Source organism: Microtus pennsylvanicus, chromosome 20 (assembly GCF_037038515.1).
Source record: "Microtus pennsylvanicus isolate mMicPen1 chromosome 20, mMicPen1.hap1, whole genome shotgun sequence".
Lineage (NCBI taxonomy): Eukaryota > Metazoa > Chordata > Mammalia > Rodentia > Cricetidae > Microtus > Microtus pennsylvanicus.
Genome location: NC_134598.1, coordinates 25,223,616 through 25,367,794, shown reverse-complemented (window position 1 = coordinate 25,367,794; position 144,179 = coordinate 25,223,616). Strand labels below are relative to the sequence as shown.

Below are 144,179 nucleotides of genomic sequence, written 5' to 3'. Positions count from 1 at the left end.
TTTTGTTTCCCAGAAACACAGTCTCAAGTAATCACACAGAAACTCATATTAAAGACAATCTGTTTGGCTGATGGCTCTGGCGTATTCCTAGCTAGCTCTTACATCTTAAATTAACACATTTCTATTAGTTTATATTTTACCATGAGGCTTATGAGCTTATGGGCTTATTTTCTCACACCTTGCTTCCCAGGTTGCTGGTGGCGTCTCCCTCACTCTGCCTTCTTTTTCCTCTAGCTGTTTGGATTTCCCATCTAACTTTATTCTGCCCCGCTATAGGCTAAAATGGCTTCTTTATTAACCAATGGTATTAAAACATATTCACAGCATACAGAGGGGCATCTCACACCATCATAGATCATGTTTATAGGTAAAGAGACTAAGTATTTTCAAGGTGGCAATTTCTTTCCAGTTTTAATCAAAATAATTCTAACCCAAATTCCAGACATCTTTTGTACTTATGAGCAAACTGACTGTAAAATTCATATAGAATCACAAATGATCCTGAATATCTAGTATGTAACTGAAAAAAAAATGAATAAAGCTGGGTGACTACTACATGTGACTTTAAGACACTAAAAAGTACAGTAATCACAAGAATATGATGTTTATAAATAACTAAATAAAATAGACTAAGGACTATAGAAAGATAGTCAAGTAATCTTTGACAGGAGCAAAGGGATACAGTAAATAAAATTGCCTTTTTAACAAGTGGTGCTGCACAACTGAATACCCAAATATTAAAAAAAAAAACTCTTGATACACCCTTCACAGGACCTATAGCCATGCTCCTCACAAACACTCAAAGCAGATCACAAACATGAATGGAAAATGCCACACTATAACCCTCCTAGAAGATAACACGGAAATGCCTAGACGACCTGGAGTTTGAGATGGCTTTTTCACTTTTTTTCTGAAGACATGACCCATGACAGGAGGATAAACAGGGCTTCATTAAGGTTAAAATCTCTTGCTTTATGAGGAATACTGTCAAGAGAATAAAAAGCGAAGCTTTTGTTTTTGTAGTAGTGGAAGAAAATAGTTTCAAATGGTATAGCAAATGAAAAATGGTACCGAGTTCATAAAAAGTATAAAGAACAATCACGCCAGTAATGTTAAAAAAAACACTTGATTTAAAAAGGGAGTCCAAGATCTTCAGATAGCTCATCACAGAAGGTATACAGATAACAAGCTTTCCCCCCTTGTTCTCCTGAAGCAATGGGATTACACAATCTATGTATTAGAATTGCCAAAATCCTGACTGATGATGACTCCAAAGGCTAATGAAGTTATGAAAGAAAGGAACTCACAGTCACAGCAGACGGGAAAGCAAAATGGAGCAACCTCTTGGTGAGCTAAACCTACTGAGAGCAGATAATCTTCCTTTGTCTTTTACCCAGGGAAGTTATGGCCACACAGAAAGCTACACACAGCTGTCCACCATAGTTTCACTCATAATTGCTAAAACATAGAAACAAACATGATGCCTTCCAGGGAATTATTATTCAGGGAACGATTTTTTATAGTTAATCTCAGAATATTATCGAGAACTAAAAACAATGGACTACCAAAGCATGCATGCAAAGACATGAAGAAAACGTGAATATACATCTAAATAAAAGAAGCCATTCTGAAAAACTGCTGCCCAGTGTATTTCCAGTTGTATGGAAAAGAAAAAAAAACTATTTAGTTGGTAAAAGACCAGGGGATACCAGGGGTTAGTGAAAGAGGTGGTGGGTGAATAGACCGAGATGTTTGAGGGCAGTGAAACTACTCGGTGTGTTGCAAAAGTTGTAGCTAAAGGTTACCACACATTTGTCTAAACTCACAAATTTTGCCTTACCCAAAGTTAAAAGGAATACAAACTATATAGTTACTGGAATACAACAGCAATGTAGTAGTATAACACGCGAGTCATTCTTGGTGGTAGGGTGGGGGAGATGGGTTTGGGATGGATGAGTCTGCGGGGTAGGGCATATATAGGTACTCTCTGTGAACCTAAACTTGCTCTACATCAGTCTATGAAGTTACCACATGTAAACATAGTGATAATTATCAAATAAGACAAAATGATCTGAAGAGAGAGACTGTGATCCTAGAAAACGTTTGTAAATTGCCGGACAACTTTAAAAAAAAAAAAAAAACAAGACTCAATTAGAGGCTTTTGAAGGAGGCACAGATTAAACCTAAAAGCAGAAACATGTTTAAAAACAAAGGCTAGGAACATGCGCATCCTTGAAGAGGTACGGCAGGATAAACAGTGAGGTGCTCCATCAGCCTGAGCATATGAGTCACAGTGTGCTGCCTCCGGTATGAGCTGGCTTGGACGGCGACAGGGTACCAGAAACTAGGAAGTTTAAACAATAGAAATCATTTTGTCTCACTGTTCTGGAGGCCAAAATTCCAAAGTCAGACAGTCAGCTCAATTGATTTCTTCGGGAAGCTGTGGGAAAGAATCCATTCCATACTTCCTTCCCTAGTGATGTGTGTGTGTGTGTGTGTGTGTGTGTGTGTGTGTGTGTGTGTGTGGTATTTACAACAGTGTTTATCTTCCAGTTTAATTGCCATCACAGTCCAGGCACATTCTTGGTAGATCTACATTCCCATGGTCGGTCTGTCTTGTTCACAACTGTACTGTCAATCCCAATCATAATCCCAGCACCACAGGCATATTTCATAAAATCATTTGGAAATGAACATACAGTTATTTGTTCACCAATACTTCAAATTATATTTGAACATATAAATACGCATGGACACACAATATGTTCAACCCATAAGACCTCTCTACCCAAAATCCAAGTCCTTGGTAGGCATCCACTTAGAATACCCCTACCCCATGAAAGCAGGTACAGCCACCAAACTAAGGAAGACAGGGGTCTAAGATACTGGATATTGATGAAATACATTAGTCTTTTAAATAGAAAAGGCAGATTCTCCCTTTGAAAGGCAAATTGGTTTTGTGTTCTAGAGGCTTTTGTTCTACCGTTTAATTAAAAGGAGCTGAGTTATTTTAGAGGGAAAAAATGTCTTGGTGAGACAAAAGAGATAGGAATGACTTCAGAAGAAAAAGAAATTTACAAGACAGAAGGGCATGCCCTGGAAGAAAGTGGGAACTCTATGGTAGGTGTCCTGGATGGTTTGTAAACTAACTGAGAAGCAGAGCCCTGGGAGCTTTAGGGACAATCTATAGACAGAGTTGTCAGTCACAAAGTCAGAACCTTCCAATGGACAGCGGCCATCTTCTGATGTACTATATCCCCTCTTACCTCTAAGGGATAGTGTTTAATTTTATTTCAAATACTAAAATAAAATTGTTTTAGAACAAACTTAGATATCAAAAAAGCAAGCAAACAAATGAACATACCGTGTGGCCAAGAGACTAGACTGCTTAACTTGCCTCTTCTGTAGCCAAGAGTTACAAGCGACACACTGATCCCCTGGGATTTCAGATTGTCTCTTTCCTGTAAAAGGAGCGGAAGCAAAACGGATGTTGCATGGGACCAGGAAACTGGCACAGAGATAGCATCTGCTGGTCAAGCTGCAGAAGATTAGGATGACAGTACTCCTTGGCTCTTAAGGCAAGTGACTTCATACATACACAATCTGAAAGTATTTAATAGGACAGATGGTCATACCATGCTTTTGCCCGGAACAGAGGACTCATACAGGGCTGTAAAAAAAAAACAGTCTCTAGACAACACATGATAAAGTTATGATACCAAACAGGAATGTCTGAAATTAAATAGATCTCTTACTAGCCAAAGCATCCGGGAGGCAATAGGGAACCTCTCTTTTTGGTAATCTCAAATCTCAGAACAAGGTGGACAACTAGACAGGATGGAAGTGCTCTGTAGTCTCTGCGTTTTAAAGTTAATTTTGGCAGAAGGTGCCCTCCATGCCCTCTTGGGGTCGGGAGTGATGGAACAGAGGGTTCGGAACCTGTTGAGTACTAAATCTACTTGGCAGATTCAACCCGACAATTGAAACAAATGCAGATAATTTAGATGCTCCTTAGGGGGAAACTATTTTCTGTATTTGTATCAGAAAAAAAATCCCAGTGGAGAATGACTTAAAACAAAGGAATCATAAAATATTGTCATTTCAAAATGCTCAATGAAATATGAGTCTATTTATTCACCCAACAAAGTCATCACCAACTGCCTATTGCATGACAGCTGTGTTGACTTTTTCTCCTTTTCCATCTTACCATGTTCCAAACATACCACAGCCATCGCTTGTCTGAGTGTGCTTCTTTGGGATCACATTGACTTTCTAGAGCCTATTCCCTGCTTTATGTAAGTGATTATCTGTTTCCATAACTCCTTAGCTCATTTTTTCTTTTCAACTGGGAGGATAGATCAATAAAATAGATAGTACACTCTACATAAGATGTATTTCTAAAGAGGGTCTGGAAAGCATATTGGAATACTCTTATCTAAACTATATACAATGCAGTAAGAGTAATAATTATTTGCCTCTGGACTTTGTAATGTTAGAAATAAGACAGATACTTCTTGTCCCAATGCAATCTCAAATAAGAATTGTATCTATGTGAAATCAAGAATCTCTTGTTTTCCCGTCTTTGATAATTCTCAGGAAACCTTTTTATCAGTTTCCCTGCTTCAACTTCCTTTCATTTCTCTGCAGCTGGATAACTAGTTTGGACCTTTATTGTTTCTCAAGTTCAAAGGGAGACACTGAAAGTAACATTTATAGGCACGGTGCCCTGATATTCCAAGGAAGTTGCCCCATGCCTGCCGTACCTTCGTTTTCCTATTTGACCTACCCAACAACTCTGCAAACACGTTTTCAACAGATAAAAAAGAAACTGACAGTGTAAAGGGCTTTTCCAAGTTTCACAGACCTGGAAGGAAGAACTAACTCCAAGTTTGCATCCCTGTTTTTTTGTTGCTATCAAAAGCCTAAGCATTTTGGCTTCTTCCACAAGCCTTCATTTCTTTGCATGTTAGTGTACATGTATGCTGTCTCTACAACTGAACGTGAAGTCACCTGCCACTCGTTTTTCTAAGACGTTTCCACCTTCCTCTCTACTTTTGGTGTCCTGATTTTGTCATGTCCACTCTCTCCAAACATTTCTCTTTCCCATGGCCATCTCCTCTGAGCCCCTTAGCCATCTCCACTGTGAGGACCACAGCCAAAGTTCTCATATTGCCTGACATCTACTGTGTCCCTGTCATTGGTCTTTGCTGAATGTTCTAGTCTTCTTTTCTTGTTACTAATGTTCTCTTTCCAAGACCTATCTTCAGCTGTTTTCCATTTAGTTTACCTGGTAATTCCTTCCCCAGCCCTATTCCCAACCTCATTGCCTGCCTGGAGAAGCCGCTCCCTATTCCCACCCATGATACCTGAGCTATTGTCTGCTTTTCTCTAGGTTCTTTACTTCATTTTGTTCTTGTTCTTGTTTTGTGTTGGGGTTTTTGGATTTTTGTTTTGTTTTTCGAGACATGTTTTTTCTGTAGTTTTGGAGCCTGTCCTGGAACTAGCTCTTGTAGACCAGGCTGGCCTCGAACTCACAGAGATCTGCCTGCCTCTGCCTCCTGAGTGCTAGGATTAAAGGTGTGCGCCACCACTGCCTGGCTTGTCTTTGTTTTAACTCATCCACCCAAGCACTTTGCCTTTCTCAGACTTGTCAACTCTCAACCAGAATTTTTTTTTTTTTGAGGGGCAGAGGCCTCAGGCAGGGTTTCTCTATGTAGTCCTGGCACTCCTAAAACTTGCTATGTAAACCAGGAGAACTGGCTTGAAGCTCAAAGAGTTCCACACGCCTCTGCCTCCCAAGAGACAGGATTAAAGATGTGTGCCACCGTGCTTGGCTGCGGTTTTGTTTTATTTAGATGGGGAATCATGTAGGTCAGACTGACGTTGAACTTGCTGTATGGCCAATGGTGACCTTGAACTTCTCCTGCCTCACACCTCAAATGTTAGGATTACCGGCATGGACCAACAACCAACTGAGCCACATCCCCAGCCCCTCAGGCAGAATTTATCGTTTTGTGATGTGTCTCTGATACTTCTGTGTGTTTTTCCTTTACAGACTAATGCTAGAATCTCTTGTCTACAGTTTTATTCTTCATTAAGACTATTTTTATGAAACACGTTGCACAGCTTCTTCTATTTCAGAGGGAAGTTCTTTTGCCAATAAAACAGCTGAAAATATCTATATAGCAAACAGCTAAAGAATCAATTAATGAGAATAATAAGTTAATAATGGAAAACGGAAACAAAATTCTTACAGTCACTGAAGTGTTTAAATAAGATTGGCTAGACGATTGTGCATAAAAATTTCCAAATATATTTCCTCAAGTAGCTGCCCCCAAATAGCCTAACTCTGTGGGCATCAAGAATATCATGTTCTGATTTTTGATTGAGATAGGGCAGTAGGTACATCAGGAAGTGCCACACAGAAACTATTTTAAAACTTGAAACACATACACAAATATTTCTTTCTGAATGGTCCCTTGAATAGAACATATTAATGAATCCAACTTAGGACCTTCTGAAATAAGTCAAACCTCACAGTGTTTAGCAATAGCAACTCTGTCTCCTAGAAAATATAAAATCCTTTACCAAATGAGAAAATAAAATACATAAAGCACTTTATAAGTGTTAAGTAAAAGAATTAAGGAGCTTCTCCCTAAGAAGAAGCAGAGAAAATTTGAATTCCTAAAAGTGTCTTGAAATTGTTGCTAAAAACGAAAAGTAATAAAGGCAGAGACAGACCCTGCCAACTACAAAGGTGGGCACACAATTTCCTGGCCTTAATGATTGGATCAGGCATTGCTTCATAGGGACACTTAATGTTCTTTTCAGAAAGTGATCATATACAATGCCTCTCTAAATACTTTTGAAGTCTCCAGAGTATTTTACTGTTAGCAGATCTCCTCTTTTTCCTTGCTATTGGGCTCCTTGGCTAAACTATATCGGGACCCAGGAGAAACAGCTCTCGTCTTCGGAGCTCGCCAAGCCCTCTCCAGTCTTCTCCCAAGAGCAGAATTAATTGCCCCCTAGGCTGCAGTCCCACTGTGTTTACAGACCTCATTTTATAGCCGCCCTCGCTCTTTACTGTCACTATATTTACATACCTTCTCTCTCTCTAGAGCAACAGCTCCCTGCAGACAAGGACCAGTCCTAAGCTCAGGTGCTAGGAACATTAGGGAGATAAACCTGGAACGTTCTCATGATGGGCTAGCAGAGGCTTGGCAGAACCCAGGGACATCCCGGGGATAGTCCTTTTCTCCGAGGGAAATTACAGCAGTAAATTTGCTTTGTCACTGGAGCTTAAACTGGAAAATCCCAGGCACTAAAATCAAAAGAGAGCCAGGCATACTGGTAGTGCCAGCATTTAGGAGGCTGAGGCAGGACTAGAAGTGGGAGGGAAGTTTGGGTTACAGAGTGAGACGTCTTCTCAAAAGCCAGCAAATGCATAGATAAATTGGGCATCCAACAAGTGTGTCAGTGTTGGGAGACAATACTGATGCTGAGTTTTCATGCACCTTGCTATAGACAAATAGAAAAAGAGGAGGATACTTTAGGGCCAGTGGGGGAAACACAACTTCTACTGATGTGGGGGCTTAAGAGACGGAACACTGCGTAAGTCAAATCAGTGGTGAACGTGTGGGTGGCACACTCTGAAGGCTTGGGGATCCGAGCATTTCTTTGATAACATGGATGGCAGTGCTTGCCCCTGAGGTGTTCCTCCCAACCTCCCAACCTGAGGCTGCTGAGATGGCTTCCCATGTCCTTGTGTGGAAGAAGACATCCCAATCTTCCTGACAAGGGGGAGAAACTAGATAATAATGAATTAAGTTTTTAAATAGCCCGAAGAGAAGATTTTAGAATGTTCTTATAAAAAAAGAAATAGTAAATATTTGAGGTGATAAATATATTTTGTAAAAAAAAAAAAAGAACAAAGTCGATGTTGTGGCTGATATAACAAATGATATGGCTCTTTGGATTACTGTCCCTTCCCAAGGTATAAGAATCAGAAATCCTTAAAGAATTAACAACAACAACAGCAAATGCCTAGCAGTCCCTAGGACAAAAATCTTTTTCTCATTGGGTGGTGTGAGTTGAAAATCCAAAAGGAAAAAAATTACATGATCTGTTTATCCTGAAAATTAATATATGAGGTTTCTTCTTAATGTCGTGGGGTTAAGGGTTTCCCACATCCCATCCATCCGTACATGTGGGTGGAAGGAACACTGGGGAAGTCAGCAGCGGTTCCAGTAGAAGCTGTCAGAGCAGTAGGCTTTGAAAATAACAAGTGCAGAGACAACCAGAAGCTGAGCAAGTCACCAGCAGCATCGTATCAGCAGTTGGGAACTGAGCAAGCACTGCCAGATGCTAAAAGCCTTTTGGGACTCCAAGCCAGGGAGAAATAGACAGAGCTATTTAATGAAGTCAGCCAGGGGAGGGGATTCAAGGAAGCCACATTTCCTTATTCCAATGAGCTATTTAAACAGGGCTGCCTTGCAATGGAGTTCAAGACACATGAATGGGAATGGTCTTCTTGTCCCTTAGAGGCTCCTTAAGGAGACTCCATAGGAGTACAGTCTTTGAACGTAGTGTTTTTATGATCTAGAAAAGTCTTGTGAATTCCTCAAGAGAAAGCTATATAGAGGTCAGAATGAAAAAATGTAAATATTTTAGAGAGATACATACATACAAGTAAGTATTACACAAAGGTATACGTATATAGATACGGAAAGACAGACAGACAGATATAAAGGGAAGGAGAGAGAGACTGATATTATAAGGAGGTTGTTTATGAAATTCTGGAGGCTAAGAAATGTTCTAATGTACAGTTACCAAACCGAAGATCAAGGAAGGCAATCGTATAGGTCTCATCTGCGTGCAAATTCAGGTTTGAGGTCAAAGGATGGCAGAATACTTCAACTCAAAGAGTCTCAGACAGGGAACTGTTCTCCTCCTTTTTTGAGTCTTTGTGTTTTATTTAGGCCTTCAGTTGATTGCATACTGTTTGAAAGGAGAGGTGGCTTCACCTAATCTGCATATCCAGATATTAAGGTTATACATATATACCTTTACAGACATAATCACAGACTTGAGTTCCAAGCACCAGAATTTGATAAAGTGTCAGGTAGCCATAGTAGCTAAAGGAAAGTCGTGACAGCGGCAGAAATCATTTCAAGTCGTGGACATCCTTGACAATGCCATATTTGTCTGTAGATTTTCTTGAGTGTTTTTGAGTTTGTGGTTTTTTGGTTTTGTTTTTTTTTTCACATCAATATTTCCTGTGTTCTGCTGACTCTTGTCTATTTTTTCATGATTACATGCCAAGTTCATAATGGCAGGAAATTGAGACCTTCCTGACCTATAACACATTTGGATATTAAATATAAATAAGTTGTAAGTAATGAAATATGAGTGTACATCTCCAGCTAATTGAAAAGTGAGTATGCACAGCAAATACAGCTTCAGAAAAATGGCGGTGGCCTCAGTGAGCTATGGTCCATAGGAACTTTGGGGACCACAAAGAGCCATTTCTACTTTGTGATAGGCTTTATTGCCAATACCTCTGTTTCTGATGTCCTTTGGTCCACTGCTGCATAAGACTTCAATGGCAAAACAGAAGAGGACAGAATTTGTTTCAAAATAAAAGACAGTCTTCCAAGTCCCCTATTCATTAAGTCTTAAAGCAGTGCTTCTCAACCTGTGGGTTGTGACCTTTTGGGGAGACCGAAGGACCTTTTCACAGGGGTCACCTAAGACCATCGGAAAATGTAGATATACATTATGATTCATAACAGTGGTGAAATTACAGTTATGAAGTAGCAACGAAAATAATTTTATGGTTGTGGGTCACCACAACATGAGGAACTGTATTAAAGAGTTTCAGCATTATAGGAATATTGAGAACCCCTGTCTTAAAGCATCAGCTCGGGGATGGAAATTGCTTACTAATCAAATTACGTCTGTAGATACTCAAAATACATTTCTTCAGAGAAATCTAATTGTTGGAAACGTGACTACTCAAAGGCTGATGGGTTAGAGAAGGGCTCAGGAGTATCATGAGTGTATACTCTGGTTTTGCTAGTTACTTTTGTCACCTCTGGGGCAAATTGCCGGAGAGAAACCTCAGCGAAACAAACAAACAAAAAGATATATTTTTTAGGTCAGTGTTATGGCTAGGGAGACATTACAGCTGAGGCTCCTTCTGTGGTAGGAGCTTGACGAGGAGCCTGTTCCCTCTCCAGAGGATCCAGAAACAGGGAGAATTGGGGCCTGGATCATCCTTTCCCACCCCCAGCCCTGCAACCCACTTCCTCTTGCTAGGCCCCCATCCTAAAAGTTTACGCTACTTACAATGACAACCACCAGCTGGGGAGCATTTGAACACTCGGGGGACATTTGGAAAAAAGGATAGGGAAGCCCCTGAAGCCATCCGTGTCACATACTTCCTAAGATTTTGTCTTTTACTTTTTTTTTTTGCCCCTCCTGAATTCTGTCTACCCAACTACCTCTGTCCCCTATTTTTCTTTTCTTTAGCCTGGCTCTCTTTGATTTTTCAGCTTCTGTTTTTTTTTTTTTTTTCCAGGTAACCCTCACACTACTGCTCTTTGCCCGCGACATCCTTTGAAGAAGTCCTTTTTCTTTTCCAATTCATCGTTTCCCCGGGTGTCCCTTTCTAGCTTCCAGATGTCTGAGGAGCCTGCTCCTTCAAGCTCCCTGCCACCTCAGTCGCATCCCCTCACACGGACTTTTATCCAGATGACGGACTCTTTACTGATGCTGTGCAATGGAGCCAGGGAGGCCAGAAAAGCAAAGGAACATAAAAGCAAACAGACAAATTAATGACAAGTTTGTTCAATTCCGGCTGTGCGTTTCAGGGGCAGAGGGGCTGGTAATAGGTCACAGCATCCAGAAATCACTTTGACAGTAGGACATCTGTCATGACTGAGGCCAGGCCCTGTCTGTGCCTGGCGCCAGGCCTGTGGCACCAATTTATATCTCCCTCTAAGGCCCCTGGCTCCTGATATCAGGACCGGCGCGCTGTGCTAAGTGACAACCACAATTAATACCCCCGTTCACCTCTGATCCCAGAAACCAGACTATTGACTAAGAAAAGAGTTTTTTCACCGAAGTGAAAAGATCAAACATAATTATACTTACGGATTATTCTGTATAAAACCCTCATTGTTTGACACAGAAAGGGGCTTATATGAAGTGAATGAGTGTTAACTAGATGACAACAACTTGAGACAAAAATTAATTCCAATCTTCCCAGAAGTGCCTCTATTTATCGCTAAACTGAAAAACCTCAAGGATGAGAAAAATAAATCTGAGCTCTAAGCCTATGGATTGTGAATATTTTATTAGTGGATCACTGTTACTCAGTGTGGTTCTATGTTTCTTAATCTGAAGCAAATTTTGGAGGATAAAGAAGGATTGAGGGGGAAAAATGAGTCTGTAAAGCCAGCATTGTATCAGTGGCTGAATTCCAGGAGGACAGCGGGGAAACAGCGCTGCGCCTGCTTACAAAGTCAGATTGTTTTCCCATCGTCATTCTCTTTTACGAGAGCTGCCAATCAAATCAACACCGTTCATTTCTAACCAGTTGGATGACCTCTAAAAGTTCCGCCTTCCTGGTACTTCCTGTCTTCTTCCCTTGCAGATACCAACTTTTTACATCTAAGGTTGCATGGTGTGTACTGTCAACCAGCCTAAATAACAAGATATCCCTGGAGTTGAGAGATCGCTGAAAATACCAGCTCACAGAACGTGCTAGCACTGGGTTCATTCATGTCTGCACACCAACCAGTCAGCACATACCCACGGTGTGGTGAATCCTTTTCCAGGATCTTCCGGTTTACTTAATATTTAAAATAAAAATCCCCGAAGTCACCATACCTGACTATTGGTCTTTTATCTCTGAAAACAGCATGAGCTTTGGTATCTGCTCCAACTCCTTCCCCATCAACTACTCCGTGGGCTCTCTCTGGTTTCCCAGTCAGTTATCCCACCAGCCAGCAGCGCAATCAGTGGCTATGCAGGTACCTTGGGCTCCAGGCCTGACATTTTTATATCCTGCTCCATAAGTATCTAGGCAGGTTCAGGGCCCAGAGGCCTGGTAGAAATGGGTGGCATGCAGAAAGGAGGAGACCACCTTGCTTCATACATGGACAGAGTGGAAACCCTGGACTGGGGGTACAGCCTCAAGACCACTGAGGACCTGAAGGTTCAGACCTTTGAGAATTACATGGCCAATGTTTGCATTGTCCTACAGACTGGCGATTCTCATCTTGCTGCTGCTGATGTTAGAGTTGGTTATGAGACATCTGGTCACGTGTCAGTCTGTGGAGAATGGCATCTGTAGACTCACAAAGACAACTGATGAATGCCAGTGTTACACACTGAAGCTGGAGACTTCAATCAAAACTCTCAGGGAGAAGCTACTTTTAAATGAAGGAGAATCGGGACCAGGAAAGACAAAAGCCCAGAAGCCCCAATTGTCAGTCATGGGTCCAGACTGGAAGAGGATGTTCTTCAAATGAAGGAGCAAAATCTCTCAGCAAGATCATGATAGACCTAAGGCCCCATATGAGCAATTGGTTCGGAAGAACCAAAAGGTACAGGCAGGCACCAGCCCCAGAAAATTGAGGAGGACCACAATTGTTGACTGAGGTCACCGTCCTGCCCAGTCCTGCAGTCATTCCGTCCCAAAGAATCACGCAGAAGTCTACATCAATGATAAATTGATTGTCCCAGTATCTAAGGCTCTTCCTAATAACTAATTCTTATCATTTATAATAGCCCATAATTTTTGTCTATATTGGTCACGTGGCTTGGTACCTTTTTCAGCAAGGCAGTCTCGTTTTGCTTCCTCTGCAGCTGGGTCATGACTGGAGACTGAGCGTCCCTCTTCCCAGAATTCTCATTGCCAGACCTCTACTTCCTACCTGGTTGCCTTCGCCCCGCCTATACTTGCTGCCTGGCTACTGGCCAATCAGCATTTTATTAAAAATAATACAAGTAACAGGATCAAAGACCATTGTCCCACAGCACACAATGGTTACCAATGAGTCTCCAGAGATCAGAGATTCCGAGACAATAATTACAGAGCTGAGACATACTTTTTAGGCCTTAGATTCCCTGAGAAATCTGAAGGTTAGCTTAAGCTGAGAGACACAGAAGCCAGCTACAACATACAGATGTAAGAGTTCAGAGCTGCCACAGACCTGAGCCAGCAGCGACACCAAGAACAGCAGTAAGAAGAGCTGTGGAAGATGAAGGTCAAGGTGGAGGAGGTGGAGGCAGAGGTTAACACCTATGTCTGCTGGAAAATGGAGAGGAATTCAGTCTCAAAGACTCCCTGGACAGCATCCAGCCCCATGCAAACCATCACAGAGCATGAACGGCAAAGGGCCCTACAAGACCCATGACACCGAATTGACATACTGTTGAGAAGCAGGGAATTCCTGGGGACTAAGAAATCAGCGGAATTTCAGAGATAAGTGGTCAACTCTCAGTTTGCTTGAGTTCCAGCATCCACATCTCTGTTCAGATTCTCCTTTCTCAGTAGATTGGCCATCCTGGAGAACAGTGGCTCCTCATTCTTCTGGTCCATGGCTGGCAGCCCCCTCCTTGCTTTTCCATGCGTCTCTCTTTTTCCTGTGGCCAACTGATGGAATTTAACAGATGATGATTTCAATGTGTCCCTTGCAAGTTTGCTGTCACCTCTCTCTTGGCCTTGGGGAAAGAAAATCAGCTAAGATCTTGAGCTGTTTACTGCTCTGATCAAGGAGTTCAATTGCAGAATCCCTCAGAAAAATCTACTCTAAGCCCCAATGATTAATAGGGCTTAACTAAAGCTTTAATTATAAAGTCATAATGTGAGTTTGGGTCAGGGACCCCCTGCAGATACTCAAATCCACATATGCTCTGTCTCTCTATTTAATATGACAGATTATTTGCATATAATATTTGCACACCTTGGCATGCATTCTAAGCGGCACTTTACTTGTACTCCTGATGCAGATGTTGTATAGAAGCTATAACGTATTGTCCAGGGAAAGCTGTCTTGATAGCATCTGTTCATGTTCAGCAGAAACAAATCCTTCTATCCAAATATATCTGATCTGGGGTTACTAGAATACTGAAGATGCCAAACGCACAGATAGAATGGTCAACTATAAATAAAGGGGTCACAATAAAGGAAAAAATTCAAGATGAGATGCTATTAGTACCCTGCAGGTCCTTGCTGTCCCTTCCTTCCACTCCTTCTCCCTTTCCCTTGCTTTTTGGTTGTATCCTTTTTTTTCTCTTAAATAATGTCTATCACGTACCATCCAAAGGGAACAACAAAGCAGCCTAAGAGTGTCTCAGAATGACCTGTTCCTCTCACTATTTGATCAGGCACCTTTTCCCTTTTTTTAAATGCAAACCTTTCTATCAGACTTTTTCTGTACTTTACTCTTCAGCTTATCCTCAATATAGAATTCATAAGCAGTTGTGATTTTTTAAATGTGTTTCTCTGTTAAGCATGTATTAATAAATCACTACACACTATAGACTAGTGCTATCGGGACTCAACATGTCAGACATGCTAATATTTTATAATCACAACAAGGAAGAAAAAGAGACACTAAGGATGTACTTCAGTTAGTTACTGAGGGCAGCAGAGTCCTGAGTCCTATCCCCATAACAAGAGAGAGGGGGCTCTGAGTAGTTAAAACATTTGCTGCTCTTCCAGGAAGCCAAGACTCAATTCTCAGTGCCCACATATAAGCTTATAGCCACCAGTAACTCTAGTTTCTGGAGATGCTATGCCTTCCTTTGCCATTTTTAGGCACCAGGCACACACACAGCACACATGTATATGCAAGCAAAATGCTAATACATATAAACTAATGATATATTTAAAAAGAAAAAAAATGAAAGTGCTAGGTGGTGCCGGCACACACCTTTAATCCCAGCACTTGGGAGACAGAGGCAGGTAAATCTCTGTGAGTTTGAGGCCAGCCTGGGCTACAGAGTGAGTTCCAGTTCAGTCAGAGCTACACAGAGAAATCCTGTCTCGAAAAACCAAAGAATAAAGGAAAAAAAAGAAAGAAGATGAGAAGAGGGTCAAAGGTAGAAAGAGCAATAGTTCTTGGACTGGAAAAAAACAAAGAAGGGGCAAATGTCTTGCAAAATACAACTGGGACACTGATTCCCTGTGTGCTATTTGGAAATTTCAGGGCATTGTGAAGGAGATAGAGGGTATTTGCATTGTGGTTATGGTATAGCAGACTGTGCAGAATTCAGCGGAGTGTTATAGAATAACAAGGAAACCACATTTTTGTGTTCTTAATGATTTTAAACAAACATAAGAATTTCTCACGGAGTTTTACTTATATATCTGTGGAACTGCCACTTTTTATGATGGTAAGTTTACATGCTTTCCTCTCATTAAACTAGGCTTTCTGGGAATGTAATCGTATCTGCTATAATGTTAAAAAAAAAATAGAAGAAGAGAAGAAAGAGAGGGAGAGAAGGGAAGGGGAGAAAAAAAGGCAAGTTCTTAAAAATATCTATATACTGTTAAATACCAAAGTACAGAAAATTCTCTCCAGCAAATTCCATTCCTTCCCCTCCTCTCTCCTCTGTTCTCGGTCAGTAGAACAAAGGCCAGCAGATAGCCTCTCTATTCCGGCAGGCATTCTGCAGCTGTTTGTTTGGCTTCCTTGGATCAGGATATAAATCCAAAGCTACCTCACAGGGCTAATCCTGGACCACTGTGTGTCGGGAGGCAAAGCATCCAGTTCAACGTGCTGGGACTGGAGTAAAACAAGCTGCTGGGCTCCTGATGATGGAGGTGCCGAGCGCAGAGAGCAAGGGACAGTCGGTGTCATCTCCCCAATGGGCAGCATCATACTCCATGAGCTTGAAGGAAGGAAAACGAACTTTGTTTTCAAGACTTTTCTAATCCCAAGCCTCTTCAGCCAGCCCCATCTCCTGTTCCAGCCATTACAGACACTTCACATCTAAATATTTACAACACAGGAAGAGATAGGAGACGTTTTTTTATGACTGCTGCACTCCTGTCACCCATGGCAAGGATCACTCCCAGGCCTACACTGGTGACCTGGAGAAGCAGGCATTCTTATCAGAGATAAGCGAGCAAGGGTCTGAGATAGTAAACAAAGTCAGTTGGCCGTTTTGGCTTGCATTCAATAAGCACAACTTCATTAATGGCTTCCTTTCCCTTTGTAGGACCAAGCACAAATGTCAACAAGATCATGGAAAGTGTTTCTTGGAGGAAAGGGTCTTGTTCACAGTGCTATGTCACATATACAATGATTAAAAATCGTGGACTTCCAAAACAATGGCATACAAAGGGAAATACTTAAGCAGAAAGCGGTCTATCCAAACCATGCGGAGAGTATGAGCCTACCATTCAGGTCCTAGAGTCCCAAGTGAGCAATGTTTTATATTTGTAAGGATGTTTCCATTGCTGCTATACACACATAAATCACTAGAAGTGCTCTTTAGGAACGCTTTAAGATGTCTAGGCCTCACCTACCCAGAATCCTATGTGTTGAGCAAAGTGAAATGTTTCGGATGCAGTTGGACACCATGCCATGACTCATTAAGTGTACCACACCATCTGGATGCTGAAGGGAGCACCGGAACCTCTTCTCAGGGTTGATATTCCCTTCTGTTCTGTCCCCCCTTACCCTCTTATAGCTCTCCACTCACTCACAGGCTCATGGATAAGACTGACTTGTGGAAATCATGTCTGAAGTCAGTGCATTAGCAATTCTCTGCTGCATGTTGTGAGAGGATACGCGTGATGGAAGGCATGGCCTCTCACTTAAGGGGATACTGTCTTCGAAAGAATTTCTCAAATGAGGCTGGAGAGACGGCGCCACAGGCAAAGTGCCTGTTGTGCAAGCCCTTGGGTGCAAGTTCGGATCCCCAGCACCCACTTTATAAAAGCTTATTTGTGGTGGCAAGCATGGGTAACTCCAGCACCGGGGAGCAGGGGCAGGTGAGCCCCGGAGGCATTCTAGATAAAACGGAGAGCTCCAAGTTCAGTGAGAGACCCTGTCACCCACAAAAATACGGTGGACAGCAATAGAGAAAGAAACCTGATATTTACTTCTGGCCATAACACACATCGTCCTGGAAGTATCCATAGACATCACATGCACACATACAATGTTTAAAGTAGTCAAATAAAACTCAAGTATATGCTAACTGAAAACTTAACGCGTACAGAAGAAGAAGCATTAAAAGGCAAACGTTTCCTCTAACTCTCAGCTGACCTGTCCTCTCCTCTGAGGAACTCATTGCAAACTGTTAGATGTGTGTCCGTCTGCCTTTTCTGTACAGTTACATATGTAGCTGTGTCTGTGCATGCATGTACGTGTGCTTTTCAACTTTCTGATTGTGGAAAGCTCTATTCATGAAAGGATTGAGGCATTTTGATCCTCCAGACAGATGCAAGAGAACGCTGTCAGCACGCAAACAATCAAATTGAAGTTGCAGACTAACGCTGACCGCAGCTGATCTTTTTCGACCTGAAGACTTTCCAGGCTTTGCTTGCCTTCTCAAGTACACCTTAGTTAGTAAGTGAAGCTCCTGAGGTGTATAAAAAGCATCCGTGAGGATGCTAAGGGAACAGGAAAGAATGGCAGTCACATCCTGCAAACTCGTGAACACGGTTAGAGTCTTCATAGAAGCACAAGGTGCTAAATGAACTCACCTCCTCCAGAGTTCTGGGTGACAGAGAATCTGTTTCCGTGAGAAGGCCAGAGTAGAGGGCGCAATGGCGGATGGTGTGTATGTTCACGTGAAACGTATATTACTCACCCTGCTTTCTCTCCTCGCCAGCCCTGAAATCCAGCTATGGCCTTTGGGAAGGTCCCCAAGCCCACTAACTGCTGAATGTCTTCATCGTCGGGAGTGGTATTTCTCAGCTGTCCGTTTCCTCCTTCTGCAGTGATACCACTCTCTCCTCTTTACCCCAATGAGACTGAGTCTTCATTCGGGCTTTCACCAATTCCTGTGTAATAGCCGCACCCTAGAACCTAGCGTGCTTTTATGCTTGGTCTTTGTTCTCTATCTGATAGAGCTGACAAAATCCCAGGTCTCAGTAATGTCACCCAAATCTCCTTTTCTGCCCTGTTTCTTATGGAGTCTCTCTCGCAGTTCACACACACATGGTGCCTTTCAAGCCGGCCTGCGTCCCTCTTCCCCCATGTCTTAGTCGCGTGACTTAGGAAGAAAGCACCATGCCAATTGTCTGAATTGGAGGCTACATCACTATTCCTCACTCCTTCTCTTGCCTCGTCCTGAGCATCCGGCAATCATGAAGTCCTAAGGAATACACTTAGAAAATATTTACCTGCTCTGCTACCTCCTCGGCTTCCGTCACTGTTACTGTGATCTTCATCCTTTCCACCTGGACCAGATGGAAGGATTCCCAAGCTAGCATCCTGATGAAATGTCTCTTCTCTCTTAATCCCTAACACTTGCTCTAAGAATGCTCATGTTTCTGAAAATACACTCCCCCACTCCCCCTACACATTTACCTCCTGCTTAATAATCTTAAGTGATTTTTCTATAACCTATTTAGGATAAACACTCAATGTCATTAAGATACTTTCTACCTCAGCCCCAACCTCCATCTCTAGCTATTTCTTATCATAAACAAGAACACTTCCCCTGAGACACCAGGGTCCTTCTCATCTATGTTTTAAAAGTTGTTCTTAGAGTTATTTTATTTTCCATATGGTGTTTTGCCTGTACGTACGTACGTATGTATGTATGTATGTATGTATGTATGTGTACGACATTCAGGCCTGGTGCCACACAGTTAAGAAAAGGGCATCGGATCCCTGGAATCAGATGTTTGTGAACTGCCATGTGGGTGCTGGGAATGAAATTCAACTCCATTGTCAGAGGAACAAGCACTTTTCACCACTGAGCCATCTCTCCAGCCCCTCATCTTTGTACAGTTCTGCTTCTGCTTCCTCAGTCAGAAATGCCTCCCATCTAGTGTTAACTCCTTCAGCATGTAGGCCAAAAGTTTGCTGTAGGAATTCCTACCACCAGTAGCCTTTAAGTTACCCGCTCACTTGGGCATGGCCTCTTATCCTATATATGCCTATGAAAAGCACATATCTGTTATCTTTTCTGGCTGTGGTATTCGGTTGCTGTTCCCCGTTCCAGCAGAGGATTGTGATCTGTGAGTCCACCCCTAAATAAATAGCGCTCTATTATACTCAATTCTGAGCTAGTGTGGGATTTCTTTTAAGCGTCCTTCTTCAAAAGCTTTCCCCTCTGTCTGTCCATGCCTACTCATGCCTCTTTACAAGCTCCTCAAAGACAGCCCCAGCCTTCGTGGTCCTACAATGCAGTGCCCTTGTTCTTGGATGCATTCACACCTCCCTTAGCCAACAAGTAAGAGGGATGGATGCATAATTATACGAAACAGCAGCGCGCCATGTAATCATTTCTAAACCTCAATCAGTGTAGTAGACTGCTAACGTGGAACCCTACATCATCTGTCAAATGCCATGCACGCCTTTGTCTACTCAAGGTTTCTGTCACCTACGAAAGCGATGACGTGTCATCGGGACAAATGATAGCCTTGTCTGTAGAGGTGATCTTTGTCTTCCTTCTTACTCAACTAGCTGCTACAAAGTCACAGTTTGGAACAGCACGGCCTCCTAATCCCGCCTTTTGGAATCATTAATTCTTTTATTTTTCCATATATTCCATGATTACTAAGTGGACAGGATGTTGGACAAGACAAAAAAATAGTAATAACCCCTACTCATTAATTTTGAGTGAAAAAAACAGGTAATAGGCAAATACAGAAGAATAACATATTTCAAGAAGAGGTGAGTGTAAGAGGTGACAATAGGGACAACAAACAGGGACAGAGGAATAAAAACCCTTAACATGTGCAGTGTAGGGTAAGCTCAAAGGGACTATTTTAGGGTAGTGTGATTCTGGCTGCTATTGTGCAGCCAAGACAAGAAGAGCACAGAATCTACGGGGTTGCTTTTTAAAATGGGGGGGGGTGCATGGGTATGTTGTGTGAAGTCTTACTCTTTCGGCTTTTTGAAGGGCTCACCACCCAGCTCCCAAATAAATCACACATGGAGGCTTATTCTTAGTTATGAATGCCTGGCTTTAGCTTGGCTTGTTTCTAGCCAGCTTTCCTTAACTTAAATTATCCCCACTACCTTCTGCCTCTGGGCTTTTATCTTTCTCTATTTCTGGATACCTTTCTTCTTTCTCTGTGGCTTGCTGTGTAGCTGGGTGGCTGGCCCCTGAGGTCCTCCTCTCCTTGTTCTCTTGCTGCTTGGTCTCAGTTCTCCTATTTACACTCTCTGCCTGCCAACACTGCCTAGCCTATCCTTAACTCCTGTCTCACTATTGGCTGTTCATCTCTTTATTAGGCCCATCAGGTATTTTAGACAGGCACAGCTTCACAGAGTTAAACAAATGCAGCAAAACCAAGAGTCACACACCTGAACATAATGGTTAGGAATCAAGAGGCTTCAGAAGGAGTCTGAATGAAAAGAAATATCACCCACCGGGGAATGCAGTTTGGGGTTTACGCTCCTCTTGGGAAAACTGGGCATCGTTATAAGAAATACAAAGCTTAGAACTTTAAAGGAATGGAAAGCTTGAAGCCTTGGGACTCGTGGGTTAGAGAAGAGGCCAGGCATATTATTTGGGACAGGTGTAGGCTGGTACCCAGCCAAACTGAGGTGGTGTGGAATGGTAGAATGAGAAATTAAATGGGCTATAAGTTTGGGCAGAGCGACTCTAAATAAATATTTTAAGGTTTTATTAATCTTATTTTATTCTACCCACAGAAATTAATTATGAACCTGTGCCAATTCTTTGGCTTCCAATGTTTTTAAATAATTAATTTTCTATATACATCATCTACAAAATTATGTCAGCAATTTCTATAATATAAGGCTGTCATACATCTTCAGACTTTCACCCTACAGGTTATAGAAAATCAATTAAGGTTATTAGTCAGGAAGTAGCATAACACAATTTTTCAGAAACAAGAAATTTTAGTGAAAAATGTTTGGGATTGGGGGAGGAAAAAGAAAAAGACATCATGTAGCAATACTGGTATAAGGGACATATTAATCTCTTCCAAATGAAAATGATTTTTCCCAGATACATTTTTTAGAATCCTAGAATTATACCACTGAGAAAATACTTTTACCATTATTTAGGATATACATTTTATTTGGAAATAAAATTATCAGAAATAAGAATGACATGAAAAATTCATATTTCAACACCCTAGCTGTGAATTGAAGAATATCCTTAAGACAGCATATTTGTGAATGAGGCCATGAAGTGATGGGTCGTTTTAAATAAAGCAGAGCATTTTGGGGTGGGAAAGAGGAAGAGAGAGCAAAGGAAGATAGGCCAAGGTGAATTGTCTCATTCTGGAGCTGTTTGGAGCAGACGACTCATTTGCTTCCACTGTTAGAAGCACTCCCATCAGTGATGACCACTCCCTACTCCATACTTGTCAGGTTATAGGTTTGAGAATAAGAGCTCATCAAAGGGAAGAGCTGGGTACCAGAGGACACGGACCCGAGAAGGTCTCTTCAGGAGAATGAAAATATAAGAAGATGCTTGGGTCCTTGGCTCCCGCTCTAGTAGGCGCTCCTATTTGCCTTCCCTCTCTCTGATTTCTCTCACAGAGATTGGTTCTAGAACCTCACAGAAAAAAACTGGGAAAAGATTACAAGTGGGACAATGATGGGCATTGCCACTTTGTTTTTGCTTTTTGAGTGTTTGTTCATTTACTCAGCTGCTTTTGTTTTGTGTGCCATTCTCCCAGGAATTGCTCCCAGGGCCTCCTGCTTGCTAGGAAAGGACTCTCCCATCCCTAGATTAGTTGCCATATTATTTCCTCCTACTTTGCCTGGTGTAAAACCACCTCTCACCTGTCTCTTGTCTAAGTCTCCCATCCCGGGCATTGAGCTCTTTAACATACAATGCTGTAGATTCTGGCAGTAGCTGGCTCACACTGGCTTACTGAAATATAGTATGATTTCCAGTTTAGTATTATTATGGAATTCCTGGGCATACATACCAATGAGTCTCTATTTCTTGAGCCTTCTCCTGAGCTCTTTAGTTCTTTTTGTTTGTTTTGTCCAACTCTAATGTGTTAGTTTTTGTTTTACCTTGCCTGGTTCAGGCACCTGATTGGTCTACCAAAAAGCTGAACAGCCAATAGCTAGGTACAAGAAAGGATAGGCAGGCAGGGCTGGTGGGCAGGGTGGGGTGTGAGGAGAAGGAGAGAGAAAGAGAATGAGGGACAAGCCTGGGGCAAGAAGCCAGGCAGATGCCAGCCAGCCAGACATAGAGAAGCAATGAAAATAAGATATACAGAAGTAAGAAAGGTAATAAGCCCTAAGGCAAACGGTAGATAAAGAGAAAGAGGTTGATTTAAGTTAAAAGAGCTAGCCAGAATTGTGCCTAGACTAGGCTGAACATTCAAAAACCAATAAATCTCTTTGTCCTGATTTGGGAGCTGGTCAATGCCCCAAAAGAAAAAGCCTGGTACATATTCTATTCTATTCTATTATCACCGTTTAAAAGTCTATTTGCTAATGAGAGACAGAGAAGGGATGGATCCAGATGGGAGGGGAGGTGGGGAGAAACTGGAAACAGTACAGGAAGGGGAGACAGTAATCAGGATATATTATGTGAGAAGACAATTTAAATCCTTACAGATTTGAAGGAAGTTCCCATTTGGAGATAAAGATGTAGAGAATGCAATGAAGGAGAAGATGAATTCATAGTTTTACTTGCCTTTATATTAAAAAATAGTATAACCAAATAAGTAAGGATTTAAATTCTTTAGAAATTGTGCTGGAAAATAAGTTGTTAACTAAAGGACTTTGAAAGAAACACACTAATAACCAGAATAGTATTTAACATAATGCAAATGTAACTAAGATGGAGTTAGTTGATTGACACAAAATATACTAGGAGAACTTTCAAAGAAAAAAGACAAAGATAAAACCTGGAGAGAAAAAGTGGCAGTAAAATATTAGAAACTAAATACATACAAACTCAGAACATTGAAATGTTATACACTTGCGTTAAATGAAATAAGTCAGACAAAGAAAGACAACTGATCTGTGTTCTCTTTCCTATGTGGAAGTTAAAAAAGTTGATCTGCATAGAAACTAGTCCTTAGCACACGTGAGAAACTGGAGAGGAGGGAGGAGACTAGAAATCGGCAAAGTATAAAGTAAAAGCGTTTCCCATCACAAAACGTTGAATATGAGGGAGAGAAGTTGTTGCATGAATTCTAATTGGTCTTAATAATATAAACCTGGAGCCGGATATCAGGTAGAAAATGCTGAAAGTTCAGAGAGAGAAAGGAGCAAGCCACAGCCAACTCTTACCTTGCTAACTCCTCAGCCAAAAAGAACCCACCTCATGTCTCCTCCTGCCTTTTATTCCTCTCTCCACCCAACCATTTCACTTCCTGTCTGTCTGTACAGACCTCCAGACCTCTATGGTTAACTAGTGGCTAGCTCCACCCTCTGATCTTCAGGCAAGCTTTATTTGTTAGAGTACAAACAAGATATCACCACAAGAAGTTATTATTTTTTAATGTTTTGTGCTTTCCAGGTTTTTTTTTTTTAATTTCCATTTGTGCCTCTCTTGTAGTCCTATTTAAAAGATGCTGGCTTCATGTGCTTGGTGTACTTCTTTGAATGCAATTCCAAGTGTGATTCAAGATTAGAAGTTTTATTGAGAAGCCAGCCCTAAGTTTAAATATCATTTTGCTTATACTTGACCTCAATTTTCTTTTGTCAAAATAAAAACAAGGCTGCTGTGGGAGGTGAGAGCATGCAAGGCTGAATTTTCGGGTCTTGGGAGAGTTTTGCTCTCGTCAATGTTAAGGCATGGCCTTTCTGCACTCCAGTGTTCTGAACCACACATCACCTGTGTGTGAACAAGAGCAAGCAGGAGAAACAGTAAAGACTTCTTTGATGAAAAGAAACAATGTTTTTATATTTGAATTTTTAAGAAAATATTTATTTATTATGTGTATAGCATTCTGCCTGCAGGTCAGAAAAGGGCACCAGATCTCATTACAGATGGTTATAATCCACCATGTGGTTGTTGGGAACTGAACTCAGGACCTCTGGAAGAGCAGCCAGTGCACTTAACCACTGAACCATCTCTCCAGCCCTATATTCGAATTTTTATATTTGCATAGATATGTTCATTTGTATCTGTACGTCAATTAAGAAAAAGATTGAACTGTATTGATAAGCTGTGTGTCCCTGGATAAATTTTCTAATCTCAGCTATGCTTCCCTCATCTATAAACTGAGCTAATGAAATATTATCTTCAAAGGACTTTGCAGGTGATTGAAAAGGAAAACACGTGCAAAACGCTCAGCAGAGTAGATAGCAAATGTCAGAACTCAGTATAAGTTAGCACTATATACATATATCACCATCAAACTCAGACCCTGGCTCTCTCACGTGCAGAGACTGTGGTTTCCTCAGAGTCTTACATGCTTGGTGATATAGGCTTATAATAGGCATCATGGACTGAATTAAAAAAGATCAATAGTACATGGAAGTTTCTCTATATTTCTGTCAATTTCTTAAAGTATTTTAGTACTGTTAGCAAAACTTCAAAGCCGATATTAAAATATTTTACTTGTGAAAACAAATATATTGCAGAAGCAAGGCTTTTAAGCAATGTACGAACAGAAACAAGCTACTGTTAAAAATAGGTATTTCAAAAAATTTTAGTAATATTCATAATCCACTTGCTCTCCTGCTCAAAATATTTCAGTTTTCCCCTTAGCTGTTTAGGGTCGAAAACTTTGATTTGTGGTCTTAAAAGCTCATTCATAATTTTTTATTTTCCAGAGATAGCAAAACATTTGGTGAATTTTTCAACTCTCAAGGGTTGGAAATGAGTTCAAAGCTCAAAACTAGGAGTAGTACAATTTACTCATTGTTGTTTTCTCTGATCTAAACTCTATCCCCAGCTACCTCTGTCTCTCTCTAAGACAATGAAAGCTAGGGGCTATGACGTATCATGGCTCATAACAGGAAAGCACATCTTGGTTGCTTCTCTCCTGTTCTTAGAGGCTTAGTCTAGCAAGGATGACAGACCAACAGGACAGCAAGAATTTAGTGTAATTTGGACAGAATTTAGGAATCCATGGGTGTGTTGTTTTGTTTTTCTTGTGTGTGCACATGCTTTACTACGTTGGTGTGGTGTACGTGCCTACGTGTGTATGGGTGTAGCATAATGGCCATTACGTACAGAGGTCAGAAGAAGATGGGCTATGTCCTGCTCAATGAGTCTTCTTCCCTGGAGAGAGGGTCTCTCACTGGACCTGGTAGTTAGCAAGGCCCGGTGATGATCTTCTTGGCTCTGGCCCCAGTGCTGGGTTTATGGTTGCATGCAGCCACACCTAGTTAGAGATTTGAACACAGATCCTCATATTTGTAGGGCAAGCATTCTTATCCCCTGGGGAGAACTTAGCAATTCAGATTCTATCGTGACTCTTCTACTTAAAACAAGATCATGTCTAATACATATCACCGATTTTTTTCTGAATCTCAGCCCCCTCTTTTGGAAAACAAAGACGTGTGTGTGTGTGTGTTCTTCATCAAACCATGGCTATGTTTTGAAATCTGAAAAAAAAAACCTAAAATTATGGGATATCCTTGCTTTATGTTGTCTGCTGTGGTTTATATATGTTTTTCTCTATAAAAGTAAATATTGAGTAAGCAAATACTTGCAACAGACTTTGCATAGAATTGTTAATGCAACCAACCCTAATGTCGATTGTGTTTATAACCTGGATTCTAAGAATTGGAGACCTTCAATATTGCTTAATCTTTAAAATGGCAGTACTAGGCAGTCATTATTATCATCATTTGAGAAGGTATAAATCACTAAAGAACATCAGTCTTGTATGTTTTGTCCTGGTATGCAAGACAAAGTTCTAGACTGAAGAGCATAAAGCATTATTATTCCCTTCTTACAGATGAAGCTTCTAAAGCTTGCAGGTTAGAGTCACATAGACAACCAGGAAGAGACCCCACGGGGCTTTGAGGACACTCTGAAAGTTCTACTTCCCCTTTGTAGCAAGTGAGGTACAGGCAGGTTAAAGGAGCTACTGCAGGGTTCCCAAAGAGGAAGTGGAGGAGTGGAGATTTAATCCCGGGTCCATCCCCTGCACTGCTGTGTGACTCCCGCTACAACGGAAGAGAGGGGTCCATAGAAGATACACAAACTGTGCCTTCCTTTAGTTTAACAAACTGTTGTAAAAAAGAATCGTGTTGTGTCTTACAACGTCCTTGTCTGCTTTCTCGTCTCTCCTTGACTCTGAAGCCTTTTCTCTTATTTTCAGGGCCCCTTGGTCTCCAGAATCCAAACTTGCTCTACTGTTTCCAGGGACGAAGGTGTGTGGAACTTTGCCCGCCCCTTTTTCTCTTTTATGCCAGCTCTCCCCGTCTCTTCCTAGGAGTTCAAGGATTAGCTTTCTTAACAATGTCGATCTTTGATGCATGAGATTTAGGTGGGCAGGTTCAGGAGAAGGATGAACTGACAAAAACTTTTTAGTAAAGTTCAAATAGAAAAACTTTGTACTTCTGAAAATGATCGGGTTTTTCAGTCACCGCACTTTATTCCCAGTGTCCTGGGTTGTAGGCTATTCTTTAGTGAACCTTCTCCCTAGGAATCCTTCCGTCTTCAAACACCTTCTTTAAGTTCACTGTTCGTGCTTTCATATCTTATTTCTGCTCAACGCAAACTTTTTTTTTTCCGCCTCTCTTTCTCTAGTTAGCGCCATTGGAAGCGAGATGAAGGTGGCCTCTCACTTTGCACTGAGAGTTCATCCAGATAAGCCGACAAACACAAAGGTTACAGAGATGATATTGTATAGGCCACACTAAGGTCGGGTAACCAGAAACCCAATAACAGGGATTAAGGCCAAAAAAAAAAAAAAAATCAGCACCGATAATCTTCAGATTCCCATGTTCGCCACGAAAGGGCTCAGCGCTGCCCTGCCTATTTCCTTTGCTCTACATAAAAGAACCTTGTTCCACTTAGAGGCCCTCATTGTCATGAAATCAGTCATTTGAATCAAAGTCCTTAGGGACATTTTCCATGCTGAGAGCGCTGCTTTGAAAGGTGTTTAATTATCCCGCAGACCTGGGAGCTACCCAGCATGCCTTAGGACTTGACAAGTTACCTTTTTACCTTTCTACCAGATAAGAAAACCGTGCAGGGTAAATACTGGAGTATTATATATAGTTCACTCGTTTCTTACTCCATATATGTCTTTATTTGACATAAAGAATTATTATAGTGCATCGTTATGCAGTAAAACCTAACGATTAGAATGATGGGCTTTAGGCGTCAAGTTGAATCCCAACTCTGTGACCTTGAAGTGACTTAACTATCTTGTGGCTTACTTTCCTCATCTGTGAACCAGGATGCTACTCACACCCCTGGTGAATGTGATCATCCCATGTTTCTTTCTGGAAACGGTGACAAATGGCTTACCGGAAACAGTAACGGGGATATTGTGCCCTGTAAGAGCTCCCTCGGATACTAGCATTCCATCCTGCAGGGGCGCTCCTAGAGCAGGGAGGTAAACAACCTAAAGAGTACTTAAAGAACTCCCAGAAACTGACCAGATTCACCAGGCCCCTCCCTGCGAGATTAAACAGTAAACCTCTAGGGGTGCAGAAGACACTCAGAGGAAGAAAGGCTGAGCTGTGAAGACTCCCAGGGAAGAAAAGCTGCGAGAATGACTCTGGGACCGGACTAACTGCCCAGAAGAGATAGAAACCAGTCGAGCTGCCCGGAAGAGGTTTAGATCAACTGAGGCACCTGGAAGGAACCCCCTCCAACCTGTTGAGCCGCCTGCAGGCTGTGCAGTGTGCTCCAGGTGCCCAGCTCTGTGAGCTGTCACCCAATCCCGGGGTGGATCTTGGTGGTGGGTTTTGGTGATGCAGCTGTCTCGGAGTCATTTCTGCTCCTGTAAAATAACCCCTCCCTCATATTCTTGTAAATAAGCCCAGTAAAACACATTGGTTTACGGAAGTTGGAATTTGCGGGTGTCTATACTTCTGTGTGTTCTGGGTCCCCTATCTGGGGTGTACACAGTTTTTGTTTCCCCAGGAAAAGCTTTGTCAGACAACAGTTTAAGAGCGCTAGTGTTCAAAAAATAATGACTATTCATTACTATATATTTATAGTGTTTATTGTTTGGGAGGTTGCTCATAAACATTTGTGAACTGGCTTCACGCCCACTAAATATGCACGACTCTTGGGTTCTTTATGGTATAAATTGAAAGTAAGTCATAGATTTACGTTTTGCCACATATAGGGACATTATAAGTATTCCTATTATAAAATTTAAGCTAAGTATGTAAAGTACATAGTAAAATTTAAAAATAGTTTCACGTTTATTATTTTAATACATGAAATTCATAATTTTTTCTAATCCTCAATTTCAGTGAATAAAGACATCTTTCTATCATATGATAGGTAAAAATTAGCTAGGGCATTGTAGCTTTTGGGAGAAGGATGAGGGTCTCGGTGTGGATGTGTATGAGTGTGGGTACCAATGTCATACAAGGGGATGCCAGAGGCTCACATCATCTTCCTCTATTACTTTGCTGACTTATTTTTTTTTTCGATAGGATCTCCCTCAAAAGCTGGGATCCTCTGAATGGCTAGCCAGCTGGCCAGCAAGTTCCTGGAATCTGCCTGTCTCCATCCCCTAACACTGGGATTATAGTCACTGTAGGACTCAGATTCTGATGCTTACAGGAGAAGTATATTCCCGACAGAGCCAATGCTCCATTCCCCATCAATATGGATCTCCAACAATATACTGGTTGTGTAGACAAAGGTCAGGCCATACCAAAGATTCTTGGGAGATTGATCTCCAGCCCTGAATGGAATTGAATTAGTTGGACTCTTCCATTAAATTCTTGTATGAGTGAGTTGTCTAAGATAAATACATCATTAGCCACCCTCCCACATCAGTAGCGGGAGTATTTCAGAATATGTAGGAATCAAATCCCTAGTGTTGTTTTTATTGCTAAGATGTTTTGACCTCCTTGAATTCTCAGATCTTTCTGGTTTTGTTTGTTTGTTTATTTTGTTTGCTTGATTTTACACTCTCAACTTCAGTTTCCCTTCCCTCCTCTCCTCCCAGTCTCTCCCCATCATCTCTCCTACCCATTCCTATACTCTCCCTCCTCTCAGACCTTTCTTAAGAATGACTATCTCTGAACTCATTTAAGCCAGTCTACCAATCCTAAACAGTTTTAGTTTACCAATGAGAGCTCTTTTTTTAGATTAGTGATAACGATTAATTAGTCAATATTTTCCCCACCACAAACTTCCTACTTTTCTTTACAATATGCTCTTTGTGAATATGCCCACCTGTTCTTATTTGTAGTATATGCCCAGTGTTCATATCACATCAGCTAGATCCTAAGGTGGATTCATGTGACTGAGGTACTTGCGTGAGTGTGCCGTAGTACCTGGAGATTTCCAGTTAGAGAGCTCGTTATCTACCTGTGAACTGAATTTCTTATGTAGAATGTTTGTAACCCTTGGCACGCAGTACACTTCACGGTGCCACCTGAAACATGATAAGGGGAATGGGAGCTATCAGAGCAACAATGAATCCAATTTAAGCGTGTGTCCTCTATCATCAAAAAGAAACTGTTTACCTGAAAATCGATGTTTATGGCAATGATCACCTCGTCCAATGTTTCACCGGGGCTATATGTGATTTGTCAAAAAAAATCGCCAGAATATAGAGCAACAGAAAAGAGGGTGGGTGAACACGGGGGATTTATGCCACTGATGATGGCAGTTTCTGGAGCTTATAGTTCATTCAAAGCTTGGGATACTTAAAGCCCAAACACTATCTTTTCCCGCAAGGCTTCTGGAGAGTTGGTTTAAGACTGGTCAAGCTGCACATAACCACTAGACACGGAGGTCATTTGCGACCTTCCCGTTTCTAGCTGAGAGAAAATTCATACAATAGAGCACATTGTTAGTAAGTATCTTTTATCCAAATTGATAAGGGGTTTGATGACGTTGGAAGAACACATGAAAAAGCTGCTACTTGTCTGAGCAAGTTGCACATATGCTGAAAAGAAAAGAAGAAGGGGGAGGGGAAGTGGGTCTACAGGGCCCATTTTAGATTGTAGAATCTGCTCTGTGATGTCCATTTGTTGTCTAGCTGCTTTAATATCATATCTTTGCCCCACATCACTCTGAAAAAAAAAGATAATACCACCATCTATGATACTCACAGTTTCTTTCTTTCCTGTTTACAGTTGTAGCAGTATATTTATTTGAGGGGGGCACCTGTGCACGCCATGGTGAATAAAGGGAGCTTAGGAGACAACTTTCAGGGCTCAGTTGTCTCTTTCTACCCTGTGGGTCCTGGGACTACAGCTCAGCTCCCCAGGTTTAGCAGAAAAAGGCCTTAACCTGGTGAGCTTTCCCATGATCTCTGCTGGTTCCTACAGGAAGATTCTGTCTTCAGCTAGAACCTACAATTGTACAATGAACTAGGACCCTACAGTCTTCATTAACTTAACCACTTCCAAAGTCATTCAGCCCATGGAAAGACTGGTGGCCTTCAGCTGTTGTGATGAAAGGACAGTGCAGCTCCTGTTAGAGAGAGGGAGAGGGGGGGGAGGGAGAGAGAGAGAGAGAGAGAGAGAGAAGGAGGGAGGGAGGGAGGGAGGAGGGAGGGGGAGAGAGAGGGAGAGGGGGGGGGGAGGGAGAGAGAGTCATACAAAACACTCTTGTCACTTAGGCAATAAACCATGCTCTGACAATTTCTCATTGAATTGATTCTTTTCAAAAGTTAAATATGTAAAAAAGAGCAGTAGGCCCATACATTTCCTCATAACCAAATCATTGAAAACAGATAATGTCACTGCCCAAATAAATTTATCTAAGGCGCATAAAATTGATCAGACACAGAGAAGAAGACATAACTAAAATTATGTAAGAATGTGCAATCATACGATATGTCATACATGATAATGGAGAAGAGTTATGTAATAGGATATATGCAAGCTGTAGAACTCTAAGACATTTGAGCATCCAATGTGTATGCATACAGTCTTAGGTTGTGAGGAAACAAAATATATGAAAAAACATTCCCAGAATAACACATCATGCAGAAAATCAATTCCGCCCTTTCCTCCTCTCTCAAATTTGTTATATGAACAATCTTAAAATCACTGGGCCAGTGAGATCTCTTAGTGTCTAAAGGCTTTTGTCACCAAGCCTGATTACCCGAGTTTGATTTCAGAACATATGTAAGAAGGTGGGCATCCCCCCAAGGCCTGGAACTCCAACCCCTTTCTGCATGAGCACACCCGCAGACACGTGTGGATATACTCCCCCATACACACAAATAACCAAATATTTTAAAATATAAACCACCCATTCCAGTGAGGTGGTACATGCCTACTATCGTCCCACCAACTTAGAAAGCTATTCACTGGAACCTAGGAACTTGAAGAAGAATTAACCAACACGAGGAGACCGTGTCTTAAAAGATTGTTTTATTTTTTTTCACCTCTTTCTGGAACAGAATGTTTTCTCTTTCATCTTTATTGGCAGCTCTACTTCTGGATTGGCTGGGTTAGTTCTCATAAGTCAGGTCTAGACATGCGAATGGTGCCTTCCTTCTACTATAAATGGGCTCATCTTGGTCCTCGGGGTTTTGTTTTTCTAGCTGCGGGTTAGTTGTGTAACTACAATTCACCAAAATTCTGTTTCAGTTTTAAACCTATGTTCAGGAAGTAAAACAGTTTCTAAAATCTTTAAAGAGTGGAAAGCGGGCTCGCACAGATAGGTAAATTAAATAAAACGATCCCATTTCTTTTATCTGAAAACAAAGTTTCTTAAATTAAAAATGACATTACCCTCCTGGTAGAGAAAAGAAATGACAAGAAGCTAGCCTCTGTCAAGCCCTGTAAGCATGCTCTCTCTAGAAGGCTCCATTCAGCTTTCCGCAACTCATTGTATTCTTTCACCCGGTGTATCTTGAGCAATGCTCTTTACTCTTCGTGGAGTGGAGGAAGCTTGTGTGTTACAAATTAATGTTCCCATTGACAACAGTAAACCTAACTAGAAGTGGAAAGGAATGAGCAACTGCTCTGCTTCGGAGAGGAAGTGATATTCGAGCCAGGCTTCAGGAATGAAAAGAAGATTTTAGGCAGAAAATAGCGGAAAAGCTGCTTCGTGCTAAAGGAACAGCGAGCAAAGGAACAAAAAGAATGATCAGGAAAGGGGTGGCTATCCAATGGGGCCATTGAAAGGAAGTAGATCCTGCAGTAGACGAGCCCAGGAAACTACACACACTGTCACCAACTTGTGAGTCTTTAATTTTATTCTCTAGGTACCAAGAATAAAAATCTGTGTGCTGGCGGTGACGTGGTATGGCTTGATTTGTACACACGTAACAACAGTAAATTTGGCAGCAAAGTTACAGTGCTATCCGCAGATAGTTAGGTGAGATTCACAAGACTTCTCTGAAGGACGGACAATGAGTTGGAACAAATAATCCACAATGTGAAAGAGATAAGAATGGGCAATGAGTTGGAAGAAATTACTAATAATATTAAAGTATTTTGGCAGAAATCAGTTATTGACTATTAATTGTTAGTATTTGGAGGAAAACAGTGCTTTAGGAAAATATTGTCTACTAAGTGAAGTGGTGACTAGATAACAAGAGTTATTTTTGTAAAGTTGAATTAGTTCTTCTGACATGCACCCAGACGTTCTAGCTCTCAGACTCATTTCTCTAATAACGGGCTCATAGATGGTCTCTGGAACTTAGTCAGATTGGTATTTGGTAGTTGTCTCGGCATTGCGCTCCCAGTCCTAGCCCCTACAGATGAAATTATGCACATGGGAAGGTGTGCACACTCTTTGGTTTGCGCAAAATGATCACGAAAGCAAACAGATGTGAAGTCGCAGCTGTTTTCTGTAAGGCAAGGGATTTATGATTCAGTTTATAATAAGACGAGTCAAGCAAATGGAAGCCGTCAGGAGTAGCTTCACTGAAGAAGGGACTACAGGGCGCATTGATTCCTCCCTGAATACTGGGCAGATATGTCCTAGGTGAAGATGAGAGAGTGGGAAAGGGAGCTGCAGCTGCACTGAGAGGAGAGCCTATTGTGGGGAGCAGGAAAATGGCTTACCTCTAGAGCAGCTCAGGATATGCCTGGGAAGCCTTAAAGTCAGCCCTCTCTCCCTCCCTTCCTTCCTCTCTCCCGCCTTTCCTCTCTCCCTCTCTCCACCCCTCTCCTAGACAGGGTTTTCTCTGTGAAACAGTCCTGGCTGTCCTGGAACTCGCTCTGTAGACCAGGCTGGCCTCAAACTCACAGAGATCCTCTGACTTCTGCCTCCTGAGGGCTGGGATTAAAGACGTGCATCATCACCATCCCGCAGGTTCTGGATTCTCTACGACAAGAGCAGTGGCAAGCCACCAAAGGCTTTTCAGCAAAGGGGATTCTGTAATCAGAGAATGATTCTTGCCCTTTGGCTTGTTCCTCTTTAGTTATCTAAACTGGAACTGGATGGCACCCTTTTGGTACAGTTTGCTTAGACTGTGCAGAATTCAATTCGGTGTGCTACTTTTTAAAAAGAACAGATACATGAGGCTGGGGCGTGGCTCCCTGGGTAAAATGCTTGTTACACAAGCATGTTACACAAGCATATTACACAAGCATAAATACAAATCCTCAGTGTGCAGGTCAGAATTAATGCATGAACACATAGGCCTGTATGCTCAGCACTGGGAGAGGAGGAGACAAGTAGATTATGGGTGTTCAGCCAGTCTAGATGAAATTGCTGTGGTCCAGGTGTAGGGAGAGACCCTGTCTCAAAAACTATAACCTGGCAGATTCCAAGTTTAGAACTCTGACTTCCCACATATGAGCACATCTCACACATACGTGCATAAACACAAATATATCACACACAGAGACACACACACACACAAATCTGCTCTTAAAATCAACATACTATCTAGAAGGAGAAGACAACCACAGAATGGTAAGTGAACACAAGACAGGTCCTGTGTTCAAGACAAAGATTTATAGCATCTATTTTTCTAAATTAAACATGCCTGACAATAACACAAAGAGTAAATCGCCCCAAAGTTTTCCATCAATTCTACTAATTTTTAAAAATGCACAAAGAACTACCTACCAATAGCATCAGAAGTATAGAAGACTAGATAGCCGTACAAAGGCTTTCTGCCCAGCCTACTGCATCTTTAACTGTGAACTGTGTGGTAAGGAGCCTACTGTTTCCATGAGGAAACACCCCATGGGCCTTGTCTACCAGGGCATCATCTTGTCTGTATTAATAGATTTTTGGTTCTCATGATAAGGATTCATGATAACCTGCGTCTGCTGAAAATTATCAACTGTGAAGGCGATTATTTCTGACCCACCGCTCATCCTAAGATGAGTTATCTGCGATGTTCAATTTACTATCATCTCTTCCCAATCCCTCTCATCTACTCTTTATATTTCCTTGACCTTTAAGTCACTTGATTGGATCACTCAAACGACAGTGTGGTAACCACAGTGGACAATGTGCTGTGTACCTAGACATTGCTAAGAAAGTAGACTTAAGTTTGATTTTAAATCTCACTATAAACTTAAAGCGATGTCTGAGTGGTTAAGACTAGAGATTCCTCTCCCAGAGGACCAGGGTTCAATTCTCGGCACCACAAGGCAGCTCACAACCATTTGTAACTCTAGTTCCTGGGGATCCAACACCTTATTCCTGCCTCCTTGGGTACCACATGATGCACAACACATACATGCAGGCAAAATGCCCATGTATAATAAAAAATAGAATTTAAAGTGTATATATATAATAAAATGTACATGATACAAATATGCAATATTTGTCAAATATTAGGGGAAAAATTCTTGACTTCAAAAATAATTCTTAAATGTTTTCATGTCTCATTATTGTGCATGCATATATATGATGTATGTGGGGATACATACATGTCAGAGTGTGCACATGAAGGCAGAGGACAACTTTGTGGAGATGATGCTCTCCTTCCACTTTTACATGGGTTCCGGAGATTTAATTCAGGTCATCAGATTTGCCCTGCAAGTATTTTACCTGTTAAGTCATCACATTGGTTCACATAAAAGTAATCCTTTTCTAAAATATTTATTCTTATTTATGTGCATGTGTGTGTATATGTGTCTGCTACAAGTGTGTAGGTACCCAGTGGGGTTCAGAAGAGAGGACTGGGTTCCCTGAAGCTGGAGTTACATCCAGCTAATAGTTCTGGGACCCAAAGTTGGGTCCTCTAGCAACGCAATATGTGCTCTTAATAACTGAGTTCTCTCTTCAGTTCCACAAAGTAACTTAATAGAGGAAAACACTTGCTATGCCTCAACTATTCCTATTAAGCATTTCTTTTAAATATTTTACGTATTTATATTCACCTATCCCCTTCCTTCTTTGACCAAATCTATTATGTAGCCTTGTCTTGACTGGTACTCACAGAGAACCACCCGTCTCTGCCTCCTAAATGCTGGGATTAAAGGCACGCACCACCAAGCCCGCGATTGTTAATACTAGTTCTTGATAAAGACAATTTATACAGAAAAGGTTTGAGCCTCAATCATTTGTTATATTTTGTTGACCGATTACATTATTAAATATACTTCTTAGCATATACTAATGCTATGAACAAGTTCACCATTTGTATAAGCCACGAACCCACATAAAGTCATCTCAGGTTTCCTTGTGGCTGCGATGCCTGGCTGGCTTTGAACCTTGGAGACAAGTTGTACAGTCTGTTGAGAAATCTGAAGGAAAATCAGCCTTCCTCAAAACCATCTCTCATTAGATCTCAACACAAATTATAGGGATAAAGCTCTTTTGTACATACAGCAGGTATTTGGGAGATTCTGTCTGACAAACCAAAGAGCCAGTGAAGGGCTGTGTCAAGACAAGGATTGCCAGGAGGGACCCCTTAGTTTAAAAATTTTTTTCCACTGTGCTTATATTTGGTGCCATTTTGCCTTCTTGTTCTGGTCAAAAGGGTTTGCTGTACCTTTTGGCTATTATTTTTTTTTAATCAGACAGTTATATAATATCTTCAGCTTTTCTTCTGGTCTCCCTCATTAAAATTTAATAATCTTATAACTTCAGAAGGACTTACTCTTCCAGCTGGAAGCTCCCACCGAGGATGCACAGAGATTTGCCTCCGCTCTGTTCTCCACAAGCTTGCAGATGAGTGACGTAGACAGGATATTAGCCCCTAAAGCAGCCATGCTCCGGTGCTTGGAATCTGTGATTTATGTTCCCTAGCACTTCTGTCAAGAATCCAAGCTGTCAGTGGAATTTAGATTGCTAAACAATTGCTTTGAAAGTGGAAAGATTATTCCGGATAACCCCCGGTAAACCAATGCAATCTCCTAAATCCTTAGAAGTGCCACAGGGAGGCCGACCAGAAGGTAAGAGTTGGCTGATAGGAGGCTCAGTTTAGCAATCCTGGCTTTGAAGATAAAGGTGGCTATGAGTCTGCGAACCTGGGCAACCTTAGAAGCTGGGAAAGGCAAGGAAATGAAGTCTCTCTCTCACTCAAGCCTGCCTAAAGGAATGTGTCTTGGCAACAGCCGATTTGCCTTCAACAATAGGCATTTTGGACTTTTGACCCCCAAACACTAAGACTAACGTGTGATGCTTCCCGCCATTTAGTCTGTGTTAAATTCTCACAGCTGCTGTAGACAAGTAACACAGTGACTTTGGCACATTCGTTTTTTTAACAATGGCAACCGAGCCAATCAAGGCAAGTCTGGAATACTCCTCTCTTATGAGAATGACTGGACTCCTAAATTTATACGGCTCGCTTGCTCCAAATGATTACTGATGGGGGTGCTGGGTCAATATTTTCTTTATAAGAATTACCAGATGCTTCTTTATTATCCCCCAGTTGCGCGTAAAAATATTGAAGTGCTTTTGGAAAATCAAGAATATTATTGTTTGGCATTTTTTTAAAGGCAGTATATCCAAGGTTTTGGATTTAAATCATAACTCTCTTACTTGGCTATTTGGGAAAATTAACCTCCTGAGGCCATTTCTTTATCTGTAAAATGGGACACATATGCAGGCACCAGGTCCATAGAAAAGATTTAAAGAGATAATTTATGCATAGTTCTTATGCAACACCTAGTACGTAATAACTGAGCCATCGCATAATGGTGTTAGTTATTACTTTGACCATTGCATTATCGTTCCGATTTTTACGAACTTTCCTAACCAAAAAGTGGATCTTTAAAACCCTTGTGGTGAGGACGGCTCGTACATTTAGTAATCTCTTTCAATTTTGTTTTCAAAAGGCACTGTATGTAGTGAACTGTTCGGAAACATCTCCCTTAGTAACATTTGACCCTGACTCAATAAGTTTCTCACTAAAATAATTGAGGAGGAAAGAGAAACGGGCTAAGACAATGGCTAAACCATAGATTGTAATTAAACTTTTTGTTGTTGTTGTTTCTATTTCCCTAAGGCGGGGCGGGGAAAAGTCTTTGCTCAGAACCAGGTGAAGTCTGTCGCGAGGCGCTGCTTCACGGTAATAGACGGAGCTGAGACCCTCTCCGGAGCGCCGGGTGGAACCGCAGTCCCCAAGCGGTGCGAGGTGCTGCTGCAGATCTGGGTCGCGCTGCCCAGGCGACTGCTGCAGGTTGCTCGATTGAGTCCACTGAGACGCCCCGCGCCCCAGTGGACTCTGGCCAGGACCCAGGCGGGGGACGGACGGACGAGGCCAGATCGGTCGAACCTCTGGGACGATCCCCGCCCTCCAGAGCGAGCTACTTGGCTCCCCCGAGGCTCCGGAAGAGAAGGAGGCGTGTCCGAAGCGAGCGGGCGGGCGGGAGGGAGCTGTATATAAAAAGCGCTGGCGGCTCAGCAGTCCGGGCTTCATTTGCTGTCTGTCGCCGGGACCGGGAGTGTCGCGGGAAAGCAACGGCCGAGGATAGGGCGCTGCGCTCGGGCTACCCAATGCTGGGACTATCTGCAGCCGCTGCTCGTGCAATATGCTGGAGCACCAGAACAGCTAAACGGAGTCGCCACACCGCTGCCTGGGCTGGATCGCAGCGCTGCCTTTCCTTATGAAGAAGACACAAGTGAGTAGGGCACGCCCGGGAGGTGCTCGAAGCCTTTCCAAGAAAATCGCGCCCGGAGCCCTGGGGAGCCCAGCGTGCCCTGGGACCGGCAGCCGGGCCATGTGGGGCTGCGCCCGTCGGGTGAGCCAGGAAGGTGCGGGGGAGGCAGGCGTGGTGTGCGAGCCCGAGCCTCCCCGCTGCGGGGGTTGGGGGTGAGCCCGGGAGCTGGGGAGCGCCAAGGGTGAGAGGGAGACGGTGGCAAGTTTGCAGCCTCAGCAGCGAAGTTTGGAGCTGTCAGTCGCAAGCCGCAGATGCTGGCTTCGCTCTTTGGCCTGGGAGTTCGACTTCTCACAGGGAAGGCTGTTTTAGCACGGGAGGTCTTTCCCCGCGGATTCGGGGAGATTATGAAACAGCTTCCCACGCGCCACCCTCGCTCGCTCTCGCAGTCAGATTTCTCTATGCAGTCCCCAGGTGGGCGCGGGACGCGGTGCGGACGCGGGTGCAGCCACTGGAGTGAAGCCAACCCTGAGCTCCTAGGCGGCAGCGCCAGGCGGGGTGTAGAACCTGCCCGGCAGGCGGGGAAAACTTGGCAGCCTGAGAAGTCGGCCGGGTTCACAGCTTTGGGTGGGCCCTTCAGAAAGCTCTAGATGGAGTTGTAGTACTTCCACACTGCATGAAGCCCTCTTCCATTACAAAACAGTAAAAGTTCTTTTTTTTTCTTTTCCTTTCTTTTTCTAAATGTGCACCTCCTAAGGATAGTCATTGAGATAATGCCCAGGGTCGCTAAATTGCGCTTTATGCATAAAACATTGCCCGGGGGTACAATTATGTCTTTTCTTCGTTGACGCACAGATCTGGCTCGGGGTTAGAAAGAGCTACTGTAGTATTCCTGTCTGTAGTTCTTTTTACCCTCGGCGGTTGCTACCTCTTCACGGTTCTTCCTTTCTGATTTGTTCTGTTAGCTGCAGCAGGTTGGGTAAAGCAGCTCTTTCACTTCTGTGTGTGATTGCAGTTTCTGAAATGTATGGAAGGGAATGAGATTTGAGGGTTTGTACTCATCTGCTGCATTGATCAGGGCGTCGGTGTGTTGCAAGTAATTAATTAAATTACTCATATGACATCTTATTTTAAATAGATAGCCAGGCTTGGAAACGGACCCATTAGGAAACAGCAAGAATAAAGCACCTATCCTGGGCTTGGAAAGGGACAGGGAAGGGAGCGTGGCTTGGCATACTGGAGGTGTTTTCCCTAGAACACTCCCTGAGTCAGTGAGGTGGGGGGGCGGGGGGGAAAGAAAAATGAATGGCAGGTATCCGCCCCTGCATGCAGGTTAGTTTTTACCCAAGGCAGCACACCTGAGATCAGTGTGCTTCTGAGATGGGGATGTGAACAATTCCTGCAACAAAGAAAAGTTTTGCTGTGTTTGCTTGGTGTGTACTTGCCTTCTGCTTTGTGGAATAATAAACAAGGGTGGGGTACCAATTTCTTTTCTTATAAGAGCATCTGCTTCCATGAATAATGGTGGCAGCTCAGAGTGGAGCAGCTTCTGGTTCCGGAAGGGAGCCCCAACCTTCTTATTTAAACAAGAAAACAGGAGACAGACAAGGTTAATGTCCAACACGCCAAAGCCCAGCAATGGGCTATGGAGTCACTCTGAGAGTCAGTAGGATTGATGATCCTTGCACCCTCTTTGCAAAACAAGCTCCTCTGTAATCGCCTTTCTCGCTTTGATGAAATGGCTGTGTAAATAGGATTACATGGAATAATTCCATTGAAAACCAGAAAGAGGTAGATCCAGCCTGAAAGGCTGTGGCCGGTGGCAAGGGTGACTCAGTGCTGCCGACCAGAGACATTTGAGATGACTTAAGTATTTTAGAAATTTGACCTGTTCGGACCAAGTTAAAGTGCAGGCCCTTAGGGGGGGAACTTGCTGCTGCTGAAGGGTTTGGAGGCAGAAAGAGGGGAGTGCTCTCATTGAATGAAGGCATTCATTGTCTCCCCTCTAATGGCCTTCAAGGTTTCCTTTAAGGATACTTCTAGACATTCACATTCTTGTTCCTAAAAAAATTGGACATTGGGAGGAAAAAAAGCACAAAATCAATCAAATAATCCACGGCAATGAAGTAAGGGATTAGATTCTCTTTCCGGTCGTCAAGTCTCCTAATCCAAGAGTGGCAAGGAAATTTTCTGCACAGCTGTGTGTGTAAGGCATGGTATAGGGAACGGGACACTAAGAGAAAGCCAGGTTCTTTTTCTTCTTCTTCTTTTTAATTTTGGATGTTATCTTTGCCTGGAAGGAAAATCTATTAAATACTCTGCTGTCAATATAGGAACAATACCAACTTCCCTTCTAGCCCCCTTGTTCCATATGCTCTCGTTACCCAATAAGTGACAAAAGAATTTAATCATAACCCTTTAAAGGATTTCAATCTAAGTTAAACAGCTTGGCAAGAATCGTAGGGACACCAGGCATTTTGAGCCTTCAGTCAAACTAAATAAGTGTGAAAATTCCATCAGCAGCCACTTGGGGCTTGATGGATGATGACCCTTAGATTTACTTAGTACCAGTGATAGGCTTCAGTATTTGGAAAATAAGTACACACAGCGACATGCTGGGCAACCAGGACAATAAATTATGTCTTAAATCTGCAACGAGGAAGGTCTTTTGTATTTTTGAAGTTTCCCTTTGTGTTTGTTTTTTCCCCCCTCTCATAGCGCACGAATTTATGGTATCTAAAGAACACTGTGACTCTGGCTTAGACACTGTATCGCTCTCAATAAGCAGCTATTTTTAAAAACACAGGACCCTGACACGATGCATTACAATTGAGAGGCCATAGTGCAAGGCCAGTGGTGTGGTCAGCTTGCTGCGTTCATGCTTTTGTCTGTTGTGTGCTTACATTTTAGTCCCCTACAGGTTTCCATAGTTGTGGGTGCTGTGGATGTCAGGAATCCTGAGACAGGAAAGGTCTGTCTTGAAAACAATGAGGGAAGGTCTATTTTAGGGATAGAATACTGAAGCTCCCAAGGAAGCAACACATAGGATTTTAGCTTTTACGATACTAGAGAAATACCCTCTTTCTGTGTATGAGATATTTGTCACGCGGGTGACAATGGCAGTTACGATATAGGACATGAACGTGTTTGTAAAAAGAGCATTTTAAAATCTCGTCCCTGCAGTCACTCAGTTTGCAGTGTGTGCTTCCAGTAGTCCTAATTCATGCAGCTTTTAATTGATACATTCTGCCAAGGCATTGAGGCTCAAGTGCGAAGTCGATTACATTTAACATAAAACAGGGAAAATAACCATATGGGAATCTGAAAGTCGGTGCCAAACCAATTAAAATTGCTAAATTTTATTTATGTCCCTAACTGTTGATGTGAAGATAGCGAATCCTGAGTGAGCCTTTGCTCTTTGCTGACAGGTGAGCGGAATCTCACTGCCACCTTAAGTAAGGTTGAAAATGAAATCCCTGCCAAAATAGCTCCTCTTTCAGGGTTGGAAGTTTCTTTTATGTTCCCTTTCCTCTGTCTCCCAGTTGGTGGAGCACCTCAAACACGTGTTAAGGGGAGGACTCTAGGCTTAGCCTGTGAGAGACTTAGGCTTCAATTCCTGTTTTACCACTGAGGAGACAAATGACCGTAGGCAAATGGCGTCTTGGGATTTCCGTTTTGTAATCTGTGTGATGTTAGTGAAATAGTTATGAAGATGTTTCTCAGATGGTGGCTGATGGGACTAAAGGGGATAGACAGTCACTGTCCCCGAACAGTAGCTCACTCTAACTACTGTCTGAAGGGAATTGCCTTCCCGCCAATTTAAAAGCCAGAGGAAAATGACCTCTGAGGAGCAAAGCAGAGAGCCAGCTTTTCTAAATCGGGATCCTTTAATTCAGCGCCTCGCCTTCATTACAAGCTGACAGCTGATTGCCAGTTGTCCTTAGCACAGGGCAAACTAGGAAGGCCCGAACTCCAGGATGGTGCGTGGACCTGCCAATGGGAAGCTCTTTAAAGTTTTCTTTCAAGTCGAAAGTAAAGGAGAGAAGTAGAGTGGGACCCAGAAAATGTTGGGGGGACACACGTCCCTTTGATTTACTCTTCAATTTATGTCCTTGTGCCAAGTTCATCATTGGTTCTGAGGGCCTGTCGTCCTGAAGACTAAGGTTAGCTTTCTATCTGTGTATTGTCTTTGCTCTTCCCAGCGAGGATGTACATTCATCCCCTCCTTACCAGGCAACAGCTGGTGATAGTTCCCCCCATTCTATGAGTTTGGGGACGTCTCTCTCCTCCCCCCCATTTTCTCAACTTCTGCGATGTTGCCATCTGTAAATCAGGGTAAGACACTGGGCTATAAATCTCTGAGTAGAGATCTGTTATCTGTTCAAGTAAGTGAATCAGCAGCAGCTGGAGCAGTTCCGCCGCCTTTGGTCTTAGTCACCCCTGTGGTGAGAGAGAACACCCGGATGGGATGCTTGAACAGTAGCTGTGCCCGGCACTCGGGGCTGTTGTGTCTCTGCTTCATGGAAACCATTGGCTCCTGCCCTGCTGTTTTTTGCTGCTCCCTTTTGTCTTAATTATGGGCACACTGAAACACTGTTTACTGGGGCTAGAGCTGGCATTATCATTATCCTTCCCTACCTATTTCTGTCTATCCAGAAACAAAAGAAGGTGGGGCGCTTTTCATATAATTAGGCCTCCTGGTTCTTTTTTTTCCCCAAAAAAGTATGATGTGTGTCATCCGAGGGAAGACTGTTGCGTTGCCTGTATCCTTTGTGCTGTATTTTGCTGGTTGCTTCTAGACTAGCACACTGCCTTGGCTATTAGGGGACTCTGGTGTTCTTTTCTTTTTTTAAATTTCTTTATATTTCTTTTTAATTTCTTTATATGCGCATTGGTGACTTGCCTGCATGTAGGTGGGTGAGGGTGTCAGATCCCCTAGAACTGGAGTTACAGACAGTTGGGCGCTGCCATGTGGGTGCTGGGAATTGAACCTGGGTCCTTTTGAAGAGCACCCAGTGCTCTATTCATCTGAGCCATCTATCTCTCCAGCCCCTGTGTTCTTTTTATAACTTGGATATTGAGTTGTGTGACTTTGGGAAATCTTTGGACCCCTCCAAAACTGTTTCCTCATCTGAAAGATGGGAGAGTAGGGTTGGCTACTTCTCTGTGCCTTTGCTTCTAAAATCCCTTCTCTTCTAAAAACCCTTCTAAGAGAGAAACTTGAACCAGATGGTGCAGGAGCTTCCTTTTTACTTCTGAGATTTTTTGTAGTCATTGCTTCAGTGCAAATACAGCGCATTATTGGGAGACATGTTTAATCTTTAGGAATCTCACCTACCGCTTGTTATTTCTCTAAAACAAGAATGATGTTTCTAATTGAAGAAGACCTCCTCTCTCTTCTAATGCTCTGAGTTCTGTGAGTGAGGAAGACTCCTAAATAGACAGACAGTCCCACAACGTCCATTTTCGAGGTCATGCTTCTCTGTGTCGTCCTGCCAGGCTCCAACATCTGTATGGGGGGGTGAAAGCAGAAAAAACAAACCTGGTGATGTGGCAGAAAGCATGAGTAGAGAGAACCGGAGGAAGGGCTGTGTGCTTCCATCTGTCTCTAGGTGTGTGACTTTGGACAAGTCACTGAGTCTCGGCATCCCTGAGTCGCATCCATGAGTTAATACTGAGAAGACAATGGAGGGGAGAGGCGGTAGCTGCGGCCATCGCAATGGACAGAACAGGGAGGCTTGGGGGAAGGCTAGCTCTGTAGTGATGTTTGCCAAGTCCTTGTTTGCTTCAGCATTTGCCGGGGTCCCGAGTGCCTCTAGAGCAATCCCCGTCCACCTCACTTCCTTGGCTAATACTAGATACAGGACGCATAGCTGACAACAGATTTTCTTTAGATGTCACAAGCCACGGTTCTCCTTGTGGACATCAGAATATTTAAAAGTCAAGCTGGACCGTCCTGCCGCCGAGAGACGAGAGATTCCTCTGAAAATCTGTGCATGGTAACGGCTACAATGTTCAATTCCGAGTGTTGCCAGAGAGTAATGAGTCGCCTATTAAAAAGAAAGTTCACAATTGAGGCACTACTCCAGACAATTGAAAAACAAAGACAGCAATAGCCGTCCTTTGATTACCGGGATGCCCCGTTCATACTTGACGCTGCACCTGTAGCTGCTGGCGCCGCTTGGCTCTCTTGAGGGCCCGGGATTAGAGCCCGGTTTTGTCGGGAGGGGCGTGATTAGGTGGCCTTTGTGTGTGTGTGTGTGTTCTCTGCACACAGACGGCAGCTGAAACATCTCCTTGTTGCCTTGCAAAGAATGCCTTTGCTCACTAGGGTGACCGCGAAAGAGGGCGTGAAAAGAGCACAGAGAAACCCATCCATCCACAGTCCCCCCCGCTTACAAAAGCAAGCCTGAGTCATCTTTGCAAAAGGGCATCTCTGCTGTGTAACTATGTCCCTGGGTAAACCCTGGAGGGAAGAAGAGCACAGCCTGGCCGGGAGAGGGGAGGAGGGGTAGTTAGGGGGTTTGCTTTGCACACATATAATTGTGTTGCCACCAGGAGTTCATCCTAGGAACAAAAGCCCCATGGGTGCTTAGAAATTCTTTTTCACCTTGATATACATGGACTCTTTGGAGCAAATGACCTTTTTTCCATCTTAGTGTGCTTACTAAAAACTCCTGGGTGAACCACAGCTCATGACTGGCTTGTGTGTCTTTGAGGGCACATAGACGAGATTGCTACCGACACGCAAAACTATTTCGTGGTGGATGCTTGGGAAGGATCCCTAGATACTCTACAGTGGTGAGCTTTCTGCTGTATTCTGGGGTGTCCTCTCCCTGCCCCCCAACAACCACCTTAGGAAAACACACTGGGTTTCAAAGAACAGAGTGAAGAGAGAAAATGTGCTGTTTTGTTCTAAAGGTCTTGCTCCCTCCTGGGTACTGTGTGTTATGCTATACTCAAGTCGCTGCTGGAGTGTAGCAGGCTGAGTCCTGGGAAGGGAGAGTGGAGATGTGTGCAGAGAAAATAGTTTATACCATGATCTAGAAAACCAAGCCCAAGGGATTGCAAAACAAAGCCCAGGAGTCCTGAGCCAGGCCATTATTTAGGCTTCTATATACACTCACACTTCAGTGCGTAGGAAATGATAAACACACGAGGCCTTCCCAGTTTTCACCACCAACCCAAACCTCTGTGGCTGCTTCCGTCTGGATCCGGGACACTAGTCAACAGCTTGTGCTCGGCAGGCCTCCCTGGAGACCTTTTTGGTGCATCCTGCTAGGTGGAGCACCACACAGGTCTCTCCCCTTGGAAGCTGCAGCTTCATAGAGGAAGCGCAGGTGGCTGTTGTTTCCAGGTGGTCCGCATAGAGGCTGAACTGCGGAGTCATCAAGGGCTAGGCAAGATTCATGAGCATTGGAAAGGCGATGATTCATGTGAAGCTTTTAATATCAAGGTGAAGTTAATTTTGTGTAGAAATACAATTCGCATAGTTTTTTATTTTTGTAACAAATTAGAAAGTGGCTTTTTTTTAAAATTTAAGCCCTCCCCAGCAGAGTGTTTTAAACCTTTTTGTTTGTTTGTTTGTTTGTTTGTTTTTTGAGACAGGGTTTCTCTGTAGCTTTGGAGCCTGTCCTGGGACTAGCTCTTGTAGACCAGGCTGGCCTCAAACTCACAAAGGTCCTCCTGCCTCTGCCTCCCGAGTGCTGGGATTAAAGGCGTGCACCACCACCGCCCACCAAACCTTTTGCATATGCTATAATGTTTAAAAGCCACAGTAATCTGTGCCCTAACTCTACTTAGGAAACAGTAGAAACCTCTTTTTCGCTTTTAGAATTATGTCTGGTAATTTACTAAGATGCAAGGTTTTATTCCAAGTAAACACATATTCACTGTGAAGAATTTTAATTTAAAAATTCAGAAATAGTTTCTAATACTTACAGCTAATTTTGAAATCTACCATTCACAATCAGAGGGCTCTTTCTAAGTCCATTATATACTTCAACATTTTAAATAACAGACTTTTCAGTATAAAGTTGACTTGGCCACTTACTGTTAGCATTTCTGTGCACATGCCCCCAAATAAATAAGTCAATTTAAAGGATATAAATGCCATAATCCATGTAAAGTATTGAGATGTGAAGCCATTTTAAAGTTCTCACCATCATTTTACAAAATTTAGCCAGTTTGGTAATAAAATGTGGCAAAATGGTGCTTCGTAGAAAGTAGTTCCATAATCAATTCACTTAGCTTTTCTTCTGGGAGGTAGATGTCATTCCTTTTTAAATTTCCTTACGCAGACGAGGAAGCTGACACGGGCATTTCCTCCGTGAATTTGCAATGTTGCCAGTATTGTCACCCAGAGGGATGTAGCGTGACTCAGCATGCACATCCGTGGGACTTCTTCAGTTCCGTGGAGATACAGATTCTGTTTACAGGAACCCCGACTAGAAAGCAAAAGTGATTCAGATAGCGCCAACAGCTGCCAGGGAGAGCATCTGGACGGAAAGTCATAGTTACCGTTGCCTAGCACAGGGGCTCATGGTGGATGCTCAATCACCCCGCAGTGAAATGAATGTGTGTCTGCTTTGGGTTGTTGACGATTGGACAATTGTTTGCAAACGTTTCCTTTTTTTTAAAGAGCTAAATTAAAAAAAATTTTTACTCATTTCATACGTACATAGCTCTAGAGGCTAGTTTGGCCACCACTTATAGGCATAATTTTCAGTGAGTAGGCAATTCATTGATTACTAAGGACCATGTCCTCTGTTACTGGAACCCACCTGAGTGACAAGAGCTGAGGACAAGACTTATCTTTGTTTTTATCACTTGTTGGCTTTGTGACCCTCTAGTTTTTTTTTCTCTGTGTATTTTACTATCCCCATAGTCCAGTGGACAGAAGTAACTACAAGGTAGGCGTTTCCATGGGGATAATCATATGATAGACTATCCGATGTCCTGGCAACTGGCACTTCACATGTTACCATTTCTGTAAAAGGTACCAAGAGTTGTAGCTGCTTAAGAACTGAAAGGGCAGTTTATTAGGTAAGGGTAGTAAGACTAGTTATTAAGTTAGTATATGTTCAACTCGCCAGGAAGGAGACACTGAGCCACAAACTGCACAAGATTTCCAAGCAAAAATATTTTGAAGTACATAATACAATGACTTGAGGGCTATCCCCACCCCCTTCCACCCCCATCACCCTGCCTTTTGCCAATCCTGAGTTTTATTAAATAAACAAAGTTCAGAAGGATTCAGAATATTTGCCTGGGATTAGCAAGGAAAAGAATGCTAGGAAGTCCAGGGGTTTAGAACCGGAAGCCACACCTATTAAATTCTAAAGACTCCATCCCTCTTAATCACTGAGATGTCACACACCCGTGTTGACACACACGCTCAGAGACGCCACCTGTGCTCTACTGCCGTGCTCCCCCTCGGCAAGGTGCTGAAGGCTGGTTCTCCACCTGTAGTGTTGTTGGCTGTTGGCAAGTGGCCGAGTCTTCAGAGGGAGGACCTTATCATTTAGTGCATGCTCTTGAAGGGAGCACTGGAGCCCCCGAGTCCCCATTTTCCTTCCTCCTTTTGCTTTCTGGCAACCATAAAGAGAATGGGCCTCAGCCACGCCACCACCATGCCACCATGATGTGCAGGCCCAAAGCAATGAGGCCACATGACCACGTGCTACCGTCTTGGAAACTCCAAGGCCAAAGGAACCTTTATTTCCTTAAAAATTGATCACCTCAATTTCTTTACTCCACAGCCATGGAAACAAAGGTAATGTATAAGCTTGGAGTGACTGCTGTTGCTGCCTTCTCCTCCTACAACCCTCCCCTCCACCTCCCCTCCTCCTCCTTGTCCCCTAGTCCCCCATGTCTTTTTGAATCAGGGAACCCGAGAGCAAAGTTGAGCCCAAGTTTCCGGTTAAGTGGAAAATCTGCTTTGATGCCAGCTCCTCGGTGCTGTCCACAGGTGTCAATGGTTGTGTTTGAACAGGGCCTGCGAGTCAGGGATCCTGGCCTTCGTGGGCAGCTCTCCAACCCCCCCCCCCCCATTTCCGGGACTCTCCAATGGGAGCTCGATACCCAGGCCTCCGGACTGCTGTGGGGGAGGCCCATTGCAAACTGTCAAAACGCCATTTAACTGGATGAGTTTGGCATCTTTCGAATAAAATAGTACTTGAAAGGCAAAGAGCAGATTTTTAAATGTCTTTAAATTATGCTTCTAGATAACTCAGCAAAGAGATAGGGGCGCTATAGAGCTTACATTTATCAATTTGCTCTGACTCTATTTCCATACTATTTTTTTAAAGACAATCTTAAATGGCCACAATCAGATAAAGAAACTTTCACTGAAATGCTTTTATGATTATGTCTGGGTTTTAAGTCTGTATTTTTGTTTGTATTGTGTTCTTTACTTTAGAATTCCTTGCTTATTCAGCAAAGACCCGAGAGATTTAAAACCTAGCACCAGGATTATGGGCCTGCAGCACTGAGCCTGGCTTTTTTGTGAGGATCTGAACTCAGGACTTCGTGCTTGGGTAGCAAACGCTATGCCTGAAGTGATAACTTTTTTAAGGACAGTTGTTTTTAGCATCCTTAGCAACAGTATCACCATGTAACTAGTTACTTTGCAGTATAGGGCAGGCTGAGCAGAGGCTCAGCAGAATAGACTGTGGCAGATGGGCTGCTCTTTTTCATATAAGCCCCCTGCCTCGGTTTCTCCATTTGTCAAAGAAGGTGGATGTACATTTTCTCATAGGAGACTGTGAATAAAAGAAGTAGCCCGCAGAAAGAACTTGGGCCAGCGCCGGGTATAAAGGAAATGCTGCATAAACAAACACCCGGGGAAGTTACGTTAGCGTGAAGAAAACGGGAACGGAGCGTCCCTCTGTAGTGATGGCTCATTTCCTGACGAAATCAACTGTCAAGCCACAGAAGATTAGAAGCTTTTATCCAGTCTCAAGAGAGTTTACTGAGAACAAAGTTCCTTTTCTGTCACGTGCCCAAGGTCACAGAGCTCAACCGTGCGGGGGGGGGGGGGGGGGGGGCTGGTTCATGAACCAGGAGGTCTGAATCCGAAGTCCACATGCATAAGCACGGCACTGAAAACTGGGGGTGGTGGTGGTGGGGCTCAATATTAACCTTTTCTCATTTTGATTCAGGGTGTTCTTCCTTGCCATTTTTTTTTTTTTTTTTTTTTGTTAATCGGAGAGATGTCGGTTTTAGCATCTGAAGAAATTCACCTACTCGTTGAGGGGAGGGGGAAACAGTGTGGCTTTTGTGTTAGAGCACCTGGGGTTTCCCTCTGGCTCTGACTCCGGGTTGCTGTGGGGTCTTGGGCAATGTATTTAACTTGGTTTAACCTTTCTGTAACCTTAGGCAAAATGGAGTGATGAGACTTTGTAGCTTCCCTTTCTTCCCCCCTTGTTTGTTTTTTCTCCCCCTCCCCTTCCCTTGTTCCTTCCCTCTCCACCCAACCCCCCCCCCTTTAAATTTAGGACTAACATGTATGTGATGAACCTTCTTGGAATTGTATGGCGAGCATTTTTGCAGAGCTGGGGGCATAGAACTCAGTGGTAAAGGGCTAGCCTAGCCCGTGAAGGGCCCTAGTTCCCTCCCTAGCCACAATCGTGCAAATAGAAAGAAACCTTTCAGAGTTCACGCGTTTCCTACTGTATTGTTAGTGGGCAAATTCTGTATTGTAGTGTTGACTGATAAACTGCATATTCCAGAGGAACGTGAGTAAGATTTAGAGTCTGAATGAGGCTTTTATCTTTTAGCCTGTCAATCACAGAGACCATCATACATGATTTTCTTTCTCCAGGCCTCATAGTTTCATCTAGCTCAGTGGTTCTCCGCCTCCTTAGTGCTGCGACCCTCTAATACAGTTCCTCCTGTTGTGGTGATTCCCCCCCACCACCATAAAATTATTTTCATTGCTTCTTCATAACTGTAATTTTGCTAGTTATAAATCGTAATGTAAATATCTGATATGCAGATGGTCTTAGGTGACCCCTCTGAAAGGATCGTTCAACCCCTTCTCCCCCAAAGAGGTCACCACCCATAGATTGAGAACCACTGATCCGGATGAAGGATGATGGAAGTAATTTACAGTTAAGAGCACAGGATTAAATGAGATATTCAGGGAAGTTGTCTAACTAAGGGGCCTTTCTCTGTAAGGAAGTAAATACATTGTCTGCCTACTCTGTCAGTGTATTCCGTGGGTAGGAGGGCTGTGATCATTTAGAAGCCGGTCTCCTTGAAAAGCAAGACTGTGGGCAATATGAGATGTGGGCTGTGTCATTGCCAACAGCCTGGCAGAAGCGTGGGTGATTGTTTGGATGCTGACACAGGTTGTCGAGCACGAAGAGAGGCGGTGACGGGCGAGGTAGCACTCTATAGAATGTTTTCTCCTCTTCTGGGGCAAAAGTCCTATTATCTCGAGCCTAGAGGGAGGGGAAAAATTTCAAGCATTCTAGATGCCTTTTATTAACGTCTTTCAACATGGGCTTTAACCTTTTTTTCTTTTTCTTTTGGTCACAGAGGCTGCTCTTCAAGTTGGGAGATTTTGATGCACTCTGTTTTTCTAATATTTAGATTTTTCTCTCATTTGTAAAATGAGGCTAGAGTCTATTTTTTTTTTTTTTTTTTGGTTTTTTGAGACAGGGTTTCTCTGTAGCTTTGGTGCCTGTCCCGGAACTAGCTCTTGTAGACCAGGCTGGTCTCGAACTCCCAGAGATCTGCCTGCCTCTGCCTCCCGAGTGCCGGGATTAAAGGTGTGCGCCACCACTGCCCGGCTAGAGTCTAATTTTTAAGGTGATTCCCATCATTGAATGACTAAGTATGTAAAGGGTTAGGAACTGGGTACCAGGAACCTAGAGAAATACTGCTTGCTTCCAGTTAAATGTTTTTTTTTGGAGTGCAATATTGTTGTTTAGTTATTAGTAATAATAATTATTATCATTATTATTATTAGTTTTCGAGACAGGGTTTCTCTGTGTAACAGTCCTAGCTGTCTTGGAACTGGTTCTTGTAGACCAGGCTGGCCTTGAACTCACAGAGAATCCACCTGCCTCAGCCTCCTGAGAGTTGGGATTAAAGGCATGCACCACCACCACATGCCTTTAATTTTGTTTAATTTTTGTAGTGTTTCTTTAATAACTGTAGGAGACACGGTTTCAAACATCTCCCTTATAAATTCATGTTCTGTTTCTTTTCAGTGATTTCTTTCTTTCTTTCCTCTTGCTGGTGCTGGCGATTGAACCTAAGGCCTCACACATCTAAGCACATGTTGTACCATTAAAGGAAACCCCAAGCCTCTTGCCAGTGTTTAATTGTGCAGGTTGATTTTGGAGTGAGTTTTGTATCCGTCAAGGCAGACACGTTTCTTTTATCAGTCTGTTCCTTCAGGTAAACAAGCATCCCGTTCACTGACAGAACATTAAATTGTTAGGTTTCTTTGATGGTGTGCTGACTTGTTCAAAGCCCTAGTGAAAGAGAGAAGACAGCTCCTGTTCCCTCTCTCATCTCTTCCAACCTCACAGTTGCTTCTAAGGGTTTCTTGCCTGAATCGTTGATTGCAGACTTGTGATGTCTCTGCCTAAACTCACCAAGCCACAAATGTAAAGTCAGGGTGGACTCATTGCAGAGGAGGGTCTGACACAAAATTCCAACTGAGGGAAAACAGATGGGAAATCTCTCGTGGATGGTGTTGGTGGGGTGGTACATGTAGTGGTGGTAGTGGATGTTGGTGGGTGGTGGTGGATGTTGGTGGTGGTAGTGGATGTTGGTGGGTGGTGGTGGTGGTGGATATTGGTGGGTCTTGTTGGTGGGTGTTGGTGGTAGTAGTGGATGTTGGTGGGTGGTGGTGGTACATGTTGGGTGGTGGTGGTGGATGTGTTAGTGGGTGGTGGTGGTGGACATTGGTAGGTCTTGTTGGTGGGTGTTGGTGGTGGTAGTGGATGTTGGTGGGTGGTGGTGGTGGATGTTGGTGGGTCTTGTTGGTGGGTGTTGGTGGTGGTAGTGGATGTTGGTGGGTGGTGGAGGTGGTGGATGTTGGTAGGTGTTGGTGGTAGTAGTGGATGTTGGTGGGTGGTAGTGGTGGATGTTGGTGGGTGGTGGTGGTGGTGGTGCATGTTGGTGGGTGGTAGTAGTAGATGTTGGTGGGTGGTGGTGGTGGACGTTGGTGGGTCTTGTTGGTGGGTGTTGGTGGTGGTAGTGGATGTTGGTGGGTGGTGGAGGTGGTGGATGTTGGTAGGTGTTGGTGGTAGTAGTGGATGTTGGTGGGTGGTGGTGGTGGATGTTGGTGGTGGTAGGTAGTCCACTTGCGATGTCTCCCCTTTAAAGAAGAGAACAAGAAAGATACACTGACTACACATATAAAGGGCTTAGGAGCAGAGTTAGATTTTAAAAGAGCTGAAGTATCTACCTTTCCCCAAGGGTCTGGGTTGTCCTAATTTTTGAAGCAGAAGCAGAATAAGAACTTGTAAGGCAGCACAAGAGGCTCCCTTCACAAATTCAAGTGTCTGGTATTGGCCTGTAGTCTGTCACGGAGAAAACATCCATTTCATAATTGGCAAAATGAGTAGTGGATTCTAGAATCTTAGAGGTTCTCTGCAGTGCACACTGTGCAGGGGTGTCAAGGCAAGGCTAACCCCTGACTAACCTGGCTACAATCTTCCACTGGTCTCTGTAGTACCAGGGTAAAACCCAAGCTCGTAGCACACTATTCAAGGTCCAGGATCAAATTCAAGCCTGCACAGCACACTATGCAAGGTCCTCTGTGGTTTGGCTGTGGCTTATCTCTACCACACCCCAATTAATATTAAAATTTTCACTTCGCCATCTTCTAATTATGACAGATCGCATGTTCTTATTCATGCCATAGCCAATGTTCTTAAAGGCCCCGCGGCTCATTTGCCTAATGCAGATAAGTCTTTCTCTAGGGATCATCCATGGGGTCCATTTGCCCTTCTTCCCCCACCTCACACACACACACACACACACACACACACACACACACACACACACACGAGTCATATCACAAGTACCATTCATAACATTCATAATAACTTGAAATTCTCTTTTTTCTTACTTGGCTAAACTAAGTTTCTTATCTTATGGTAACACACTGTCACAGTCTTTGTGAAGATATTTTTAAACGGAACCATGATTTTATTTTTTAAAAAAGATTTTACTGCCTTTATTTAGCATGTGTATACTATGGCATGTATGGAGGTGAGAGGAAAACTTGCCAGACTGGGCTTTTTCTTTCCATCATGTGGGTCCTGGGAATCGAACTTATGCTGTCAGGTGGCAGTAAGCCCCTTTTCTTGCTGGACTGCCTCAACAGCCCTGAATGAAGCCTTTAGTGAGTCATGCCTGGTGTCCCTGGGAAAACATCTACCATCAGTAGTCTAGGCATAGATCTGGGCAATTAACAGTTTTATGCCTAAAGACATGAGTCAACACATTGTGAGCCTCAGGGAGGGGAAGTTGGAAAGTAGGAAGGAATGCGTCTATTACTATTAATGCATCAGTGTCAATGGGGACACATGAAACCATGCACACAACAATCCCCTGCATAAACATACATGTCGTTCAAACATAATTTTGCTCAGAGAGAAAAATGATAAACATTCTATTGAGGTTTTGGAACACAGTGGGCAGTTGCTTGCCTTTCTTTAAGACAGTGGATCTCAATCTTCCTAATGTTGCAACCCTTTGAGATGTTTCCTCATTGTGGTAGCCCCCAACCATAAAATTATTTTTGTTGCTACTTCATAACTGTTATTTTGCTCCTTTTATGAATCCTAATGTAAATAACTGGTTTTTTTTTTGATGGTCTTAGGTTACCCCCGTGAAAGGGTCATTCAACCCTCAAAGGGGTCACAACTCAGCGGTTAAGAACCAGTGCTCTGAGGACCTCACACGATAGCTTGAAAGACAAGTACCAGTTGCAGCCGATTCTAGATATATGAAAGAATTAAGAACCAGTCAGGGTTCTAGGACGGAAACCGTTCATTTTGCCTGCCGGATTCTTAACTGTGAGCTAAGCGGGTCGCATACTTTGCGTCCTAATTTGCCCCAGCTGTGAGAGTGGCCATGTGACAAATCCTTGTACAGAAGAGGAATATGGATGGGTTCAGAGAGGTTGAGCAAGTTACTCAGCATTTTATAACCGCTAGTCATCAAGTCTCATCTGTTCCCAGTTTCTTGTTCGTGGCGATACTGTGCAAGACCGTTACGGTAAATGAATCCCCTCCCCAGGGATACCCACATTTATCATGCTTCCTTCAAACGTTTCCCTGTGTTCTAGACTAGATAGGAGGTACCCCAGGTCGCCAGTGCAATAGGCATGCAGAGGATGCTGTGACTATGTACTGCTTTTGATACATGGAACAGGCTAACTTGGGACTGTAACAGTGTGAGAAGTTCTCATTGAATCCCTCTGGGTGATATTTAGGAATGAAAGGCAGATATGGTTAAGGAGTCTATCAGAACAATATTCCCACCGTTGAGAGATAACATAAGAGTGGGTGGGGTAAAGCTCTCTGGAGAAGGGTTTACTAGAGGGGGTGTTTTTAAATAGCGTGTGCCACAGAGGACAGCATCTTAGTGCTGGATATGATGGTATATGCTGAAATGCCAGTACTTAGGAGTCTGAGGCAGGAGGATGGCTACAAGTTCAAGGCTAGTTGTAGCATTTAGCAAAACTAGGTCAAAAAAAAAAAAGAAAGAAAGGAAAAGAAACAAACAAGTTGCACCAGCCCTTTGCAAGTTTTCGATACTTTTCTCACCAAGGGCAAAGGTCAGCTCTTGCCTCAGTTTGCAAGCAGACGTCCAGGAGGGACCATTAGCGAGGGGAGGAGATAACGAAGGAAGCAGAAGCCCGTATGAGGGAAGATCAGTGCAGATTTGGCACTCTTGAAGCTGCAGCAGCTGAAGCATGTCGTCTTAATTTCATTTAGCTGGATGCGCAGCTCCCAAGTCCCTCTCTCCATTTCCTGAGGAAGTCGATCCCATCCTCGCTCTCTGCCATCTGGGGAGAGAGTCTCTTTGCTTTCCAAACAGTCTTGTGTTTACATTTCTTGCTCCATTCTCTTTCTGAATGCTCAACAAAGCAGCTGCTTTGAAGAGAAGCCCAAAGGATTGCCCTGGGATGGTTTACCCACTTACCCCCTTTCCTGTCCCTAAGAGAAACTTGCTTTCTTCTTCTCCCAGCATGACTTAGTGTGGGGACTTGAACTCTTGAAGTCCGTTGTTCTTATTCTTCTCATTTCTAAACTGAGATTAATTGGTAACCTTCCCCAAGTTTTGCATAAGGATGAATTGCAGAACATCAGAAAAAGAATATGCGTACAGAACCTTTAAGATCATGTAATCATGTCAGTGTTGCTACATGCCTTAAATCCTAACACCATGGCAGCAGAAACTGGTCATCTCTGGGTCCCAAGCCAACCAGGGATACACAATGAGGCCCTGTTTCTCCAAACAAACAAATAAACAAGCATTTAATAATAGTAATGATGTCTGCTGGTACCAGCTATGCTGATAGATTCTAGAAATAATATCTACTTCTTTTTATTTCTGATATGCATGACTTTGGGGGTACCCTTTAGAATCTTATTATAGAGACTGCTAGGTACAATTTCCCAGGTGTCATGGTAAAAAAAAAAATTGAAAAGGAAAGCTTCAAAAGGGAGCTTGCCTCACTTACTTATCTCATTAGCATAAATAGGCAATAAGGCAGCCTTTTTGTGTGTGTGGCGGGAGGGGGATGAGATATTAACATGAGTTGTCTGGCTTGCCACTTTCTGCCTCTTATGAGAAGTCACGTGACGGGGATGCGTCAGCACTCTTCCATGTGACCTTGAAGAAAGAGGAGCTGGTTTTGTTCTTGAGTCAAAGTGAAAATTTGACTGGCATTCAAAAATTCCACTCTATGAGTCTTTTTTTTTTTTTTTGGACTGCTTCTGGAGGGATGACAAATAGGTAAGAGTCATCTCAAGCTTTGGGAAGGGATGTCATTAGCATTTAAAAGATGGACCTATGTCATCACTTCCAAATGGGTCTGTCCCTGGGTGAAACCTTACTTCCTGTGTCCGTTTCCTTTGCAGAGTCGCTCTGAATAATTAGTTATGAAGTGCCGGCTCTGGATCGATTGCAGCTCATTTGCATTATAGGAAGAAAGTTCTAGCTGCCTGGAATTGTAGACTTCTTGGAAACTGGCCTTGCAAGACATTGTGGTGGTTTTATTTGGTACCACTGTGTTGAAACAATGTAAGAGAGCTGGTTATCTTTACACACTAATGCAGATGGGGAGAGCAGGACCTTACCATCAGCACTCGGATTTGCTACATTTCTGCACCTACCATCACTCCACTAGGAGAGAGGCATTTTCCAATGATTGTTAGTAATTCATGAAAACTTAATTTCCCCGTTCTGAAACCCAGAGATACAATAATAAGCAAAACACTTGCAGGGTTTTTTTCCCCCTTGTTTCCATGGAGTCTGTAATCCACTCTTAGTTTTCTGTACTCATTTTCTGTTTACCTGGATCGAGAGAAATTTCAAGGCCAGGTGGTGATGGCGCACGCCTTTAATCCCAGCACTCGGGAGGCAGAGGCAGGCAGATCTCTGTGAGTTCGAGGCCAGCCCGGTCTACAAGAGCTAGTTCCAGGACAGGAACCAAAAAGCTACGGAGAAACCCTGTCTCGAAAAATCCAAAAAAGAGAGAGAGAAATTTCAAGGTGGAAGGAGAGCTAGAAAGAAGTTCAAGTAGCAGAGCAGTTTGTTAATTGATCAGTTGGCTCTTAGAATTCTAACTCTAGACACAAAAGTCAGAAGTTCGTACTCAGCCGTGAGAAGACTCTTCTGATGTTCATTCATGCATTCTTTAAATAGTTCCAAGAGACTTTTTCCAACTTGACTCTAGGCCAACCACCTTCCACAGAACAGTGACACACTGAAAGTCCTGCCTTATGGTTGCTTACACTCCAGTGTGGGAGACGGATAAGCACAACTGGTTAAGGGAACATCAGCCCCATTATGTAAATATGGGCACCATCTGTTAAGGCTTGAACTAAACACCACGGCAACATCCCCTCTGTTCCTTTCACAATCCTTAGCATTATTCTCAAGATGGTTGTATCTTAGTCAGGGTTTCTATTGCTGTTGCCAAACAGCAAGTTGGGGTAAAAGGCCTTATTTGACTTACATTTCAGCATTGCTTTTCATCACTGAAGGAAGTCAAGACAGGAACTCAAACAGGGCAGGAACCTGGAGACAGGGACTGATACAGAAGACTTGGAGGGGAGCTCCTTACTGGCTTGCTTCCCATGGCTTGCTTGGTCTACCTTTTTATAGAACCTGGGACCAACAGCCCAGGGATGGCATCACCCACCGTGGACTGAGCCCTCACCCATTGGTAACTAAATGAGAAAATGTCTTACACCTGGATCTCATCAAGGCAATTCCTCAACTGAGGCTCCTTCCTCTGATGACTCCAGCTTGTGTCAAGTTGGCACATAAAACCAGCCAGGACAGGTTGACAAAGATGTTGCCATCATCATGGTCTATACTGTATAAAGGAGAATTCAACTGTAAGAGATTTTGTGTGTGTGTGTGTGTGTGTGTGTGTGTGTGTTGTTTTTTGTTACAGGATCTTGATGGACTAGAACACATCATGTAGCCTTAAACTCATGGCAATCCTCCTGCCTCAGACACTGAAGTGATGGGATTGCAAGACTACAACATCACTCCCGGCATTGCACAACTCTTATAAATAGTGTAGACATAGTGAGCAATGCACACCAGTCACAAATGTGGATGAGTAGGCACTATAAGGAGCAGGTTAAGACAGAATAGGAATAGTAAACCCCTAATTCTTACATTGTGTATACATTCACCATAAGGAGCAGGTGGCGAGTAGACCTACCAAACTATCATGCCAATTTCTGCCACAGTTGCAAGCGTGATAGAGTACTTGCCTACCATGTGCAAAGAAGTAAGCAGAGATAAACAGAAATAACCATTTATTTGAAGCAAGTGTGGAGGTCGAAGCAAGGTTGTCATGAGTTTGAGGCCAAATTGGACTACATATTAAGTTTCAAGCCAGCCTTGGTTCAGAGTGAGTTCTTGTCCCAAACAGGCAGCCATACACAGAGACACTATACACATACACACAGAGATACAGACACACACACAAAGACACATTATACACAGAGAGATACACATATACAGACACACAGATACATACATTATACATACACATTCTACATAGACACACACTCAGACAGACATACTCACATATATGCATCATACACAGAGATACACAGAGACACAGACACACAGACACATACATTATACATACACTATATATATATATATATATAGAGAGAGAGAGAGAGAGCACTTAGACAGACATACTCACATATACACATTATACACACAAAGAGACACACATGCATACATACACACAGATTATATATATATATACATTGTACAAAGACACACATACATACAGACATATACACATAGACATTATACACACAGAGACACACATGCACGTTGTACACAGACATACACGCATCATTTCTGGGGGCTGGAAATTTCTCTGCAGAGAAGAAAACTGACATGGTTGATAGACCTCCCTGAGATGCTACCCTAACACCTTGGTGTTGCTTGACAGACAACTGATGGGAAAATGGTTTTCTTTGGTTTCATTCTGAGGCTTTCAGTCCATTATGGCAGAGTTCAGTTTATGATGGTGGTGGGCACATGCGACAGAGACTGTTCCATACTGACAGGAAACAGTGAGAACAGAAATGGGTGGTGGTAGTGCCTTCAGGTGCCTCTCTTTAGTAATCTTCTCTCACCAGCTAGTCTCCAACTTCCAAAGGTTCTAGAGCCTTCCTAATAGTGCCTGCCAGCTGGGGACAAATACGAGAGAGAGAGAGAGAGAGAGAGAGAGAGAGAGAGAGAGAGAGAGAGAGAGAGAGAGAGAAAAGGAGAGCCTGTGTTACAAATATCATATGTAACCATATCTAACAACCAAATGTTAGAAGGTTTCCCTGGGAAAGTGGTTCTGAGTATAAGAAGGATTTGCCACTCCCAAAACACAGGGGTCTTGAGGAATAAATGTATTTTGTATGTTCCAGGCATTTAAGGAGGCTGCTACAGCCAGGCATAGTAGAGAGAGAAAGCTTTGTAAGGCATGGGAATTCAGTGCAGTGGTAAGTTGTATAACCCTTGGTTGTGAGTTTAGATCTTACTGGGTGTGTGTTTTTTTATTGTGGCATTTCAGGTTGGCAGCGACAGTTTATATTTCCAAGGAACACTACTGTATCAAGCACGGAAGGGAAAACACTGTTTGTAATACCCTCATGGTCGTCCTCCGGTAACGGTGGTGGAACTTGGTAGGAAGTTTTGTGGTACCAAGGACAAGCAGGAGGAGTGACTGTTTTGTTTTGAGACTGAGTTTGCTTATGGTATTAGGAAACGTGACAGACAAGATAGAGAAACGGGGGGGATGGAAAGAATCAAGATGATACTCAGAATTTTGGCATGAATTACCATCCTGCAAGCTTGGAAATGCTATAACTGGCCATGCTCATTTGACATACGGTTGGAACTGACAATAATAGTCGGAGAATTTTCGAGACATTTCCCAAGTAATGTATCAAGTGTCTTACACACACAATTCCAACAATTCCATCTAATCTTCCACACGTCCGCTAAGTGATTTCTTTTCTTATGCCCATGTCGCGGATGAGGAAACAGAGGCACAGAGAGATTAAATAAGTTTCTGAAGGTCACAGGTTAGTTGATGGTGGAACTGAGAGGAACATTTGGGCTAACAAAGAGGAACATTTGGGCTGTCGGATTCTGAAATAGATGATTTTTATTTCTCACTCTATCTGCCTTCTCCCCCTCACCTGCCACCCTGTAAAAGAATAAATACTTGGTCTCCTCAGGCCCTCTTGGCGGTGTCAGGGGAGCTGAGGTTGACTTTTGGAGCTGCTATTTAGGTCTTACTTTTACAGCAGGAGCCTGCCTCCTCTGGGACTGCTGATCCAAACCCAGATCCAAGGGTGATTTCACAACCTTTTATCACTCCTGTGTGCCTGGGGAGGCAGAACACGCCCCAAACAGTGTCTTTGCCTTCAGGTGCAGCTTGTAGATGCCAACCTTTAAGGGATTTCCTATTGCTAATAAAATAGTAACTGGCATTAACTGTCAAATGGCCTCATCTCTGCCAGTCCTTTTATGGGTACTTTAAATATAACGCCTAATTTAAGCTTTTAAAGAGATTCAGAAATGTCATTTCAGGAAAGCCAAGGCCCCAGAGGGGCTTCATAATTTGTGTATGGTGGGGGCCCAAAAGTGACAAAGCCAAAAATTGAACCCAGGTCTTATTTAGATGATGCTCTGCTTTAAACATCATTGCCTTTGTTTAAAAAAAAAAAAGCGAGAACAAGATGGGAAAAAAACCCTGTACTTGAAATGTATGAGGTGAACATAGCCCAGGCATGTGCCTGGAGCTACTTCTGAAGTGTCTTACCACAAGAACGTGTCAAGCCCCACAAATGTGCTTCAAGTAGTAAATGTGTATTAAAATTCTCAAGAATTGACCACCAAAACTTCCTTTGAAAAGCATTTCAGATGATCATTGTTTTCCAGTTTTAACTGTCTACTGCTAATAGAAAAATCCCCAAGCTCCTGGAGAATAAATGCTTAATCACTTTTTATAATTGTCTTTTTGTGTCAGATTTGCGCAGATAATTGTAATGTGCCATAGCAGGCATTAAACAGAACGGGGTGCCCTGAAGTGCCATGAACGATCTCTAAAACTGTTGGAAGGCACAGGCACAGGGTGTGGGGTGAGCTTGGGAAGGCTTCCAGCTCTCAGAACCCAGTTAAGTCCGCTGCAGTCCATAAAGCTGCTAAGCTCAGTGCTGAAAGACTTTAATTGCTGTTGCCGCAAAGCCTTGCTGTCTTGGCAGGTGCAGCCGGCAGACACATCCAGCCTCCAGCCTCTCCTCTCCACTTTCCCTTCTCCTAAGACACCTTACAGGGTCATGCCTGACAGACTGACGGGGCCTGAGTCACATCGACAAGCCTAGCAAACTAAGCGGAGGCTGAGAGATCTCACTTTTAGCTTTCTAGGCATTCAGGATAGAATATGCTAGAAGGAAAGTACAGTAGGACTTGAAAAGCTAATCATGTTATATACCCCCACTCTCACTGTGCTTGCACCAAGGTATTTTAATCTGAGGCATCTGCTGGCTGGTTTATGAATGGAATCAAAGCCTGTGTGCCATTTTAGACGTGTGTGTGTGTGTGTGTGTGTGTGTGTATTCTCATTAATCGAATTGTACTTATTAGCTACCTAAAATAGTGTCCCAGCTTTCGGAGAACATATAAGAATCCCATAGAGGGTATGTGATATACAAGCCTCAGATGCACCCTGAGAAATCTGAATTCCTTGTGACAGTCAGGAATCTGCATTTTAAGTTAGCACCCAAAATGATTCCGCTTCCTGTTACCATAAGAGAGCCGGCTCCCCTTTTTCCATGTGGGGCACAGTCGATGAAAGGGGAGCCCCCGGGTAATTGATGTCATTTGGCAGAAGGCAATTTTTTGTGTCCAGCACACATTGACCAATTCGGGATGCTGATCTTTCTGACCTTTGCATATCAGGCTTGTTGTCTGATGTGATGAAGAAAATGACCAAGATCGGGAATGTTTGTTGAGTTCATGTCTTTCTCTCTGCCAGCTTTGAGGGCTTTGGGAAGGCAGATTGTAAAAGTTGATTGTATCATAATCGAGTAAAAAACCCAGGGAACAGAAAAGTTTAGGTTTTTGGAGACTGTCTGACCTGCTCCCTGATGTGACTCTTTTTAATATTTTTATTAGCATCAGTAATTCTATACATAATAAAGGGCTCGATTATGACATAGTGTATTTTAATTATACTAACTCCCCCTTCCCTCCTTTTCTCCCCCTCTTCTGCTAATCCTTTACTCTTCCCAACTGCCCTCCCTGCTCTCACAGCTCTTTTGGGGGGAAGGGGACACTCAATGTTTCCTTAGTAGGGTTGTTAGCTGTAGTATGGGTGAGAGATTTGTTTGCAGGGACCTTTGTGTCTTATCAGTAGCTAGCTACACTTCTAACGAAAGTGGCTATCCCTATCCCTCCCTCATTAACCATTAACTGTGTATGAATTCTCAGCATTGATGTGGAGTTTGTTAAAAATTGAAATGGCCCATGACCGCGCCCTCCCCCCCAAAGCCACTGTTTTGGCACCTACCCCAACAATCATTCACATTTAATTACATCCCTGGCAAGAAACACAAGGGGTCCTAGGATGCTCTGGGTACTCACTTCCAGACTTAGAGGGAGCTTACTCTCATTTCCCATGACTGGATTGTTTACAATTGGGGAGACTTTTAGAGAATTCTGGGATCTGGATTTTCACGAGCTAGCATATTTCGGGAGCCAGCCTCCTGTGTAGGAGAGCACAAACTGCCGGTCACGATTCTGTTGCTGGTCAGTTGGAAGGACAGCTAATTGGGGTGTGATTGAACAGTTGTCATCATAAAAGGGCAGGGCCTGTGGAGATGGGATGTTTTCAAAGTCTCAGGAGGTTTTTCACTTGCTTCTTCTTTTCTTTTTCTTTAATTGTATTTCTATAGTCTGACCAATTTTGGGAATTTGGGAAGTGTTCCTCTTATGTGTCTTCTTCTTCTTCTTCTTCTTCTTCTTCTTCTTCTTCTTCTTCTTCTTCTTCTTCTTCTTCTCCTTCTCCTTCTCCTTCTCCTTCTCCTTCTCCTTCTCCTTCTCCTTCTCCTTCTCCTTCTCCTTCTCCTTCTCCTTCTCCTTCTCCTTCTCCTTCTCCTTCTTCTTCTTCTTCTTCTTCTTCTTCTTCTTCTGAAAAAACTATATTCCAAGGAGTTAGCAACAGATGTGCCCTTCTTCTATGTTCAGAGTCTTCTTGGCTGATTCTGTCCCATCTCATCTTCATAAAATTGATGTGAATTAGCTGTTAACCCCATTTTCTAGTGTACTCCTAGGTCACCCCACCCCACGTTTGGCAGAGCTAATAAAGAACTGCTCATAGGAAGATTTTGTGACCTGTCTTTAGCAGAATAATACACACACCAGCTCAAAGGCTTATCCTATCACACATGCATTGCAAATCACCATCACAGATCTGAGCACTGGGCCCAGCATCTGGCTCCTCCTCATTGCGATCAAACCTTCTGAGCTGAGGTGGTTTTCCTCCCCCCACAGGTGAGTCATCCCCTCTGGGCCATTTGCAAAAGAGAATTGCTGAGGCTGTCATTTCAGCCTCCTCCTTTCCCCCTTTACCAAGGTAGAGGTGAACTTTCTACCGTTCCAGATGCTGCTCCCTCTGCTTTGTCCTTTTATGACCAGCTGTGCCTCTGCAATCCAGTGACCCTGCCCCCTCTCAAGTCTGTGACCTCTCCCAGCTGTTCTCGTCAAGGTCACCCACCTTCAGAGCTGATTACGACCTGCCGCGTGTTTGACCTCTGTTTGTGCGTGTTTCACTCGTCACACCCCGCGTGCAGCTCTTTCTTTTCTGTTGGCCAAAGGTCATCCTGACTAGGCTTCCCTTCTGCTCATCTATGTATCTATATGACTTCGCTTTTTACCCACTCAGCCAGGTTGTAACCGGAAAATCAATTGTACCTTCCCTTTGTGCCACTCACTATCTCTTAGTCAAGAAGGCCTCCCTTTCTAGTTCCACATCTGGAGCTTGGCCACTTCACTCTGACTGACACTGTCTCCCATCTTGCCCAAATATGGACCAAGTTGCTAGAACTCCTCTTATGGATCTCCTACCTCTCCGCTTGCTCCCCTTCCCCGCTCCTTCCATTTGATGCCTGGTCATTCTTTCAGAAGTGAGTCAGATCTTGACACTCTTCTTTCTAGGGCCACCAGTCCCTTAATAGTAAAATTGCCACAATTGGCCGGGCTTTCTGTCGTTGCTAGGAGAATGCTACTCTTAGCCTTTATGAGAGGCGCTCCCTGGCTGCAGTAGGTGGCAGTTAATGTAGGGACTCGCAGCTGGTCTGTCTGAGGGAAATAAATGACTGAAGAGTGATTGGCCCTGAGCTTAACATCTGCATTATCCATTCTTCCATTGAAGGGCATCTAGGTTGTTTCCAGGTTCTGGCTATTACAAACAATACTGCTATGAACATAGTTGAGCATATACTTTTGTTGTATGATAGGGCCTCTCGGGTATATTCCCAAGAGTGGTATTGCTGGGTCCAGGGGTAAGTTGATCCCGAATTTCCTGAGAAACCGCCACACTGCTTTCCAGAGTGGTTGCACAAGTTTGCATTCCCACCAGCAATGGATGAGTGTACCCCTTTCTCCACAAATGGGTTTTTGATCCTACTGGACGTAATGGCTTTGGGGGAGCCTAGGCAGTTTGGATGCTCACCTTACTAGACCTGGATGGAGGTGGGTGGTCCTTGGACTTCCCACAGGTCAGGGAACCCTGATTGCTCTTTGAGCTGATGAGGGAGGGGGACTTGATCGGGGGAGGGGGAGGGAAATGGGAGGCGGTGGCGGGGAGGAGGCAGAAATCTTTAATAAATAAATAAATAAATAAAATTAATTAATTAATTTTAAAAAACCATCTGCATTATCCCCTCCAAGGCTCAGTACATTCCGAGGAGAGCCAGAAGAATTGGGGATGTGTGTCCTGTAGGAACGCTGCCTCTTGTGGATATGGCCTGACCATTGGTCTCTTTGCCAGGCTAGATTAACTGATACTGTTTCATTTCATGGAGGGAGAGGAGTTCATGTGGTCCCAACCCTCACTGAGGGATTGTGGCCAGCTATTGGAGAGAGAGGACGTCCTTTTCTTAAATGTTGTGAACACTGATTAGTGGCCCACATTCCATAACAGTCCCACCCCACTGCCTCATGCCAGTGGCCATGATTGAACTCAGCTAAATCTTTGACCCTGCACACATGGTGTTCTGTGAACATTTCTTGTCCCCTCTGTTCTTTGGACCCTCACTCCTTACAGCTCATTTGACCTTCCTATCTCCTGTAAACCTTTGAAGAAACTTCCTTTCCAGCAAGCTGCCTTACTGCCTCTGTCTCTAGAGAACTTGCAGATGTATTGAACATCTCACTCCATTAGAAGTTGATTGTGAAGTCCTGGTGTGTGATCTGGTCCTTGTCCGGGTCCCCCCAGCCACTATCTCCCCCAGCAGGTTTTTAATCCTGGCCCTTTCCACTCAGTTGCTTTGCGGATAGCTTGAGCTTCTACTGATGTCTTCTCTGCTTTTATCTTATCTGCTTTTCTGGTGCTCCAAAGTTTATTTGCTGGATAAGTCTCTTTGAGAGAGGCTTTCTAAAAAGCAGAAAACATCTATGCCTGTTAAGGAACCTTTCAATTTAAATTTTGAGTTCTCTCTCTCTCTCTCTCTCTCTCTCTCTCTCTCTCTCTCTCTCTCTCTCTCCCTCCCTCCACAGACCTTTACATAAAACTTAATGGTTCGTTGCATGTAAATGGGATCAGTTTTATTACCGCACTGGCCCAGCTTAGTATAATCTTTGCGAAAACCTAACTGTGATTTCCTAGGGGCAGGGCCTGAAGGAAGTTACTTAGTTTCTCAGTAAGTGTTTTATTGGCTTCCAGAACAGGGCGATGTTTACTTGGTAAATGAAAGTGTCCTAGGAAATCTTATTTGCCAATTGTTCATTCTTTGTGAAGCCCTTAGTAAACATACACTGAATTCTCCTTTAAGGAGCCATTGTATATAACAAGGATTTTTACTGGGAATGTTTTTCTGCCCTTCCACAATAGATTAATACTTTAAAGTCTTTAAACTTCCTATTAAATTCATTGCTTTTATATTAAGCAATTTGTTTCTGGGAAAGGCAGACTGCTTGCTTGCTTGCTTGCTTGCTTGCTTGCTTGCTTGCTTGTAAGAGTAGCTCTGTCCATATCCCAAGGATGACCTAGAGCTTGCACTGTAATCTAGGTTTCCACTCAGCCTCCTGGAATTGCAGGTATCCACCACCATGCTAAAGTTCGGTGTTAATTTTCTTATTACAAGTGCTCGTCCACTACACACTTACCACCATGCATGTGGTAAAATACCTTTAACTTTTCTTTAACGCCCGCCTTACATCTCTTCAAGGGGATGTAAAGATGGTAGCAGAGTTGACCTCACAGGGAAGTGGCTGTGCTGCTTAGCGGGTTTCACTGAGCAATGACATTTAGGAAGGAATTCTGCCCTTGCCTCTCTCCCTTGGAAATGACTAGGTAGAAATCAGAGAAAGTTTGAGTCAGTGTACAGTGAGTAGCTGTGTGTGTGCCCCCCGATAACGCTTGATGCTAACTTTTTAAGCAATTAAAAAAAAATCTCAGAAGCAAAATGGTAGTAAAACACAAAGTGCTTGTTTGCTGAATGAGAACTGTGTTGTTGGTTTACTTGGGGAAAGTCTGTTTCTTATGACCTCAAAAGACCTGAGCTAAAGACTAATTGCTCTACCTGGGCCTTGATAATTTACTTCCCTGACTCTGGGTGGCTAAGCCAGTTGGGTATGCTCCAAGACACATTTGGAATACAAAAAAAAAAAAAAAAACAAAAAAAAACAAAAAAAAAACCCTGCCTGCTTCCAGAGTGGGCTCGTGACATTAAAGAGGAAATGAATGGCGCCTCTGGCAGCGGGGCTGTTTTGTCCATGGTACTCGTTCTAATACCCACTCTGTTGGTTCTCCTGCATACAGAACACTCTCCCCTCCCTTTATGACATTGTGGAGTCCATAACTTGGAGCCTCGTAATGTATCATTTTAAAAACTCCTCACGCACGTAGGCGCACAGGGAAGAGGGATTTTGTACTTCAGGTTTACCGAATTGGGGTCTTCTGGTTTTCTGAGGAGCCTGGCCCGTGTGCAAGTTGGTTCCTAGTGCCGCGTAGGAAAGTGCGGCAGTGCCACACAGGAGACGTCTCTGTGCGGACACAGGTTCCAATTAAGTGAATAGTGTTTCTTCAGGGGAGCAAACCCCCTTGCTGGATTGTAGCTTTGTGCTGTGTGGCAGGCTGCGTTTGGGGGATCAGGGATTACATGAATGTTTCCCTGGCGTCCTGTTTAAGGTTGTTCTACCCAATAATGCTTGGTTGCGGGGGTGCAGGGGTGAGCTCCAGCTTCCCCCTTCGACCCCCTGTCACTTTAACTATAAAACCTCCTCTTGGGAAAGGACCTGAGACCTGTCCTTTCCAGTGGAGTGTGAACTGTACACTCTATTGCTTCCTTCTCCCAGGATTGTTTCTGTTGCATGACAGAGTCCTAATAGGACTTGCAGATTTTTCTTGATTTCCCTCCCATAATGCCCATCACGTGAAAGCAGTCTTTGCAATGAAAGGATAAGTAAGTTTTATGGGGAGTGTGTGGGAGATTCTTTTGATCCCTACCTCACAAAAGGGAAAAAAATCAAGCCCTGCCGTCAGTAAGATTTGTTTAGTGTGTCTGTGTGGCAAAGGTTATCTCAAAGGGGAGGTTATCACACACTGAGTGTGGCCTAGAGAGAAGACTTGTGCCGCCCTGACACAGAGTAGCCAAAGAAAATGCCATTCAGATGAAGAGAATGTTGCGAAACACAACAGCAAGTTGATTCTGCAAGTCGAAGAGATACATTTAGAACAGAACTCACATTTTGCCTCTGCACCGTATCTCCACCGGGATGTGTGCTTACTTACGTCTGTGTGCAGGCCCGTGAGGGAGGCGCTGGTGCACAGGCTCTCCTTGAAGGTTTTAGAACTTGGTGAAAGAGGGGGAGAAAGACAGGAGGAGAGAGATTCTGTTCCTATCTTGGCACGCTTCACTGGATTTTCCTGAATGCCTCCGCTCGTAAAATATGGAGCATGGTGTCCAACCCCCCAAATGGTGTCACAAGATCTGTGTATGAAAGTCCATATTCACCTTCCCCATGACAGATAGGCGTTTATGTGTCTTTTAAAGGCCATACACTGTCCACCGTTACTTCAGTCTGTAAAGGACTTCCTACGACTTTTTACGCAAGCTTTTCATTCTTTCTTATTTTACTTTATTTCTTTTATGAGACAAAATCCCACTCTGAAACCCAGGCTGCTCTGAAACTGACTAGTTCGTTAGGCTGGCCTTGAACTAACAGCAGCCCAGGTGCCTTTCCAAGTGATAGGATTATAGGTGTGAACCAGCTCTGCTGGCTTATTTAAACATTCCTCAATTTTTTTCCCCCCGTCTAGCCAATCCAAAGTTCATAAGGCACACAATGAATGGTTGTGTAGTTCCTCTGGTTGGGAGAGTTCCTCATTTTATTTTTACCAGCAGGTTTGTGAGAAGGGTGAGGCTTGGGGCTGTTAAAGGGGTCTGTGTGTCAGCCAGGGGGAATCAACTGCCTTGTTCAAGGCCATATGGTCAGGGGCTCTAGAGTGTTTGAATCCTGTGTTGGTTTCTTGTGGTTTCTGAGAGAGAGTGTGTGTGTAAGAGAGTCCTCCCCCCCCCCACCCCCGGGAAAGCTTTGTTCAAACAAAATCTTACTCAGAGGCGTGAATAAAGAAGAGCACAGAAAGAAGCTGGATTTCATGGTTTAAAATAGAGGGGAGGGGCCCAGAGTTCTGGTAGGGGCAGCTCATTCTCTCCAGGAAGAAGGGCTTGACGTGGCCTCGTCACTACATCCTCCACTCATTCAGGATGTGTTCCTTGAGGTCTGTTTTGCTTTTATATTTTGGCCATGAAAACCACTACAAATCCAGAGGCTTACTAGAATGCAAATATATTAGGATTTTTCTGAGATCATGAAACTAAAGTCAAATATTCCTTCCCAAGGACTCTAGGGAGGCAAAGCATTTTCTTCTGCTTTCCAGGTTCAAGAAGTAGCCTTGGTTACTGGGTTATTTTCTCTGCTTTCAGAGCTAGCTGTGGTCAATCATGTCTGTCCCGTGTCATTATTTCTCCGACCAGAGACAGTAAATATTCTCCATTTTAAAGGAGGCAGGTGGAAAGAACTGGGTCCTCCAACCCAAGATGGTGGGTTTTGGTTCACTCTATTACATAAAGATACACATTCGCAGGTTCCATTATTAGGACACAGTCATCTTCAGGGATAGTGTGCTGTCCCCAGGATGGACAAGACTTGTGTTCACGCACCACCAAGAAAAAGAAAGACTTGAGCAGCAGAGTAGAGTACGTCTTCCCCAGGGAAGAGCATGCCAGTTGGTTATCCAGTTCCCAGTGGTCAGCCCTGAAAACATACATACAAATACAGACCAAGCAGGCTTACTTAGGACTCTAAAATATATGTGTGTATGTAAGCAACAATTAAGGCGAAAAGAGGCCATGAATCAGAACGAGCGCAAGGGGAGGTAAATGAGAGCGTTTAAAGGAGCAAGAGGAGGGGGGAGTGATGTCATTTTATATTAGCTCAAAAAAAAATAGAAGTCATAAAATTTTTTAAAAGACGAAGGGTCCACAGATGACAAGATGAAGAAGAAGGCAGGGGAAGAGCGCCTTCGGCAGGCTCGAGAAGACACACATCTTCAGGAGGATTGTGATGAGAATGGTGACTGACCGGCTGGGAAGGAGGATGAAAACCGGAAACCAGACATCCCTACAAATCCAGAGATCTGGAGCATCTTCGCAACAGCACAAGGGAGCTGCTTTACAAAGGCCTCCGTGGAATACAAGTTTAATATTTCTACTGAGGTTCAAGAAACCAGGGAAGAGAGTGGCTATGAAGTTTCTTATAGAATCATTGATTCTGAAAATTTCCCGTGAATTCTGCATTCTTGACTCTGCTTCCCTCATTCTCGTGCTGAACTATACTAGAATAAATAGTAAGTTAGGTCATTGCAAGAGAGGCAGGTCCTTCCTTCCTTCCTCCCTCCCTCCCTCCCTCTCTCCCTTCCTCCCTCCCTTCTTTCTTTCTTTTCTTTTTTTGTAATGTATGTTGGTGTTTTGAATGTCAGATCCCCTGGAATTGGAGTTATAGACACCTGTGAGCTGCCATATAGGTGCTGGGAATTGAACCCGGGTTCTCTGGAAGAGCAGTTTGTGCTCTTAACAGCGGAACCATCTCTCCAGTCCAAGGGAAGGTTTTTTTTTTTTTTTTGGTGGCATCAAAGTACATACAAAACTCCATTGCAATGCAGATTTATTTGTAATAGCTTTGAAATCAAGTTCTTCAAGAAGTAGAAGTTTTCCGGTGACATTTGATTAAGTTAACACAGGTTTGATTTTCACCTTAAACAAGTACACTTCTATAAAAATCAGTGAAAAAATATCTTCATAGACATTTATATTTGACTGACAGCAAAAACTGAGGCTGTGCAGGTGAAATTATTTTGCAATTGTAGCAATCTGTCTTAATTGTATTTTAAGAAACTATCAAAGGACATACACTAAAAGCTACGATCATCTGAATGGTGCAGAATATTCAGCTGTGCCTGGAATATTGAGCAAATGCCTTCCCATATGTTTGGTATTTGCAAAATTATTAAAGTACTAGAGCTATGCCTTAATGTCCTCATAAACGATCTTACAGATTTCCTTGGGACAGTGTGTTGTGCTTAGAAGGACAGGCGTTAGAATCAGTCAGAGCTGAGTTTGCATAGTTGTCCTCACTATTCTGAAATCACCTCAACTTCCTCATCTTTAAGATTAGGATGCGCTAAAATTACGTTCTTTTGCTATAAGATAATCAAGATGCTCAATACATAGTAAATCTTTAAAATGAATAGCTTTCTTCCTTGCATTGCTCCCTTCCTAATCATACTCTCTGTCTGCACTGACCTTCCCATATTTTCTAGGTTTGATGAGGTATCTACACTCCTATTCAAAGTCAGCTGCTGTACCTAGACACAGGTCTTACCTCGCCCAGTCTATTCAGATATGCATCTTTAGCCGTTCCCTCTCTTTGACCAGTATCTCCAGTTGTTTCCTCTCCCTGAACCATCCCCCAACCGTACGAAAGTCTGCTAAGGTTTCCACCTTCTTTCCAATTCCGCCCCCACCAACTCCTACTTCCTTGTCAGCTACCACTCTGTTTTGTTTTTATTTTTGTAGTCCGTTTATTAAGTTGCTTTCCTTTGAAAGAACATTCTTCAAAAGAGTTTCTTGTTCATTCTGGTTCCCTTTTGCTCAAGCTTCCTTAAGCCACTTCAGACAAGTTTTTTTTCCCCAGGCTTCCTCAATCAAAATGCTTGGCTAGTATTACCAATGGCTTCCATGTTGGTTTTGCTTAAATCCAGGGGTTGGCCCTCTGTCTTTAATATAATCTGGCCCGGACCCCTTCTGCTTTGCTTGTTGGTATTTTATCTGTCTTTGTTTCCTATTGAGTCGTGGTGTCATTCACAAACAGCACTTGGATCCACCTGCCTCAGACTCCAAGATTCATAGTCAGGAGATCCCACACTCTGCTCTTAGCTTTGATTATACTTGTTTTTTTTCTTGCTTCTTTGATGTGTCTACATTTACGGTACAGCTCTTGCATGAGTTCTCATCTTCTGTGGGACCTGAACTCGAACACGGTACCATGGTCAGTACTCTGTTAGTGTCTCTGTTCAGAATCCCCGGGTGACCAAATCCATTCTTTTTGTTTAGAATCCAGTGTATCCATTGAAAGGGGGTATGTTCATTTCCAGCCCCAACCGACCCCATAGCCCAAATCCAGATGCCAATGTCCTGAGCTGGTGTCATCCCTGGAAGACCGTACAAGTTACCTTACAAGCAACATAGCTTCTAGTCTGCCCCACACTCATCTCAATTGGCACAAACAATCATTTGTTCTGGTCCAAACCTTTGAGTTGCCTTGAGTCTCAAATCACTCCAATTGTAATTCTCCAGACCCAGGGATCAGCTGGAGGGCCAGACTCTTGAGGCTGACCAATGCTTTTTGTTATCCATCTTTGGTGGCTCCTAGGGTGGTATCTCTTCATTACTATCTCTTTACTTCATTCTTCTAAAAACATTTCTGCCTTTCATTACCCTACGGCAATTACAGTAATCTTGTTTATTTAAAGGAGTCTGTTTAAGTAATTAAAGTGTTTATCTTGAGACGTGGTTGTTTGTATTCCAGGCTGGCTTCAAATTTGCTATCTAATTGAGAATAGTCTTGAACTTTGACCCTCAAACTTGCTTCTAACTCAAGTGCTGGGTTTACAGGTGTGCACCACCGTGCCTGGTTTATGTGGTCCCAGGGATCAAACTCAAGGCTTCAGCTGTGTTAACAAGCACTCCATCCCCAGCCCCTAAGTTAATTTACTTCTGTTTTATTTTAATTCGAAGCCGGCTCCTATGCCTTCTGCGAATCTTGTCCAGTCTTCAAGGCAGCTTGTTCCATTCACAGGAAAACTGGATTGAGGACTGAAATACCCACGAACCCCCACCCTGCCCATTCTCTCTGATGCCATCTGCGGTGCCTGTTTACTCCAGCCCTTTAAATAAACATGATCCCTTCAGTGTACCTTCGAGACTTGGCCTCCGCTTTTCTCTGTAGCGGCATTTTCCCACAGATGTCTAAACGAACTACTTTAGTTCCATCCAGTCCTTGGGGGGGGGGGGATACCCAAAAAGCACCCACTGATCCCTGTGTTTAAAATGCCAGTCTGTTTTCACCCATGCTGCGGGCCTGGGAGGATAATGACAAAGGCCAGCTCTGATGGTCTTTTCTTTAGACTCCGGGATTCCAAGGAATTTGATCCTCTCTATAATTCTTTCCAAACACATGACCTCAGGATATGCGTGGAGCATGTCTATATTTCGTCCCAGAGAACACAGCTGAAGATAGTAGGTAGTAGACGAAGTATCACTGATGCTTAATTGCCTTGATACGTCCTGGTGAGGGACAGTCACTTTGGTAAAAGGATGAAGCTTCTCAAAGTCTCTAAAGGGCCACTGAACTGGGACACTATAGCTAGAGGGGCGGTCCTGCGTGGCTGCCATCCATCATTGCCACGTGCATCCCAAGTATGCAGCAACTTGCAGACATTAGGGATGGCTTTGAAGCTGCGAGAGACTTCAGCTCAGCTGTGTCTCCTCTTTGCTGTCTGTCCTGAGTTTTCCTCTGAAGCTGGAGATAGTGTGGGTTCTGTTCCAGACACTGTATCAAAACCAGTGCCACAGTAAAGAGAGTCACTAACTAAGTCTTTGATTTTCCTGTACTTGTAACATTGATGTCCATATATTCTGTGTAACAGCATCATGTCTAAGTAAACAGTATGCAGGACTGAAGGAAAAAAAACACCTTTCCTGGGGGCTCAGAGCTTAAGAACATTGACTGTTCTTTCAAAGATCAGGGTTCGATTCCCAGCATCTTCATGGTAGGCTGACAAACTATCTATAACTCCAGTTCCACAGTCTGATGCCCTCTTCTGACCTCTGTGGGCATCAGGAACTTATTTGGTGGGTAGAAAGAACACACATACACATTTAAGTGAAAATGAAAGATACTTTGTTGCTAAAAATGCTGAGGACCACCAGAGGTGTTAGAAATAGGCACTCATAGACCCCGTCACTATGTGTGTGTGTGTCACAGACCTTCAATCTGTGAAAACCAGGATAGCTGTGACGTGCGACAGCACAGCCCAATGAGGTTGGATATGCCTGTCCCATCCCCAGGTCTTCTGTTACAAAAATCATGCCTGTTTGTGATCTTCGGTTCAAAGAATCTCATCTTAATTGTTTAGTACCAACCCCTTTCCCTGGCTCTGATTCTTTTCCCTAAGTCCGTATAACAGGCTACGTATAGCACAATTTCATTCTTGTTTATGGTTCATCCACTAAAGTCAAAGGTGAGGTTTTTGAAGGAAGAGGTGTTTTGCCTTTTTGTTCAGGGTATTGCTATAGTGTCAAGAGCATAGTACATGATATAGACTCAACAAAGTGCCCAATAACTATTTGCTGAATGAGCTGAGAAATTATTACCTCTCTCTGTCTCTGTGTGTTTGTCTGCCTCTCTCTTTCTCTCCAGCTTCTATTCATTCAGTGGCAGGCATGGTGCATGGTGAAGACATGCAACATCATCTGCCTCCGTGTTTCCTAAGACCTACAATGTGAACATTCTTCTTGGAGAGGTCGGCAGCTTGGCCAATTACCAAGGTCCTTGGGGAGGCTTCCCAAATCTTATCAGGATAAAGGGCCTCGGAGAAATAATTTCAGGGGGAGGCACAGCTCAGCGTCAGCAATATAAAAGAAAGGAATCATGAAATAAATACCTATGAAGGAAAACTGTGATATCAAGGGGAAATGTGTGTGCCAAGTTTTTCCCCAAGCAGGGATCCCCAGACAGATTTGGCCTTTGCTGTGGGCTAAGGGAGATGGTATAATGCAGAGTATGTCCCCCACATTGCTTGAAGTAGCCCCGAATAAACTGAAGTGGGATTATTACTGCCAAAGCAGAAAACCCCAAGTCGTGAAAGAATAAAAGGTTTTTTGTTTGTTTGTTTGTTTGTTTTTCAAGGCAGGGTTTCTCTGTGTAGCAGTTCTAGCTGTCCTGGAACTAGCTCTTGTAGACCAGACAGGCCTCGAACTCACAGAGATCTGCCTGCCTCTGCCTCCCAAGTGCTAGGTTTAAAGGCGTGCTCTACCACTGCCCAGCTAAGGATAAGGGGTTTTAATTCCATCTGTAAGCTGCTGTATCCACCAAAGCGGTATTACAGTGATAGTTTTTAGCCAGTGAAAGTGGTCCTGGGGTCCAGTGTGTCAGGATGCAGATATTTATTTTGAGAAGATAATAATTTAGCTCCTCACAACATGTGGCAAGCTATAGAAGAAGGAAAGAGGCTAGCTTTGTGCACCTGTGTTATTTGTATCACTTTGAAATGCCCCAGATGAACACTAGTGCAAAAAAGATCTAACATGTTTTTTTTTTTTTTTTTTTTTTTGGTTTTTCGAGACAGGGTTTCTCTGTGGCTTTGGAGCCTGTCCTGGAACTAGCTCTGTAGACCAGGCTGGTCTCGAACTCACAGAGATCCGCCTGCCTCTGCCTCCTGAGTGCTGGGATTAAAGGCGTGCGCCACCATCGCCCAGCCTAACATGTTTTTAAATGTCTTCACATGCTTTGGTTTATGTTGTTTGTTCTGCCATGGTCATTTTTTCTTTATTGTCGTTCACAAAGTCTTTTCGGGCCTCAACCAGAGTCACATTTCTTCTCTCCATTTCTTTGGAGCGGCCTTTTTACTCCTTGTCTCCCTTTAAGATTAATGGGTGAATTGCTCTCTTCTCTGTGTTCCTAAGACACTTATCGGGGGTTGGCGGTGTTATTTATTTACCTGCTTCTGCGTTTCAAGGACATCTTCATCATCTTTGCTTTCCTGGTGATGCTGCAGTCACGGCCTCCTCCCGACACTTGTTCAATAAATAATTACTGGATTAGAGAATTAGAACAGGTTTTCGTCTTGGCCATGGATTCATCTGGCAAACACATAGTGGAGGGATTTTTTGTATGCGAGGCACTGGTGTATGTGTGTTTTGCAGATGTTTGGGGCGGGGGGAAGCGCAAATCAGATGCTTAAGTTCTGAAAATCCTGTGATCGACTGTAAGAAAGAAAAACAAGCCGTGAATAAAAATAACCAATCCATGGTGGAAGGTGTTATTTTCTTAGAGGGGTGTGTGTGTCTGTGAAAGAGAGGGAGGATTTGAAGGAGAGAGACAGAGGGAGGGAAAGAGAGACAGAGGAGGGAGAAAGAGGAAGAGAGGGACAGAGAAAGAGAGGAGGGAGATGGAGGGATGAGGAGAGGGAGGGAAGGGGAGAGAGAGAGAGAGAGAGAGAGAGAGAGAGAGAGAGAGAGAGAGAGAGAGAGAGAGAGAGAGAGAGAGAGATTCCCATCAGAGTTCAGAAACACCTAAGTATTGGCTAAGGCAGTGTTTTCCCTATAAAGTGGCTACCAAATTGACTCTGCACAGTGATTCTCTCGCTGTCTGAGGTTAAATTCTACCTTGGATCTACAGATACAGCTCAGCCTCCTGTGGCAGGATGTGCTGATGCAGAGGTCTAAAGGAAAGTTGCTCGCAAGGTTGTGTTCCTGCTTGCCAAACTGTCTGCATTTAAAAGGAAAGTGGTTCCCTTCAGCCCTAGGGTATGAATTTCATGCATTCCTCCTTTTTCCCTGTGGTCCCCCCAAGTGATAATTCCTCCACGTGTTGCTACAAGTTCGTCACTAATTGCTATTAGGAAACTGGCTGTGGAGAGCTTACAACAGAAATTAACAGTAAAGCCATTGAAAGGATAATTCAGTCAGGATTGTATCCAGGAATATTTTGTTGTTGTTGTTGCTCTTTTTCTTTGAAGTTTGGTGAGAGCAGCTTGAAGGCTTAGCATTTAATTATACTTATGCCATCCGGTTTTGAGAAACGCGCTGGTCTATTTGCATTTGCCACATATGCTATACGGGGGTTACTGGTTTGCATAATCATGCATGTTTTACCGATGGGCTCCAAGAAATGTTTCTGTTTTTGTTTAGACTTGGATTATCACTTGCATTTATCTTCAACTGCTCCTACTTAATCCTCTCGTCAAAACTAAGGAGATCTGCGGGAACCCCGTGACTGATAATGTAAAAGACATCACAAAATTGGTAAGTAAGGAATGATTTGGGCAGCTACGATTCCCCCCTGTGCTTACTGACCATAGATACAGGGCATTCCTACCCTGATCCCATAGCTCTCTAAAGCAAGGACTGTGCTGACCATAGATTTGGGGCACGCTCACTCTGTGCATATAGTTTCCTAAAACAAGGACTGTTTGAATCTGAAGGGCTTCCACAGAACAGATAGGAGATGTATAGGTCTTAGGATTTGTCTGTGAAACTGGCTCATTGAATATAGGACTTTGAATTATGACGTTGAATATATGATATTGAATATAATGACTTTGGTTCTCTGCTGGTCTTGTCCTCTCTGAAAGACAGTGACTGGCTTTTCCCTGTTACCTGCTGAGTGGGTTTCTCTGTGTGGCAATGTCTGCCACATGCTTCCTGCTCTCCGAGGAAGCTTAGCCACAGGCCACCTATGATGACCATGTTCCCCTAGCAGCACAGAGATTGTCATGGGTAGCAAGAGATTTGATCCCAATGAACATAGCAAGAGGTACTTCTCCCGCCCCCTAGAAGCCATTCACCCCCATGCTTGTCACTCTGGAAGCCTTCCCTCCAGCAAAAGCCATTCTGAACACAACTGGCTTGGCCCCAGCCAGCTTCCTGCTTTGTTTCTCTGGATTCCTCTTTCAAGACTCAAGACAGAGAGCCAAACACAACGGAAATGCACTGTGTCGCACTCTCGTGACCTAGGAAAGTTAGTTTGTACTTGAACTTGGAGTACTGAGAATGATTTCAATATCATCAAAATTTGAGCTAGACACGATGACATACACAAAAAAGTGATGCTAGTAGCAGAGACAGGAGTTGTCATAAGGTGGAGGACAGCTGAGTTCTACATGATGACATAAAAGAAAGAAAAGTAACTTGAGTGAAAATTCCTTAGTTATGTGTCTCTCGGTTATTAGAAAATTGACTATAGAGAACATAGGTGATACAAAGAGGAAGAAATAAGAGTTGTTATATGGAGAAAAGGAATAAAATAAACTTCTTGGTATTAGTAAATGAAACAGAGGAAGTTCCATCTTTAGATAATCATTACTGGCTTATGAGTTGATTTTGTGTGTGTGTGTGTGCATGTGCGCATGTGCGTGTGTGCACGCACCCATACGTGTGTGTTGTGTTCATAACAGAGCTTGAAAATAGAAGTTAGACTCTGTAGTTAGGGTTTAGCTAACTTAGCCTCAGTGAAGAATTAGAAGCACACACACACACACACACGATTTATGCAGATTCCTTGGCATGCCAGAACATTCCAGATTTAAAAGCATTCTTGCCCAGTGTGCACAAGGCCCTGAGTCTGTTCCCTAGCACTGAGCGTCATAAAATATGACAGCATATGCATACGTCACCAGAAGGCCTGGTAAGCAAAGTGATACAGTTAGCGGCTCTCCAGCTTGGCGCTGAGGACCACATATATGAGGGTAGGGAGGAAGGAGTTTTGGAAACATAGATCATGGTCCCTTTCTTCAAGTTTTGTGTTAACTGATGACCCAAGAAATAATATTAAGAAGGCGATGTGTGTTAATATTCTAAGTTGTGTGTATATTAATAGAAGATGTTCACTTGTTGACCCTCCCCCACCCTGGGTGTTGGAGGTGGGTGGTGGGGTGGGGTAATATGATATTAAGACCTTGTGTGTGCTAAGTAAGTGCTTTATTGTTGAGTTACATGCATTCACCAGTGCAAAATGCAAGTGTTTGGGAGATTTGTTATTTCCTTGTGTGTGTGTGTGTGTGTGTGTGTGTGTGTGTGTGTGTGTGTGTGTTTCATTTTGTTTCATTTCTTGAATTTGAATTTGCCTGTGTACACCAATCTGGCCTCATCAAACTTCTGGCCTTTTTAATCCATGATGGCGTGATAGATACGCGGCACCACACGGACTCTCTTTCCTAGTTTTCTTTTCCGTTGTTACGAATAATAGAAGCAGTTTGAGAGAGGGGTTGTTTGGCTCATAATCCCAAGTTAATAGTCCATCGCCGAAGGGAAATCAAGGAGGCAGGAACTTGAAGCACCTGATTATATCCCACACCCACAGTCAGCAGAGAGCCCTGAGTTAATGCACAGATGCTCCTGCTTGCTTGGCTCGCTTTCTCCATTCTAGCACAGTGGGCGTTTCAGGCCCAGGGAATGCTGCCACCCACAGTGAATAGGTCTTTCCACTCCAGTTAGAGCAACCCAGATAATCCCCCACAGATAGGCTCATAAGCCAACCTCATGTAGACAGTCCCTCTCTGGGACTTCCTTCTCAGGCAATTCCAGATTGCCTCAAGTCGACCATTGAAACCAACCTTCGCAACTCACCATCGTCCGGTGTTGTTGGGTGAATGGGGAAGTCGCAGGCTGCACTTCCATGCAGATCGTCTATGCTTGTGGTGCTTATGAGACACTGGGCCCTGCTCCAAGGAGCTGATTCAGTGAGCCCGGGCAAGGGTCCAGGCACCTACATTTTTCATGAAGTTCTGTAAGGAGGTTTTAGAACAGTTTGCTTTAGATGGCCTCTTCTGTCAAAAGTTTAGAGACAAAGTGCTTAAGATGTAACTCGGGACTAGAGACGTTCCATGTGTGAAGCCCTAGGCTCAGCATCGAGTGCTGCAAAAGTAATGATAATAGTAATTTTAAACGGGTCAAGAGGTCATTATCTTTGCTGTAATTCAGTCCCAATTCTAGTCCCCAAGTGATTCTTTATCATGCAGATTTTAAGAATATCAGTTAGTACAAAGCTCCAATGTATGCTTTGAAGTAGGTCACTGAAAACTAACCTCCTGGAACTGCAACTATATTGGGGAACGCGGAGAGTGAGCTTGGGAGTTGCAGATTTCAAGTAGGCAGTCCCAAGCTGGATTGATGCTCAGAGGTCAATAGTACTGGCCGCTCTTCCAGAAGACGTGGGTTCTGTGACTCTAGTTCTAGGGGATCCGATGCCCATCTCTGACCTCCTTGACACCAAGCACACACACGGTGCACAGGTGTGCATGCAGACACACAAAGTACCCATACGTGCTGACTGAACATGCAATTAATGCAATGCTTAAGAGAAATTGCTTGCAAAGTGTTGACGGGACATAACTTAATAAGAACGACTTCTTGTAAATGTCAAAGTGGTATTTGCGAGTACCGCAGTTGGGGATTACAAACACCTTCCAAGACTCTCTCTTCCTCTCTTTATCCCTGGAGTATTTATTACCTTTTAATAATAAGTTGATACATTGAAAAATACTACAAAAGTAATAAGAAACTGAGAAAGAAAAAAGGCTTGGAAAGCGGGTGTTTGTTAATATTGACAGTAAAATATAATTTCTCACTCCAAACGCAAATGCTAAAATCACTGAACAAGAAAAACAAGAGAAAGGTTTTTTGCCTTCCAGCATTTGACTTGGGAAAAACATCTAATAGTTCCTCTGATGAAATCAATATGTTTTCTAAGGCATTTTATATTAAGACATTTGAAAATAAGTCAAGTTAGGAATAACAGGGCTCCAAAGGCCACTGGTTACTGAATAAAGACCTATACAGGCAATTCACAGCCTGTGTTTGATGGAGAGGGAAAGGAAACTGTATAAAAACCACCCTGAGCACAGAGAATTATTGAAGAAGTTTGATAGATCTGCTTTCTGAATCACAATGTGAGCCAGCAAGTTGGCTCAGCAGGTAAAAGGCACTTTCTGGCAAGCCAGCCAACCCAGGTTCTATCCCTGGGAGCCGATATGAGAGAAGGAGAGAATGGATGTCCATAAGTTGCCTTTAGACCTACACACACACACATACACACATACACACACACACACACGCTGATGTGACTGCACACACACACTCTGATGTGACTGCGCATGCACACACACACGCACACACACACTGGTGTGACTGCGCACGCGCACGCACATACACACTAACTGTAATTAATTTTTTTTAAAAAGTTCACAGCATAGTATACCCATCTGTGTACATTGATTACAAAATAATCAATTTCGGCAGATCTGAGTTTACATCCTCACTCTTTTACATTAGATAAGGAATTACCTTTCTAAATCTCTGTCTCTACTTCTCAATTTTGTGGCATATATTAAGTAAGGTGGGTTTTGTTTGTTTTATTTTAACCAGTTGGTATCACATAGATTCTCTCGACCTCAGTGTTCTTGCCTCTTCCAATAAGTCAATCATGCTTAATCTTATCAAATGATCGTGAGAATTGAGATAGAAGAGTGTCTGGGCAAGCGTCTTCGGATGCTCAGCCATTTATGGCGGTGGTAGTGTGCCGGATGTAGAAGGGAATGTGGAGATGATCCAAGGAAGCTATAAACAAAAAAGGAAACGAAGGTGCCAGAGAAGGGAAGCCTAGCTCTGGGGGCCCCTTACTCCTTCTGTGCCTTCAGGAGCAGGAGCTGTCAGGGATTCCTCGAGCCACCAAGCCCTGTGACTTTTGTTTAGCGATCCGTGCTTCCAGATAAAGCTCGGCCTGACGCAGGAGAGCTTTTGAGAGCCTGATAGGAAGCCAGGGCTGTAACCAAAATTGGTAGGCTAGAGCAGAGCAGCCCCGACAGTCTCTGTGGAAGCTCTGTGGTCCCGGTGCAGAAGTGCTGAGGTGCTGCTTGTGGATGTGGGCCGAAGGCTTCCTAGGCTACAAAGTTGGGTGGAGGGTGAAAGTATATGATGATTCAGTGATTCACCAGAGGCTGCAGGGCTGCTTTAGCCACAGTGCCTATGTAGGTTTGTCTCTGGTGTGTGTGTGTGTGTGTGTGTGTGTGTGTGTGTGTGTGTGTGTATGTGTGTGTGTGTGTGTGTGTGTGTATGTGTGTGTGTGTGTGTCTTTGGAAAGTTAAGTGTTTTCCTATGCTAATCTAGCAGCCCCATTCCTTCCAATAGGAGTGACTGCTGAGATTATGGGGGCAGAAGATTACAGAATCCCCCTTAAAGAATGGTAGGGTACTACATGCTGGTGGAAGCTGGGTAGTTTGAATACCATTCAACACTTGGTCATCTGCCCATAGGCAAATTACCAGACCCTTCTAGGATTCCCTTTTCTGAATGTTGAAATGAGAAACACGGTCATGATTGAGAATCCTTCATCTCTGAAGCTCTAAATTGTGCCTTCCTTTCCTTTACGTCCACTTCAGAGGGGGCTGTGTAGATAGCTTTCCTCACTTCTCAGAGAAGTCTGGGACCCCAAGAAGATCGGTATGATTAGAGAATTTGGCAACCCTTCTAAACTTTAAATTATTCTATGCCACGGTGAGGTATCATCATTAGCTTGTACTGCCTAGACTAAATCAATCTTGCCCAGACTAAGGGCAAGAAGAAGTCCTTGCAGGCTAACCCTGGCACATTCGTTGTGGTGGGAAGAATGTGAGTCCGTACTATGTTTTTGTGTGCCCTTTGTACTCTGCCAGCTCTGTCCTTACAGTAAGTGAGAATTGCCCAGTGCCCACAGGCCTAAAGTATGTTTGCTCGGGTGAGATTCTCTTGCCCCATGAGAGCATGATTTATAGCTTTACATTTTTTTTTAATTTCTTCTTGGACGTTTTGTACTGCCTCTATGGTCCCCATGGCTTTTATTTGAAATCCTTCTGGCATGTTTACTTAGCATAATAGGTTCATCTATTTACAGAACGTTTTGCTCTGTTTTTGAAAAATGTTGCAGGGCCTGTTTGAAATGGTAAGTGCACAGCTACCTAAGGAAAGAGTCGAGTATCTGGGGGGAAAGGATGGACGTGAAGAATTCTATGGATTGTTAGGATGCAGTGTTGAATGTTACTGCTCGTGTAGGAAGGCATCCAAATATTGAAATAGTTCAAGTAGATCTTTCCCATCTGTTCTCCCGACTCTTCATTTGTGGTACTTTTCCCTTCATTTGGGGGAACTTAGATAAATGTAAACTTTTAATTCTTTTTTAACTGTTCTGTTTAATCTTTAAATATCTTCTAAATTGTGATTTGTTTTTCTCAAAAGTTTTTTTGTGTGGTAGATTGATATTCATAATTGATAAATCTTTTCCAATAGCCTGAGGTAAATGTTTTAGCTGTCCTCTGTGAATTGCCAGGGTAAGACAAGGAATTCTGTTTTCTGTACCACCTTTTCTCATGGAACCTATCAATCACATTTAGAAGCTCAGTTACTGTAACAACTGAAATCATCATAAGGTTTATGTATCTTATTCTGTTTCTGTTGCTAAGAGCATAGTATCTCAGACTTGGTAAGCTATGGAGACTTTTAATTTGGCTCACAGTTCTGGTTAAGTCAAGGATGGTATCTGGTGGTCTGTGTAGCGAAGTCCTAAGACAGGGCAGTGCACCATAAAGTGAGACAGAAGGCAAAGATAAGACCCAGTCAAACTGGCTTTTAGGGCAGGCAAACTCTTGCGGTAGCCCATTAATCTGTACATTATATTAAGAGAACAAACCACATTCCTAAGGACAGAATCCTAGCTCCCTCTTCAAAGCCTCACACATTCCCACCACCTTTCAAAATTAAATTTCAGCAAGAAGAACTGCTGAGTTAGTTTAGTGAGCAAAGATGTTTGCCCGAGGGTCCCAAGTTGAATCCCAGGGACTGTCATGAAAAAGCAGAGAGAACTGGCTCCCACGAGTTGTCTTCTGACATCCACAGACGCATGTGTGGAGGCGGGGGCATGAGAGTAGTCTAAATCAATGTAAAAATGCTAAAAAAAAAATAATTCCATCATTAATTTTGCAGGTGCAAACTATATTCAAACCATGGCATTGTGAGATAGATTTTAAAAAATGAGCTTAGGCTAGGTTGTAGCTCAGTGAGTAGAGTTATTGACCAACATGGATAAGGCCTTGGATTTGATTCTTAGTACCATATGCATAGAAAAATAATTAACGTTTTCTATTTGAAAAGAAACAAAGGTTATCAGCTTTCATTTAAGTGTTCTGAACTAATGAGAGATGGCATAGGAAGTTTTCTGAAGTCATTGTTTCAGTTTTTAAAATGGCAGTGGAAATCGCCCAGATACCCGGACCGGTGGTGATGGCAGATGTCCTTTAATCCCAGCACTCAGGAGGCAGAGGCAGGTGAATCCCTGTGACTTTGAAGCCAGCCTGGTCTACAAGAGCTAGTTCCAGGACAGCCAAGATTGTTACACAAGGAAAAAAGAAATCACCCACATCCTTAAACAATCAATGGTAGCTAATCTAGTTAATTAGATTTGTAGGTGTTACTCATGGGGAAAAAATTGTCCAAAGACACTAAGTATTTTCCTGGAGTATACTGGAAACTAAAAGCCATGTTAGAGAAAGCTGGCCAAGACCCAACTGACATGGATGCCGTGAGCCTTCTCTGCTCTGCCATGATTTTTAAATGACTGCTCCTAAAGAGGCCAAAGATCACGACCTTCTTTCCCATAAAGGTTAGAAAAGGAAAACATTTCACAGATGGTGCCAAGGAAACCATGAGTCACCACTGTGGACTTGAGACCCTGAGACCCTGAGGGTCTCGTCACAGATGTCCAAGCTCCCGTTGATCACATGACTTTTCGGGATCCGAATGACATTTGAGTCATGAGAGACAGACATTTTAAAGCAGTGACCCGGAGATGGAGTTAAGTGTCCTGACTTGGTGTTCTCTTCTCTTGAGCCCAAATACCTGCAGGGGCTGGTGAGCAGCCAGTGCCAGCTTGCTTTGCCAAGATGTCTTCTTGGCAAAGTTTTGAGCCTTTCTGAAAACTGTCCTCCTTTGCTGGTTTTTTCCAGCGTCGCTGAGTATGGTTAATCCTCAGATATAAAAGGAAGACTGCAGACGGGTCCTTGGAGTAAAGTTATTGCTTCGTGTGTTCCTTACCACCATCATCGTGTCTGGAGAACCCAGACGAGGCCCCTGCTTTTCTTTTCCTCCCTCTCTCCTTTCCACCTTTCTCTTTTTCTCCTTTTATCTTTTGCCCTTCTGGGACATTTCATGTAGCCCAGACTGGCTTGAATTCACCTTCCCTCCATGTAATCTATATCTAACGTTGACTTTGACCTCTCGATCCTCCTGCCCTCACCTCCGGAGTGCTAGGATTACAGCTGTGCACGCCAACACCCAGCTTTAGTTCACGCTTTTCTAGAGAGTTCCATTCTCTGTGTAAATGTGGGGCACTTGTGGCACTGCGTGTCTCTGATCCCTCCATCCTCCCATCCGTTCTTCTAGGCCGTTGATCCTGAATTTACTGCCTTTTTCCTTCCCTGCTTGCCAGAAAGTTAAACCAGACTTAATCTTAGTAATTAGCCATTTAATCCTCTTTCACAGGGTAGAAAGTCCGCAGAGATAATGGAGATAGTGAGATGTGCCCAAGGCCACTGTTCCCCTTGAGTGGTGCTGCCTCCCACAGGAATCTGTGTGCCCAGCGTTCAGATGTCCCTCCAATGTGTCCTAATTCAATGTCTCTTTTCTATCTTGTCTCTCAAACGTACCTCAAGCCCTCCATTCCTTCCCTTACATATGATGCCTTTGTATTCAGCAGGCCCCCTTTTTCTCACTCTTTTATACACCATGTCCAAGCCCTCCCTTCTCTCCCTCCCTCCATCCTTTCTTTCCTGCACTTTCTTTCTTCCCCTGTGGATTTTAGAGACAGGGTTGCCGTGTACCCTAAAGGACTTTATACTTGTTATGTATCTCAAGTGTCTCGAACTCATGACTCGCCCTCTGTTTCAGCTTCCAGAGGGCTGAGAATCAAGGCATCCATCACATGCCCAGCTAGCTCTTAGTATGAGTTATTTAATCCTCATAAATCCTTTAGCCACCGTCTAGTTTAATTTCCACTTGTGCATGTGAAAATGAAAGCTAAAGCCGTTCGAGTCATTTCCCAGACCTGAGTTAGCAGGTGGCGGGCCAGCATCCAACGTCAACGGCTGTCTTCACAGAACCTGTGCCGCTGGCCCCAACTTCAAGTTTCGCTCCTTTAAGCAAGCATCTATCTGTCGGGTCCAAAACTCTCTCGTCTCTATGAAACTTTCCCCAGTGATCAATAAACATATCAGAGATGTAGAATTTATATCTCCAGGTGATTCGTGTTTTCTCAGTCCTATTCAACATACTGCAGATGTGGAGAAGGACTGTGATGATTTATGAAGGGGTACAATGCATTATAAGTATCTACAGCTCAGTTTTCCAAATTCTCTTCCAAAGGTCATAGGGGAAGCCAGGCTCTATCAAGAGCCAGCACCGTGGCTTGGTTTGCAGACACCAGCATAGCCAGTCAGCGTTTCTCCCTTGCTGCAGGTCCCCCTGTTGCCTCTGACCTTGGAGGTACCACTTAACCCCATACTTAACTTCTGAACCCCCATCCTTCCCTCCTCATCCTCATTTGTGAAATCGGCTCGATAAGGCATGTCTCATGGTGACTGTATGGAAACCTACTATGAATTGTAAAACCACATTCAAATACACTCTCTTCTTACTTTTGGTCCTGCTACAAGTCAAATATCAGTGAGGTAGCTCAGTGGGAGCTGTGTCCTCCCCCTGACACTGTGGAGATGCTGGTGTCCTGGTTATAGAACTTACTGCGAGCTTTTGTTGGCATCTTTAATTTTTTTATGTGTTAATTTCTCATAAAATGAGAATTGGCCAGCATCTCCCTTATCTCTGTCCTTTTGCTATACCCTTGCCCCTGAGGTTTTTACATACTAATTCTAAATTTCCACTTTAGAAAGTAATATAAACTCTTCAGCAACTCGTGTTGAGAATACTTGGTGTATGGAATGCCTTTAATCTACATGGTTAGTCCATCATGAACACAAACAATTTCTCACTCTTGTGCCTGTTAAGGTAAACACTGTGTCTCTGTTGGTACACTTGTGTAAAATGACTAGGTTGTTTTGCTTTTCGAAGTAGGGGGTAACGATGTACAAAGCAAAAGAAGTAATAGAGGCATGGTCAGAAAACTGACTAAGAAGAAGAAAGTTAAAGTATAGAATGTAAGAGTTAACTCCTAAAACTAAATAAAACACCACCACCTTCTACAGGAGCCCAGGTTTGTTTCCAGCGGACAGTGAGAATATCACGCGATACAGATAATGGTGGAGATTCACAAGGAGAATTTCATTTGCCACCTGGCCACTAAGCCTCACGAATACTAGGATTACAGGCATGTGTCACATGCTAGGCAAGTAGTGGTATTTTACATGTAGACTGTTGGGTCCAGTCTGTTCTAATGCACAAGGGGCCAAATTGGATGAAGCCGTGCTCCTGAGCTGTGCAGCAATTCACCTTCCATTCTTAGGGAAACCTGGATTCTAGTCCATAAGTAATACCCGAGAGGCAGGTGACTTTGGCCAAGCGATTTGGTCTCGGGGTCTCCATTTCTTCACTTGTTAAATAGAGATACCATGATAGGGAGACCATGTTGCCCTTGCATGCTTAAGAGTGCAGTGCCCAGGATAGCGGAAGTATTTGAAACCGATGAGACTCCTTTGCTGTTAACCATTGCAGATGTTACACAGAGCACAGTTAAATTTGTCCAGCGAGGATGAAATGGGTGGGTGGTGGAATAAAACCTACGGTGGTGCTAATTCCTACGTCACTTTTGCTCTCGTCACGCGTATTTGAAGAAGCGGCATATGTTTTATGTCATAGAAAACTTGCCGGAGACAACCTGCCCCTGTAAATACACATGTGATCCCGGCTTTCTGTATGAACAGGGAAGACAGCAGCCATAGGATAAAGACGTCAGATGCCTTTGAAACCATTTCCCTTGCTAGCTCTCAGGAAAGGATGTGGGTTGCTATTTTACAGTCTGTTTGGCGTATTCACTTAGCTATAACTGGATCTCTGTTTTATAAATGAGGAAAATAGCTTCATTCCGAATTCCCTAGGGTGAGCGCTCAGCCCATTGCTGGTTGGCTGATACCAGGCTTAATGCTTTAAGAGGGTTAGATGCTGTTCCAGACATTTAGACGTTAGGCAGGTTGGTGAAGCACGTCAAGTGTCCAACCCAAAGTACCCGAAAAGAGTCCTATCACAAAACCAGACCTTTCTAAGTTAAAATCTAAAGTGTCCGTCCTGGCTTTTCCTAGGATCAACATGGAACTATAGTGCTCCCTCTGGAGAGTTTGTCAGCATCCCCATGGGACTTGTTATATAAAATGATGCAGCGCTTCTGATGAGGCTTGAGAACGTGCGTGTCTAGCAGTTTCCTTCTTTGGCCCGCCCTGGCGCTTTGAGAATTACTGACGAGAAAGGCATAACGACCTTACGTAGAACCAAATTGGAAAATTGTCCTAAGGGGGAATTCCAGTGCTACTTTTGGAAATGAAGATGCGTGATACGTTTTCCAAAACTCAGAGGACTTAACAAAGCAGTGGTTGTAGGTTCTCCTCTGAGGGCCGTGCCTTCGCTAGCCGTGGGTAACTGGCTAGGTTTCCGGTACCAGGTATGGTGTATACTTAGCCAGCCGTGATCAGATTGAGAATTCAGAAGTCTTGTCTTATCCCTGGGTTTTGGATGACAAATGGGTGGAGGTGGGTGGGTGGAATGTATACATTTTCTCAAGGAATTCCTTTGTACTTACTCGCTTATCTATTGGTCTTTGTAGGTGGCAAATCTTCCAAATGACTATATGATAACCCTCAACTATGTCACCGGAATGGATGTCTTGGTATGTAATCTGTACATTTCTGAGTTGTATTTTAGTAGCTAATGGGGGAAATGGGTCGTTCACAATAAAGAAATCCTCTGCTCTTTGATTTGAAGACAATATCTGTAGATTTTTGCCTTATACAATTTTTTTTTAAAAAAAGTTTCCACTCAAGAAATTGATTAACATTTCAGCTTGTGTTTTAGGCCTGTAAACTAAAAGGAAACAGATGGTCTTCATTAGATTGAGCAACTGATGTCTCCTTTTCCCCTGGACATCTCTCAAAGGGGCTTGAATGTAATGTTAATGCTACACTCAATGAATGAATGTATATATATATATATATATATATATATATACATACATATATACATACTCATTCCTATTTTGTTAAGAGCATGGAATATTTTATATCTGAACTTATTAGCCATGCTAATAAAAGTATGTATGTGGTTATAATTAAAAGTTCTCCTCTGTCCCTAAAACACTATTGCGTAGCGTCAGAATTTGTGAATATGAAATAAACGTATCACGTATCGCCTCCCCCTGGAGCTTATCAACCCCTGGCATTGCACAGTCTCCTCTTCAGATCTTCCCCACATGGCCTCATACAAGCTTCCCCGTCTCCATGCCTCCCCTAATTGTCTCTCAGTGATAAAAAAAAAAGTTATTCTGAGCTAGAATTTTCTGCCTTGATGTAAGTTCTTGGTTGTTCGGCTGTTGGCAAGTCCCACTAGAGCTATATAGACCAACAAGATGCACAGTAATCCTGCGTGAAGGCTGCTATCCTGTGTGTTCCAACTTGCCATGCAGCTGCCTGTTTTCAGCACACATGCTGTGCATGCATCCCTGTTGAGTCCCTGTCGCAACTGCCATCCTGAAGCAAATTTAAAGCCACCTGGGCCGGTCTCACCTTTGCGATTCTCATAGTTCCCTGCCCCAGAGACTCACCACTTGATGATTATGCATGTGTTGTTTCTGGGTTTTGTGGATCGGTCAGCCATCATGATGACCAACATAAGCATATTGCTATGTTCTTTAAAACGCCTTTCAAATAGAGCCCACGAGACTTGTCCGTGGCCATACTTCTTTTTACTGGGTGAGTGTATTAGCATGAACTGCTGAAAGTTCTTTAGAACTCTATGGAACAGGGGTCTTCATGCTGGGCCAGCTGTTCGTGAGCCTAGCCACTGGCTCAATTCAGGTGGCGGCGTTCTCTGCAAATAGAAAGTCATAGCAGCTTGAAAATCGGTCAATGCAGACATCTGATCATGTTGTCAGCAAGGGCTTGGTGAAGATCACAACCGGACCTGTGCTTACAAGGTTAAAAACTCTGGCCTTGGGATTTAAGGACTTGCCTAGCATATGTAAGGTCCCAGATTCCACCCGCAGCACCATGAAGAGTAAATGATGAAAACGTCGTAATAAAAACTGAGAGAAGAGGAAGTACATAGCCTTTGTGTGACATTTCTTTTCTATCTGTGAAAGGATGGATGTCACTCCCCGCTTCCCCCAACAAAGGTGAGAGAAAGTCTTTATATTAGTTAGATGTTATCGTCCAGTTTTACAAAAGACTCAAGGAGGTTAACAGCCCAGACTTATTTTGACCAGGGTTCTGCAACTTGAACGTGACAGACCTAAGAAGCACACCCTAACCTTTCCCCATTCCACCCATCTGACTCTTAACCCTGGGTTACTGAAAATGGCCATGTGGATTATTACAGTGGTGAGCCAAATGTTGCAAGTTTCTAGGTAATAAAGACTCCTTCCCACTCTTGTTCCCCCCTCCCCCTCTTGAGCTCCAAGCAACCCTGCTGTTCTTTGCAAAAGCAAGCCTTAAGCCCGGGAAATAACTGAATAGACGGATTTTGTGCTGGTCTAATCATAGATGGTGCTAAATCATGCATTGCAGTATGGGCTGGCGATAGCCAGGACCAGGCTTGTAAAAATAAAACCGACTGATTGCCACATATTTGGTGCGTGTTTCTGCGATTGAGAGAAGCCTGCTATTATTTGGTCTTGGCATGCTATCGGGGAACTACTGAGAAACATTGTTCTTGGCCACCGCAGTTGGCAGGAAAATCAAGCTTGTGTGGAGGGCTCAGCCCAGAAACTGGGGTCTTACCCTTTACCTTCATTTTAAAGTGTTCATCTCTGCCAAGATAGAGGCCTTTCCCAGTTGAGTGGCCCACGGCGGTGATTTGTTGGTGGTCAGAACCCCAGCTGCCTAATCTTTTGTCTTTAAACAAAGGAGGGTGGAGTGGGTCTTGACGCCAGAAAGGTCCCTGGGGCCTAAAGCAATAAAAGTCAGCCTAGGGCACTGGGCAGTTTACAGTTTATTTTTCACTTTCATTGTAAAAACCAGCTAAGTACTACAAAGGAAAGTCTACTTTCCTCACTCAAGGGCCTGGCAGATTCCCTCTCCGAAATAGCAGGTTGTGGTCATCCAGTTAGTATTTGAATCAACCGAGCATCACCAATTCAAATCCTCACAGCCGGAATACCGCCAGATGGGTCGGGTGTTTACTTCAACTTCTTAGGCTTAGAAATACCAGAAGGATAAAGGAACCCACAGAGACAGCTGAAGGGAGCTCGTGGACGCGGGACCAACAGTCAGTGAGCCTGTGTGGGAACGACCTAGGTTCTCTGCATGTGTGTGGCAATTGCATTAGCCTGGTCTCTTAGGAAGGCTTCTAACAGTGACAGCAGAACCTCTCTCTGGTGCTTAGCTGGCTTTTGGTAACCTATTCCTCATGCTGGATTACCTGGGCCTTCCTGAACTCAAGGGGAGACTTGGTCCTGCCTCAACTTGATGTGTCTTGCTTTGTGCAAGCCCATGGGAGGCCTGTCCCTTTCTCCATGGAGATGGAGGAGATGGGGAGAGGGGTAGATGGGAAATGGGAAGGAAAAAAAGGAAAGGGGAGAGGGGAAACAGGTTGGTATGTAAAATAATTTTTTTTAAAAAAATGTTATTTTAAAAAAAAATTCCCTGAAATACCTGAATGAACGTTGCTGGGTCCTTCATTCACCCGGCGGTTACCATAGAAAGAATGGATTTGGGGTTGCTGAAGGTCGCTACACAGCTGTGTTTGTTCTGGTGTGTCTCAGCCCGTACACCCAGGAGCTGCTGGGGTAAATTCCTCATCATTTTTAAATTAGAGTAAATTATATTTAGACAGTCACAGAGGGTTTTTTTTTTTACTTTTTATTTGGAAGTGCCCTTAGCTGTACAGAATAATTGCAAGAATATTCAAAGAACAACGTATGTCCTAGTTCAGGTTCAACTGGTTTTTTTTTTCCCCCAGTATCCATGTGCTTTAGAAAAGCTATCATTTTCTATATAAATATGTATTATTTTTTCCAAATGCATTGTGTCCTTCATGGCCATTTGTTTCTAAATACTTTAGTATGTCTTTCTTAAGGAGAGAATAATTTCTTACCTATCAGCAAGATCCTTTCAACTCTAGTAAATTTAGCCATTCTATGTTAATGCATTGGCGGTCTTCAGTTTCATCCTTCTGTGTTTTCATTTCTCTGACTCTAGTAAAGGTCCATCCCTTGATCATGATTTATGATTTAATTTTTCAAAATTTATTTTTAGTGTTTTAAATTGTGTGTGTGCATGTGTGAGCATGCACACACACAAACGCACATGCATGCTCACGAGTGCAGGTGCCCGTGGAGACTAGAGGTATTGCTGAACATGGGTGCTGAGAATTGAACTTGAGGCATGGGATAGAAGAACAACTCCTAACTGCTGAGCTGCTCCCTCTCCAATAGCATGATTTTAATATCAAGAAGAGTGATTTCCCCACAGATACTGTAGTCCCGTTAATTTATCTGGCTATGGGGACTTTGAAGAAGTAATTCAGTTCAGATTGCGAGATGAGAAGATTAGCCTGGAAGAAGTAGTTAGGTTAAGATTTTATTATCAAGTGGGCCCAGCCAAGGCCCTTGCATCCTTATCAAGGGATCTGCTGTGTCTGAGATTGAGAGGGAAATTTGCAAATGTTCTTGTGCTGGCTTTAAAGATGAAAGCGGTGGCTCCGGGAACACTGGCTGGCTGGTGGCCTGTAGGAACTGGAAAGGGCAGGGCAAAGTCCTCCCTGAGTACCTGTGAGTGACTTACCTTTACCTCAGTAAGATTTGTCCTAAATGTCTGGCCTCCAGAACTGTTGAAGAAACTCCATCTTGTCTACCAGCTCTGTGGTAGTTTGTTCTAGCTACAAGAGAAATCAGCAGATCGTAGGATGAAGTCCCCTTCAGAAGTCCCTGCTCAGCCTTTCTTTGTGTTTATGGTAAAGTGTCCCCTTTCAAGTGTGACTGATAGTTCGGACTGATTCTGCCGAATTGATGCAGTCTAAGCCAGGGTGTCTCTTGCTGGCACTTGCTCAGATTGTCCCTCCCAAGGCTGGAGTGCACATATGCCGTCTCTCACAAGGCAACTTGTTTCTCTCACCTAGTGAAGATGTTCAACTGATTCCTGTGCATTTTCTCATTAACAGCCTTGGAGACACCTTAAGCCCACGTGAACACCCTGTTCCTTATCAAAGTTCATAACGATTGACCTTTATTGCCCGAGCTAATCTCTACGGTTACATCTTTTTCAGTTTTGGTTTGCTTGTTTCGGTGCTTGAGAGCAGACCCAGGATTGCGGTTATGCCGGGCACATTGAGTCACAGGCCCAGTTCCTAAAGGAGCAGCTAAGAGGGAAATGATTGATTGAGGACCTCTCTATCATTACGGGGACAGTACACTGCCTAGCTGTCTTTATCTGTAGCTTTCATCTATGTCTTCCTCCATAACTTTCCTCGGGCACATGCAGGTTCGCTCTGAGGCTCTTTGACCGTCTCTGTGTTCTTTCCTCCTTCTTATTGTATCCTTCGGTTCCTGGTTTAACAGGGTGACTTAAAAATGATCTATCTCTCCTTCGTATGTACTGACTGGCTTCCCTTTCATCTTCTGAAACAGGAAAAGGCATTATTCCAACCAGGGCTCAAAATACAGTTTCCTGATGGGTTCCAGGGCTATTTGATTGATAGTCTTCCCCTAGCCTGCAAACATTGCAAAAATGAAGGAAGTCTATGCATACACGTTGTTTTCATTTGTTGTGCTGATCTTCACATGCAGTGGCTTCTGGGGGGTGGGCATTTAGTAAATGTTTGATGGAAGGACACAATGAAAGGAAGTAGAAGCATTCCCTGACTTGTGATCCTTAAGGTCCCAGGTGATGTAGTATCTGAACCTCCGCAATGTGCTCCTATTTAGTCTTCAAATTTGTTCACATCCCATGAGGTCTTCGTTGTAAGAGTTTTTAGTTGTGCATTTGAGCCTCCTAGTTTGTTTGTATGGAATTATTTCTGCTCAAGAACCATCTCGTTCTCATTTGCAGAAGGCTGAGCTGAGAGCCAAACCCCTAAGCTTGCTGTTTATAATCCATAATCTCCACAATCTTGCCTCGCTCTGGTATTACCTATGTTTCCTCCGCACCAACTCTCCACCCCAGCCTGAGGTTTCACTGCCCCCTGAAGTCCTACCTGTTCTCCACTTTTGTGCTATGCTGATTGGTGCTTCCCCTTTCTAGGGATGTCCTTTCTTCTGCCCACTTACCCTACCATGGAACTGTGGCTATCTGGGAACTGAACATTTGGTAGCTAATGGCTCTTTTAAAAGTAGGTTAAGCCTGGTCTACAAGAGCTAGTTCCGGGACAGGCACCAAAGCTACAGAGAAACCCTGTCTCGAAAAACCAAAATAAATAAATAGATAGATAGATAGATAGATAGATAGATAGATAGATAGATAGATAGATAAAAGTAGGTTAAGGTCTTTCTCTTTCCTTTTTAATATGGGACCCTAGGAAATTGATGCTGAAGACACAGTGGTCAGCAGCACTAACACCATGTGCGCGCTGAAGGAATGTTGTCTTTTAGCTCATTATCTCTTGATTTCTGTGGAATTCCCAAGAAGGTATTCATTGTGGGTATAATATCATAATTCTTAGAAGGCAACCGAAGTATATGGGGTTATGTGCTCATCTCAATGTGTTGTGATGTATGGCATGTACGTAATAATGGTCACCATCATCACTGTCATTATTATTATCATTATGATGACAATAACTTGGTGGGTCTCAAGCTCGAAGTCCTCCTGCCTCAGCCTCCCAAGGGCTGGCTGCTGATTCACGGGTGTGCTACCATGCCCAGATGTTATGACTCTGTTGTTGACCCCTTTGTTTATTCTGTCTTAACTACAGAAAGAGCAGGGGTGGCCTCTTCACCTTGTTGTATTCTTTTCCAGTCTTTAGATATAGTACTTCTTCTTTCCATTCCCTAGATATAGTACATTCCCACATATAGTACTTACTCAGAAACCACTTACCAGACAACGTTTAATTTAATTGCAGTGAAAATGCCAGATTTCTGAGTATTGAATAAGCCTATCTTACCATACTGATAAGGATGCCCATGTCCTTTTTTAACAATAGGGGACTCAAACTTAACCAGGAAAAGGAAGGGGGGGGGAAGAAAAGGAAGGGAAAGGAAAGGAGAAAGGAAGGGAAGGTAGGTCCCTTTGTTGGAGGATAAGGAAAAACAGCTCACTGCCAAGGGCCTGGGCGTGTGTGTGTCTCACGGGGACTGTGGTTGCAAGGCTACCAGGTTTTCCTTTCCTTGTGTCTGATTCTCTGTAGATTTTCCTTGTGTCTGTGCAGAGTGCTTCTTCCTTGTTCCACAGCTGTCTCAGTCCCTAAATTGACACACTAAAGTTTAGCCGGACTCAAAGACTATTCATTATAGCTCTGATCACCACTACTTTGTGGCAGAGATTTTTCTTATGGGCTTATCTGAATCAGGTGTCCACTGTCATCATAAGACATGTCCCTGTCCATATGGATTTAGACGGTCCACCCCTATGATATGATACTTACTTTAGAAATTAAATTCAGCTAAGTAGATAAGCAGGCTTATCTCTTCACCTACTTTAACCTTCCATTTAGGAAGAAAGTATTACTCTAAATATTTTATTTTATTGAGAAGTTCTTCTGTAGCCTAGGATGACTCACTATGGAGCCAGCAATGACCTTAAATTCCACACTTTCCTACTTCATCATCTTGAAGTAGTGGGGTTATAGTCCCATGCCTCCAATACCTGCCTTAAGAAAGTGTTTCTTAGCCGGGCGGTGGTGGCGCACGCCTTTAATCCCAGCACTCGGGAGGCAGAGGCAGGCGGATCTCTGTGAGTTCACGGCCAGCCTGGTCTACAAGAGCTAGTTCCGGGACAGGCTCCAAAGCTACAGAGAAACCCTGTCTCGAAAAACCAAAAAAAAAAAAAAAAAAAAAGTGTTTCTTAAAAATAAAAGAAAAGAAAGAAAGAAAAAGGAAAATGGATAAACTGGGCCCTGTTTAGAACATGTAACCAAATTCCTGTCTGATAGAAAACAAAGAGCCACGTGTAACCCTCACTTCTTGTGTAGCTACATTAAAAAAAAAAGTTTAAAAGAACAGATACAATTGAATGTAATGAATTATATTTAACTTGTAATATTCAAAATGCAATCATTTACTTTAATATAAAAGTATCAATAGAATAGTGTACCTTCCTTTCATTATTGAAAATCCTCTGCACATTTCATACCTACAACAAATTCCACTTCAGACACTAAATGTTCACCGTGCATGTTGTTACAAGTAACCACAGATGGGGGTGGACTCCAGCAGTTGCCAGGACAAATGAAACAGATCCCTTTATTTCACAGAGGGAGGGAGGGAAGCCCTAAATGAATTGTCTTGCCCAGAATTCCAAGTGAGGTGACTGTACCTAAGAATTGAGTTCGTGGCCTTAAGGCTCTGCTACTTCTCGGCGATGTGTCCCCCCTTTGCTATTTTGGATCTGGCTCAGGAGCCATTTCTAGTCCTGTCCCAAGAAATAGCATGTGGCCGGGCAGTGGTGGCGCACGCCTTTAATCCCAGCACTTGGGAGGCAGAGGCAGGCGGATCTCTGTGAGTTCGAGACCAGCCTGGTCTACAAGAGCTAGTTCCAGGACAGGCTCCAAAACCACATAGAAACCCTGCCTCAAAAAACCAAAAAAAAAAAAAAAAGAAAGAAATAGCATGTGTTTACATTGCTTGTTTGAATACCATCTTGGTCAGACTGAGTATTGTCCATCTCTTTAATTCTAAAAAGAACATGCAAACTGAATGGAAAAGCGCTGAAGATCCAGACGAATTGTTCAGGGGAGGACTCACAGAGTCACCCCCAAACCCAGATCATCTAAAAGGCGTTAAGTTTTGGGGAAGACTCTACTAACCATGGAAAGACATAATCTTTTACAGCACGCTATTTTAAGGAAACATTAGATTTTCCCACTTGTGGAATCATATTGCTGTGGCCAAGAATTAGAAGCTGGGTGTGTACTTCTTGTGAATACCATTCAAAGTTTACTAGCTAGGGCTTTTCTCCCTCAGAATCTGATTGATAGTAATATACCAAATTTCAGCTCACTAAGAAAGTACATAGCTACCAAGTATACCAAGTATGCTTTGTTTACTGTGAAACCCTTCTATTTTTGTTTTTTTTTTTATGTTTTTTCAAGACAAGGTTTCTCTGTAACTTTGGAGCCTGTCCTGGAACTAGCTCTTGTGGACCAGGCTGCCCTCGAACTCACAGAGATCCACCTGCCTCTGCCTCCCGAGTGCTGGGATTAAAGGTGTGCACCACCACCGCCCAGCTGAAATCCTTGAATCTTATATGGGGCACAAAGAGATTGTGCTTCTCCAACTGATGGAGAATAACGTGTCAGATTCTGAGGGGACAAAATATTCAGACTTAGCAAGCCCTAAGGTATTTCTACCACATTTTCATCACGCATGGCTCAGATTGACTGACTGATACCACAGAGCTGCTCCATCACACAGCTTACGGAACCCACGCATCTTCTTTTCAACATTCGCCTGATTGTAGGGCTGCGTGGGTGTTTTCATCATTGCCACTGCCAAGCATTCAGCTCCCACTCGTGTTTAGAATACTGACAATTATATTTGCCTTTCGTTGTATCTTTCATTTAGTCGTGTGGTGAAATCATGTTATCTGGTGCCCACGGTCCACTCAAATCCCTAGGAGAAGTCGTAGCTAAATCAGTAGTGGTCATGATCCGCTCTTGGTCCAGAGATGGTGGTTTAAGGTCATGCAGTCAATTAGCATTTTCGATTAATACAGCTACAAATATGTAGGAGTAGCCAACACATGATGCTCCAGGAGCCTCAGAAAGACCCACTCTAATTAACCTCCTACCAACTCTCAAATGAAACATTTAGAGAATGGAAATCGGAAGGTGACAGGAAGGAAGGTAAGATTATATGCAGTATGGAGGCAAGGAAAAACGCAGACCAGTTTTCCTATTGAAAGCAGTTTTCATTTCTTCTTTTGATGGATATATGTATGGACTAGAAAAAAAAAGACAAAAAAGCAAACCCAGTCCAGTCAAATGATGTGTCCTTCAGCTATGTGAAGGCAGTGCGTTTTCTATAACATCTTGCATTGCTGTTAACTTTCCTCACCCTTCACATTCTTTGAGCCAGCGAGAACAGTCTGTCTTCTAATAACGGCTATGAGTTAATATTTACTTTTAAGCATTAAAGTTTTAAATGGCCCTGGAAAAGATAAGAAGTTGCCTTAGTGCCATTTTCAGGCAAAGCAGAAAGGATTCTGTTTGTGAATTTGACAACACTTAATCAGCTATTTCATAACCATAATCGTGGAACAATTGAACAACAGACTTCCTCTGGCCTCACGAATGAAATGCTTAGTGCACTCTGTTTTGTTCTCCTTGCAAATCATTGACTATATTTAATTAAACAGAAAAAAGAAGAAGGAAAAGAAACTGCTTGATATTCCAGTCCAAACTGGTCCTCTATTGCCCTCCTTCCTCCCCCTCATCCTGTTCCTCCACATTCTGTCTCTCCACCCCCCAGTAATCCCCCACCCACCCATGCCTTCCCAGAAGGAAGGTGGAAAGAGGCTGACAGTGAATATGGATTTGTTTGCTTTGGTTGTCTCTCCAGTAGATCCAAGAGTCTTACAAAGCCCCTGCATAGCTGTGTGAACAGATTAGAGAATGCATAGGGTTGAGTTAAAGATGCTGTCTTCGCAAGAGAACCCTGGTACAAACAATAGTGACTGTTGAATAAAATATAGCAAGGACTTAGAAATGGGTGAGTTTTTAGCAGGTGTCCAGAGATGTATCTAGCAAGCCTGGCGTATGGTGGCGTGTTTCTCTAATCCCAGTGCTTGGGAGACTGAGGCAGAAGGATCACAAGGTGGTTATTCAACTGAACTTCACAGCAAGGTCCTGTCTGTGTAGCAGGGTGGGGAATGGGGATAAAAAGGAAAGAAATGAATGAATGATTTTTTTTGGTTTGTTTTTTGTTTTTCGAGACAGGGTTTCTCTCTGTAAAAAGCCCTGGCTGTCTTGTAACTTGCTCTGTAGACCAGGCTGGCCTTGAACTCACAGAGCTCCATCTGCCTCTGCCCTCCAAGTGCTGGGATTAAAGGTTCACCACTACCACCTGGCTGATGAGTGAATTTATGTCAAAGAAGTTGTTATTATGAAGACAAGTTGTCCCTGCATTTGAAAAGATAGACCTTGGGAAAGCCTATTACTCGGACTTGGTTTAAGTCTGGGAAAATGAGAGAAGTCTTAACTAAATAGAAAGGAGAAGATGAAATGTCATAAGTAGAGCTGAACAGAGGGCATCGTAAGTCTTCTCAAATTTCTCCAGGTTAAAAACAAGAAATGAATGAGCATAGTCTTCCACTGTAGCCAGGGGGTCTTGGGGGGGGTACAGAAAGAAAGTAGAGAGAAGGAACACTTTTTTTGAAGAAACAACCTCAGGATAAAAGGGGTGCCTTGGTTCAAAACAAAGGGATTTAACTGTGTCAGAAGATCCAACAGGATAGGCACAAATATCGGCAGCAGGGAATAAAAAAACTTGTATAGCTGCAGCTGATTGCACAGGTTGGTGATGGCCGTTTTACTGTATAAATGGTCTTGTAGTGTGTCTGCTCCAGAGCTTGCCTATCGACCCGATAGGAGACACACTCACAGAGTGGATCATGAAAGACTGACAGCTTTGAAGCCAACTTGTTGACAATCCAAGTAGGAACTTGGAGGATTTGCAGTCTTCATAGTGAGTGCTTGCTTACATATATGTGCACTGTGTGTTTGCCAGGTACCCCCGGAGGCTAGAAGAGGTCATTGGGGTCCCTTGGAACTGGAACTAGAGATGTATGGGAGCTGTTCCGAGGGTGCTGAGAAGTAAACCCTTGTCTTATGCCAAAGCAACTTGTGCTCTTAACCAGAGTCAATTCTCCGGCCGCTAATTAATTCCTTTTTTCCATCCATTCATCTATCCTTTTAGTACATAGTTTCTGAGCAACCCCACACGCCCCAGAATACGCTGCAGTAGAGGCCCCATAGATAACAAGACATAAATTCTAGACCAGAGTGCAGCTGGGCCTGATCACAGCTTCTCCTTGCTATCTAACAACTGGACAGAACTGGCTCTCTGAGCTGGGCCTGCTGGGCGCCGTGTGCCGCTATCACAGCCTTGAAATTTTAGATAGTTTTTGAGCAAACTGTGGAATGATAGTTTTGAACAAGGAAAACACTTTCACCTTGCGCTCCCCTCCCACACACAACACAGCTGGTGCTGCCAACGAGGCTGAAGGGCTTCCATTCAGCCCTCAAACCATGTGCCCGCCCGTGTAATCTGTCTGCTCAGAAGCCTTGAAACCTATCGAGACCTTTAGGTTAATTTATGTTAGCCTTGGAGTTCCTTCAGAGCTAAGACTCCCCTTCCCAGTAACTGTTGGTAATTCCTAAAACACCAACCTGTATCTAATGCTCTTGGGGGGGGGGGGATCACAGTGAGTAGGTCATAAATAGTCTTCTGTAGAATTTAAGTCCATTCATAGATGAACTTTGTGTGGGTTAAGGGTTAGCTCTTATTGGCTTCATTTTCTCCTGTGGAAGGGAAAGTCATGGACCATTTCCTCTGATCTCATGCATTCTGGTTTGTTTTTTTTTTTAAATCTGGCTGGAGCAAGACAAGAGTTGACCTGCTGTGTTCTAAGGAAGTCCTTTGTCCTGCAGTAGGTGACTAACTCGGGTGACAGATAGATGTGAAGAGCCCTCTGGCTCCCTTGCCCTTTATTCATGGATGTTTGGTCTTCTCTTTGAATGTCTTCCAGCCCAGTCACTGTTGGTTACGAGATATGGTAATACAGCTGTCGCTCAGCTTGACTGACCTTCTGGACAAGTTTTCAAACATTTCCGAAGGCTTGAGCAATTACTCCATCATAGACAAGCTTACGAAGATAGTGGATGACCTCGTGGAATGTATGGAAGAAAATGCACCTAAGGTAACGTGATAGTCATTAGAATTCATTCTTCTTATACAGCTCTTAAGACCTTTCCTATCCAGTGGTATTGGTGGGATGGGAGCCTCCTGATTTGGTGCTATTTCAAATGTGAACTTTTATTTTAAAACTAGTCAGAGTCCATAATCTGTAGTTCTACTGCAACGCTGAAATGAATATTTGGGCCTAAATATTGCCACCTGAGGTGAAAATACAGTATCTTCGCACTGTAATGCTAAAAACAAGTTTGCTTTTGCTTTTATGTTCATCTCATACCTCAGTGGGGTTCATATCACCTTCCCGGTAAGTTTCAAATGTATTTAAACCCAATGCTGCCCTTGGAGAACTCAGACTGCTTACTGTGCTCTCTGTGATGTAATTAGCATCCACTGACAACAGCAGTACACTTGGGTTCCTCCTGTCATTGTAGAATCGCTGGTCCATCTTCAGGGTCTGGACAGGACCCTAGTGTGGCTTCTACTCCTGTGGGATAGTAATGGACCCCAGGACTTAAGGAATTAACAGTAAGGAGTTCAAGTTCTAAGTCTGTCGCTGATCAGCTTTGCCTGTCTTAACTTTTTGCTACTTTAATTTCTTCATTCCTAAAATGGGGCCCAGGGGCACACTCTCTCTCACAAGTATCCACATAGAATGTCTCTGATGAGTACTTTTGGGCCACACGCAGCGAAATAAATGTGGACGCGTCTTGGCATTGTTATTTGTAGTACTATCTCTGTAATAGACTAGGTTTTGGAGGATCTAATTCAGTGGTTCTCAATCTGTGGGTTGTGACCCTTGGGGAGCATCCCCCTTTTACAGGGGTTACGTATTAGATATCATACATATCAGATATTTATGTAGCCGTTCATAATGGTAGCAAAATTGCAGTTATGAAGAAGCAACGAAAGTGATTTTATTGATGGGGGAAGCTCCACAACGTGAGGAACTGTATTAAAGGGTAACAGCTGTAGGGAGGTTGAGAACGAGATCCAACTGGTTAGAAGGCTCATCTAGCCAGTTTGGCCTATTGGATGGACTTGTAGAAGTCTGAAAACTTTTTTCTTTAAGCCCTGAATGTTCTCTCCCTGTTCTCACCAAAATTCTAGATACTCTTAAGACTCAAATCCTACTTAACACTGTCTCTGCTTGGTGTTCTTGTCATTAATAATCTCTTCATGACAGTTGACCATTTCTCTTGTTTCACAAAAGCTTGAGATCCACGATCTTAACATTGACTTCTCTACACACTACCTGTTACTATTGAGGCTAGAATGTCGTTTCATTCATAGCAAGTAAAAATCACAAAAGAATGGGTACCTCACAAGATTATCACAAGGGAAACAGTGTGTATATTGAGGATTAAAAGATGACTCGTGTTTAATGAATGGCAGTGTTGGATAAAGCATCACAAATAACAAAGAATGTGCATTTGCTAACCATGACATTTTTATTGGGGCCCCAGAAATTATAGATGTGTGCTATTGATACTATATAATATTAATTGTTTATGTGTTCCTAATGGAGAGCTATGATTTGAATCTGTAAGCTTTATATAAGCCAACCATACTCTTTCTATTCTTCTGATGTGTTTCTTTCATCCCCTATTGTTTCTGTTATAGTAACTTTCATACATGTAACAGTTGATTCCATTATTACTGAGAATACCACTGTTTAGTAAGCCACACATCCATTGATTGGCACAGGGTGACAAACACTGTTGCTATAGTTTTTCTCTGTCTTATGATATGTGTGCATGAGAGTTTCAGTAGGGTATTTCCCTGTGAGCAGAATTTCTTGATCGACGACGTATAAGAATTTTCTGTGGGACTGTGGAGATGGCTCAGCAGTAAAGAGCAAAGGCAAATATAAATCAAGTATAATATTATATATAATATTATATGATTATATTATATATAATAATATATAAATCAAATATAATCAGGCAAAGGCAATAAGCTTTTCAAGTTTATTTAGCTTCTAGAGCCCATGCCGAGTAACTCACAACCATCTGTAATTCCAGCTCCAGGGGATGTGATATCCTCTTCTGGACTCCAGGGGATGTGATATCCTCTTCTGGACTTCATGGATGGCCATCTCTACTCATACCTGCGCGTGCCACCAACCCCCTCAACACATATGTACAAATAATTAATAAATAAAAAATTAAAAGAATTCCCTTCAGTTCAAATCCTTTCTATTTTTGGACTGCCCAGATGGAAATTCTTGGAACATGTTTTCTGGAGGAGTCTTTTAAAAGCTAACACTTAATGGGTATGGGGATGCACTCCTTCAATCTCAGCACTTGGGGAGGCAGAGGCAGGCAGATCTCGGAGTTCAAGGCCAACCTGATCTAGTTCCAGGACAGCTATGGCTGTTACTCTGTCTCAAAAACAGAAAAGAAAACAAAGAAAAACATAAATAAATAAATAAATAAATAAATGCTAACATTCATACTTTAATAGGCATATTTAAAAATTCTTAATTTGGGGGGATCATTTTACATTCCTTTTGTATTTCTGCCTCCTCTAGTTGCTTTGGTCATGAGTTGAATCTGAGAATGATCTGAATCTATCCAGTTTGAGTTGTGTCTATTAGAACAGCTGTTCCAAACTGTCGGCTTGTAGAATTCAAATAGTTTATCTTTGAGGGCACGGTCCATAGTCCATTGCCTTGACATCAGTGAAGACTTCGAGTTCTTTGGAAAATAGAATCTTATTTATTTCGTTGATTTATTTCTTGGTCTAGAATGTAAAAGAATCACCGAAGAGGCCAGAACCCAGGCTCTTCACTCCTGAAGAATTCTTTAGTATTTTCAATAGATCCATTGATGCTTTCAAGGACTTTATGGTGGCAGCTGACACCAGCGATTGTGTGCTTTCGTCAACAATAGGTCCCGAGAAAGGTAAGACATTTAAGCATTTCTGTTTTAAATGTATGCAGACAGCTGGGACTTCTATTAAGACTCTCTTTCTGAATCAGCTGGATGTATCATGATAGTAAGACCATGTCTGTTTTTCCAATAAAAAAAAAACCCAAGTATCGATGACCACTAGTGATTATCATCTATTAATTGTTAGAGATATGTCAATTTCCGAGGCAAAAACAATACTCACTATTTTTAAATGGAAGAATTGTGTGAGTTAACAATGCACAATGGTGGCTCACATTTTTTTCTTACCTGATATTTGTTAATAGAGTAGAATTCTGTTATTCTTCATTCCCAGTGTCCCTACTCTTCACTTCTCAGATCTTTTCCTTAAGACTTGAATTCCAATACTCACCGGCTCATTTGAATCCCTATTCTCCCTGAGCTGGGTCCCTATGATAGAACTAACATCATTGCTTTCTTTCAAAATGTGACAAATTACCAACGGCCTTTCATTATTGACATTTCTGAACATGTGTATGCATGCCATAAATCACTGTTCTGCAAGATGGCTATAGTGGATTTCTTGATAAAACTGAGTAATAGGACTAAGTATGAATAAATAGGAACTGGATGATCTAGATTTGGGGAGCAGGCCCAGCACGTGCTCTGGTATGGCACATCACCTTTTGGGGACTCTGTGATTCATATCAATCACCATGGTAACACTGACACGTTATTGCTTTCTATTTAGATTCCAGAGTCAGTGTCACAAAACCATTTATGTTACCCCCTGTTGCAGCCAGCTCCCTTAGGAATGACAGCAGCAGTAGCAGTAATAGTAAGTACACGCACCTGACTTAATGCATGCACGGCTCCAAGTAGCCTCTCTAGGAGTATTGCATGGACCTTAAAGACATTTTATACACTATTGCTAATCATACTTTTCTGTTACTGTTATTCCTTGTATGGTCTTCCTGACAATTAAATATCTGATTGATAGACTTGGATTTCCCTGGAGTTTTAAGGTAATGATGAAGGAATTAGGCTAATAAACTTTCTGCTAAGATCATTTTAAATAAGGCATAAAATTAATTGTAGAAATATGATGAAGACTTTTTTTTCTATAAAATCATTGTAGGCTTAAAATAAACTTTGTGGAGAATGTTCCGGGCCAGAATGGGGTTTTGACATTTAAAGTATTTGTGCTAAGTCTCTCTCTTCACATCCAAGGATATTTTCAGTTTTGTGTCTCTGTTTACTACCACTTGTTTGGGAAATTGCCGACACTGTCATTTTGCCCAAGAATGTATGTTGGAAGAGAATGTAGTCATCTCCCTGAAATTTCAGTCCTCTCCACCCAAGAGCCCAAGTTCCTTTAAGACTGTGTCTTATTTTCAAATCCGTGCAACGAGAATTACAAAGGCTCTTGAATATACTGTGTATATACTTTGGCCTCGTTCCTTTACAGATTTATAGTAACTTATGTCATTTTAAAAGAAAAATCATCTATACATTTCACAGGATAGACTTTTAATACATCCGATGGAAGGGTGGCGCGAGAGCTCACAGGCTGGCAGTCTACAGGGTCTGATGTCGCTGGACAGTCTCCCGAAACCTAAAATGCTGAACTGCATGCTTAACACATCGTTATCTGGCGAGTTTCTCATGCGTGGGTCATCTTAGGGCTCTCCTATTTGTCTGTTCAAAGAAATCACTTTTAACATCTTAGACCTTCAGTTCCTGTCTCCTTGATATTAATATTTACTGTTTCCATCCTCCTTACTTTGTTTCTAACATACTCAACCTGTTCCAGATTCTAAAGCTGGAAAAATTGCATAGTTGATTTTAAACTAATTTCTTTGCCTTAATAGGTAAAAGTTCCTTTGTATGCACTGGTGTTGCTGATTCCCATACGTTTTTGTATACTGTGTTTCTATGGTTTTTCAAAAGTATGCATACATGCGTGGTTTTTTGGAAACAAATTCCTAATGTGTAACCAGGCTTGCTATCTGCCTGTCTCAGTTTCTGAACTGAGTATTCCCGTAAGGGTACCAGACCCAGCTGCCTCTGCTGTTTCAACTCTTTATATGTAATGTGATTGTTGTGGATAAATTTTCCCCTTGCTTTCTTGCTCCAGTTTTTATTCCCTCTCTTTTCATTCTAGCCCCATTCTTCTGAGGGATCCATTTTATTTCTGTTTGATCTTCAGCATCGTTTTGTGTTATTTATAGTGATCTGAGGAGCTCAAATATACATCTTAACTTGTAATATTTTTTAGAGTTATTATTGGTGTGCTTCAGGACAAAAAAACATGGACCTTACCTGACCCGATCTATTGTGTTTATAAAATGTCATACCCTTAAGTCATAAATGCCCATATTCAGAGTTTTCAAACTGTTGTTCTAAGCAACTCTGTATCCTTTCGATAAAAAAAAAGTGTGTCACCTTTTATGCTATTTTCATACCTCCCATTTCTTCCTCAATCCAGGTTTCTACCTCACATTAATTCTTCTCAGGAAATAGAACCCCTTTGGCATTTTCTGCAACACAGATCTATCCACAACACGTTTCTTGAGAAACATATGTAGTATTTGTTGCATGTAGAAGTACTTTTTAGTAGATAGCAAATTCTGGGTTAGTAATTTTTTTCTTTTATTCTTTGAAAGGTAACACCATTACATTTTCTCTCTGCAAATAAGGTATCTGAGAGGCAAAACCAACCATTTTAGTTGCTTTTCTCCATGTACTTTATATTCCCCCCCTTTTAAAATTAATGTGAAAGATGCTAATGACAGGTGATTTTTCTTGTATTCATTTTTCTTGACGTTTGTCTGGTTTCTTGAATTTCTGAGTTTACTTCCAATCCCAAAGCTAAGGAGTGTTTGCCCTTAGGTGTGCAACTATTTCCTCCTTATTCTCTTGTTCCTCTTCTTCTGAGACAGCCGGTCACACATCACTTTGTTAGTTTGGTGTTGTGTTAGGTGTCACAACTGCATTGTTTTTATTTTTTGTTCCTTTTTGCTTCTCTTAAGAAAAGATCTCACACAGCCCCAGCTAGCCTTGAGCTCACTGGTCACAGCTTGCTGATTCTCTGTTTCCACCTCCCAAGTGCTGGGATTGTCTGTATTAATTTTATGAAACCTCTTTATCATTGTTGATCTCAATGTATAATTTTCACTTCTTTGGTTTCCAATTTACTAAGGGTTTCTTCAACCTCCTCTGGATTGAATCTTACAGCCAGAGTTTCCTCTCATCTCTGGTTTCTTTTTATGTTTTAGAATTTCCATCTAGTTACTTCTTATGTTTTGGTGCTGAGATTTTCTATCTTCGTATCAAGACATTTTCTTTATTTCTTTTTTTGTCTAATATTCTTACCGCCCAAGTTGAACATGTATGTCATCTTAGCATTCAATCTCTATAGCTTTTTTTGTTTTCCTGATTGTGGCCAGCTATTCTCTAAACATCAGTAATTTTTTAACATATGCCACATATCATGACTGTTATATTGTTAGATGGCATCTGGGTTTTGTAGCATTCTTTTAGAGACTTGCATTTTGTTCGGTTAGTGGTTCCTTCATTGATAGAGAAGCTTCATCTTCCTTTCCAGGCTTGTTTGAAAACTTTGTTAGGGACAAGGAAAGGGTAACAGCCTTATTCTTACGGTTTGGGTTTTCTGAAATGTCTCTAGAGTACTTTGGATACTGAACAATCTGGGCCGTAGACCTCCTTGTATTGCCGTGAAGACTATCAGTGTGTTTGCTCAGTAAGAGCTGTGTTCCGGCAAGCCTTTGCTATGTGTCTCCCTGCCCTTGTACAGGTTATTATTTGTCTGATACCTTAAAGAGACTCAGCAAAAGGTTTGTGATGCTTCTTGTTTGCACAGTTCATTTCCATCAAGTGCAAGGGTTCAATTCCACCCAAGTCAGCAACCCTGAACTCCCATCTCTCAAGAGAGCCTAGAGCCTTAGTGGAGTTGCATCTTCCCAGCCCAGAGAAGCCAAAATCAGTAATGGGTCTTTCTTGTATTTCTGTTGGCAGTCACATCTTGTACTGTTTGTGGCCTAATTGGTGAGAATAGTTGTTTCACAGAATGTGTCCAGGGTTATAATTATGGAGTTTGAGAAGGCTGTCACTCCTGATTTGAAGGAAAGAATTTCCTACTTTCTCACTTCAAAAACAACACCATCCACAACAGCAACAACAAAAAAAACAATCAAACAAACAAAAAAAGAAAACCTGGATGCAAATCCAAAAGCTATTTAAGCCTCTCTCTCTCTCTCTCTCTCTCTCTCTCTCTCTCTCTCTCTCTCTCTCTGTAAGGTGGACATCCTGGTCTATCTTTCTTTTCCTTCCCATTCCCATTTATTTCACCCCCCTTTTTTTTCTTTTGTAAAACATAGGTCTTACATTCCACAGCCTGGCTAGGTATAATGTCACTCATATGTCAGATACCAATCTTTTGTGGTGCTCACATTCTAAGAGATATGAATGAAACACCTATGTACAGTTTATGATATGAATCACCATAGAATTGTGAAATGTTTTTGCCTGTAGCATCAAGGAAATTGGTCTGTTTGGGGAAGAGTGGTCAGGAAAATTTGAAAAAAGAATCATAGTTTGTAGAGATAAGTGTTATAAGAAGGGGCTGGAGAGATGGCTCAATGATTAAGAGCACTGACTGCTCTTCCACAGGACCCGGGTTCAATTCCCAGCACACTCATGGCAACTCACAACTGTAACTCCAGGATCCAACACCCTTACACAGGCATATATACAGGCAAAACACCAATAAAAGAAAAGAAAAAAGGAAGGGCTATAAGTGGCCAAGCTGTGGTGGCACACACCATTAGACCTAGCACTTGGGAGGCAGAGACAGATGGCTCTCTTTCAAGGCTGGCCTGGTCTACAGGGTGAGTTCCAGGACAACCAGGGCTACATGCCTTGGAAAACCAAAAGCGAAGTTGAAGAAAGAAGAGGAAGAAGGAAGAGGAGGAGGAGGAGTTCTAAACTGTGTCAATCAGAGGACCAGGGCTTATGAATGATGTGAATGGGCAGGGAGGAGTCATACTCAGGCCTACTACTGTCTATATGAATGGGATTATAGTTACAGAGTAAATAGTAGCATTCTTTATGCAAAGCCAGAGTGTTTTCAGAACCCTTGTCTGAGAGCCCTCTGAGCAGTGTTGAAATAAATAGTGCAGAAAGAAAGCCCTGCTTTGTGGTCAGCTGCACATCCCCTAGAGATCTGCTGTGAATCAGGATACGTGGACCCGCGAGAGCATGCTGAGTGACCTTGGGCAAGTGGCTTGCACTTTCTAAATCTTTAGGCTAATCCCTCCTTCACTGGGACTTCTGTGAATTTAAATGACTCAGTGTGCATTGCGTGGAGCCATACTTAATGTCTAGTGAGAGTTAGTCATTCATATGGGAGCAGCTAGACCCTGTGGGACAATAGGACTGTGGGGCAGTGATGCTGAGTCTGGGATCTGAATCATTTGCCTGTTTCCGAAGTGGCGAGAGAGAGCCATTGTCAGGGAGTTCTTAAAAAGGCTAATTCCCTAAAAAGAAGCCAGGCAAGATTAGCACAGATGTCTGTGTTCCAGGTGTTTTCCAGATATTGATTGTTAGGATATGTAACAAATGAATCAGTCCGTAAGCTGTTTCAAGCACGGGCAGGTTTTGGTAATAGTGAGGAACAGTCCATGCTGTTGTGACCCAGGGACAGAGGATGACTCAGAATCTGTCTTGATCGACTCTCTCTCCCACAAGGTCTTGGCAGGCAATCTCTTGTAGAGACTAAAGCAGTGCTCTGTGATGCGCATGGGCTTTGGGTCAGCTACTCTTCCTGTGGGCTATGAGGCATCCAGTTCTGGTGGAGAAGTCATGGTGATGGTGCTGGAGTCTTCCCTGGTGTGTGTTAGTGTGAGCAACACTGACCTCTGCAGAAGAAATAGCATCCGTGCCTTTTTTTGGGGATCGCTCTCCCTTCCTGCTGCATTTTAGACTGTACAGCCTGTGTCTACCAATAGTCCAAGGGTGCACGGTCCCAGTAGACAATGGCAGCCATAGCTGGTCATCCTTCAAAGGGGATACAAACACAGATGGCCAGATTGTTTATTGGTAGGCAGTGATACTGAGATTCCTGAAGCGGTGAAGTTGCTTATGATGTACGTCACTGCTTTCGTTATACTCAATCTGTCTGCAATGCAGGGGCTATTTTGTTTGAAGAGGTAAATGCTTACTGGTCCCTAGCCTAGGATGCCTAGAATGTGTCTGTCCCAAAGTCTGTCTGATGTCGCAGCCAGAACACTATTAACTCTGTTTTGAGGTAGTGTTAATATCATCGAAGTGGGTGGTACCCCTTCCCACAACTTCCCGCACAATCCTTGTGTTTTACGCTGAATGCCCATCCTTCGCATCCCCTCACACATGTGTGTGCATGAGCTCACAAGCAAACATGATGTTGGAGGTACAGGAGTCAGAGAATTAGGAAATTCCTTCCTTGTTGCTGACATGTGCAAGAGGAATAGCGGATCCCTGTTCTCGCTGTAGTGGATAAGATTGACTTCTCACATTTCAGGCTAAACCTATGAGCTTTCCCCTTATCAGCATGGGTTTACATGCACAGTGGACCTGTTCCTTTACAGTCATCTCTTGGAGGGGCGTTAGATGGTAAATACGTAATTCTAAGCTGAACTCGTGACCAAATTCCTGTTATAAGTTTAGCTAAAAGCAGCCACTTTAACCTTGATCTTATTTTAGTTTGAGTCCTGTAATTGTTGGAGATTTCTGATTTCTTTGAAAGGAAATTCCAAGCTAGCATAAGTGCCAATGTTTCCAAATAACTCAACTTTTCTCTGTGAGGAGTCCCATAGGAAAATCAAAGTCAGTCTCACTTTGGGAGGAAGAGCTTATTGTGAGACTCATTCAGCTTCTCAAGGAGAGGTATCAGCCCTCGGTGTCATTTGTTTTTGCCCTCAAGGTGTTATTTTGAGTGGGGTGACACTGGTGGCTTCAGCCAGTCTTTAGTGTAGTTTTGAACTTTCCGATGTAGAAAGGAGAAAGTCTGTTCCCCCGGGTGCACTGAGGATGTCAATAAGTAATGAGCCATAGTTTTGAGGCCGCTTAAAGTGCTGTATATGCGGTATGCATTGAATGACTTCGTGTCTGCAGCAGACTAAACCTCAACGGACTGCAAGCAGGATCTGATGGTCCACTTTGCAAGGCTCTTTAAAGTTGGTGGGGGGGGGAGAGTGATCAGAACACTAAGGCCCAGAAGGCTAGATAATATTTGACAATTGATTAGAGAGGAAAGATTTGCTTGATGGTAGAAATCCTTCCTGCTCGGGAAAATCCCAAGCCTGTATTCCACATATGCATGAACCTTAACCACTTTAAGTCTCTTTCTGTCTGCTGTCTGTTGGGTTTCTTTCTTTTTTTAAAAAATGCTGGAGCATGTATGGAATTTATACTGCTTGCAAAAAGAGAATTCAACAGAAAAGCCTGCTTTTGGAAAACTGCGAGGGGTTGTGCACGTCAGTGGAAGCCTTTGGGAACAACCACAGCCTGACGGGCAAACCTCCCAAATGCAGCAGCTGTCTTCACCACCGTGTTCTTTGAATCGCAGGGAAAGCCGCCAAGTCCACTGAAGACCCCGGCCTACAGTGGACAGCCATGGCATTGCCGGCGCTCATTTCTCTTGTAATTGGATTTGCTTTTGGAGCCTTATACTGGAAGGTGAGCCTCATACTGGAATTGCTATTCTTCCCACCCCATCAACAGCTTTACATGTTTGTTTGTTCATACCATCTACACATATGTACACACGATTGACGTACCCCTATTTTCCAAGAAATGGTTCTATCGAGAAAAAAAGATCATTTTTATCATAGCGTAGAGCCTCAATGAAACTCAAGCTTCAGAAAGATTTCCATCCTTCTTCATTGTGCATTGGAGCAGTCCCGTAACTGGGTATGCACACTTAAGGGATGGGACCCAGTTTAACTAAATATAAAAAGGAATTAAATATATTGAGACTTATATATGCTGTGCTTAAAAGCCAAACAGATATATCTATATGTGGCTGCTACTTTGAACATTCCCTCTTTTGTTCTCTTGCTGAAGTCTGTCTAAAATTTTGAAGGTGCTAAATCATTATGACTTGACTTTAAGAGATAGCTTTTTAATTTGATCACTATTTATAGAATAGTCTAAAACTATTGAGTTGATAATGCTTGCACAACCTTCATTGCGTGCATGCGCACACACATTTTACATGCTTAAGGAAAAGCACCTGGGACGGCACGTAGTTGCCGTTAGTGATGTAAGTGAAGACCGCTGACCTCAAACCTTGCAGCAGTCATTGGTGTTTCTGCAATCCATGCCATTGGTTTGTTTTTGCTTTTATTTTTCCCAGAAGAAACAGTCAAGTCTCACAAGAGCAGGTGAAAATATACAGATTAATGAAGAAGATAATGAGATAAGGTATTTTGTTCTCTGGAACCGTGTGTGCTCGGATAAGCTTGGTGTTGCCATTTCCCGCGCTGTGCATGATCGTAAACATCTTTAGGGGGTTGTTCATTGTTGGACCCCACCTCCCATTCAGTGTGTTCCCCGATCTTTGGCTGTTTCTGACTGTCCACTATCTTCTCAGTCCTACGTCTTTTCCTGTGGACTAGCTGTCTCTGAGGGCACATTTGCCTGTGTTCTCTTTCCACAGACTCCTGCGTCCTTAGAAGCTAACCTTTTTTTGCCTGTGTCTGATGTCTGTCTTATCCTTGTTGCCTGAGTTGCTTTCACAGACAGCATACAGACAGCATATTCTTCATCAGCTCTTGTAGATACATTCTTTGTCCTGTTGCTTTTTAAATCTCTGTGTGATTCAACTTCCTGGTCAAAACCCTTTAGAATGACTTTCTCTGGCAGCCTTAACATAACTTTTTTACTTCAATCTGGTTTCTGCAGCCCTTAACTTTGCCCATTTTGTTTAACATTTTATTTAAAGCTAAACAATGCCATTATTTTAAATGTTTTCCTATCTACTGTAACTGACCCAGATGACTCTTCCACCTCTCACCCCAGCACTTTATCTGCCTTCGATTATAATCTCCACCATGGTATTTTCTCTTATGTCTGTCTGTCACTGTACACACACACACACACACACACACACACACACAGAGCATATAAATATTATCGCTATTTATTTTTAACTACTTCAGCTGATGATTGTGGGGCAATATTATACAGGCCACATCATCTTTCTTCTCTGTAGGACAGACATTAAGAGAAGCTTCTTACATGTTTGCATTAACCCTTCCCCACCCAGCAAATTTTTTGCTCCTGTATTTACTAACATTTCTAGATCAGCTTCTTACAGTGTGCTGCTGGTGATGACTTCAGAATCTCTCCAGAAGCAAATGAGGATTTTTGTTTGTTTGTTTTTCAGTATGTTGCAACAAAAAGAGAGAGAGTTTCAGGAGGTGTAATTGTGAATGTATCAACATTGTTACCTTCGCACAGTGGTAAGTTGCTGGAAGTCAAGCCGCCAGAGCGCGCAAGAACTGTAAAAGATCTTAAAGGTCAACATTTAGAAACAAACTTGATTGTTGTGTCCTTGATGGCACTGGTGTCTAAATGTAGCTGGAGTAGTTACAAAGTTGAATGGTGCCTGCCTCTCTCACTGGCAAATTCTCAGGTTTTGAAAAGTAGGTAGCATTGGTTGGTCCACAGTAGTGGCTTCATTTTAGATGGGAGATACACAAAATATTAATCATTTTGACTTGGAGTAAAAGGAAGCAGAAAAAATTAGTAATAAAATAAAAAAAACAATAAACGCATCCGATTTCATTTAGATGCGACCACTCTCAAAGGACAGCGACCCATTTTCTAGATAATAAAGAGAAAACCCCAAACTATTTTCCTGCCATTTAAAGGAAAACAAAGCAAAGCAAAACAAAACAGCTTCTTATAGCCAGAACAAAACTGTTAAGGCAAAATGTCACCGGTGCAGGCCTGCTCAGTGGACTGACTCCATAAACCAAGAACAGACACCTGATGTGATCATGTGGTTTGGGGTGGGGGATGCTGTGCAAGAAAGGAGAGTATGGCCTGGCTAGAGGGGACAGGTGTTCATTATCTCTCACGCTGGCCACTTTTCCTGCTCTCAGGCACAGATGCGGGGGTGGGACACCCAGAGAGCCCCTCAGCTTGATCCATTATCAGTTCAACCTCTGACTCACTTTCACTTCCGGCACCTGGTCAGTAATGATCACTCTCTTAGCCTTGTGTGCATTTTCCACAGCAAGCAGGACTGGCTGCTCCTCCCCCCAGAGCCTCAGTTCTTCCTACACACCTTCATTTCAAAGGACCATTTCCTTCTTCTCTCGGGATAAAGTGCCTGGGTGAATTCTCTCCTTTCCCTATAGGTCACTGTCCTTCCAGCTGTCACTCTGTCCCAGATTCCAAAATTATCTCCAAATTGAATCTTCCCCGGGGAACCTGGGTCGTAGCCTCTGCATCTTGCTCTAATAACTCCCTTTGATTGGTGTAAGAGACCATTTTTAACAACTGGACTTACCATGAGAAACTAATTGCTCCATATACGTTTGGCTTTTGCCGCCAGCCATCCCCCTGACTGCCACGTGCACGCCATGACTGTGGCTCTTATCTGCTCCCGTCCTAGCTTCTTGAGGCTCAATTTTCCCCTCTCCTGTAATAGATGAAATAATAAAGAAATGAAATCTCCTTTCCCCCCCAAAAACAATGTTCTTTAAGTTGAAATCATTGTTCTTACTTGAATCCCCTTTCTCTGTCCTTCAGTCCCAGCCCAAGCTTCAGTGTTCCTTTCCCACATGCCTCCCCTTTAATGGTTAGTTGCACCCTAGAAGCTCAGGTGATAGCCACTGTTGTTTGGGTGGGAGATTGCATTTCAGGGATCCTGTTTTGGTGTGTAGTTCTTCAGTCCTGTGGTTTGCATTGTGGTGTGTGCCTGTGACATCTGGGTTATGATGAGGGAACCCAAGCCACTGCTTAGGAGGAGAAGAACTGATGACATTTTAGAACAGATATAATCAAAGGAGTTATACACACTTCCACCAGTCTCCTAACGTTCAAGGACAGGAGGTGGGTCTGTCTGGTTCACGCCATATCCCTAGCACGGGGAACTCTTTTCCAGTACAATATGGATTCTTGATGAATGTTTATTATGCGGATGAACCAGTGAGGCTTAAACTATTTTAACCAAATGGAAGAGAAAACACTGACTAGCTGATTCTCCAAAGGAAATAAAATTTGTAGATGAAAATAAGAGTAATGAAAATAATGTGGAAGGAACTAAATGATGAACTGGAAGCAAGAGAAGTTTCTTTTTTTATATTTTATTTTTATTTATTTATTTATTTTTATTGAGAAAAGGAGAAAAAAAACAAGTTTCCACCTCCTCCCAGCCTCCCAATTCCCTCCCCCTCTTCCCACCCTTCTCCCCCTCCCCCCACTCCTTTCCCCCTCCCTCTCCAGTCCAAAGAGCAGTCAGGGTTCCCTGCCCTGTGGTAAGTCCTAGGTCCTCCCCTCTCCGTCCATATCTAGGAAGGTGAACATCCAAACTGGCTAGGCTCCCACAAAACCAGCACATTACGTAGGATCAAAACCCCATGTCAAAGAGAAGTTTCTTTAAAAAAACATGTTAAAGTTGTGTTTGTTTGATATCAAACATGAAAAATTTTATAGTTCATAAGAATTTGACTTTGTCACCTAGATGACATTAACTACCCATACAGCAGCTTACTCATGAATTGGGTTGAATGGGGTACAACTTAAAAGAGAGAAATAAAGTGGAGATGACTTACATTAAACGCTTCATTTATGTTGGTACATTGTTGGGAAATTGTGTTCTTCATGCTTCTCACGTTATTCCAACAAACTGCAAAAGCTACATTGGTGGGTGTGCCCCACCACAGCATAGTTGTGTCCTCGTGTTAAATGTGGCCTACGAAAGGTACTACAAGATGAAATGTTGAAGTAAATGAATTTACGAAGTTCAGAAGTAACTAACGGGGTTTGCAAAGGCTACACAGTAAGAAGTTAAGAGATGAGGCCACTGCGTATAGAAGATGTGAGCTTGTCACAACCCTGGATATTGATGTGGACAGCATCCCCTAGGGTTGTGCCAGGCCAGTCTCTCCATCTGAGGGGCTAAAAAAAAAATCACTGGCCATAGAAGAAAGGTTTGGTCCTGTAATTGATAAAGGTAATGTGTAGACTAAATGTCAAATGGTGGCTGGTTGGTAGCATTTTATTAGCAATAGAGAGGGTTGATGTAGAGACTTCACGTGGCATGAACAAAGTTAGGAAGGGCTCAGAGTACGAACAACTGTTGCAAAGCCACACAGCTGGTACAAAGGACTCCAGTGGAAGTCACATACTCAGGGTGTCTTTATTAGGGTTACTACTGCTTTGATGCAACACTATGATCAAAAAGCAATATGGAGAGAGAATGCCTTATTATTATTATGCTTCCTAATCACTCTAAGTCATCCAAAGACCTCAAGACAGGATCTCAAACAGGGCAGGAATCCAGAGGCAGGAACGCATACAGAGGCCATAGAGGGGTGCTGTGTAACTGGCTTTTGCTCCTCCTGGCTTGTTCAGCCTGCTTTCTTACAGCACCCAGCACCAGCAGCTTAGGGGGTGGCACCACCAATGGGCTGGCCCTCTCCCTTCAATCACTAATGAAGAAGATGCTTTACAGCTGGTTCTTAGGGAGCCATTTTCTTTAGTGAGGTTCCCTCCTCTCAGATGACTTTAGCCTGTATCAAGTTGACAGGAAAAGGATTCAGCACACAAGGGTCAGTGCTGAAAAGAAAGAGTGGATGTCAGTTTAAAAGCACATTTGAATTCTAGGAATATGACTTATGTTCCATTAAGTAATCTAAAAGCTGTTCGGGGGCTTAGAAAAGTACTAGCCATGCCATTCCAGCAGACACTTAGGAAATGTCATCAGATACTGGTGTGGCCAGAGGGACCGAGGTTTGAACTGGAGGTAGAGGTTATCCCCCGGAGAAATGTCTTCCATTCAGATGGGAGAGATGAGAACTAGGGTCAGGGCCGTGACAATTTGGGGGAAAAAAAAAAAAAGATGGACCACTTTGGAGACATTGCAGTAGAAGAAACAACCAGTCTTTCCTGGTAGCCTGGACAGCTTGATGAGTCTCCGCCACCATTTGTAATTTAAGGAAGAGAGGATGGTCCTCCTGCCGAAGGAAATGGGATGTCTGAAGTCAAGAAAGAGTTCTTGATGAGATGACAATTGATCTGAGGAGTTACCACATGCAGTGACCTCCAAGTAGGGAGGTCACTTGGGGCTGGAACCTATAGATTGGAATTTGAGAGTTATCTACGGAGAATCTCACTCGAGACCTTGGGAGAAACATTTGACTTGTTGAGAAGGCTCAGCTGGCTGGTCATTAATAGCTAGCACTTGTAGCGTGCGCTTAGTTACTTTCCGCTATTTCACCACGGTAAGAGTAGAAAGTAAATTTCAAAAAGTATGATTTCAAAACATCTTAAAATTAGATATTTTCATGCATTTGTTATAACTTCAATATATAAACATTTGAGTATTTTTGAAATATATTTTATAATTTATATATGTATATATACATATGCATACACACATGTGTAGACAGTCATAAAGTAAGATTAAAAACAACACAAAGTAAAATATCCCTTTAGATCTGAGCTACACTAAGAGAAAATAGATGTGAGACTTGGTAGGAGAGGAAGCTCAAGCCATGCCTGGACTTTTAGGGCGCAGACTTGGAAATGGAAGGTCACTTGTTATTGAGGTTCCTGATTGCTTTCTGAGATGTTTCCTGAAAGTGTCTTTGTTTAGGGAGGACTTCTTTTTCCTGTGAGTTTTCTTTTATTTCTGCATGATAAAGCAAAAGATTAGAAAGGGTTAGGTTAGGCCTGAGTTCAAACCTTGGCTCTGCAACCGGTTGTAGCATCCTGGATGCTTTGGCATCCTTTAACCTTTGTGTTTTCCTAGGCACATGCTGCTGTGTAGGCCAGTGTACCCTACTTGTGATGGTCTTGTCATCCAATGCCACCATTATACTATAGCCTAGGTGTGTAGCATGTTGTCCCGGCTAGATCTGTAGACCTGATACTGTTGCTACAACAAAGCCACCGAATGCCTTGTTTATAAGATGGCATCCCTATCGTTAAGTGGCACATCATTGTATACTGATGGAATAACTGTACCACTCTATTTATTTCATGAGTGTGCTGCAAAACCCAAGACGTCATTATAAAGAACTTGTAATTTTGTTCGATGGAACAATTGCTGTCAGCCTTCAATTTTCTTTTCTTTGCTCTAGTGACTCAAGAACAAAAATCTAAAATAGATTTCCAGTAGAGATTTCTCTGTATTTAATTAACTCTAGAATTTCAAATTATACATAGCTCTCCTGTGCTCTCTTATTCCAGTTTGCTTGACTTTGCCATGCTCTATTTTTAAAAATCTATATATTCTCAACTTCTGAAGTTTTCTTTTCATCTCTCTTCGTTTCTCTCTATAGATTTAAATTTGCTTTCCTAAATTACTGGAAAGCAGAAATATCTGAGCATTCGGTGGCTTAAAACCAGCCCCGAGAAACTAAAACAAAGTATGGTTTTTGTGCTTCACCAAGTACAATAAACTGTACCAAGGCCAAGTGAATTAATTCTTCAGCCTGTGTTGCCACCATTTCATTAATTCTTTCTTGGTTTAGAAACACTGACTGAGAGCCTGTTGCTGGGATTTCCTCAGCTGGGAGAAGTGATTGTTTCGAACTAGCTAGGCAGCCAGAACCCTGGAACTGCTCAGCCCTGAGGCTGGAACGGTGGCCTCTGGACAACTTCTCCACCTGTCCCAGTGTCTTATGCCACTCCATCTGGCTCCACACTCCCTAGAAACTTCCTTGGGTTCGAACCTTCTTTGCTTACCATCCATCCACTACTCTGGATGCTAGAGAACTTCAAAGCTATGTAGATTGCTCACTCTCCTGCCCCAAACTGAGATAAATGGAGGTCTGGGAGCATGACAGCCCTGGGATATTAATATAGTCATTCTTTTTTCTCGTGTATGTGTGTTCATGTGCGTGTATGCATGTTGAGACGGGAGACCACTTTGGCTCTCATTCTCCGAGGACCACCCATCTTGTTTTCGGAGACAGTGTCCTTTATACCAGCTTGGAGCTTGCCGGTTCATCTGGGCTGGCTGGCCAGTGATGTCCAAGGATCTACCTGTCCCCGTTTCTATAGTGCCAGGGTTACAAGTACATGCCACCATGTCTAGATTTTTCTTTTAATTTAAATGTTATTTTTATTGGCTTACAAAGAAATGGGTTTTGATATGGCGATACATGCATGTGTATGTATATTTGTGTGTGTATATACATTTATGTATGTGTGTATATATATGAGTGTGTATGTGTATGTGTGTGTGTGTGTGTGGTTTTCAAGCAGGTTCTGGTGATCAAACTCAGGTTTTTATACTTGACTGGTAGACACTTTTTCAGCTGAGCTCTCTCCCCTTCCCACTTGTCCATTTATTGTTATTTTTAATTTTTCAATGATCATCATTCTGCTCTTCTGTTTTTATAATATTTTTCAACAAAGTATGCTTTTGATTCTCTGCCCCCTCATTTCTCCTTCCTTCCTATAGTTTACAGTCATTCATCCATAGGGGGAAAAAACTATAATTTTTTATTAGGTTACTTTGAAGTTTTACAGCACGCTCATGAAATAAACAGGGTGACCTTACCTTGCTAGAGCAAATCCCCCTTCCTATCTCCACCCCCATCCTACCCCCCCATTGTTTCCTCCATTTTCACATCTCTTTTTTGCCCTTTTCCCCGCCCCACCCCACCCCATCCTTCCTCATCACCTAATTAGCCTTATTGGTTTCCTTTACAGCTTGCTAGGCTTTTTCCACATTTATGCCCATTTGTGTGTTTGCGTGCGTGCGTGCGTGCATGCGTGCGTGTGTGTGTGTGTGTGTGTGCATGTCTGCGTGTGTGTTTGTGCCTATAGAAAATCACACACTTTTTTTTTCTTCCTGAGTTTGGGTCACTTCACACAGTATTATATATTCTAGATCAAACCATTTTCCTGCAAATTTTGTACTTTCCCTTTCTCTGATGGCTGAATAAAGTTCCACTGGGTACAGGCACCGCCACATCTCATTATCCATCCACCTGTCAGGGGACACCTCGGCAGGCTCCATTTTCTTGCTATCATGAAGAGAGAAGCAGTGAAATTTATCCATTCGTATGCCCAAGAAATATTTGCTGCCTGTCTATTATACTGAGTGCCAGGCCCTCTTCTGAGGGTCGTCTACAACAGTGACAATCATAGACAAAGTCATCTGACCTTGTAGAGCTTCTAGTCTAATGAGAAGAGAAGACAACAGATCATCAATAAGATGGTTTGAGATAATAAGTCTTCCCAAGGAGACAGTGGTTCATTATCACAGAAATTCTACCCAGTCCTTTAAGGCTGAGAGTAATACACATTGACTCTGATCCTTGCTCTGGGGTTTTATGTGAATTGTGAATTTAGCTATAAAAGAAGGCAGCAAGGCATGTCTTAATCCTCCTCTTCTTTCTCGTTCTCTAGGCTGGTGACAGTTCATCTTTGCTTCATAAATGAAGCAGCTTTAAACAAACTCCTATTCTGTCTGAAGTGACAGCCCTCATCTTTGTCTGGTCTTGCTACCCATGACTTTGTATGGATGATTCAGATGTGGGAGCAGAGCGTTTGGCTGCGAACCTGGCACTGAATTTGTCATCTAGAAAGAAGAATTTACATGGAGCAGGACTCTGGAGGTTTCGCAAGTGATGATGGGAAGGAAGGAACGCGTGTCTAGTCCGCTTGCGCCATTTGAAGGGCTTGGGAAATGCCCACACAGCTTCGGTCTTCAGTTACAACCTGCAGCCTGTAGTTAATTCTGGACCCTGCAGTTAATTCTGGACCCTGCAAGTAGATCTCAGCCTGGATATTGGGGGTGAGGGGGGACTTTTTTTCTTTCACAAAGGGATGTAGAAAACAGTTTTAAAAACAATAATTCTGTAGCATCAGCCACTGTATAGAGTTGAAAGCTATGGGGGAGCATGTTTTGTTTTGGGAAGCAGGCACATCTGTTCTGTGGTTGTGATTAGCAAGAGCAGCCGAAGCTTTGGCTCTTCCTGACCGAAACCATGTGCAGCACATCCCGCCGGGAAAATGGACATGGTGGGCTGGCTCATGCCGCAGAAGCAGCGCTGGACTGAAGTAGGATGCCATGGTGTACAGAAGACTCCAGTGCAGTCGCCGCAGCAGAGAAAGCTGTCGCCATGGACCAGCGGAAGAACGTGCCAAGGAAGACATTTGGCCCCTAGTGAAGCCGGTCTTTTCCCTTGACCGTCACTCTAGAGTGTGTGATTCGTGTTTGCAAAACTAAAATGTGACACGTTTAGGTTTAGAAACTACCGCAGAGCTATGAAAGCAGACTTGGGAGAATATGCTGAATGTGTAAGGGTCCCGCTGTTTTTTTGTTTTGTTTTGTTATGTTTTTTTTAATTTTATCATGGAAGAGAATGAAAATAAATGATGGTATGTAGTACATAAGGTTAGTAATGCTCACTTTATGCTAATATGGGTGTTGCAAACTAAGTAACTTGGACTGTCCACGAATGTGAGGAATGAGAAAACTTTAGTGACTTACAGTATAGCCATTATCTCCTTCAAGTAGCCATTTATTGAAAATCAGACCCTCTGTATGCATTAAGGTTTATGAAATGAAATAAAAAGAGAGCTGTATGTAGTTACGCCTGTCAGTTTGCTACTTCAAATGTGTGACAGCATTTCTCCTAGTGGACGGAAATTGGCAGTGGACAGTGCTTTTAAAGACCAGAACTTTCAAGATGTGATGTGGATTCCCCTGGTCCGTTTTGTTTTGTTTTGGTTTGGTTTTTAATAGAACAATTGGCCCAAATCAAAGAATAACTTCTCTTCTGCTTTTTATTTCGGTGAAGGGTCTTTTCACCTACCATAGGCATATACAAAACTTCAAGATTTCATTCTAAACCCTTGTAACCGTCTTATTTTCCCTGTACTCAAACCTCCAGACAGCTGTTTTCAATGTTCTTACGTGAAAGCGCATGGGAACTTAACCGCTAGCGTCTCTACTCTCTTGAACGCGCATGAAAAATTCTAGCTTACATTCCAAGCTAGTCCAAATACAACTCCAGCACCTGGCCGCTGCTCTTCTTCAATACCAAAGAATTCAGATGGTTTCTTTAGTTCCTAATCTCAAACTCCAAGGTTACTCCAATGCTATCATTCCCGCAACTTGAAGCCAAGTGCGTCGAGACGTTGTATTTGCCTGTTCAAGCCCTAAGATAGCCCAGTGATTAGTAATAAACTAGCAATCAAGTTAGTTACAGAAGGGACCTATTTTGTTGTTTGGCATTGATTGCTTTGGGAATAATAATAGATGTAGGTTAGCACAAATCATAGGTGTAGGTGTATATAGATTGAGACTGCTGTTATTTCTCAGTTTCGTGGCTTGATTTCTTGCTCTGGAAGTCGCATTTTGTTCAGGCTTATGACAGTGCTGTTTACTGAGCTGTAGACTACAATAAATACATTGGTTTTCAAAGCTAGCAGTTGGGTTTTAACACTCGAAACCACGGTCTTAATCAATAGCGTGATTAAACAAATTTAACAGGCTATAACATCCGATGTGTATAGGGTGGAAGATTAAATAGGTTGGTCCATGGATTGCCAATTCTTTTTAAATACTAAGGTTCAATAAAATGCATGAACAATAGGAAAATGCTGACCATTATTTTGAATGCTAGCTGCTTGGACATTAACTATGGCATATCTGCTTTCGGATTAAAAAAATACATATCTTTGCATATTTTATTCCATATATGTTCTGAATATTTTTCTTAAAATATGAAAACCTCCCAACGGAGAAGATGAAGTGTAACATCACCCTGAAAGTGACCCATTTTTCCAAGAGTTCTCTTTTGTAATGTTTAAAACTTGTTTTTCAATGTCGACAATCTAAGAAATCTGCAGAGTGTAAATTGTGTTGGAAGCTTGGTATCCCCCGGGTAGAAACGAAGCCTGTAGCAGTACTATCTGTGTGACCAGTAGGTTGTGCGAGTGGAGTCTGGGTTTTATATTGTTATCTGATACGCTTCTCACACTGCCACGTTGTAATGAATCATAGAAAAAAATGAATTTTTCTCTACAATAATAAAAAAAAGCTGCACTACAAAAAGTATTGAGAAAAAGTGGAACTATGTAAAAGAATGCAACCACAATGAAGTGTGTGCTTCTAGTTGAGAAAAAAAACACATTTCAGTGAACTTTCATGTGCTTTGAAATAAGCAGCGTGGCTTAGTTTGGTTCTGTAACTGAGTTGAAGTTATAAATGAGCGGAAAAATCCCTTGTGGAATAGTGATGGTTTCTGCTGTGTTTCTACAGTGGGTTTTTGATTTTGTGATTTAGTTCTGATACAGAATCTTAGCTATCCTAGACACAGTCTTGAAGGCATATAGTTTTCAAATTAGGCAGTTAGGCGGCATCAAGTGACTGTTGAGAAAGATTGTCAGGGGACTCTAGGTTGCCACCTACAGATACAATAATTCACCTCCCTCTTTGGATCTCAGTTTTGTATTTGTGTGTGGACAAGCTCTGTGGTCTCTCTTCAGGGGTGAGCCCTTACACCACACAATTAACAAAACAGAGAAACAGCTAAAAACATCCTATGGAAAACACACAACTCTAGCTTTCTGCACAAGTGTTGGGCTGGAAGAAGTCCTTTCTGTTTTAGTTTCTAATATAAATAGGGTACATTAGTAAAAGTGAAATTCAGTTTTAAGTAGGGTGAATTGGATAATCATTTACACATGAGATGACTTTTACCTTTGCTTCGATAAATGTTTGGGATCATCTCTGAGGAATGAAAACCAGTAGTGACTTTTCATCAGGAAGAGACACAAGACGGGGGTAACATTTGGAAATGTGTCTGAGTACGAGTGTAAATGTTCTCATATTGTTGAAAGCTAAGAACAAAAAAAAAATGGAGGGTGCTACTAAAGATCTTAGATGCCAAGAGATATTTTCAAGCCAATCTGTAAAATGATAATCCATAAATTACATTTAAAGTTGAGAAAGTAGGACGAGAATTTGGAAGTAAGCCGGTTTATCTTTGGGATGATATTGTGAAAATGGCTCTAAATGTAACCAATTCAGATCAAAAAAGTTATCTATGGGATCTGATTACACAACTCATGTTACTGCCTTCCACTAACCAGTCTTAAAATGCCTTTGTCAGAAGAAAATTCACGGCAACTCTTTCGTAACAGGTGTGGGTGAGGAGCCATCCATATGAAGGAGGCTATTTATGGTTCTGAAATGTTTGCTCTTAAGTATTGGAAATGCACATTTGCCATCTCCTAATATTTTCTTACAATGCTGTTTTTAGAAAATGCTTAAAGAAAGAAAAAAACAGGTATTTTCATTTACTCCATTTCTAGGGCATAAGACTTCACTAAATACAAATTCGCAATCCAGATTCCTGTAGTCTTCTTCTCCCGTAGTCTAGGGATTGGTGTGCGATTATTGTGCCCACCTGCCACTGTTTTTTTTTTTTTGAAGTCAATAGACTTGAGAAGTATTCAGACATTTAGATGGCTTCACAGATATATTGCTAGTTCAGTCATAGATTGGAGTTTGCATATTGTAAATGTAAGTGTATGTCAACACTATTCTAAATAGTTTATGACTGAAGTTTAATTAAATAAAAGTTGTAAAATGTGATGTGTATGTGTATATACTGTATGTGTACTTTTTAAAATAGGTATATGTCCTGACCCTTTTTATACAGGTTTGAATTTGAAATTACATTATATAAACATATACTTTATTGTTCTAAATAAAGAATTTTATGCACCCTCATAAATCTGCCCTCTCGTTTGATATCTTAAGGTTATTACATTATTAACAACATGGATTAGCATTTATCAAGCTGCAGATCTATGTATGTGTGGACCCTTGTCATCAAGTCAGCATTTCATAGAAGTATAAATGCAAATAGATAGGAAATTTTTACATGATTAGATAGCATACTGCTTTCAAGAGTATTACAACGTAAATGGGAAAAGGAGACGAAAGCCACCATAATGTGTGCAAAGTTACACTGCAGTAACTAACACGCTACCCCTACATGCTAAACTGGAGTCCAGGTAACATGTTTATGGCACACAAGAACTGGATTAAGCAAGGGAAGTTCTTTAAAGAGTTGGTTTTGGAGTTATCACTTGGAAGGAAAAGACAGTCTCATACTTGAAACCAAGGAAGTGTCAAAACCTCTTAGCTTCTCCTACCTAGTCAAACAAGTGTATCCTCAGCATATATTATATAGAAAAAAGATATACAGAGAGATGAGACCTAAGGATGGTACAACAGGTAATGAAGACACAGTCCTAGTGTCTACATTCATGTGTGTTTTTGAGGAAAATCATTGGCCAATTAAACTCACTATGATGTCTGTGGTTTGGGCAGTATATAAACATTTTACTCAATCCCTGGCTGGCACTGACTGGAGACTATATGCACTGATTAATCTTTGTGTCAATCTGTCTGTATGTAGTTGCGTAGTTGCCTAGGAAAAATACCACCGGGTGGATTTTATTTGTAATAAATACAGTTTTCAAGACATTTTCAATGGATACTGGAAGACCTAGAATGTGATATGAGTTGCACCGTTCCATGCGCTGGTGCCCCAGTCTAAACAGAAAGAAGTTGCGTGGGGCACTGGCATTTATGTCTGTTTCCTGACTGAGGACCCAATGTGTCCAGCCACTTCACACACATGCTGTCATTCCTTTATCATCATGACTGCACTCCTGAAGAGATGAGACAACCCTTCCATAAGTTGCTTTTATCACGTCACAGCGACAAACTTCCTAATGCCAACACAAACTTTGTGGGAGGACTGTTGAGGAATTTGGAGATATGGGCTGGAGAAGTCTGAACTGCTACAAGCTGAGCTCAATGGACCACTGTGATGGGAGTTTGGTCGAAGTCAGAACCTGGAAACAACCTAAATGCCCCTTGACTAAAGAATGGATAAGGAAAATGTGGTACATTTACACACTGGAGTACTACACAGTAGAGAAAATAACGACATCTTGAATTTTGCAGGCTAAAGGATGGAGCTAGAAAACATCATTTTGAGTGAGGTAACCCAGACCCAGAAAGATCTTTATCACATAAGTGGTTTTTAAACATAAAGCAAAGAAAACCAGCCCACAAATCACAATCCCAGAGAACCTAGATAACAATGAGGATCCTAAGAGAGATATACATAGATCTAATCTACACAGGAAGTAGAAAAAGACAGGATCTACTGAGTAAATCAGGAACATGGGAGAGGATTGAAGGGGAAGGGAGAGACAGGGAGGGGAGCAGAAAAAAATGTAGAGCTCAATAAAAAAACAATAAATTTTTTTTAAAAAATTAACTAAGAAAAAGCTGCTAGGCTGAATAAGATAATGCACCTCATTGTGCTGCATCCCAAGGATAGTGCAGGGAAATGGTTAGCTGACTTAAATGCTCTTTGTTCTGCCTTTTGACTGTATTTAGTATATATACTGGCTGAGAAATAAACTTGGGGCTGTTTGGTTTTGCCCTTCAGTCCTCCTAGTCTATGAAGAAGAAGAAGAAGAAGAAGAAGAAGAAGAAGAAGAAGAAGAAGAAGAAGAAGAAGAAGAAGAAGAAGAAGAAGAAGAAGAAGAAGAAGAAGAAGAAGAAGAAGAAGAGGAATACCTTATCTAACATTTCAACTATGACTGCTTGAATCCACTAATTGGGAACCCACTGATGACAAAAGCCTGCTTTATTCATACTTTGGCTCCTTCACACTTTACAATGAAGCACTACTACCCTGAAGTAAGGAATAATGTATAGCTCAAAGTTTAAACCTACGAGCCCTAACCCTTCAACCTTTCCTCCATAGGACAGTTGGCTGTGCCCAAGGTATCACTTCTACCTCATCTTGCCAACCTCTAGAATAGTTTTTGAATGTAACATACACACGCACACATGCACACACACATGTGCGTGTGTATGTAATTGTAATATTGGTCTGTACTTTGTAATGTAATATGTATAATTTTGTGTAATATGTAGAATATAATGTAATATGTAATGATAAATGTAATGTTGGTCTGTACTTTGTTACACTTAAAAGAGTGTGCATTAGCCTAGAAAGATCTACCTCCACTGTCGCGGAATATTATTTCAAGATGTTTTACATTTGTTGATGCTGTGGAACATGTGTTTAATGATGCAAAGATGTGTTGCATTCTTTTATGCTGCATTTGTTTAACTCTGTGAAGCTGTGTTACTCTGCCTGTCGAAAACACCCTAATTGGTCTGATAAAGAGCTGAAGGGCCATAGCAAGGCAGGAGAAAGGCTAGGTGGGGCTGGCAGGCAGAGAGAATATATAGGAGAAATCTGTGAGGGGAAGATTGAGGAGCAAGAAACAAGGAGAGGAGGACAGTAGGGGCCAGTCACCCAGACTCCCAGTCAGCCACAGCGTAAGAACAAAAGATACACAGAAAGAAATAAGAAAGAGAGAAAGCCCAGAGGCAAAAGGTAAATGGGATAATTTAGTTTAAGGAAGCTGGCTAGTAATAAGCCAAGCTAAGGCAGAGCATTCAGAAGAAAGAATAATACTCAATGAGTGTTTATTTGGGAGCTGGGTGTCCGGCCCCCAAAAGAGTAAAGACTAAAAAACAGCCCACTACACTCCACTGTACATCAACAGACAGGAAATCACAGGTATGACGTATGTGTGCCCTTTGACGACATTTCAGCCCACACTTAGTGAAATGTATGATAGACTCAAAATAATTTCCCCTCATCATTTCAGAATTAAGCACAGGTCCTTATCAGGACCCCTCAGCCTCCTCAATCCTCTCCGTCAATGACTGTGCTCCCCCATAGCTGCCACACTATCTGAAGATGCATTCTCCATTCCTCATTGCATCATCTGGGGCACCTTTTCGGGTCCTTAATTTGACTCGTCTATGCCCAGAGTACATATTTAACGTCATTCCTTGTTCCTTTCACACACTAGCAGATTTTCAGGCAGTTCCTTGGGGGTTTTATTGCCTGGATCACTAACTATCGCTTGATTTATTTGTACCCTTGTCTTCGTTTCTGTCATACTCAATAGACTATCATGTCAGAATCTCTCGTTTCACACATACATTATAGGGCAAGAGAGGGGACCTAAGCAGTCTTGTCACATGTTCGCACATGGATTTCTGTAAATTTTCAGCCATCTATATTTACCAGTAGCTGTGATGATGGCGGAACTGCTTCCATTGACAGTTACTGACCATATGCCAGCTCGCTAACCCATTGTGACCTGATGGTACATAGCCAATTGCTATAACATGGTAGAAACGTGTTCTGTGGACCTGATACCTGAAGTTGGTTGGTGAGAGTTGAGGAACTGTATGGAGCCAGGAGACACTTTGTAGAATGTTTTCAGAACTGCTAATTTACCTTATAAAGGGAGCACTGGTTTCATCCAAGTCTGGCCAAACAGAAGTTTCTCCTGGCCAGATAGTCAATGAGGCAGTTTGCTTATCCCTTGATACTGGGGGATTTTTCTAAGAACCTGCTGCCCATAGCTAACTCTAAGATGCCCAGTTCTCATATAGGAAATGCATAGTGTTTTCACCTATACACATCCCTAATATAGAAAATCATCTCGATATTTCTTTTTTTTTCTTTTTCTTTTTCTTTTTTTATTTTTTGAGACAGGGTTTCTCCATAGCTTTTGGTTCCTGTCCTGGAACTAGCTCTTGTAGACCAGGCTGGCCTCGAACTCACAGAGATCCGCCTGCCTCTGCCTCCCGAGTGCTGGGATTAAAGGTGTGCGCCACCACCGCCCGGCTTCGATATTTCTTAATATGAAATAAAAAAGCCAGACTCATATGTGTTATACTGTACAGCTTAGAGAATAACCACAGAAAAGTATGAACATCCAGTCCTGTACAGACACTTGAAAATACTTTCAAGAAATTGATTGAATCCACAGACATGGAATCTATGGACTTGGGCTGATTGTATACAAAGTTAAACAAAAGACAAACTTTGTAAAAAATAGTTTTCAATGGCAAGGAAACAAGAAAATTTAACAAAATTAGCTTTTTGAAAGAGAGACTTTCATAACCTTTGTGTGTGTGGCACCAGATTCATGTGAAGATCGGAGGACAACTTGCAGGGATGTGTTCTCTCCTTCATCCATGTGGGTGGGTCCTGCGGTCCCTTTCAAAATTATTCCATTGTATGGATCACAGGTGTTTTTGCTTTTTGAAATCTATCCATTCAACAAAGGGCATCTTGATTGGTTCCCAATTTTGAGCATTCTTATTGAAACTACTTTCAGCAGTACAGCACAAGCTTCTGTGTGGGCCTGAGAGTGCCAATCATTTGAGTAAACGCCTACGAATACAGTTGCCTAGTTATACTGTAAAACTATGTTTAGGTTTGGAAGAAGCTGCCAAACTATTTCCCCCAAGTCAGGGTGCCATCTTACATCCGGGGCCACGATGACCAGGAGGGCTTCCTGCAGCTCCCCGTCCTTGCCAGCAATTGTCATGGCCAGCTTTGCCTTCGAATCTGGGGTCATAGTCCATCGCTATTGTTCAGCCTGCAGCTCCGCGGTGACCAATGAGGCAGATGAGTGTTCTTCATGTGCTTATTCTCCGCCTGGACATCTGCAGTGAGGTTTCTGGCCACATCTTTGGTCCACTTTGAAGCTGGGCTGTTTGCTTTCTTACCTAGAGTTTTAAGCGTTCTTTGTGGTATTTTGGAAGCAAGTTCATTGTTAGATGTGTGATATGCACAGACTTTATCCCAGCCTGTGGCTCGCCTTTCCCATCTGTCCGGTGTTTGCTGCGGAGCATCTGCGACTGTTTTAAAAACACGTGAGACTCATATGATGAGTCTGTTCCTTAATCTCAGAAAGCAGTCTACATGGTACCACAATTTGATGCTTCCCACATGTCACAGCTGTCGTATGTTTTCCTTCCTGATTTCTCATGTCGACAGAACATGTTTAACACTTGAAAACTTCGATTTTTTTTTTTTTTGGATTTTTCGAGACAGCGTTTCTCCGTAGCTTTTGGTTCCTGTCCTGGAACTAGCTCTTGTAGACCAGGCTGGCCTCGAACTCACAGAGATCTGCCTGCCTCTGCCTCCCGAGTGCTGGGATTAAAGGCGTGCACCACCACTGCCCGGCTAAACTTCGATTTTAAGAGGTCAAGATGCTGTATACTGCACCCTAAAAAGCAATACAATACAGTATGTCATCCTAAAGATTTTCTTGAATGTATTTTTAATATGTAAAAAGTCAGAACACATTAAAATGTTGACAAAAATTTATGTACATTTAACTGCAGTTTGGAAGGCTGTTTTGGAATGGATCATAAAAACCATTTCAGAAACTATTAAACCCGGATTCCAGCATATAAAATAGATTTAAAAATCTATGTCTGTCTCTGTATTCATTTATTTATTAAATAATTGAGAGGATATTTCAATTAAATAAATAATATGAACCAGAAATCAATAAAGATCACCGAGGAAAGAAAACTGCATTATTTTCTGAGAATCGAATTTTAGCAAAAACATCATCTATAACCAGTAATTTATGACCTCAGATCCAGCTCTGCCACTATTACAGGCAGCAAGGGGGACATCTCTCCCCTGAACACACCACCATATGACAGATGAGGGGCGGGGCCAGATCTCCATGCTCTGTTTTCGAACCAGGTCATCAGTACCCCTATCAATAGGGTCAGCTTTGCTTTGTTGCCCAGGAGAGGTGTGGGGACCACTTTCCTGAGTGTTGTAGCTGGTAAAGGGAGACTCAGCTCCCTGGCATAGCAGTGGGAGCCGGGGCAAGATGAGGAGGGAATCTTTCCCTCGCCTTGTCCACCACAAGGCAGACAAGGGGTGTGTGGCCAGCTAGCTCACTCTCGCACGCTCAGGGCTATCTCACCAGTGCCTCTACCAACAAGGTCAGCTCTATTGTGGTGCCCAGGTGAGAAGCAGGGTCTACTTTCTTAAGTACTATAGTTCATAACAGGACGGAAGGCTCCCTCCTTTGTATCAGGGGCGAGGGGCGAGGAGTAAGGAGGGACACCCCTCCCCCTCCTTCACCGCTACCCCATGACAGACAAGTAGTGTGGACAGTTCTCCCACGCTCACATGCTCACATCTTCGGGACTGGCCCCTTTCCTGCCTGTGGCAAGTGGGAGAACTGGCCCTGAGGTCCTAAGAGCAGGATAGCTGTCCCTGCCCCGCCACCAGCTGTAGGACTCAGGTGAGTGGCCCCTGAACCTCAGCTGGGCAACACATTAGAGCTGGCCCTGATGGTTCAGGTGTGGGAGTAGACCCTGTGGGCAAAAAACCAGGAGAACCGGCCAGGCCCCTTCCTCAATGTTGAACTAGCAAGGTGCAAAGGAGCAGGGCTGGAGAGCTCACCCTGGTGGTAAGAATGGCAGACTGCTGGCAGACTCACCAACCTTGCAACTACCGAGAGGCCCAGACTCAGACGGTGCACCGGAACATCCACCCTATCTGTGATCTGCTGGAGCATGGGAAGGGGCCAGTTGTGCAGACCCAAAGCTGCAGGATCTCCACAGGATATTCAAAAGTAATCCCAGTGAGGGCCCAATACTGGTGGTGTAGCAGAAGCCAGAGGTCTCAAACCAGACCAAAGACTCTGCAATGAGCACTTGCAAGTAAAGATATATGACCAAAAGGGTACACTGTGTGAGATTTTTCCCTTTTTTTCTTTCCTTTTTCTTTTTTTCTCTTACATTTTATGATACGAAGGGACGGGGAAAGGAATGGGATCGAGATGCGTGATGTGAAAGACACAAAGGATAAATAAAAATAAAGTTAAAAAAACAGTAAGTTGCCAGTAGAAAAATGTAAGTTCACAAAGGGAATCATGAGCAAATAGTTAGATAGGCTTATAATCAATTTTGAAATGGGCCAACTGGAATATATTGACAAACTACTTAAAGATTTTGTTGATTTGATGCAGCCCTGTGTTTTCTGAGAATAGAGAAATCTCACATACCCGTAATCTCAGCAGGGGGAATGAGTCAGAAATATCAAGTTGTTGCACAGTCTACACTGTTGTGTGGCAAGACAGACCCATTTCAGAAAAAAGGAAGAAAGAACTAAATATCATAATGAGGAAAATAACGCAAAGCTCATAATATGTTCTCCATGACGTATTAACTATAAACTGCTTAAAAGTGTCGTCAGTTTAACAAATGGTTGAAGATCTACACAGTTGAGGCTTAGATAGGAAGAGACTGCTCCAGGCTCATGATCTGAGGGTCTGACCCTACTCACTGGACCATTTAATAGGTGACTGAACCATGGGGATGTTCCTTATATCTGTGGATGAGTTCAGAGCCTTAGGAAGAACAGCCAAGTCAGGAAGATAACTTTAAAGAAGAACTTACTTCTGATCATGTTTTCTGTTAATGTTGGGAGACTCTATTACTTTCAAGTCTGTCTGTGGTGAGGAAGAATGTCATGGCAGAGGGAGAAGGTGCTAGAGAAGGCTGTTTGCTCACTGTAGGCCAGAAAGCTAAGAGGAAGCAGAGAGGAAAAAAGAGGGAGAAGAGGGAAAAGAGAGAGAGAGGAGTGACCTACTTCATTCAGCTAGACCTCATTCCTCAGTCAGCTCTGACAGGCCCATCTCCCATGGATCTGGGTTCAATTCCAGCACTCACATAGAGGCTTTCCAAATGACTTCTTAGAATTAATAAGAATTATTCCCTTAATTGATATCTCTTAATTGAAGAATGTCCCACTACTATATAATTTGCTAGAGTCAAACATTGTTGGACCTGGAGAGATGGCTCCATGGTTAAGAGTGCTGTGGTGTAGGAGTAAGGTGTTCTGATGTACCGTTGCACAGAATGATAATCATAAACATTAATAATGAATATAAATTTAAGTAACTTTAAATTGCTGTGAGATTTTTATCATAGTGAAATGATAAGTGTTTGAAGAGACATAGCTATGCTTACCCTGATTTGAACATTATACAGCACACAGTAAATTTTAATATGTACATTTTTGTCAATTAAAATTAATCTGCTTAAAATACTTAACACACAAATAATATTCATACTGTGACTAAAGTATATCTGAATAGGAACATTAATTTTAGTACTTATTTATGTATCCTAAATTTCATTTAGAAATTATCCCAATATAGAAATTATCTCATTTATAGGCAGGTCTGAAAGATTCTACAGTATTTTATAAGCAAAAGGAAAGATCACCATTGTAATTAAGAATAGCCATATTAAGGTGAATACAATGTGAAATGTCGGTTATATAAAATATATTAGTGTAACGTCCTTCCTGAAGCCTTCAGAAACTAGTGCAGCTTCAAAAACTACTTAAGGTGGTTAATCGTGACTGTCAGCTTGACAGACCGGGGAAGAAGAGGTAAAAAGAGTAGACATGCTCTTTTTATTTTCTCTTATGAAGACACTAATCCCATTTGTGAGGGTAGGACCTTCATGATTTAATCATTTCCCTAACGACCCCCTATTATTACCATGACATCAAGAATTAAGTTCCAACAAATGCATTCGGGGGACACTTACATTCATACCCTTGGTAATTTAAACAGCACACTGTTGAGAAGAAAGGGGCAAGCCAACCCAGGGTACTATCCCTTCTGTATTAGATGAGTTAGGAAAATGGCTTCTCATTGGCACCCATTATGATAGCCCAAGTGTGTGGGGAGGGGTTTGCCCCTGGTTTGCTCTCTCAGATACTCCAAGCAATCTGAGCAGTCATGGTTTTCAGTGGACTGCCCCTAAAGACTCATGTAAAACTTGATGCATCTACATGAATTTTTTTAAAGTATGCAGACGTATATGATTACTGGCCTTTACGTTTTCTTTTCTGTGACTTTTCTGCCTTCATTTTTGCTAATCATGTTGTAAGCGTTTCTTGTTGTTTTGTGGGTTTGTGAATATTTTTTGCTCACATAGAAATTCAATTCTTGTTTATATATTCAGCAGATATTCTTACCAGTTTGTCTGTCATCTATCTATCTATCTATCTATCTATCTATCTATCTATCTATCTATCTATCTATCTATTACATCTTAAAGATAATTTTTGCTACCTTTTCAGTTTGGTGCTGTGTTTTATATAATTCTGTGACATGAAATTTCATGTTTTTATGTAGTCAATTCTGTCATTAATTCTGTGTGGACTGCATGTGTTGTTTCATTTTTAAAAAGACATTACCTGTTCCATGACAACGAAGAAAAACTATATCACATTTTAAATGTTCCTTTACTGATGTTGTTAAGTCATTTGTTTTAATAAAGCATTTATTTCAGTTCAAAAATGTAGCGTCCACTTGAACTTCAACCAAATGGCTAGCCAGCTGTTTCACCCCTATTTAGTAAATAATTGATTTCCCTCACTGTGTGGAAGGAACAGCTTTGTCGCGCACCAAATCCCATGAGAATTTTGTGTTTATTTCTGTAACGGTCAGCTCTGTTCTGTCATTTTAATGCCCTCTCAAAGACTGACTGTTTAACTCACTGTGATCCTGAAAACAGTTTCTACTTGAGCATTGCATATTAATGGATTATTTAAGTTGAGGGTTTGAAACATAAAATATTACCCTTCCAAACTCTTTTTAAAAACTAATAATTCCAACAGCTTAGCTAGCACTGATTGTAAAAATCACAATTCAATCGTTGTCTGAACAGATCTTCTCCAGGAGACTTCTTTTCCATCCCTTCAAATGTTTATCACCGTTCCGGGCACATTGTCAGGACATAGAACTTTCATGACTCAAATAACTTCCAATACTGAAGTAGGGTAGCATGAATGGATTTCTTATAAGTGTAGAAAAGTCTAAGGATGACTTTTCTATATATAGCCACCTACGTGGCTAGTTAATTGTTATTTAAAATTTTTGATTGGATCATGAGGGCTAATCATAGTGATGTATTTGAACAGAATATGCCATCATAACAGAACATCCTCTAAGGACAACCCCTAAAGACTCAAGTGAAATTTAATTCATCTACATGAATTTAAATATATATATATATATGCAAATACATATCCTAATAATTTATGGTGTCTTGGGCAAGTAGATTCAAAGTATTAATGTCAACCTTAAAAGTTTGTAATAATTTCAATCCAAGTTCCCAATGTACTCACAAGGGATTAATTGTTCCTCCCCTTGCCTTTCACTCTACATAAATCCAAGAGAAACAGGAAGGACATAAAAATAGGAATTAAAGGCTTCCTTCGCCCACCCCTGCCTCCGCCTTCTGGTCCATTCGAGACATGGGCTTTTTGCTGGCAGTAAGTACAAGTACTATTTTCTTTACTTTTGACAATACAATGTACTCTCATGAAAAACCATTTCTTGGGAAAGCAACTATAATAACCCTTCTTAGTTATAGCAAGTGGTGAACAGATTAAACATGTGGGCGGGAGCCGGCGAAGGTGAAGAACATAGAAACAGAAAAGTCCTGTGTACAGCTTTCACCAAACTTAAATAGCCGTATCCCAAACACCTATTTTATTTAATCCCCGGTTTCTGAGGATTTTTGCTTTAAATGACTTACATTGTTTCACGAGACAGTTGAAGACCAGCTAACTGTATTATGTGTTACTTTGCTCCCAATGTTGTCATTGAAATGTCTGGGCCATTCATACCATTGAAAGTATAATTCTGCCCGTATAGTCAGGTAGAAGCGTTTCCAACTTCTATAGAAAACAGACAAAGCCAGGATGTTTCCTGTGCCAATTAGCAGTTTTGCTGAGCAAGAAGGAAGTGTGTCTAAAGATGCCTGAATAAGAACCCAGCAAGCCCAAGTATTTGAATGAGAAGAACGCAGCAAGCTTCCTTGGGCTTTTGGCACTCATGCGGACTACCCTAAAGAGTTCCCAGGAAGGTCATCCAATCCCACTGAACCATAAGGATTATGCGGGAGGGAAGTTGCTGTGTGGCTTGTTTGCTCCAGCACATGTCCAGGGGAGGACATTTGCCAATGCCTGGCACCACGCAGTTTAGAAGTATTTTCCAGTGGTTTGATGAATACTGCTTTTCAAACCCCAGACAATCGGGGCTGAAGAATAAATTCAGCAAAACCTATGAATTGTCTGACAAGTCAATGAAGTTGCAAGTTTGTACTTGGAAGTAGCAGATGTGCCTCAAGCTCACATTTGATTTAGATGCTGAGGACAAATTTCTTTGGCTGTGGAGTACTGACCCGGTGGTTGGCCCATAACAGTGACTTAGCACAGGCATCTGAGTCTCTACCCAGGCTTTTAGCAACATTTAATTTTAAAGAAGTTAGGGCTACACTACAGGATAATCGTCATTTTAGATGTTGAATTGATACCTTTTTTTGTATCATAATCCTCAATTTGTTTAGGTCCTAATTCATTTTGGAATCTCAAAACATTTTTGCTTTATTCTTTGTTTTAAATCTGTTATCTTCCTACGTGCAAGCTTATGTAGCTTTCCTTTTCCCTGAATCTCACCTGCCTGTTTAGTTTTCCTCTTCTGTGATATATGCTTTGCATACATTTTCACATCACATTTAATACATACACATATGCATATATATGTACATATGCATATACACATATGCATATATATGTACATATAAAATCACTAATGAAGAAATAGAAAAAAGTCAATAAAATGATGACCACTCAGTAAGTCAAACAGTGTCGAGTAGCAAGCATATTAAAATGAAGACACATCAGTCTTGGTAAGGTGGAGAAGAGCTAGAGATGAACAGATAGCTATCAACCACAGCTTGAGAAACAGCCTCCCAAAGTTAGCTCTCAAATCAGCAGCCAAGAGAGGTTTTGGGGTCAGAAGCCAGATCTTGACAGCATCTGCCCATAGCTATGTTGGGAACTTACAAGACCCTGTGCATCTATGTCTGCTTCCCATGTGCTCCCCTCTTTTCTTTCCCACCTTTCTCTGGTTCTCTACTCTTTCTCTTCCATCACACAGTAATTTTGAACATGCCCAATATCCTGCTTCATTTTCCCCAATCATACACTTACTTCTTAACTTTTTTTTTTCCAGACAGAGTCTTGCTGTAACAGCCCAGGCTGACATCAAACTTGTGATTCCCCTGTTTCTACCTCCCAGGTGCTGGCATTACTTGTAGAATCCAAGCACACCTGGCCTTCCTCATGCCTTTGAAATCATTGTTTAAATTTCGTCTTCTGAAAGAAGCCATAAAACTTCCCTAACCCTCCTGTTTCATATTGCAGCCACTCCCCATGGCTTCGCATTGTATTTTTCTAGCTTCATCAAAAACATTTGAAATAGCCATTACATGCTTCTGCTGCTGTTGGTGGTGGTAGCATTTACTTTGTTTTGTCACCTAGAACATAAGGTCCATGGAGGCTTGGAGTTCCACCATTTTCCTTATTTGTACATGGCTTTGCCTATCCAGAAACTGCCATCTACAAATCCCCAGTAAATATACAGCGAGTGGATGGAGGATGAATAAAAGGAAGTGTTTGAATTCTGCAGAGAAGCAGACAGATTATGTATATGTTCTTATGTTCTCATGTATGTGTAGAGAAGAGGAAAGGGGGGGAGGAAAGAGAGAAAGCAAAAGAAGAGAGATTTGGTATAGGAACTTTAGGCTTTAATGATTATGGAGATCAAGAGGTCACACGATATGCCATCAGCATTTCTAGAACCACCAGAAAGTTGGTGTTGCAATTTTGCTCAGTTCAATTGGAAGACTTGAGAAGCAGAAATACCCACATCTGAAATCAGGAGAAGATGGATGTCCCGACTCAGAAAGTGAAACTTCCCTTTTGCATTGTTCTTGTATTTAAGCCTTTGGCTTACACCCTCTTCCCATAGTCTATGTATTCAAATGCTAATTTCTTCTAGAAGCTTTGCAAGAATTCTGAGGAATAATGCTTCATCAAACTGTCCTGGCAATCCTTAATGCAGACAAATTAACACATAAATATTAGTCATCATTCAGTGAGGAAAAAAAACATTATGGGAGAATAAGTGTCAATGATTCTTGCCCATGGGATGAGGAAGGCTTAATGGAAGATGTGATCATTTAGTTTGGTGTTGAATGAAAGATATTTTGCTTCTTGAGAAGGAACTGCCCTAGTCGTAGAGAACAGTGCATTAGAGTGTTTTGAATGAACTCATAATGGAAGTGACTCAATGATTTCATCTACGAGGACAAGCATTGACTCGTAATGAGAAGTCCTGAAGCCTGGGGCTGGAGAGATGGCTCAGTGGCTGAGAAGTCCTGAAGTCAAATGGCCTTAAAGTTGACATTATCCAATAGTTCTTGGACCCTCCTCTGCCATGCTTCATCCCTAGAGTGACTTTCTCTTTGGAGTAGCGTTGCTCATAGAAACAAAAGAGCACCAATAGTTCTAAGATCCAAAATCTAACAAAAATCTCGGAGAAGGCAGGATATACCTTTTTCTTTGATCCAGACTCTTTTCAAGTCAGTCATTTGACAAGTCAGACTCAGTAGATTACTTGTGGGCAGCCAGGGTTGTATGAATTAACTGTTAGGAACTGGGGATTCATTAATATTAGTAATAGTATGTTTTGAATAAAATAATTATCTCAAAATGTGTGAAAGTAGAAGGGTGCTTCTTGAGAGGAAGGATGCAAACCATGAGAGTGATTATGGGGACATTTGTCTGTGACATACAAGTGTGAAAATGCCATAAAGAAATCCATCATCTTGGATGCTTTTCTTCTGTTTTCCTCAAAATCATTGAACTTCTTCAAACTCAACTGATACCAGGCCCCTTAAAACCTTTCAGCTTTCCTTAAGAGTATTTGATCCCTGAAATGTACTTCCCTAAATATTGGGAGACATAAATTATTCACTTCAGGCTTGACACTCCTGAATATCAAGTATCCTATGGTGGGATCTCCATAAATCAGAATTCACCAGTATAAAGAAGTATCTTCATCCTCTTGCATTGTTAACTGTTTCCAGACACTACAGAACTGTAGATGAGTTTTTCTTTCCTGTTGGTAGCCTCTTCTTTAGAAGGCAAGCATCATAAGGGTAGAGAGTTTTTAATCACAATGGCACACTCCAGCTGACACAGAGTAATGTTATCAGGTAGTCACATTCAGCAATGTACCTAGCTAGAGGTCACTGAGCACATTGGTCCTGTTGTGTAGGGGTCCTCCACCAGATGGAAAAGAAGTCAGCATTATACACCAATGACTGGTCCATGTGCTTCAGAGGAGGTCCCATGGGTCCCTTTCAATGCCCAGCCTTGGGAAGATTGAGCTAGTCTGGGAGAAAAGACCAACTTGCTGGACTTCCTCGCAGCCTGTCAAGGACCACACATTCAGCCTCCTCAATCTTTTCAGGAATTTGAGCATCACATCTCTTAGGGGACCTTGACATCTCCATCCTTCATGCTTGACAAACCTGTGATCTGCCACCAGGACTGAGTCCCAGAGTCTGCAATGTGAAGGGCCAATGCTGCTTGTCTTCTGGTATCTGCTGTGTGCCTTCCCGTCTTCATCCTTGGCCGTCAGAGAGTAGAGGAGAAGACAGGCAGAAATCTTTGTTTCCTATCCAAGTTAATTGGAAGTCACAGTCAGATCTTAGCCTTGGATTCTTCCATGGATTTACTCAACCCACTGTCTTTATCGGAAGATCAAGTGGAGGCAGCCAGTCCCCAAGTGCACACATTCTTGGAACATGACTTTTCTTGCACATACTTAAAATGGTACAGTTCTTGGCCCTGATGTTTCTTGGAGAGCTTTTGTGAACATGTAATAGGGTTCTGCTGCAGTTTGGGAGTGATCTAAACCCTTCAGCAGGATGGATTTCACAAGAAAGAAGTGAACTGCTATGCTTAGAGCTAATATTTCTTAGCATTTGTTTACCAGTTATTATCTGCCAAACAATATCCTGAATACATGGCTATGTTTTACTGATACGTTCCTAGGATTTAGGATTTAGATGCTATTATTAGTCTCCATTTATATATGAGGCCCAAAGAAGTTAGCTTCTTGATCAAATTCATGTCACTGGCAAGTGAATGCATGGGGCTCACTAGCACCTTTCATAACTCACATCTGCTTGGAACCTCCGTGCAGGAACTCGGTTGTTAGTAGGGTCTGCAGATGTATGGTTATCTCTGTGTTACTGTCAGGCAGAATCGACGGCTCTAAAATTCAATGATTAGAGTTGAAAGAGGTTGTAGGGTGATAAGGTCAGAGAAAAGAAGGCCATGCAGTCATGGGGCAGAGAAGACAGTGACACATTACAAATCGAGGATCGCTACAACTTCCAGAAGTTAAGTGGAAGTCGTAGAACACATTCGCCTTCAGGGGTCGCAGAAGGTTCTGACCGTGTAACTGAACATTTCACAGTATTAGTCTCAGAGTATCTTCATAGAGCTCTGTCATAATCGCCCTTTATGGCAGTTACTTGAAATTAATGATAGGAAATACATATTTTTGTTTTGCTTTGTTTTTATGTACATTGATGTTTTGCCATGGGTGTCGTGATCCCCCTGAACTGGAATTACAAACAGTTGTGCACTGCCGTGTGGGTGCTGGGAATTGAACCTGGGTTCTCTGGAAGAGCAGTCAGTGCTCTTAACCACTGAGTCTCACCAGCTTCAAATGTGTATTTTTAAAACATTGTTAATCAAGGTGTATTTGGCAATAATTATATACAGTCATCGCTTGCTATTAGGAACCAAGCAGATGAAAAAGTTTGCAGATCCTCAGGTTACTTAAAATATATCTGTTTATAATCTGTCAGATCTCTAAATTACCTTTATATCTAATGGAACTCAAATTCTTCATGAGTGTTCTTGGACTGTTCTGTTTATAGCATAAAGAAAAGGAGACAAATCTACAAGTGTTCAGTATAGGCATAACCATTATATTCCTCATTATTTGATACAACAAGTGTATTAATGAACAATTTTGAGCAACTGTTGGTAGAATTCAGGCACAGTGCTGATTACTAAAGAGGGCTCACTGTTTATTATGGGAGACTTTGCATAGTGCATGACTCAGAATACGTAATTAGTCATAAATAAATACGCTTTTTTTATTACTGGAAAACACTTCTTTTCTAGTTCTCTCATGCTTTGCACATTAAAGTAAATGATGGAGACCAACAAAAATGGACACAGTAATAAGCATCATACTTCTGATAGATACATTCTTATAGTTGATGAGTTTATTAGCTAACCCCTCATTGGTAACGTTTATGTTCTGTAAATCTAGTGGCATATTAAAAGAATATTAAACAACCAGATAAAGAAAGTAAGGTTTGAAAGGGTCTCGAGAGTAAGAGTTGCTGTTCCCAAGGAGCTAGATTGAGTCATGGTCATGGAATGCTAATGAACCCTTGTCTGCTTCCCGGGAGCCTCTCCAGTTCCCGTGTACAGATGATCCATTAATCTTCTTTGGAGGTTTTAACTGCAACTTTATTGAACAGGCATCCCTGAAGCTTGAACAGTCCATGTGTAAATATAATTGGATGAAAGGGGATGTCTGATCTAAGGATACTAAACAGATGACAGGGGACCATGTATGACCTGTCCTGATCCTTAGTGGCTTCTCTCAGCAGCAGTCCCCACGGTAGAAGCAAAACCTCTTTTGACTTGAAGATCTTTTATCTACTATCAGGCAAAGTAGGTCAAATAGCATCAATGGTCAACTCTAAGGTAGAATTTTTGGGAAATGTGACCTGCTTTGGAGAGGGAGTTGTGAGCCAGGAGCTCTAGGTAAGGTGTGTATGTCTTTATGAGTTGTAGATCTCACGATGTCAGAGGAAACAACTGAAGAGCAAAAGAAAAATTAATGAAAGTAAGAAGTGGGGTTTGAACCAAAAAAAGGCATGAAATAGATTTTTGATCTTGGCAGAGATTAGTCAAAAATAGATGCTAACTTTTGTATCAGTAGAATAAGACTTTCTTTATATATTGTATATAAATGTACAATTATCAGTATGCCTTTTGTAGGTTAGTCTTCACTAAAGATCAAGGTGGAGCTGTCTCCCCTGACTCCATATAAAGAAAGGGATTCACACATGGATCTCCATCTATCCTGTCCTGGGCACAGGGCTCCATCATTGAAAAAAATACACATTTTTAAGTTCATACACAATTGGGTCCCAATCTTGTCTCTACCACCTACCAACTATAAGTCATTAAGAATTGCATTGTTTCTATCACTATAACTGGGGCTAATAAAAGTTATTTTTTCTGTTTCTTTGTGGGTCAAAAGACATAATATATATGGAGGTTTTAGAGGGGGTGATGCTTTGGTTAGTTTCCTTTGATGAATTCCTAGCTTGCAATAGATCTCTAAGCAGTACTTTGTGAATTTTTTACTATTCTTTTCTACCCCAGATCAAAACAGATATGCATCTGTAGCAACTTTAATCGGACACTGAACTACAATTCTCCACTTTCATGGTCATGTATGTGCCAGTCTTTATTTCATAGTATGTCCATGCATAATGAATTTATAAATAATCAATTTAAATAATTTAAGCAATGTTTACATTAATTCTTTTTTTTTATTGAGAAAAGGGAAAAAAAAAGTATCTGCCTCCTCCCAGCCTCCCATTTCCCTCCCCCTCCTCCCACCCTTCTCCCTCTCCCCCCACTCTTCTCCCCCTCCCTCTCCAGTCCAAAGAGCAGTCAGGGTTCCCTGCCCTGTGGAAAGTCCAAGGTCCACCCCCCTCCATCCATATCTAGGAAGGTGAACATCCAAACTGACTAGGCTCCCACAAAGCCAGAACATGAAATAGGATCAAAACCCCGTGCCATTGTCCTTGGCTTCTCATCAGCCCTCATTGTTCGCCATGTTCAGAGAGTCCGGTTTTATCCCATGCTTTTTCAGTCACAGTCCAGCTGGCCTTGGTGAGCTCCCTATAGATCAGCCCCATTGTCTCAGTGGGTGGGTGCACCCCTCGTGGTCCTGACTTCCTTGCTCATCTTCTCCCTCCTTCTGCTCCTCATTGGGACCTTGGGAGCTCAGTCCAGTGCTCCAGTGTGGGTCTCTGTCTCTATCTCCATCCATCACCAGATGAAGGTTCTATGGTGATATGCAAGATATTCATCAGTATTGCTAATTCTTTAAGAATTTCATGCAATGTATTTTAAACACGTTTAACAGCCCCCACTTACCCCAACTCAGCTCATAAGTACCGCCTCCACCCTCCCCCACTCTTCATCCTATTCTGAGAAGAATCTTCTTCTTCCTATCAAATCCGGTTTGTGTTGTTCAACTAGTTTCGGGAGTGAGGGCTGCCCTGGTGTGTGCTTGACCTACTATAGGTCACAACACTAGGGAAAACAGACTCTCCTCCTCCCAGCAGTTATCAAACGCCAATAGCTTCTTGACTGGTGGTGAGATTTCGTATCCCTCACACACACACACCCCTAGTTATGCTGAGATTCTGTATCCCACCCCAGTTATACTGATCTTAAGCTTGTGTAGATTTCGTAAATAATATCACAAAGACGTTGAATCTGTCTTTTCCACTGCCCTTCTCTGTCTGGAAAACACTGTTCCCTTCCTCCGTTTCTCAAACCTCCCTGAACCTTGGGGGAAAGACTGTGATAGGTGTGGCTCAGCTAGGGATGAGCAAGCCAGTCTCTCATTCTCTGCACATTGACCAGTTGAGGTCCTTTTGGTTCCTACTGCAAGGAGAAGCTTTTCTGATGAGGCTTGAGATGGACTCTGATAGGTGAACTTCACAACTTAAAAAAACTGGAAAAATTTTTTCAAAACAGAAGAGTAGGGACTGGAGAGATGGCTCAGCAGTTAAGATCACTGACTGCTCTTCCAGAGGTCCTGAGTTCAATTCCCAGGAACCACCTTGTGGCTCACAACCACCTATAATGAGATCTGGTGTCCTCTTCTGGCCTACAGGCAGGATACTGTATAGATAAATCTTTTTTTTTTTTAAAAAAAGCAACCATTAATCTCAAATATTTAAAAAAAAACGGGAGAGTGTTTTGCAGCGTTCATCTCAATGAGCAGGGGCTGTCGGTTGAAAGAGAGAGGATAGATTGGATGCTGTTTTTTACACCTAGAAATCTACCATCCTTTGTAGCTGTCTCCCTGGTGAAATATCTTGTATGACGAACATGATTCAAACACACTTAAATTAAAGACATGTTGGCACTTTGACCCTAAACTAAAGTTGACTTCTTCACTTAGTATTGATTCTCCTATGAAATTAGAAATTCATTTCTTCTTTGGACGAGACGCTAGATACACTGAACTCATTGTGGGA

General features: G+C 42.5%; 1 protein-coding gene across 3 annotated transcripts; it reads left to right on the top strand.

The window, feature by feature from the left end:
- The first annotated feature begins 37,654 nt into the window (after positions 1-37,654).
- Positions 37,655-124,408, top strand: Kitlg (KIT ligand). Of its 3 annotated transcripts, XM_075954160.1 has the most exons (10): positions 37,655-38,249; positions 76,727-76,840; positions 88,386-88,448; positions 100,675-100,845; positions 103,588-103,744; positions 104,463-104,549; positions 111,339-111,448; positions 112,128-112,195; positions 113,160-113,235; positions 120,371-124,408. In XM_075954160.1, the coding sequence occupies exons 1-9, from the start codon at positions 38,235-38,237 to the stop codon at positions 113,197-113,199; spliced, it is 825 nt and encodes a 274-aa protein (XP_075810275.1). In that variant the 5' UTR covers positions 37,655-38,234; the 3' UTR covers positions 113,200-113,235; positions 120,371-124,408. The 3 variants fall into 3 exon arrangements, with proteins under 3 accessions (XP_075810275.1, XP_075810277.1, XP_075810276.1); XM_075954162.1 differs by lacking the exon at positions 104,463-104,549 and having other exon boundaries at positions 37,676-38,249; XM_075954161.1 differs by lacking the exon at positions 112,128-112,195 and having other exon boundaries at positions 37,676-38,249.
- The last annotated feature ends 19,771 nt before the right edge of the window (positions 124,409-144,179 follow it).

Excerpts from the sequence above, each read along its gene's own strand:
- Kitlg (XM_075954160.1), top strand. Across the intron at positions 76,841-88,385 it reads TAAAAGACATCACAAAATTG|GTGGCAAATCTTCCAAATGA; the intron begins GTAAGTAAGGAA and ends TGGTCTTTGTAG. Across the intron at positions 88,449-100,674 it reads TCACCGGAATGGATGTCTTG|CCCAGTCACTGTTGGTTACG; the intron begins GTATGTAATCTG and ends AATGTCTTCCAG.